The sequence below is a fragment of the Tachypleus tridentatus genome, chromosome 12 (genome assembly GCF_004210375.1).
Source record: "Tachypleus tridentatus isolate NWPU-2018 chromosome 12, ASM421037v1, whole genome shotgun sequence".
Lineage (NCBI taxonomy): Eukaryota > Metazoa > Arthropoda > Merostomata > Xiphosura > Limulidae > Tachypleus > Tachypleus tridentatus.
In genome coordinates this window covers 11,135,536-11,269,840 of record NC_134836.1, presented here as the reverse complement: position 1 = coordinate 11,269,840, position 134,305 = coordinate 11,135,536, and the positions used below count along the sequence as shown (strand labels likewise).

At 33.8% G+C, this 134,305-nt stretch overlaps 2 protein-coding genes and 1 long non-coding RNA gene across 11 annotated transcripts; 2 read left to right on the top strand and 1 right to left on the bottom strand.

Annotated features, from left to right (window-relative positions):
• The first annotated feature begins 48,124 nt into the window (after window positions 1–48,124).
• LOC143234485 (protein bicaudal D-like) lies at window positions 48,125–75,962 on the top strand. Of its 4 annotated transcripts, XM_076471876.1 has the most exons (15): window positions 48,125–48,273; window positions 48,332–48,364; window positions 49,343–49,595; window positions 52,677–52,817; window positions 55,525–55,749; window positions 55,970–56,216; window positions 57,053–57,157; window positions 58,700–58,797; window positions 61,045–61,233; window positions 61,559–61,750; window positions 63,513–63,591; window positions 65,140–65,256; window positions 72,348–73,078; window positions 73,532–73,577; window positions 74,218–75,962. In XM_076471876.1, exons 3-14 carry the CDS (start codon window positions 49,368–49,370, stop codon window positions 73,562–73,564), a joined length of 2,385 nt encoding a protein of 794 aa, XP_076327991.1. In that variant the 5' UTR covers window positions 48,125–48,273; window positions 48,332–48,364; window positions 49,343–49,367; the 3' UTR covers window positions 73,565–73,577; window positions 74,218–75,962. The 4 variants fall into 4 exon arrangements, with proteins under 4 accessions (XP_076327991.1, XP_076327994.1, XP_076327992.1 ...); XM_076471879.1 differs by having other exon boundaries at window positions 48,125–48,364; window positions 75,208–75,962; XM_076471877.1 differs by having other exon boundaries at window positions 48,125–48,364; window positions 74,311–75,962.
• LOC143234486 (uncharacterized) lies at window positions 52,429–84,280 on the bottom strand. 2 transcript variants are annotated; one of them, XR_013018684.1, is made up of 3 exons: window positions 84,160–84,280; window positions 82,734–82,823; window positions 52,429–52,796 (listed from the first exon to the last, which is right to left on the bottom strand). It is a non-coding gene; the product is annotated as an uncharacterized LOC143234486 (long non-coding RNA). The 2 variants fall into 2 exon arrangements; XR_013018685.1 differs by having other exon boundaries at window positions 82,740–82,823.
• A 324-nt stretch (window positions 84,281–84,604) lies between these two features.
• On the top strand, window positions 84,605–130,438 carry LOC143234477 (guanylate kinase-like). 5 transcript variants are annotated; one of them, XM_076471867.1, is made up of 8 exons: window positions 84,605–84,739; window positions 96,163–96,297; window positions 103,886–103,927; window positions 111,651–111,747; window positions 112,242–112,380; window positions 112,912–112,996; window positions 113,789–113,874; window positions 126,178–130,438. In XM_076471867.1, exons 1-8 carry the CDS (start codon window positions 84,700–84,702, stop codon window positions 126,211–126,213), a joined length of 660 nt encoding a protein of 219 aa, XP_076327982.1. In that variant the 5' UTR covers window positions 84,605–84,699; the 3' UTR covers window positions 126,214–130,438. The 5 variants fall into 5 exon arrangements, with proteins under 5 accessions (XP_076327982.1, XP_076327981.1, XP_076327985.1 ...); XM_076471866.1 differs by lacking the exon at window positions 126,178–130,438 and adding an exon at window positions 121,329–126,171 and having other exon boundaries at window positions 84,607–84,739; XM_076471868.1 differs by lacking the exons at window positions 84,605–84,739; window positions 126,178–130,438 and adding exons at window positions 94,017–94,165; window positions 121,329–126,171.
• Window positions 130,439–134,305: the final 3,867 nt, after the last annotated feature.

Below are 134,305 nucleotides of genomic sequence, written 5' to 3'. Positions count from 1 at the left end.
CAAGAAAATCTGTAATGATGAAAAACGTACAGAAAATACACCAAGGAGCTGAAACAAATTGCGTTAAACAGAAGCTATACACAAACTGAAAAAGCTAACAACCGTCAACGGCAAATCAGTTTTAAAGAATGTCATAGTGTGGAGTCCCGTTATAATGCAATAGTTGGAGTTCACGAAATACGGCCGTGTTAATTGTGGGATCGCGTTATTTCGGGATACTCACAAATGGTTATTTTCCATATCACTTGTGATGCTTCCTTATTCATGTCTAGTACGATACAAACATTAATTAAACCGTGAAAAACCAATAGTTACACACAGGTTTAAGAAAAAAACACCTTAAAGTGTCAGTAGACAAAGAGGCTGTGATACAATCGGTTTACCGTTTAGGTCTTAAACTTGCACTATCATCTTGGTAGCAGCACGCTTTTGTCACGTGAGAAATCTATTTGAAAAATTCATTTGGAGCAAAATCGGCGAAATCGTTTAATTACAAAATCTTAATTGAATACCGTTAAAACTTTCGAATTTAGTGGTAGAAAACTGGGTACCAAACACTGAACACGATATAGCGTGGCGCGCTTTAAATGGGTTATACTGTATTAAGGTTTCAAACATAATTTCTCTAGTTATTATTTATCACTTTGAACTCATAAACGTGTCAGAATTCTTTTTCAAGAATATCATTTGCTACAACTGAATCATCGCCTGAGACACATTTTTCCTAAAGTTTCCATTGTATCATTACTCAGAAGTCTTAAAGATATCCTTATTCTTGCAAAAGTGAGTTGCATCAAAAAATAGTATTATCTGCGTAGAGAAGCTAACAATCTAACCTTTAAGTTTTGTATTGACGTGTTCTTCAATAAACGCTAAAATTACTAGCACAAAACTACTGACCTCATACACTAAGCAATATACAATCACCAGTGAAAAGCACAGACCCAACAGTTTCAACAATTATAAAACTATGCTCACCAGATAAAATTAACGATGAATTATACAAAATAAAACAATACTTCATCAACATCAATACGTTTTCCCACAAACCGTAGAAAACATTATACGCACACACCTAGACAGAAAGCAAAATCAACCAACAAAAGTAAATATATCTCACGAATCAAAAAATCACGAAACCATATAATGCTGCATACCATATATTCCTGACATCAGCAGACAAATAACCAACATTTGGCAAAAACTAGTAACAAAATATGACATTCCAGTTAATACCAAATTTATTCAAAAACCAGGTACAAAACTGAGGTCTATACTATGTAAAAACTACACTGACAAACACCACACCACCATTATTTATAAAATACAATGTGATAACTGCCACGACTTCTATATTGGAGAAACAAGTAGAAAAATGGAAACCACATTCAAAGAACATAAAAAGTCACCTTCACACGTTTCGAACACTGTAAGTCAAATAAACACAACATAACCATAAAAAACACTCAAATACTACATAAAGAAACAAACATAAACAAACGCAAAATTAAAGAAGTCTCACTTATACAACAACTTAATCCCAAAATAAACCAATATAAAGCAACGCCTTTATACCTATATTAAATATAATAAAATTATATATTCAAACATCCAACACTGCCCTCTACATTCCGACGCTCAGTTACACAACCTCTTCCAAACATGTGGTCAGCTTCCGGTCAGTTACCTCTTTCTTTGTGAACCTGACGATGACCGAAGAAGGTCGAAACGTTGTTCGCTCTTCTACGTAAAATATTTTCTCTACCCAAACGAACCGTTTATGCATATATATTTCTCTACAAGTGGGTTTTCTCAACGAAACTGATTAGTCCCCACCCTTGATTAACACCTTCACCTATAGTGATTCAGAAAAAACAACAACGAATACGTAAAAGATATTAATTCAAATTACGTGTTTCGTACTATTAATATCCATACTGCAGTTGACTCTAAATAATACGTTACGAATAATCTATGAATATAATAAGTATACATCATATAAAAATGAAGTTTATGTAATTCTAATATCTCGGAGTCAGAGAATAAAATGAAAAAAAAATGTGACATGAACTCAATAATCGATAGAGAGGAAAAAAATAATCGTTTAAATCTACTCGTTCTTATATTATTATCATCGCTATTTACTCGAGTAAACTTCGGGTCTCCAAGGCAACAGTATAAAAGAAAAAGAAAGAAAGAGAGATAAAAGTTTTAAAAATTATTGATATCTGACTGTGGTACCAAAGGGTAAGGGCATTAGATGATTCACATTCCTTCAACTAAATTATTTTGTAGTTCAGTCAAATGCAAATGTTCACTTTATGTAATAATAATGGGTTCTCAAATAAGGTAGAATACCCACGTTTGTGTTCTAATCAGGAGTCATCAATCATCAAACAATACTATTTACCACTACTATGAATATAGGATTGTTGTTAACCAATTGATGTTCTCTTTCAGCGGTACACTCAAACGCACGTAATATCTTCTTTAGTAGTTAATATGTATTGATTGTAGAAGGATTTGGAGTAATTTGGTCCTATTACAACATTTATTACCCTCAACGGATTTTTTTTTTTTTTTTACAATAGGAACAAACATTATTAAAGTTTATTGTAATTTATTTATTTACACCAATTTTATTGTGTGTGTGTGTGTGTGTGTTTGCTTTGGAACAAATAAATACTAGGCTATCCCTTGTGACCACTGCAGAAAATCGAGTCTCAGATTTTAGCATCAATTAGTGAAAAGTGAAAAGACGTTTTGAACATATTTGGGTTTAACTGTTAGAGCTCTTGAAAGTACTGATATTATGTGAAAATATGAACGCTCCAGAACAAGTTTCGAAATAAATAAATGCTTTAGAGTCTTCTGGACTCTTTACTTCTGTTATCTTTACGTCTTATCCGCGTAGAATATTGATCAGAACCTCGTGTTTATCTCGATGACAATTTGTGTGCTATTTTCGGATTTTGAGGGGGGGGCCTTTAACTCCCCTTCATAATAACGCGATTTAAGTTAGGTCTATAAATGATATTATGACACTGCGCTTTATTTATTATCCGATGTTATATAGCAGATAAACTGTATAAAGATTATTTTAGAGATTTAATTTATTTCACAATAAGGTAAATTTGAAAATATAATTTGTGACATAAGACTTAATTTACTCTCTGATTTGCTGCATAAGTTGTTCTATTAGCCCAAATCAAGTAACTTGTTAGACTCTACTACTGGTATGTTTAAGACTAACCTATGAGATATTCTAGAAAAGACACTCGTGTTTTATCTACGTAACAAGGTGTCCTATTAGCTAGAGCTACACTCTGCTCTGGTACTCTTACTTAAATAGAACCTCGTGCTCGTCCACCTATCAATACTGTTATTAAAGCTCGAGTTATTTAATACATATATCATTACAGAATATTTCCGTATCTCTTCACCTCTTTAGTTAACACTGGTGCTGTTTTAGATCCTGGTTCATCAGCTCAAGTTAACTAATGGGTGGGTAAGAGGTATTAAGAAGTGTCTAATTCAAGTTAACTAATGGGTGGTTAAAAGGTGTTTGCAACTATCCAAATTATAGAAGAGAAAGTGGAAAAAAAATATACATTTTCAAATCATGATTTTAATTATGACTTTTATGATTTAACATACAACATAACAAAACTTCAATCGCTCTTAAACGTTACTCGTACTATTGACGTAAGAAATAATTTTAACAATTAAGTAGACTAAGAGATAGCTAAATATTTCACTTGAAATGAAAAACGAACTTAATAAAATTTAATTTACTTTAAAGATCGTTCCTCATAAGAAAATTTAAGGAAGGTTATTCCGTTTTAATCCAACTCAAGTATCAGTGTGAGTAGAAGAAATTTCTAAGGTTGTATTCTATCAATAAACATTTCACGACAAAAATGTTCTCATGAAATTTTAATAAAATCCTGTGGTGATAAATAGACTATTTTTGAAAGATTTGTTGAGTATTTATAAGCCTTGTACTTCAAACATATAATTCTGCTTCATGTTTACATATTGCTATAAGTTTCAACCGAGATCATTTAAAGCGTGGTTACACAAGAGCGATGTTACAAATAAGCAAACAAACCATAAACAGGAATCGATTCCAACTAAATCTAACCAGATAGCACAACATATGGAGATGACTGCTATACCGTTTCATCAACTCTACGTCATTAGACTCTCTAGCTTACTGAAGAGTGAAGTTGCTATTGGGATTGGATAATTTCAACGGGAAAACTAAACCAATTAACATTTGAAAATCATCGGTTGTATACGCATATGGACAAATAATATTCCCTTATTTCTCATGATGCACGAAGACGTAGTGTTATTACAGCAAACCAACATACCATATTTGAAATGTCAAGATAAACAAATGAGTCACCACGTGAAATACAAAGTTTAGATAAATTAATCCATCATAACTTTAAAATACAAGTCAAGATAAAATAAAGTATATTCATTATACACTAATGTTCTGTCCGTCAGTTAGTCGGTAGATGCTACAATGACGTCACGTAAGGAACTCTTAAGGTTGCAATTTGTGTTGTCGTGACGTCAGTAAAATGTGCACATTCCGTTAATCACAAGACGAATTATACACTCTGTAGGTTACTACACAACATAAAATGTGAAATTCAAAGTAAGAAATAAAGATGCCTGTTACTCTTAATATTGTTTTATTTACTCTTGAAACAGAACATTTTCCGGGAAATGTACCTCTAGTTAATATACCATCAGTTGGATTGCGAAGTTAAAATAAATTAATTTATCATACCTTAAAAGAAAAAGTCATGATAAACACACGTATCAACTTTTGATACGCTTAGTCTGGATAAATTAATGTATCGTCATTTGAAGCATTAGCTGAAGATACTAAACTAAAAAGGCAGACGAATGTATTGCCGATGTAAAGATGACTCGGACTGTTCATGAAAATTATACTTCATATACGTCCTCACTAGATCATCAGAATTTTACAACACTATATAGTGCTTCTTTCTTCGTCCCCCGCTAGTACAGCGGTATGTCTTCGGATTTACAACGCAAAATCAGGGATTCGATTCCCCTCGGTGGGCCCAGCAGATAGACCGATGTGGCTTTGCTATAAAAACACACACACACACACTTCTTTCTTCGACAATATTTATGTAATGACTGAATCACAAGTTTTAGGAGTGTCTGTAAATATCGTAGCAAAAAGTGTAAATTTCTTGATTTTCTTTCTTCCGTTTCTTTTTATTACATAATTCAAAAACCAAACCAGTAGTGTCAACCAGTTTCACTGGATGACATAGCGTCAAATGGATCATCCGCTTCTCTTAAATATTATTAATAACTAGTAGTTTAAAACAAATCATTATTCTAATACAAACCATGTTATAATTACCCCCTTGTAGTTAGCTATCTTACAAGTATTTAATGTTCCTTTTAAAAATTTTCAATATAGGGTGAAACAGGATTACTATCCAATAACAGGAAAGTAATAAATACACATTTAGAACGTCATTTTATTTAGAAGTTGGTTATAAATACAACCTTTTTTTGTCTGTTGAAACAATGCATTAAAAAAACAATGTAAAACAAACTTTTCAGAAAAGGGGTAAATGTAGGGATGGCTGATATCAATCCTTCAGAAAACTATGGGAATAAGACATTAGGAATGGGATTTCTTTAATCATTCGTACATAACAACAAAGGCAAGAATTAACATATATAACTGTTCAATCACAATTGATAAAAGTTGAGAAAAACGACTTTTACACTCCAGATAAACATAAAAGAATATAATGAGGTTCCAATCACAACTGAGTTTAACTTATCCTGTTTTTATCTGTTAACATTCTACAACACTGTCTGCCTGTATTATTATGTAAGGTTGATACAAATGTTATCTCCACCATCTTGTCTCCATTATTTTTGAAGGACTGATATAAGCCATCCCTACATTTACTTCATTTTTGACAAGTTATTTATTTTTGTTTCGTATCATCACTTAAAACATTATGTCAAGATAAACTAAATTATCATCAGTTCTAACACCAACTCAAGAACAACTAATGTATTACCATTTGAGCCAATAAACCAAGATAAACTAATGTGTCATCTCTTGAAACACCATGTCAAGATAAACTAATTCATCATCAGTTCTAACACCAGGTCAAGAATAACTAATGTAGTACCATTTCAACCAATAAACCAAGATAAATTCATGTGTTGTCACTTGAAACACCATGTTAAGATAAAATAATTTGTCATCAGTTTTAACACCAAATCAACATGTATCATGTTTTGTAATATCACCTCACGACTTCTGTAAGTTTCATATTCTTTGTTTCTATTTTTTGTAGGTTTACCTCTTTTGTAATGACTTTGATGGATTTTTACCTCTTTTGTAATGACTTTGATGGATTTGTGTATGCCTTGGGTCAAAACTTAGGTGGATTTTGTACGCCTTGGGTCAAGGTTTTGGTGAACTTTGTATGCCTTATATCTCAGAACGGCTGGTATGAGTATTGACACTTTTACTAATAAAACAGAGAACAACTTTTATTAACCTAAAGATGACCTAGGAAGGTCAAAACGTTGTTCTCTACTTTATTAGTAAAAGTATTGTCCCCGCGCTAGTACAGCGGTATGTCTCTGGATTTACAACGCTAAAATCAGGGGTTCGATTCCCCTCCGTGAGATGAGGAGATAGCCCTTTGTGGCTTTGCTATACGTAAAACACGCACACAGTAAAAGTATTAATACCCATACCAGTCGTTCTGAAATACATTTTTACTTCAAGTGGGTTTACCGTTATCAATAATTTGTATACCTTGAATCAATACTTTGGTGTAATTTGTGTGCCTTGTGTCAAGGCTTTGGTAGATTTACATTTTGTTTCAAACTCATTTTAAGAAGATTCAGTGAACTGTAAAAGGTTTAAAGTAGTGCTTTCCATTAAGACATAATACTATGTAACATAAATTTTTTTCCTGGATAGTATGTGTTACTTCTTAATTGCTTATGTTGTAAAAGTACAAAAAATGGCCATTATTCCTTTCAAACTTTGCTTTTGTGACCTGGAAAAGGAAATTTAGAAATTAACCTATTTTCTATGTAAAAATGGGCAAATTTGCACATTTTCATTTACATAAGGTCTGAATAAAACAACATATGAATCAAGATTTACATGTATTTATACTAAAGTTATACAAAAATGTTTAGAACTCAGAAGGTTTTCGAGATTTGCGACTGTAATGTAAATCACTTTCACGTATCAGCCCCCCAAAATAGTTTCCTATCATGGTTTTGTTATACGCTCCTTGGTAGAGGCGTTCATAATCCGGTATATATTGGTTGAAGCGCTCGCCTTGCTCCTCTGAGTACGCTCCTATGTTCTCCTTGAATTTATTAAGATGAGCGTCAAGGATATGGACTTTCAGGGACATCCTGCAGCTCATTTTGCCGTAGTTCTTCATCAGAACCTCAACCAGTTCCACATAATTTTCGGCTTGTAATTGCCCAGGAAGCCCCGAACCACTGCGACAAAGCTGCCACAAGCTTTTTTTCCTTCCTAATGATCTTCTTGAGGAATTCTGTGCACTACATGATCTTTTTTATTTGTGGTCCAACGAAGACACCAGCTTTGACCTTTGCCTCAGACAGCTTAGGGAAAAAGTCTCGAAGGTAAGTACTTGAAGGTTGCAGTCTTCTTATCAAGAGCTGTGAAAAATTGTTTCATAAGACCCAATTTTATGTGCAATGGTGGGAACAACACCTTCTGGAGGTCCATTAGTGGCTCACACTCGACATTGTGTCTCCCCAGAGAGAACTTGGTCTGTTGTGGCCAGTGCTTTCTATTGTAGTGTACTGGAGTTTCTCTGGTGTCCCAAAGGCAAAGATAACAGGAAAACTTGGTAAAGCCTCCTTAAAGACCCATCAGGAATGCCACTATTTTGAAGATTCCGATAACATTCCAGCTATACTCATCATACTTCAAGGCTTCTAGCAAGGTCTGCACGCTGTTATATTCCTCTTTGAGGTGCATCGAATGAGCCAGGGGAAGAGACGGGTACTTATTCCCGTTATGGAGCAGCACAGCTTTGAGGCTTCTGGATGAGCTATCAGTGAACAGACGCCACTCGTTCGGGTTACAGGCAATTCCTATTGCTTTGCACAGACCGGATAAATTGTGGCAGAAGCAGAGTCCTTCTTGACGAGGGAAGAAGCTTGAAAAATGGCGGTGACACTTCCTTTGACTTACGACTTGCACACTTTCATCCAACAAATCCCACTTCTTGAGCTTAGATATCAAAAGCTCGTCATCAGCTACTCAGCACTGAATCTACCTGGAATGTTCTAGAAAATAGGTAAATTTGAAAATTTCATTACCCATGAAAAGGTCACAAAAGTAAAGTTGGAAGAAAAAATAGGTCCTTTCCACTTACTTTAAACATAAGCAATTGGGAAATAACACATTCTGCCCAGGAACAAGATAAAGTAAAAATTTTGTTACATAGTGTAATTTATGAATAATTTACATGAGATAGAGAATATATATTTGCTATATTCAGTTATTTTCTGCGCTTACGCTTATTATTCTCAAAACATACTGTATCGACTTTATTTTGTTTTGTTTCTAAAAGTAAATCGTCTGTTACTTTAATCACCTAAGCTTGTAATTGAATATATCCTGCCTTTCCTAAACACGTAACGATAAATATAAATGTTTTTTTAGATCTATAACATTGTGGGAAGTGACTCTGGGTCTATGATTTTCTAAGCCTAAATAGCATATTTACTCTTCATTGTAAATTCGTTTCTCTTCTTTCCCGTTCTTCTTCATTTTCGTCCCCCTCCAGTGGTTAGTGGTTTGTATGAAGAATTATAACACTAAACAACAAGAAGTTTTGATACACTCGTGGAGGGCATAGCACTGCTCGCCCACTGTGTAGCTGTCCTTAATAATAGACAAACAATATTTTATTGTCAAATTGATGTTGACAAACGTTTCACTTCCTGTTGTTATGTTCCCATACCATTCTTACTTGGATGAATTTCACCTTCACAACAACATAGATTTCAACATAGATTTATTTACTCGTATTTTTTTCTTCTTGACATGGGACTGATGTGAATATTTGTACACACATACACATACTAATAAGCGCACCCACACTCATATATCAATATAGATATGTCCACAATAATAACATAATTAAAACATCAAACTGACTATCAACCTCAAGATTTATATTTTGCTTTTAATTTCAGCAAAAACTTAATTTTGGTACTAGTTAAATAGTACTAAGATACGCACTCACAAGTTCAGCGAAGTACGAAAATCAGTTGAACAAATCACCATTTACAAGTGTAGAGAATTCTACTACAGTAATCGTCTAATGTTAGAAAATTCGATGAAATAGTAGAACAAAACAACGAGAAAACATCAAATTAAAGAAATGATAAATCCTTAACGGGTCAGTTTCCAATTAATGCTCTTTAGTTAAGCACCGGATTTTTTAAACTGCTGAAAGTGAAGGACTTGGAGAAAATTTCCAGGGCGTAAAAATGAAATTGTTTGAATAAATTTTAAAACTACCCTATGACTTACTCAATATTGCATTTATTACTGCTGTCCAGTTTCAGTAAAATATTTGTACTTGTAGTAGACTGTAAAACTATGATAATAAAACTGGAGACGCTGTTATAAATATATACATCATTTACTCTACGAAAATAGAGCATTTCTGACAAGTACAACGTTGCTTATATGGTTGATACACTTTTGTGATGCTTGAATGGCTTCAATGAGCTTATGTTGGTAGCTAAAAGAGAACTTGTAAAGTGGTAGAAGGTGGAAGTCTCGACTTTTAAGAATCAACCTAAACATAGCCTACCAATCTTTAGTAGCTGCGCATAGATGTTGGCGCACTACACTTAGCTCTTGTTGCTGTTCGCTTCGGTGCTTGAATAGCTTCAAAGAGAAATTTGTCCAGCAGCAATGAAAAACTGATAAAATCTCTCCTTCTCGTTTAGGAATCAACATAAAAAATACTCCTATGGCTTGTGCAGGAGTTTTTTAGTAGGTTTAGTTAGGATTGAATAAGTTATTCATAGCAGTTTATTTTATGTAGGCTTATGAATCAAGAATAACGTTAAAATAATAATTTGAAGAACAAATCGACGACTTTTGAATTTTGTCTAAGAATCGAAAAAATCAACGTGTTTGTTACAATCAATATTTTATCACCCTTAGCCATTGAGATGAAAAGATTTTAAGTGTTGTTTCAAGAATTAATCTGTTTTTTAAGATTGTTTTATATCCTATAAGAAGTTTAGTGAAATTCCTGGTCGATCCCTATTATAATTTACTATCTTCGTTGCTAATACTGTACGATACATTTCGATGTATTAAATAAGTTTCACTTAAAGAAATAATATCAGAAAAATGTTTACATGATTCAGATTTGTTTCTAGAAAGGCCATTGTACAGTCATATCACTACTTGAAATATATTTATTTTCAGACCTACAAGAACAAGATGCTACATCCTACATATATGATACAACATAACTCACAATACTCTTCACTTAGAGGAAAAGAATGCTACATATATGGTGTTATATAGTTTACAATACTCTTGTCGTACAAGAAAAGAACTTGATGCAACATGCTACGTATATGATGTTACAATAGTCTCGACATACAACAACTTGATTCTACATTCTACGTTTATTATGTTACAATATTCTTGACGTACAAGAACTTGATGCTACATTATACGTACTTAACACTAGAAAGTTATTGAACATTTACACTTATTTGTTTTGTAGTTGTTATTGGTTCGCTGTGAAATGCAGGCAGTTGCTTTCTTCTATTAAAACTTATATTATTTATGAAATAAAAGCATGCATTCGTAGTAAAATAAATGTTAGATTGTCTCTTGTGATAACAGGTTTCTCATTTCTTCACAGAATAAGTACTGACTCCCTTAGCGACATGACGTATTGTTACAATGGCAACCTATGTCTATGCTTGTGAGCACATGTAAACAGTGCAACGTTGTATGATAATTTAATGACGAGAATACGTCTCGGTGAATGATTTAACAAGAAGAAATGAATGATGTGATAGAGAGCTCTAATAATATTTATGCCACAATAACTTTGAACTTTTACTACTCTCGATAAAGCTCTTTCCTAGTGGTGGAAATAAGATATATCTTATCATTTTATCCTTTAACAGTCGGAGCTGCAACTCTGGAAAAAAAATAATATGAAAAATTTGCAAAATATATTCTCTTGAACAAGTCAGCTGATTTCGAGATTTATTTGTAGTACGCAGTTACTATGAGAAATATTCAATCCGTTCGCTCGCAGGAAAAAGGAAAACGTATTGAGAATTGTGATACAATATCTGCACACGGCATCTGAAATATTGGGTCTTAAATATGATCAGATAAACAAATAACAAACAACGACCTCGAACGATATAATCCTTTGTTGCCCAGTATTTTGCTTACTATCAGTTCGCTCTTTAGTTTATCCATCTTCGAAGTTCTGTTCACTGATAAAGTCTCCAATATACGTTAAGCAAGATATGAATAGAAATATTCAGACACGCAATATCACCCTATGGTGGAACTTTGGATGTCAAAATTGACGACTCCATTTAGAATTCGTGGGGTACAGTAAAATATTCCCCGCAATTTAAGATTTAGCTGATTATAATTGAAACAGACAATACCCTAATGACGTGGATGTAGGTGGCAGGGTGCTGCTAACAAATAATTGCTGTTCAAAGTTAGTGAAAGCAGCAGATATCATTAGCAGCTTTGCCATAAATAGCCACACAAGTAAATCTAAAGTGTGCTCTTTTTCAGCTATATTATACTCTTCTATTCTTATTTATCTAAATATTTTCAACTTTTTCGCTAAATGATAAAAGTGAATTACGCAAATAACCAATATTAAAACATTTTACACGACTAAATTAAAAAATAATGATGACAAGTTTTTGGTGCGTCGCTTGGACAACGATTTCAAATAAGTCTGGATCTACGTGAGGTATCATCGTATCTATAGCAACGTTAAAACGTTGCAGAAAATTCAACTTCGACACAAATCCTGCCAAAATATATGAAGTTTTTTAACGCTTACAAACTTCCTCTAGAATACTATCACTGCAGGAACTGAATTAAAATGATATTGGTAGAGTACTATGCTTCCAAATGCTTGCTTTATCACCAAAAACCGTAAAAAAGTATTCTTATGGAAATTAAGTTAGTCACACATGATTAACTTCACTGTTCAGACGACGAGGAAGTCTGGAAACTTGAATCGTTTAATCAGTCAGGCTTGATCTGCCTGAAAGCCTGTGTACGTTCTACCGACCAATACACAAAGAATTCTATACAGTGAATAATATCCATCTTAGAGCGATGTGATGTTATCCAGAGACTAAAACAAAAACTTATGTTATAGTAGCCGTAGCTTCTAGGACTGACCAAATGACCAAACTTAACTTTTATAACAATAAAATCTGACGGACACCAAATCTTAATTTTCATCACAATAAGTATAGCTTCTCAAAATGACCTGATAACCAAACGTTTACTTTTCATCAAGGCCCGGCATGACCAGGTGGTTAAGGCACTCGACTTGTAATCTAAGAGCCGCGGGTTCGAATCCCTGTCACACCAAACATGCTCTCCTTTTCAGCCGTGGGGGCGTTATTATGTGACGGTCAATCCCACTATTCGTTGGTAAAAGAGTAGCCCAAGAGTTGGCGGTGGGTGGTGATGACTAGCTGCCTTCCCTATAGTCTTACACTGCTAAATTAGGGACGGCTAGCACAGATAGCCCTCGAGTAGCTTTGTGCGAAATTCCAAACAAACAAACAAATACTTTTCATCAAAATAAACATATATACTCAAATTGACCAACTGACCTAACTTTACTTTATATCATAGTAAACGTAGCAACTCAAAATAACCAGATGAGCAAACTATTTTTCGTCACAGCAAGCGAAGCCACTAAAACTCATAACATAACTAAATTTTAACCTTATTAACAGGAACAAGTGAAGAATCTTTATTTTGAGACGGTAAGCTTACCCACTTGGATTGACCAGATCAAACCTACATTCACAGACACTAAATTGTCTGGGCTGACCAATCACAAAACCTTTTCTACGTTCATAACATGTAGGTGTATACATTTTCACAGGCCCAGCATGGCCAAGTGAGTTAAGGCGTTCGATTCGCAACCTAAGGGTCACGGGTTCGAATCCCTGTCACACCAAACATGCTCGCCCTTTCAGCTGTGGGGCATTATAATGTGACGGTCAATCCCACTATTCGTTGGTAAAAGAGTAACCCAAGAGTTGGCTGTGGATGGTGATGACTAGTTGCCTTCCCTCTAGTCTTACTCTGCCAAATTAGGAACGGCTAGCGCAGATAACCCTCATGTATCTTTGTGCGAAATCCCAAACCAAAAACACAAACAAACAAACAACCATTTTCACTGGTCACATGGTTGATGACTCCATGCCAGTAGACAAATGTCCTTCTCACTGCGTTGTAAAAACTGTTAGTTTGACACATAAATTCTCACACAGTATTAATTGTAACTTTTATCATATTTCTTTTATAGTGCTACATTAAGTACCACGATTCTTAGCTTCAAGATTAAAAGAACCCACCACATCCCTTTAAAAAATTAATTCGTCCATAATGGCAACAAAGTAACAATGAACGACAGCTCGTAAGATAAGCTATATAATATAAACGATGTCATTCTGACTGCTACTTGTTTATTTATTTGTTTTTTAATTTCGCGCAAAGCTACACAATGGCTATCTGCGCCAGTCTTTCCTAATTTAGCAATGAGAAACGAAAGAAAAAGCAGCTAGTCGTCACCATCCAACGCTACGCTTGGGATACTCTTTTATCAACAAATAGTGGGATTGATCGTGACATTATAACGCCCCACAGCTGAAAAGGCGAGCGTGTTTGGTAGAGCGAGGATTCGAACCCACGATCCTCAAATTGCGAGTCGAGCGCCCTAACCATCTGGCCATGATGGGGCCCTAACTTATCATGAAACACAAACAATGTTACACACTGATAAACTTTATCACACTCTACACTTCTCTTATCAAATATTGACTGGTTATGGAAGCAACAAATGATCTATTACCTGAAATCACCAGTGAATAACTGTTTTATTCTGCCCTCCCCCTCCCGTTTTGAGTTTTAGTCATATTTGATTAATTAATTTACATCCTTAGGCCTACATGTAAGTCTTAAAAGTTTAAATTTTCATTCAGGATTTTGATCTCATCTTACAAATAAATAATATGTCATTAATATTTCGAAATTATTTTATTTTTAGTTTATAACAGTCAGTCATTTTGTGATCATGCCACTAAATGTATAAAGTACGCGCCTAAATTCAGCATACAATTTTCATAGAAAGCTGGAGAGATATCCGATGTTGTTTTTAGGCCTAAATGAATCACTGTGATTTTACTGTGCTGCAAAATAGTTGTCGTCTGCAAACTTCTACAACATAGCAATAGCTTCGGCAACCGGGCAACAATACGTAGCTTTGAGGGCACTATTGAAATATATTTGTTACAACGTGAAGTTCTCGCTCAATCGTGGCAAAATAATTAAAATAAGGAATAGATTAATTTAGAATATTCATTATACAATGCTACTTTTAAAAATGCTTTATCTTTCTTAATTGTATCTAATCCAAACTATTGGAAAATAGGTTACAAGTTAATGATGCCAGAAAAATATTAACATTTCTATTTTTACAAAAGACCGAAAACAATGATTAAATTTATGTTCACTTTTAACAAAAACCTGGAAGTACACTCTGTAAAGTCTGCTTTTACTGATATTATTTGTGGTTAAGCACAAAATTGCACAATGGGTACCTATGCTTTGCCTACCTCAGGTATCGAAACCCGGTTTTAAACGTTGTAAGTCCGCATACACACCGCTGTGCCACTGGGAAGAGCACTCTCTTCAACTACTCCTCGTAAAGTCATATTTTTTAAAGATAAGGCCACTAAGCTGTATTTTAATATCTTTGTTGTACTACTACTTGCGACTCAGCAGATAGCCTGATGTGGTTTTGCTATAAGAAAATACATACACACTACTCCTCGTAAAGTCATATTTTTAAAGGTAAGTTTTCTAAACCTAACAAGTCTACGGATTTACAATGCTAAAATCAGGGGTTCGGTAGGCTCAGCAGGTAGCTCGATGTGACTTTGGTATAAGAAAACACATTAACACACATTAAACCTAATAAAGCCATATTTTAGTGTCTATGGTCTACTCCTTGTAAAGTCATATATGTTAAAGGTGAGTCTACTAAACCTAATAAACCTATATTTTAATAACTTTGGTCTACTATTCCTTGTAAAGTTATTGTTCTTGAAGATAAGTCTACTAAACTTAACAAAGCTATACTTTAGTCATTTTAGTCTACTAGTCATTGTAAAGTCATTGTTTTTAAATACCACTATACTAAATGTAGTAAAGTAATATTTTTGAAACATCATTCTCGAAAACCCAGTACAGACGTATTTTGTAAACCTGTTTCTAACACAAGTGCAAAGTCGTATGTTTAAATTATCAGTCTACTACGCTTTGGTAACTTTAGGCTGATACTCCTTAGTATCAAACTCTAGTCTACTGTAACTAGTAAGATTTTCTTTCTTCTAACTTTATTCTAATACTTCGAGTAAAATCTTGGTCTTCAAACATCAGTTTACTATCTCTAGTAAAACAATTTTCTTTCTAACATTTTATCTACTACTACTTGTAAATTTGTCTTTCAAGCATCACTCTACTATACAAAGTATTGTTTTGCTATCTTTGATGTAAACTCAAGTTCTTCAAACATCAATCTGCTCAGGCCCAGCATGGCCAAGCGCGTTAAGGCGTGCGACTCGTAATCTGAGGGTCGCGGGTTCGCATCCCGGTCGCGCCAAACATGCTCGCCATTTCAGCTGTGGGGGCGTTATAATGTTACGGTCAATCCCACTATTCGTTGGTAAAAGAGTAGCCCAAGAGTTGACGGTGGGTTGTGATGACTAGCTGCCTTCCCTCTAGTCTTACACTGCTAAATTAGGGACGGCTAGCGCAGATAGCCCTCGAGTAGCTTTGTGCGAAATTCAAAAACAAACAAACAATCAATCTGCTCAACTTAGTAAATTTATATTGTTTTTATTTTTTTTACTTCGGTCTACTTTTTCTTATAAAGTCGTCTCTTTCAAACATCTGTCTACTACACCAAATAAAGTCATATTTTTATGTAACATAAATACAGTGCACCTTCTAAAGTCATGTTTTTCCAACACCATTTACGCAGATTTAGTCACACTGCGATTTCCTTTAATCTTGCAAGCAGATTGTAATTTTTTTCCAGTACTATTCTTCTACAGTCACAACTGTTAAAACGCATAAGAAGATAGATAAGATAAACTACATCAAATGTCTTCTTGTATTTCCCTGTACTACCCACAACTAAATATATTGTGCATTCGATATTTCGTAGGCGATGGGTGCTGTATGTGTCTTTCAATGTCGATTTTTGTGCTTGGAAGATAAGCTTTTTGACGCTAGGTGAGAAGGCTCTGCACAACGATTCCTGCAGGCGCAAACAACCATCCAAACTTTATTTAACGCATCTGTGGTCGAAAAGTTTTATCTTACTTTCAACCGAGAAAGATCATAAACATATAAAAGTACGTGAAGGTAGAGGTAGTGTTATCATCTCCTACAGCACTTTTTTCATTTAAAGCTGTTATTCTCTGTACCAGTATTTGTTTCAGGTGTTGTATTTGGATACACCTATATCCGGTAGGTAGGGAAAAGTATCCGCAAAAAGTATCCAGAAATGTTAAAGCAAATAACTATTCGAACAAGGAAAACAAAGTGATGAAGTAAAATCTTCACTTGTAATAAATGCGTGAACAATGGATTTATTAAAATTTCCCAAATATAGTTTTTCCTTAACCCTTAGTGGCTGTAGGATAAGAAGATCTCTATACCACTTCGAGAGGATGTTTATCCTACGTCAGGACCAATACAGGAAGAATTTTATATCAGGGTAAAAAGAATTACGGTTTAGTAAACATTCCCATCAGACAAAGAATTCAAGGACAGTATACCAAAATCGAAAGCTTTATACAACACCAAATATCTTATACAGAGAGAACCACCCACCTCTTACTTTTTCGTGTACCATCCCTTGAGATAGGATCGCTAAGTTATACAGGATCTAGCTGATGTCTTCTCACATAGCCTGTAAGTACGTAAATCAATGAGTGCATATTTACAAACTTTTGACATCAGTTAATTAAGGAGAAAGTGATAAAGACAAACAGAAAACCTATTCAAACATTTATGAATATCGTCAAAATATAGCTAACAACTGACATATTCCAACCAGATCATGGAAAAATGTTTGTTTGTTTTGGAATTTCGCACAAAGCTACTCGAGGGCTATCTGCGCTAGCCGTCCCTAAGGCAGCTAGTCATCGCCACCCACCGCCAACTCTTGGGCTACTCTTTTACCAACGAATAGTGGGATTGACCGTAACATTATACACCCCCACGGCTGGGAGGGCGAGCATGTTTAGTGCGACGCGGGCGCAAACCCGCGACCCTCGGATTACGAGTCGCACGCCTTACGCGCGTGGCCATGCCAGGCCTGGAAAAATGATATAAGCAGATATTCAATCTCTTTATACATCCTACTGTACTCAACTCAAACTTCCACTTTTAGTATGAAGATCTCTAAATGAAATTATATTAGCAGCAATCAAAATTTAAACTTTCTTCGTCTAGTTCATAATATGAAGATTTCTAAATGTATTTCACAGTCACGTGTTATCATGACTGATAATCTTACTCAACGGTTTTCACATATAACACAACATGACTGCTAATATTAATCAACGGTTTTTACATACAACATGACTACTAATGTTAATCAATGATTTTCACATACAACACGGCATAACTGGTAACGTTAATCACCGGTTTTCACATCAACATGACATGACTACTAATGTTAATCAACGGTTTTAACATTAACATGACATGACTACTAATGTTAATCAACGGTTTTCACATACAACATGGCATGACTACTAATGTTAATCAACGGTTTTCACATACAACATGGCATGACTACTATTGTTACTCAAAGGTTTTCACATATAACGTGACATGACTACTTATGTTAATCAACAGCTTCCACATATAGAGCGAATTAAAGAACTATGTGCATATAAAAACCGATTTAAGGAACTGTTTATATCACCATGTAACGCAAATTAAGAACTGTTCCCAACACCATACAGCATGAATTAAGGAACTCTTTATACCCCACACAACACAAATTAAGGAATTGTTTATACCACCTTATAACGTGAATTAAAGAACTGTTTATACCAACATACAAAATGAATTAAGGAATTATTTATACCACCATACAACATGAATTAAGGAACTATTTATACCACCATATAACATGAATTAAGAAACTGTTTATACCAACATACAAAATGAATTAAGGAACTATTTATACCGCCATACAACATGAATTAAGGAACTATTTATACCACCATACAACATGAATTAAGGAACTGTTTATACCATAATGCAACATAAATTAAGGAACTATTTATGCCACCGTACAACATTAATAAAGGAATTGGTTATACTACCATATAACATGAATTATGGAACTACTTATATCACAGTACAAATTGATTTAAAGAATTCATTATAGTACCACATAATATGAATTAAAGAACTGTTTATAATACGAAACTGAAGTAAACTATTTTCAAACTCAATCTACGCACAAACATGTAATAAATAACAAAACACTTACACGGAAAGTAAAAGTGAAAACATTTATTTTAAACCTAACAGTAAGTATCTCCTCTCTGATGGATGAGTGACGTCCGACCCGCTATTGCAAATTTTAGCAACTTGTACGATATTCAACATTGTTTCAATAAAATAACTTCCAAAACAAACATGGTAATAATATTATTATGTTATTTTCTCCAGTCTCCTCTTTTATGATGGACATTAAAGAAGTTAAATAAATTAAAATGGCACTTGTGCATGTATATAGAAGATTAAAATAATTGCACGATAAATAATTTATATAAAGCGTTGTGAAAAGCAAATATATCTGTTTAGTAAAATATTATAATAAGAAAATTAATTTGCTTGTTTTTTGAGACAAACATTTGTTTTCTTGATGAAAGTTTTGTGGTTTCAATGTGTCTGTTCTGTTTTCTGCTACATCTTATCAATTTAAGCTGCGTGCATCACGTGATCTGTAAACTGTCGAGGCCAGCTGTGCTGACATCTGGCGCATTTCTGATTAACTCAGCGCATTCAAAGGTTTTCAATTAAAGGAGAAAATGGAGTCTGTCAGTAACTAAAACACGACATTTTTTATTTTGGAATTAAATAAACTTTTATATTCTACATTGCTTAGCTTTATGATTTTCAACTTGGTGAATGGACCCAAAACTTATTTCTTTGAGAGTTTTGGTTTTTATTCCATTTTTCTCGTCAGTTTCGATTAGAAAAGTTTTAACATTCTTATTACTTCCAGCAATCTCTGTCAATATTGTGGTCTGTTTGAGGTTTATGTCTTTGTCTTTCTCTTTTTTGGGGGTTCAATCTGTTATATGCTATTCGATCTTTGTTTTGATACACAATATGCAATAACGATACTAATAATTTTACAATAAGATCAAAGAAAGAACCCAGAGTTTTAGACATGAAATACACAGCGCAGTGTAGAACACAAAAAACAGTAAAAGGTCCTAAATATAACATTTTATATATATATATATATACAGTGTCTTGCAAAAGTATTCACTCCTACCAATAATCTTACATTTTGATGAAATACATATAATGTGAAAAAATATTTTTAATAAACTTGTTTTTATTCAAAACTCTAATGATCAAACTTAACATTGTCTTGCGTGAAGGAGTATGAATAACAGCAGAACCTGGAAAGAAAATATGAATAACAGCAGAACCTGCAAAGAAAATATATAATTGAAATTTGCTAGTTGCATTAGTATTCAGCCCCCCCCCCAATCAGTATTTGGTGGAAGTACCTTTAGTAGCAATTACTGCTGTAAGTCTTTTTTGGATAGATAGTATGCTGTAATTTTATCCATTCTTCCTAGAAAAATTGCTACAATTCTGACAAGTCAGTTGGAGAATGCTAATGGACTGCTATCTTCAGGTATCGCCATAAATATTCCATTGTATTCAAGTCAGGACTTTGGCAAAGCCACTGCAAGACATTCACTTTCACCTTTCGAAATAAATCTTGTGTGGCTTTGACCTTGTGCTTCGAGTCATTGTCATACTAAAATATAAGTTTTCGATCCAGTTTTCGATCCAGTTTTTAGATCCTTGACTGACTCTAGAATTTGCCTGTACTTTTTACCATCCATCTTCCACTCAATGCTAACAACCTTCCTACTCCTTCCTCATTAAAAGCATACCTATAAAATGATGTTGCCCCCACCAGCTTGACAGTTAGGATGGTGCTGACCGGGTGATGTGTTGTGATAGGTTTGCGCCAGATGAAACGCTTTGAATTTAGACCAAAAAGCTCAATTTTGTCTCATCTGACCATAAGACCTTATGTTACGTTTACAGCATCACTTGTATGCTTTGTCGTAAACTCCATACGAGATTTAAGATGATTCTTTTTCAATAATGGCTTTTTTCTTTCCACTCGTCCATACATGTCAGCTTTGTGAAAAGACTAGAATATTGTCGATCTATAAACACTGACTTCCATCTCAGACATAGAAATTTGAAAATCTTTCAAACTCACTGTTGACTTCACAGTAGTATCCCTAACCAGTTCCTGTTTGCTTCATTACTTAGTTTTAAAGGGCGGACTGATCTGGGTAGTGACAAAGTGGTATGAAGCGCACTCCACTTCATAATGACGGATTTCACAACTCAAAGGGATAATCAGCGACTATGAAATTTTTATAACCTTCTCCTGGTCTGTACTTCTCTACCATTTTATATATAACCCTAACTTCTTGTTTGGAATGATACTTGATCTTCATAGTTGATTTGTTGTATCACTATGTGAGATGTGATTAAAACAGATATACTTACTCTAAAGTCAAGTTAAGCCAATCTGATTATATAAAGACAGAGACTATTACATTAATTTTGTGATTTTTCAAACTAATATTTTACACCTGAATTGATTCAGGGTTGCCGTAGCAAAGAGTTTATCTGTTTGTTTGTTAAATTTTGTACAAAGCTACACGAGGGATATATGCGCTAGCTGTGCCTAATTTAGCAATGCAAGACTAGAGGGAAGGCAGCTAGTCATTACCACCCATCGTCAACTCTTGGGCTACTTACGCAATTGAGAATGTTTTACTCTTCTTTGAAAATATAACTCACTTACAGAAGGCTTTGGTAATTATATTACCAGTGTTTATTTTATATTTTCTAGTTGAATCGGTATATTGTAACCAAAGGTATCTTATCTACTTTTGCGTCAATATTAGATGCATATCTTTTACGATTTTAAATCAAATGTAAATATTTTCTACCTGTTTATTAATATCTTCTACCTCTAACCTTCAGATTTGCTAAATTTACAACGCTAAAATCAGCGGTTCAATTCCTCTCGGTGGACTCAGCAGATAGCTCAATGTGGCTTTGCTATAAGAAAACACACACACACTCGCTAAATATACATTCGTATTTTCTGCAGACTTGTTCATATGCTTTCTACGCATAAGTTCAAATTCTCTACAAATAGATCCATATTCTCTAGTTGCCTCTTCATATGCCATGCATATTTGTTAATAATATATTTATATATGTTAATATTTTCTACATATATGTTCATATTCAATACACATGGTTATTTGTATCACCTACTTCATACTCTACAACTAAAGGGAAACTTTCCAAAATATGAAGTAAATATAGAGAGGGTGCTAATATCGGTCCTTCAAAAACAATGGAGACAATATAGAAGGGATGGCATTTATATCATCCATACATCATAGTACAGGCAAGAAGTAACAACTATTCAATCACTACTGAGTTTAATTTATCCAAATTTTGTCTGTTAACATTCTACTACAGTGTGTGCTTGTATCATCATGTAGAGATGATACAACTGCTATCCTTACTGTTTTGTTTCCATTACTTCTGAAGGATTGATAATAACCATCAATTTACTTCCTATTTTCTAAAGTTTTTCATTTGCTTTTATTGCAGTGTTTCTATAGACATAGTAAGGTTTTATTTATAACCACGTTCTAAATACAATGAGGTTCTTATTGTAATATTTATTGTTTATCTATTATTGGCTTGTAATTCCTGTTTCACCCTGTATTGAAGCGTTTTGGAGAAACAGCAAATGTTTATAAACAAGCTAACTTCAAGGGGGTAATGATAACCTGGGCTTCCACAAGAAAAATAACTCTTTTAGCTTCAGTTTCTTCAGAGCTGTCTTTTCTTTTGGAAGTGAATTTTCCACCATCATTTTGTAAACAACACATTGAAAATTTAAGAAACTTATAAAAAAGTATAATTCTAGTTTTAAGTCATTTTTTGTTTCTGTGTTATTTTGAGAAATGTGTATCTATATTTTCCTCTTTATCATGTTTATTTTGTTATTTTGTTTGTTATTGTTTTTTTCTTGGGCGAAGAAGATTGCTGGGGAATAAAAAAAATAGTACAAATCTTAATGTCTTGTAGATTTTCACATAATTACAACTATTTTTCACTGGATGGAATTGATGCATATTAAAAGTCACGCACCACACAGTTTTTGGCGACCTAAAATTGTGGCTAAAAGGATATTACTTTATTTAGCCACAGTGGCTAAAAGAGTTATTTTTCTAGTGAAAGCCTAGCTTTTGTACTATTCTCAACCTGTATGTTCATATTCTCTAACTGCATGCATATTTAAGTCTTAACGTTTCTATTACTACAAAGTCAAGTGGTTTTACGTATTAACTCCCACAAAAAGCTTCCATTCAGAAGAAATATGGATAAATTTTCTTGGTGAAACTATCCATACTTCGACCGCCATATTTATGTGTCTATAATTACTCAAAATATTTAGTATTGCTATTCTACAAAGTTTGAAAAAAGAAAACATTTTAAAATACAATAAAACGTCGTCAAATTAATTAGTGAATTATTATGCTATAAACTGGTGTTTTTTTGTAATACATCATCACTTTAGCATCCTATAATCACAACACTATGTCACAAAACATTTACTTTTTCTTGTTCCTGGGCAGAAAGTGTTATTTCCCAATTTCTTGTGCCTAAAGTAATTGGAAAAGGCCTATCTTTCTCTTCAAACTTTGCTTTCGTCACCTTGGTAAGGAAATTTTCAAATTTACCCATTTTTCCAGAACATTTCAGGTAGATCCAGTGCTGAGTAGCTGATAGAGAATTTTCTCGAACTTACAAGAATTTTCAAGAACTTCCTAGAATGCTGTAGAACTTCACTAGTCAAATTGGGCTCTGCTTCTGCCACAATGTATCCCGTCTGTGCGAAGCAATTGGAATTGCCTGTAACCCGAACGAGTGGCGCCTCTTCATTAATAGCTCATACAGAAGCCTCAAAGCTGTGCTACTCCATATCGGGAATAAGTATCCGTCTCTTCCCCTGGCTCATTTGGTGCACCTCAAAAAAGGAATACAACAGCGTCAAAACCTTGATAAAAGTCTTCAAGTATGATGAGTATGGCTGGGAGATTATCGGAGACTTCAAAATAGTGGCATTCCTGATGGGTCTCCAAGGAGGCTTTACCAAGTTTCCCTGTTATCTTTGCCTTTGGGACAGCAGAGAAACTGCAGTACACTACAACAGAAAGCACTGGCCACAACAGACCGAGTTCTCTGTGGGGAGGCACAATGTCAAGTGTGAGCCACTAGTGGACCTCCAGAAGGTGTTTTTCCTACCATAGCACATAAAACTGTGTCTTGTGAGACAATTTGTCATAGCACTTGATAAGAAGTCTGCAACCTTCAAGTACTTACCTTCGAGACTTTTTCCCTAAGCTGTCTGAGGCAAAGGTCAAAGCTGGTGTCTTCGTTGGACCACAAATAAAGAAAATCATGGAGTGCACAGAATTCTTCAAGAAGATCAGTAGAAAGGAGAAAAAAGCTTGTGGCAGCTTTGTCGCAGTGGTTCGGGGCTTCTTGGGCAATCACAACGCCGAAAATTATATGGAACTGGTTGAGGCTCTGGTGAAGAACTACGGCAAAATAGGCTGCAGGATGTTCCTTGACGCTCATCTTGATAAATTCAAGGAAAACATGGAAGCATACTCAGAGGAGCAAGGTGAGCCCTTCCACCAAGATATACTGGACTTTGAACGCCGCTATCAAGGAGTGTGTAACAAAAACATGATGGGAGACTATATTTGGAGGCTGATACGTGAAAGTAATTTACATTACAGTCGCAAGTCTCGAAAAACTACTCACTTCTAAACATTTTTGTTCATTTTTATGTAACTTTAGTATAAATACATGTAAATCTTGATTCATATGTTGTTTTATTCAGACCTTATATAAATGAACACGTGCAAATTTGCCCGTTTTTACATAGAAAATAGGTTAATTTCTAAATTTCATTATCCAGGTCACAAAAGCAAAGTTTGAAAGGAATAATGGCCATTTTTGTACTTTTACAACATAAGGAATTAAGAAATAACACGTACTATCCAGAAATAAAATTTGTGTTACATAGTGTAATTAATAGCATATTTTAAAGACACATCCTATAAAATTAGAAACTTTCAATCTTTAAAATGCGAGTGAACTTTAGGAAGTTGTAGATTTCATCGTCTTAACTCGAAACTTATTAATAACAGCATATAAATACAGAAAGATTGAAAGATTACTCGAAACTTTTCGCTTAGAATTAAACACGTCAGCATAGGGAAATACAGCAAATTTATCAATCTACCTGATAACGTACTCCTTTTCAGCAAATCTGTCAAACACTAGCGGTGATGCGTGTAAAAAAAAACACCTTTAATCAAAAGGTAGGCAAACTGTAATTAACCTACTTTATTTCTAAATGTCATTTTCATCTTATATAAATGACATTTTATACAAATTACGTCAGCCAAGACAGCTTATCTAATGTCAAACTCTTAGACATAGTTTCATTAAGCTGTCAGTGCATAGAAACGACATTTGTCTAAATATATTCGTTCCATCGTGGAAATTGTGGTATTTAAAGCTGAAAGCGTACTTATTCCTGTGTGTCTATAGATCTGTTACTAAAATATCGTAATGAAATAAATATTTTCTGATAAAATTTTACGTTACAGAACATCTTGTAATAAATTCGTATATCATGAAATACATCAAACACACTATTTTCCAGGAACCGCATGAACGTAATGAAAGGGATAACGTTCTATTTCTTCAAATGGAAGTTACGGAAATTAATTCAAGTGGTGTTCGTTAATTGATAGGCCTAATTATACAGTAGACGTTATTACAACAATTGGTTTAATTCTATATATGCTACAAATTTCGTTTCTTTTTCACCTTATATATTCAGTGAAAGATAAATATTTAAAACATATGCAGCACCATTAAATATTTCATCCGCTGTTTAATATCCCAATAATTAGCGCAATATTATACATATAGTATTATTGTCATACCTACATTAAACTACGTTATAATACGATGGCATAAAAGGGACTCAAAAACTCATTACATTTCATATACATATTACGGTTATAAGAGGCTTTACTGTATTACTTTGGTTTACTGGCCCAATATGTGTTAAAGAGCCTTGCTTTTCATGAACCTGCATTCCACAGCAGAGGGTATGGACAATTAAGGAATGTTGGCCTCCGCCTAACGGATATTTTTCAATTTTACCCTTGGTGAAAAAGGAATCTGTAACATACATAAAGAATCATGAAACAGTTTTTCCATTGTATAATATCGAATAATAAATTAAGCGCAACGGTAAAATATTATTCACACACATAAATTAATATGTTTAATTTAGGTGTATGAATAATTTAATTAGCTTAATTAATTGCGCTGTACACAACCATGACGTGTGTTGTATTATTTCTCTGACAATACAAACTGAACTGAGTAATACACTAACAAAATGTTTGTTCATTTTGAATTTCGCACAAAGCTAAAAGAGTGCTATCTCAGCTAACCATCCCTAATTTAGCAATGATAGACTAAAGAAAGAGCAGTTGGTCATCACCACCCACCACCAACTCTTGAGTTACACTTTCACCAACGAATAGTGGGATTGACAGTACATTATAACGCTCCACGGCTGAAAAGGCAAGCATGTTTGGTGTGACGGGGATTCGAATCTGCGACCCTTAGATTACAACTCGAACGCCCTATACAAAAAAAATGTTGTTTTTTTTAAATGTGAACTAGTTAACATACAAATAAAATTTGCTTCAAATTCATTGTAATTTACTAACAGACTCAATATGAAATATAATTTACTCTGGCCTAAAACGTCGGAGACAACACTAAACGTTAAAACCAGTAGCTGATTCTGTGACTTCAAATCTCAATTCAATTCAATGTACCTGTTTATGTTGTGGAGGTCATTAATCAGTGGCTCAAAGATGGTGTTTGTACAAGTCTCTTTAATTTTGGCCAGGTGATTAAAGCGCTCAACTCGTAATCTGAGGGTCGCGGTTTCGAATACCCATCACCCCAAACATGCTCGCCCTTTCAGCCACGGTCAATCGCACTATTTGATGATAAAAGAATAGCCCAAGAGTTGGCGGTAGATGGTGATGACTAGCTACCTTCCCTCTAATCTTACACTGCTAAATTAGGGACAGCTGTCACAAATATCTCGTGTAGCTTTGCGTGAAAATTTAAAGCAAGCAAACAAACACTCGATTATGATTTAGCCGAATAGCATAGTCCTTCCTTTCTTCTTACACAGCTGATGTTCGACTTTCATTAAATTAATGATACGTACATTGTTGGGAAATTTTTAAGGCTGCAAAATTTTAGATGGAGGAGAGTCTATTCTGACACATAAAAAGGATGGACTGAGGTATCACAAGAATTCCTATAGAGATTACACAAGGTTTATTGGCAGAATCACTGACAATTCAAGTTAATAACCTTTCTTCTTAAGTGCATTATTTCGAAAATATCTCAAAGAAGAGTCAAAAGTCTATAAAAAGAACTTTACATTGTTTATGTTAACAGAAAAGCAACGTTAATGTCCATCATCTGTTGGCTGTAACTGACACAAATACGTCAACACCCTTGTCAGAATAGGAAAAAAAATGGAATCTGAGCCATATGGATTGCAGAAGGCAGTAAATTGCAACTGTAAACAGAGATGTAAAAGAGGTTGTTGTTCCTGTATAACACGAGTACTGTTTACAGAATAATATAAGTACCAGAGATTATTATTTGGAGTCATATGATGATTGCTCTGAAGAAGGGGACTAATTTAATTTCTGTAATAGTATATATATTTACATATATGTATCAGTAATTTAACCAATCCTCTATGTTATTAAGGTGATCAGAAATGAGTAGATTTTTCAGCTTCCTCTAAAGATGTTGTCATATTAACTGAACTACCTTACTGATCTATATCTTCACGTGTATCTCTGGCCCTAAACGTTCCGACCAATCAATTTGTGCTTCAGATGTTAGTTTCTTTTTTATTATTAATGCTTAAATGTGGTGATAAACCTTCGAATGTTTTATTTTTCATGTAAAACATTCACATTATTGCTTTATTTTGGAAAATATCGGCATAATGTTCATAGTTACAAATTTCAAGATTGCTTACTGAGGTTTCTGCCCATTCATATAACATCTACCAAATTTTAATTTCTTTTGTTTCTGTGTTTTATTAGTGTTTAGAAATGACCTCAAAGCTCGAAATAATACACTTTTGTATTAAATTTCAATGATTCATTTTTCTCTGTAAAATATTCATAAACCACATTCATTGTCAAAACACCAAATATGAGATATGGGTATAATTTGATCTTTTGTGTTAAATGTTTGAATATGGTAATAAATCTTCAAATGGAACATTTTTTATGTAAGGAAAACTTTTTATAATTTTTTTTGTAAACACTGACACTGTGTTCGCAGCTACAATTATTAAGATACATTCAGAAGGTGCTACTTATCAAAATACCAAATATTAGACTATAAATTAATTTAATTATTTATTATTAACGTCTTACTGCAGCCTTAAAAACTTAAAATGACATATTCTCTCACATTCCTCTCTCTTCTCATTAAAAAATGTAGAATTTTTCCTGTGAAACGTTTAGGACAAAACTCTACTTAGAACACTTAATACCTACATTGTTGTAATACAAGTGCATCTTTTCTGTGTGCAATTTTATAGATTATAAAAGGATTAGATTAAGAATACAGTATTTAAAAATACGGTAGACCTAGTACTATTGTCTTATGATAATCTTTTATTCAGCTTCAATGCCTTATAGACATGTTGAAGGTACAATATCAGGTCTGTACACAGAAAGTTAGTAACATCAAAATCCAACACATATTATGCTAAGCACAATTAGCATGATAATAGCACAGGAGTCTAGGGTAAGAACATTCAGAAAGAATAAATACAATTATGAAATGTAGCTTAAACAATTGTATGGCTATTCATGAAAAATAAAAAAGAGACGTTAACAAATTCTCATAGGGAGCTAAACTTAAATTAGCATAAATAAGTATGTTTTATTATAACCAAATACTCTACTATCTACATGTAGAGTACTTATTAATTGATAGCAGTGTTATAATGATCATGTACTAAAACTAGAACATACAGCCTTCCTTTGATTTATGTCCACCCCAAGTAATTATTCTTAAGTGGCCAGCCACTATCTATGGTCATTCCTGGCGAAGTATAGAAAGCTGTCTTGTTTTCCATTGAAGTTATTTATCACTTGTTATGAGTTTGCGACTGTTATATTGTTGCATCATATCAGATATCTCTCTGAATTTTTCTTGTTGTTTGAATAAAGTGGTAGAGCATCAGAATATATAGTATTGCGTGAAATGTTATAGACCTTTGTCATGATATAAATACGCGTCGAATTATTATTATTTCGATCTATATTATGTCCTTGTGCCTTTAGAAGTAACTAGCGTGTGTGGCAATTATCACAGATTGTATTGTAGTAACAGAGCAAAGCAGGATAATTCGACTTTAAATTGCGTTCTAAAGTAATTGAACCAGCATGAATACAACTGTTATAATTAACATCGTAATAAACATTTGTAATCACGTGTCATTTGTTTTAAAATAATATATGCATACTGTTGCTGTTTGTTTATTTTTGAAATTTATCGACAACAATTCACAGACTTCTAGTGTAAAGAATCCGGCCAACAAAATCCGATAGTAGAAATAAGATTTGAAGATTCCAATTATAAAGTATTAACAGAAGCCATTGCATGTGACTATTTCGAGCAAAAAGATGATAATGATTCAACAGAAGAATACAGACTATGTAGAAGACCTTAAATACCATAATCAGCTGCGCTATAATTATATTTATTTTACAACACAAAAATAGAGGTTTGACAGAACTTCCCACCCCTTATACGTGCGTAAATATCTAAGCCAACTATATCAAAGTATGTACGTCTTACTTCTATTTCAATACCTAAGATATTTATTAGACACAAATACGGATTTAAAATGTTTTCTTACCAGAGGTCGAAGGTCTGGATGAAATAACAACACATAACCATTATTGGTATAATTATTGGTGACCATTAGCTGAAAAGAGATTTTTAGACAGCTTAAAATTGGATACAAACTCAAACACTTACTGATTTAAGTATTTAATTATATTTTGACCGATTCTTGTTAGAATGCCAGAATTCCGTAAACACAATTCTTTTAAAACCCACAGATAAAATATTTTGATATAATAATCTCTGAAACACCAAATCACGAGAAAAAAACACAACATTTTACATTTAAAATTAAGCACAATGTGTCCTAAATCATAATTTAATACCAAATTTAAAGACTTAATATTATTCTCTATTGGAATTTCAGAAGGAGCCGTGCTAACGTTATGCTTGTACAGAACCAACAATATGAAATGTTACGAGGGAGAAGTTACAAATATTACTGAGTCTGTAATACAACAATTATCTGATAATCATACTGAAATTATTGCTGTGAGGCCTGGTTCACGAGACTTAACATTGTAGAGAGTACAATTTTAATACCCAGTCATAAAAATTTCATAAAGTGTGATTTATATTGGTATCATAGACTCTTTCCAAGTGAAACAGACCTCGTGAATTTTAAAGCAGAAGTCAGAATTCTGGTTGAAGGAATATTATAGTTATAGATACTGCCAGGAACCAGTGTGATTGGGATTTTAGAGCACATCTTATAGTTACAGATGCTGTCAGAAACCACTGAGACTTGGAACTTAGGATATATCTTATTGTTAGATATGCTACCAGAAACTAGTGAGATTTGGATTTTAAGAAACTTTGTTTTATACTTTATTTTCATTAAAGCTTTAATACCCGTACTAGCCATATTTAGAATAATTTTTTACTTCAAGTGGGTTTCTCGTCTTAATGAATTGTTTACTATTTGTATGTACTTGTACGAAAGACTTTTGCATCAAGATTTTATATATATATATTTGTACAAACAGACGTTTCAGATTCTTTTTTAAATCAAAAAAATAATTATCAACAAAAAAATATCGTGTGGTTAAAGTAGGGGTTCCCAACCGGTGGGTCGCGATCCCCAAGGGGGTCGCGAAGCCTTGGCAGGGGAGTCGCGTAGCCTTGTTAGAAGTAGCTTGGGATAACATTAATTTTATTTCATCAATTACAATTTCATGCTCTTACTTTTTTTTTTTGTTTCGGTGCAAAGCAAAACGTGTGCTACGTTAGTTCAATGTCATTAGGTGATATTATGGATGTATGTATGCGTGCCTGTGAGTGAATGTGCCTGTGTGAATGTGTATGTGTCTGCAACTGTATGTATGTGTGTACTAGTGAGTAGCGAGTATGCGAGTGCACGCGCATGTATGTATGCTTGTGTGTCTGTTTAGCTGTGATTATGTGTGTGTGTGTGCTCGCTGTCGACACGTGAGTCACATGTCCGTTGCTGATTGGTGGATGACGAATCGCGCGACTGGCCACGCTCCCTTCCCTCCCAATACTTACCCCATCATTACTCTACCTGTAGTCGGTGTAAGATCTACAATTGCCAAAGCGTTCATTATTCAACATTTTTATTTTATTTTAACAAGGAGATAAGTAAGCAGTAGAGGTGAGTTGTGTCCATGGCTAAACGGCGCAAATACTCAGAATGCTACCTAAACATTGGCTTCACCACTGTGCTCGCCAACGACGGCATCGAGAAACCACAGTGTGTTTTGTGCCATGCTGTCCTGAGTGCAGAGTAAATGAAACCATCAAAACTCAAGCGTCATCTCGAGATGAAACATCCAGAACAGGCAAAGAAGGGTTTGGATTTCTTCAAACGGCATGAACGGTGTCTTAAAAGCCAAAGAATCGATAGAAGTGGGTCGTTTCAGCAGCAGAGTGCAGCCGTAGTGGAAGCTTCATATAAGATTGCATTCGAAATTGCTAAACAAAAAAAGCCTCACATGATTGGAGAAACACTTCTTAAACCCTGCATGATGAAAGCAGTAAATCTTATTCTTGGAGAAGCCAGTGCAAAGATGCAGCAAGCATCCCTGTCAAATAATACTATACAGAGGTGCATTTCTAAAATGTCTATGGATGTGAAGGAATAGGTTTTGACTGAAATCAAGGGTTCCCCTTTGTTCTCCTTTCAACTCGACGAATCAACAGATGTAAGTTCATGTTCTCAGTTGCTTGTCTTCGTGAGATACATTAATTCATGTGACATCAAAGACGAATTCTTATTCTGCAGTGCACTTGAAACCACAACAAAAGCTGATGATGTCATGGAAAAAGTTTCAACTTTTTTTCAAGACAAAGATCTTCAATGGGAAAACGTGTGTGGGGTTTGTACGGATGGGGCACCGGCTATGCTGGGATCGAAATCAGGATTCCAATCGAGAGTGAAGAAGCTAGCACCTCAAGCAAAGGGCATCCACTGCATGATTCACCGATATGCTCTCGCCAGTAAGACTCTCCCCGTTTCTCTGCAAGAAGTGCTTGAATCTGTAATCAAAATTGTAAATTATGTGAAGACTCAAGCACTCAACACTCGCCTATTCAAAGAACTATGCAAAGACATGAATGCTGACCACGAAGTTCTTCTCTTCTACACAGCAGTACGTTGGTTGTCGAAAGGAAACGCTATTAATCGTGTCTTTGAAATGAAATATGAAATAAAGCTATTCCTGGAGACTCAAGAAAGGAAAGATCTTGTAGCTCACTTCGAAGATGAAGCATGGAATAAAAGGGTTGCGTACCTAGCCGATATTTTTGACCAGCTGAACAAGCTCAATTTGAAGCTTCAAGGAAGGGAAACACATGTTCTCCTTTTTCAAGATAGTCTTCGGGCCTTTGTTTCCAAACTGCAGAACTGGCGTCGGAAAACCAATCTTGGAAACATCGCTATGTTTGAAAAACTTTGTGGAGTGACGGATGAGTCTCAGATCCAGCTGGATCAGTTCCTCAAGGATGAGATTACCGAACCTCTTCAGTCTCTAGAAAAGGAAGTCGAGCGTTACTTCCCTGAGCTATCACAAGAACAGGAGGCCCTGGTAAGGAACCCATTTTGTACTGAACTTGATGTATCCAGCATCCCAGATGATATCCAAGATGAATTTCTGGATCTAAGGAACGACTCTTCAGCTCGTGATCTCTTCAAGGTGAAATCCGTGACTCAGTTGTGGTGCGCTATGTATCAGTCATACTCCAAAGTCAGCATGATAGCTTTACGTGTCCTTGTTCCATTTGCTTCTACCTACTTGTGTGAGGCAGGATTTTCCACTCTTGTCAATATAAAAAACAAAGAATAGGAACAGATTGGATGTTGGAGATGACATGAGACTGGCTCTAACAAACGCTCGGCCACGAATTTCAAAGCTTGCTGCTGAAATGCAACATCAGGCATCTCACTAGATGGGTTGGATAGCTGTTCAAACCTATGTTAATATTATTTAAGAAATATATGTTCTTTTTGTGAATTCAGGTTGGACCAATGTGATTTAATTTGCTAATAAATAAGTACAGAATTTTTAAATATTTTTTAGATGTTTATTTCCCTCTCCTTCACAGAAAATAAAATCAAAATTAAGCTGCTGATAGTAAGCCCGAAGTAGGGGGTCACATGGGTTTCAAACTTTTAGGTAAGGGGTCGCGAGTGCCAAAAAGGTTGGGAACCCCTGGGTTAAAGGTTCAAGAGAACAAGTACAAGAAAATAACCTTTATAAATTTGAACGCCTAAATTTTCATGACACAATACAAACAATAGACTAACTGAACAACCAAAATGGACTGGTTACCCAAAACAATAGTAATGCATATTGTAAATTTGAGACATTTAGCTCGCAGTGACGATATAAAACCTATATAATAAAGTGCTAACCGAAGCGAGTAAAACTTGAATAAATAAATACAAAATAATAATAAAAAACTTAAAAATAAAGTGATGTTCCTCAGTTTGTTTTGAGATAATCTAAAACCTAACTGAAATTTTTAAATACTTTGAAACATACATACCACTTATCAACATTAAATGGCCCGGCATGGCCAAGCGTGTTAAGGCGTGCGACTCGTAATCTGAGGGTCGCGGGTTCGCATCCTGGTCGCGCCAAACATGCTCGCTTTCCCAGCCATGGGGGCGTTATAAAGTGACGGTCAATCCCACTATTCGTTGGTAAAAGAGTAGCCCAAGAGTTGGCGGTGAGTGGTGATGACTAGCTGCCTTCCCTCTAGTCTTACACTGCTAAATTAGGGACGGCTAGCACATATAGCCCTCGAGTAGCTTTGTGCGAAATTCAAAAAACAAACAAACAAACAACATTAAATTGATGACAAAGCGCCATCTTTTAACAACTTATACAAACGAATTACTTTACTGAAAGTTCTTCACTTACAAGAATTTAATGATAGACAATAAAACGTTAAGAAATAGCAGTATACAAGTTAACGATCAATTGTTCACTAAATCCATTTAGCCTCCACCTATTTTGATGAAGTTCCTCCTGGTTAGTCCTATCCAAATTATTAGATTTATAAATACAAAAACGTTTGTTTCCGCACAAATAGTCTTCATAACTACATTAAGAACCGATGGACTCTTTTTATATATACAAGAATCAAGAAGAGACGGTTTGCACTCGCCTACTTCAGGTCGAAACATCATACACAACCACAGCCCCACCTATTGGACAATAAAACGTTTCCTGACGTCAAAGAAATTAAAATTACTTAGAAAGACGTCCGTTAATAGTGAGAATACCAGAAACGAAATTTAGATTCTTTACCAGTGCAACAAATCAGGTGCTTTCGATCTAGTTTTGATTTGCAAAACGACTTCTTAGTATTTTAGCATACACATTATAGGCTTATTCTTGAAAATATTAAACTGGATTAAACTTACTCCCAAAATGTTGGGTCTTAGAGACTCATATTTAAAAAATATATGAGTCCGAAGTAAACGTATTCCTAGTATACTGATTTTTAAAGGCTTATCGTGGAAAATATGAGACTATAGTAAACATATTTCCAGAATGTTGAGCCCTATAGGCTTATTCTTTAAAATGTGAGTCTTTAGTGAACTTATTCCCAGAATATTTAGTCTTAACATTATCATCATTTATTTATCGGCGGCCCGGTATGGCCAGGTGGGTTAAGGCGTTCGACACGTAATCCGAGGGTCGCGGGTTCGAATCCACTTTGTACCAAACATGCTTGCCCTTTCAGCCGTGAGGACGTTATAATGTCACGATGAATCCCACTATTATTTGGTAAAAGAGTAGTAATCCAAGAGTTAGCGGTGCGTGGTGATGACTAGCTGCCTTCCCTCTAGTCTTACATTGCTAAATTAGGGACAGCTAGTGCAGATAGCCCTTGTGTAGTTTTGCACGAAATTCAAAAAACAAACAAACAAAACAAACTTTATGGGTATTTGTTTAGTTCCTATAGACCTGGAAGGGTCAGGTTTATTGAAAAATTTCCTCTCCTTCCCGATACATGGTAGCAGTTTTCTGAAGAATATTAATTTAATTACTGCATGAGAGTCTGATCCCTTTCATAGGAATGTCCATATAGGTAATTACCGTAATATTCAAATGAATAAACACATTTTCTCTTTGTTTTTTGCTGCGAAGGTTTTGCACATGAGGAAGAGTTCCACATGTACTTATTTTATTATCACTCGCTAGTACAGCGGTAAGTCTGTGGATTTACAACACTAAAATCAAGGGTTCGATTCCCCTCTGTAGACTCAGCAGATAGTTTAATGTACTTTTGCTATAATAAAACACACAAACACACTTATCGTATCATTAATTTTAAAACTCCTCCGGAGCATTTTTCAAAAGTACCCCATAAATGTTGTCGTAGCAGCTTAAAAGTAATGTAGCTTTATTATTCTAGAGTATGGTGGCCTTATTAAATTCTTATTTTTAAGTGCATATTAATTGGTAAAAGTACTTAGAAATATCTTCACCATGTATCCTGTAGCGAAATAATTTACATAGAAGGTCACTTTTGTGCCAGTTTTGCGTGAACTAATTTAGTAAATTGTGCAGGCGTCTATCGGAGAGTGTTTGTATATTTACATAGTTGTGCATACATTCAGATGACGTATCTGTGTATTTAGTAGGTAATAACTTTTGTATTGTTTGTAATTTACTGGTGTGTTTTAATGCTATATTAATACATGCCGGACATGTTTATTCAACTACTGGTTGTATGTATGTTTTTAAGATTTTGATTATGTTGTCAGCTGTGTTTTACCCATAAATAATTATATCATAGCAAAATATTATGCAAGGAGTCTAACGAACAAAAAAAAAAATATCCAGTCCACAACTTATTCAAAATCTCAAAAATATAATATACGTCCAGTAACTGATTTATTTGTTTGTTTCTGAATTTCGCACAAAGCTACACGAGATTTGTCTGCGCCACCCGTCTCTAATTTAACAGTATAAGGCTAGAGGAAAGGCGGCTAGTCATCATCATCCACCACCAATTCTTAAACAACTCTTTTACCAACGAATAGTGTGAGTGACCGTTACTTTATAACGCTCCCACGGCTGAAAGGGCGAGTATGTTTGATATGACGGGTATTCGAACCTGCAACCCTCAGATTACGAGTCAAGCGCCCTAACAATCTGGCCATGCTGGGTCTCCAGTAATTGAATATGCATGTCCAGCAAGGATTAACATGGCACCAAAGCACTTCATACTGAACCTTTTAGGTTTATTCTTGAGAATTTGAGTCTGCAGTAAACTTATTTTTAGGATTTGGAGCATTTTGATTTGATTGATGATGGCCAGTCACAATGTAAACAATCAGCACGTGAATGTACGTTGATATACTTTATTTTGAAAAAAAGAAAGTTTATATGATTATTTTAAATTTGTAACATCAGATAAAAAATTAAAATATTTCAATAATATTAATGCTTGAGCTAATTCCTTAGGTAGGAAGTTGAAGTTCTTGAGAACGTCAGTTTACTTATGAATTCGTTTACCACGAATGTACATAAAGTGTTTATATTATTGACATACATAGTTGGAAGTCTAACTTTTGAACCTCTAATCGATGAGTCGATATTCTTTTAAAATGGTGCACCAAGTTGTATGAGTACATGTTTAATGTACCCATTATCACCAGTATTAACTGGATATCTAAAAAGGAATGAACTATTATAAGATAAATGAAAATAACAACCTTGAATATTGCGGAAATTTGCGAAGTAGTGTTTCTCGAAATGGTAATTGTATGGATAAGTACAATATATATATATATAATTTTCAAGAATACAAAATATACAAAGTATTACTAAATATTAAAATGTCTAATGTATTGAGAACTTTGAAAATGTGCTGTTTTACAGTTTTAATCGCACATTAAAACATGTTTTTTTTTGTGTTCGTGAAATATTAAAAACCGACAGAGTCCTAAGATGAGAATGACTGGTTAGAAAAGTGACATTTCTTTGTATATTTGCATAGTCAAATGTTTGGTCACAAAATGGCTTTGTTACATAGAGAAACATATTCATTTGGTTTGTAAGTTTTTCAAATTGCACATATACTTGAAAACTTTGAAGCAAATTTATTTCTCATCCCGCTAGACAGAGCCACTAGGTAAATTGAAAGATTAACGCATATAGAAACGTAAAATCAGATATATCTGAAATAGAAAATAGTACATAACAAAAAAAAAGAGTTTGCTCAGAAAGCTATGATCAATTACACTATGTAACACAAATTTTGTTCCTGGATAGTACGTGTTTTTTTTTTAATTTCTTGTGTTGTAAAAGAAATTTACAAAAAAACTTTGCTTTGTGACCTGGAGAATGAAATTTAGAAATTAACCTATTTTCTATGTAAAAACGGGCAAATTTGCACATTTTCATTTACATAAGGTCTGAATAAAACAACATATGAATCAAGATTTACATGTATTTATACTAAAGTTATACAAAAATGTTTAGAACTCAGAAGGTTTTCGAGATTTGCGACTGTAATGTAAATCACTTTCACGTATCAGCCCCCAAAAATAGTTTCCTATCATGGTTTTGTTATACGCTCCTTGGTAGAGGCGTTCATAATCCGGTATATATTGGTTGAAGCGCTCGCCTTGCTCCTCTGAGTACGCTCCTATGTTCTCCTTGAATTTATTAAGATGAGCGTCAAGGATATGGACTTTCAGGGACATTGTGCAGCTCATTTTTCCGTAGTTCTTCATCAGAACCTCAACCAGTTCCACATAATTTTCGGCTTGTAATTGCCCAGGAAGCCCCGAACCACTGCAACAAAGCTGCCACAAGCTTTTTCTCCTTCCTACTGATCTTCTTGAGGAATTATGTGCACTCGATGATCTTTTTTATTTGTGGTCCAACGAAGACACTAGCTTTGACCTTTGCCTCAGACAGCTTAGGGAAAAAGTATCGAAGGTAAATACTTGAAGGTTGCAGACTTCTTATCAAGAGCTGTGAAAAATTGTTTCATAAGACCCAATTTTATGTGCAATGGTGGGAACAACCCCTTCTGGAGGTCCATTAGTGGCTCACACTCGACATTGTGTCTCCCCAGAGAGAACTCGGTTCGTTGTGGCCAGTGCTTCCTGTTGTAGTGCACTGCGGTGTCTGCTGTACCAAGGCAAAGATAACAGGAAAACTTGGTAAAGCCTCCTTAGAGACCTATTATGATAATCTCCCAGCCATACTCATCATCCTTCAAGGCTTTTAGCAAGGCCTTGGCGCTGTTGTATTCCTATTTAAGGTGCACCAAATGAGCCAGGGGAAGAGATGGATATTTATTCCCGTTATGGAGCAGCACAGCTTTGAGGCTTCTGGATGAGCTATCAGTGAACAGACGCCACTCGTTCGGGTTACAGGCAATTCCTATTGCTTTGCACAGACCGGATACATTGTGGCAGAAGAAAAGCTTATCTTGACGACTGAAGAAGCTTCAAAAATGTTGGTGACGCTTCCTCTGACTTGCACACTTTCATCTAACAGATCTCACTCCTTGAGCCCAGATGTCAAAAGCTAAGCATTCGACTTTGTTAGATCAAGATCTCTGTTCAAGTCATTGAGGTGTCTTTGGTTGTGTAATATGGGTTTCTTTCACCAGCTGCACCTCTGAAATTATAATCTGGATCTTCAACGTCTACCTTATCCTCTGATTTGCTGCTCTCTTCTGAGGATGGCTGCTTCCTCTCTAGTGGAGTGGGTACAGGGAGCTCAGGGCAGTGTGGCACTGGGGCGATGGATGGTGGAAGGTCCGGATACATGTTAGTAGATGCATTCTTGCCAGCCAGACGTTTGAAAGGGTACACCATGCAGAAGTTGGAATTGCTTGAGTGGTCAGTGGGCTCACGCCAAATTCTTGGATAAGCGAACTTCATGGCTCTCTTTTCTCCTCTGTACCATCCTGCAAAAGAGCAAAATAAAATTGTTATCATGAAGAATAAATTCATTTCATCCACAACTAATGTGTAAGAGGTTCATGCAAAATATTTTATACATGATATTTTTCTATACTGTTGGAAATGAAAAGATATTTAAAAATTGAAAGGTCTAAATTTTGTATAATATAAAATCTTACTATTCAAGCAAGAAAAATTGTCCGCCTTATCTTCTAGAGTTTTTTGCAGTGCTCGCAGGTAAAATGAGGAGCTAAGGGTTTGTCTTGATCCCCGACAGGTATGCCGAAGTATGCCTTGTAGGCTTCACACATTTTGACAGGTGCTGTCACAGAGTCCTTTTTCGCTCTTGTCTTGATAAACTGGCCACATACATAGCAGAATGCGTCTGGAGAATGCTTGCAGCTTCTTGATGCCATCTCTGATAAAATCAGATAGGTCTCTGTGTTCATTCAGGCAGCTAGAACTAAACTGAAGTGGTGAGTGGTTGAGCCCCTGTATATATATTACTATGGAAAGTTCTAGAAAAATCTAAAACGTTCTTGAAAATGCTCTACGTTCTGCAACATTCTAGAAAGTTCTTGAAAATTCTTGCAAGTTCGAGAAAATTCCCTATCAGCTATTCAGCACTGAATTTACCTGGAATGTTCTGGAAAATGGGTAAATTTGAAAATTTCATTACTAAGGTGACAAAGGCAATTTTTGAAGAGAAAAGTTGGTCTTTTTCAATTACTTTAGGCATAAGCAATTGGAAAATAACACTTTTTGCTCAGGAAAAATAAAAAATAAAAATGTTGTTACATAGTGTTATTATAACGAATAAAATGTTCAGAAAACTTAGTTCATTCACAAAAGATTACTAATTACTGTCACAAATAGATAGCTAAAGCAACATGGTTTGTTGGCAAAGTATTACTGATTATTATTCTGATATATTCAAGTCGAACTGGGATAGATCTGCAAAGTAAACTGAAGTTCGATCAAAATTTTTATTATGGACTGATGTTACACCTCTGAATTACTGAGTCTGGTGAAGAAAGAGACCTAATAGAAGGTAGTACAGAAAGGAATATTTTTATTGAATCACAAACAAAATGAGGTGCCTGCTGTTATTAAGCATCGTATGGTATGGTACTGCTATTATTAAGCATGGTATGGTATGGTACTGCTATTATTAAGCATCGTATGGTATGGTACTGCTATTATTAAGCATGGTATGGTATGGTACTGCTATTATTAAGCATGGTATGGTATGGTACTGCTATTATTAAGCATGGTATGGTATGGTACTGCTATTATTAAGCATGGTATGGTACTGCTATTATTAAGCATCGTATGGTCACTTTAAGCTCAATTTTCTTCACACTGCTTTCCATTTAAGATCGTGCATCAAACATTTTATATCCAACTTTCCTTTCTTCACACCTTAAGCATTCTCAATCATGCTTAAGGGAGGACATAACCTCAACATAACAACTAAATTACATTTGAAGGACACTGCTGTTGTCATTGCTGTAGAATGCGCTGCATCATAGCAATACTTCTCATGGGTAGAACGTTTTGATCTCTAAGATAATTGCAAAAAAACACACGCAGCTAGAACTACACTAGCTTAACAACCTTCTTGGCCACATTTTATTTGATACCTGATCATGGACAGATTAAAGGATAAATCCAGAATCGATATTATACAAGAAACTAGAAACAACACATGATATTTTTATATATCACACATTACTCTCTTCTATATTTCAGGCTTTTCTTCTAATCACCAATTAATTTTTACTTTTAAATCTATAAATTTCAAATCTGTGTTAATGTTCTATCGCCTCTGAAAACACTTATACACAACACAGATGCTACAGTCACCATCCTTTAATGTAAAAAATACAATATAAAAAGACACATTAAAATACACTTAAACTGTGAAAGGAGTTAAAGTAGACAGCTAGTGTTTCTATGCTCCTTATTTAAGGTGTATTATATAATCTATTGTTACTTTCATTAACAATAGCGATTATACTATTAAGTATATCAAATGTCGTTACTTTTGATTTATTGTTTATTATCGTAGTTTTATTATAAAGACTGTTTTGTAATATATATATTTAGTTTAATATATTTAGTTAAGTCTACCCTTATTTTTTTTTATTAAAGTTACAGTAAATAGCCTGTAGTTGCTCATGAAAGGGGTTTACGATTACTCCAAATAGTGAGATATTTTTGGATTAATTTCTAAAGAATACCTAGCTGATGAAACAATGATTTCTAATCATTATAACCAATTGAATATACACAATAGACATATATTTAATTAGCGATACCGACTGCAAGATTGTTGTTTCGTTTTACTCTAAGAACATAGCTTGCTCTGATCGGAAATTAATATTAAAAGAGATTTACAAAATAATAACATAAACCTTTAACAAACATGCAAACACGCACATAAATAAGCTCTTAATAATGAAGATAATGCCGCTTTCACGACAAAATAAACTCTTAAACATAGTTATTAGTTTAAAACTTTATGGTAGGGCAAATTTCAATAATCAAAACCCTTAAGTACATACACCATAACTGTGAACACAAGTATATAAAAATACCTTTAAACAAAGATTCAGTTTGTCTTATTTCCCTTACCCCTAAAGGTTTATAATGCTAAAAACCAGTTTCAATACCCATGCTTGGAAAAGCATAGATAGTCCACTCTCTATCTTTGCGCTTAACTACAAATAAGCTGTTATATTTACCTTATAAGAAATCCTCTTTCACGGTGAAAAACATAATCCAGCCAATATAAAAATCATATTAGTTAACATATAATACAGCCCCTCTAAACTATTGTATAATAAATGTATGTGTGTGTGTTTTTCTTATAACCAAACCACATCGAGCTATCTTCTGTGTCCACCAAGAGAAATCAAATCCCTGATTTTAGCATTGTAAATCCGAAGACATACCACACTTTCAGCGGGGACATATATATAATAAAACATTATAAATAAATTATTTAAATAAAGATATAGCTGGCAGATTACAATCACATAAAAATACCTTTTAACGTTGATACATGAAACTGTAATATGCAATAAGACAATGAATAATAAAATCCACTAACACCTATACAGCCAATAACAATAAAATACTTTGCAATGAATGACGAGACCAAATAATCCTAAAATGAAACCTTTTACACAATACAATCAAATACAACTAACATGTTACATAAAGAAAGAAAAAAAAAAAAAAGAGTCAGGTTGATCATGTGACAATTAAAACTAATCTAGTGAGAAAATTAAACCAATAGATAAAATAAAACCAGTGTAAAAAAAAACATCTGTACAATAAATGGAGTATTACATGAAGAATAAACATAGCTCACAACGTGCGTCTTATATACTGCACCTTGTAAATAAATACCCATATTGTGAAATTGGGAGTCATACATATGTAGAAATATAGGGTAATTTATTTCTACTATATGGTTATTTTGGCATCTGTAATTTATATCATTATATTAGAGGTGGCTACCTTCCATAACTAGTTATAGACAGCAAAAGGCAGATGAAATTAAGATGTTATGGGTCAAAGTACTTGACCTGCTTTATTTTAAACAAAGGTCTAAGTGCCATTAGATGAATATTACCTCATTTACTTTGAAGGTCCTTGTCATTGTTGATGTTGTTAGAGCAGGCAATGAGTTGTTCTTAAATTACTGACTGTGGATATTAGTTGTGATTATATTGGCTGTTGGAGTTACAATTATAACTAGTATTGGCGTTGGCCAAGCTTTAGCCATGTTCTTTCTATCTTTTTAACATTTGGCCATCCTTTGATGTGACATTATCTCTTGACAGGTCTTTCCTTGCATTAGGATATAATGGATCTGAAAAAGATAGATGTACATTTGACACCTTCACTTTACTACTAATAAACACCCTTCAATGGAATATCCTGGAAGACATTTCAGATTCCAAAAAAGGATGCTATTTCCACTCTTTCATTGTCATTATTCTTGCAGTCAGCATCAGTGGATGAGTTAATGATAGGCTCGGCTTGACCAGCATAGAAATGGTTCTTCGCTGACTCATGATGGCCTCTTATACTCTCTCCTATGAGAGGTTGAATTTTTTAGTGGAAAAATCTTTTGGCTAAGACTGTTCAACCCCAAAGGCTTCGGAACCACCTCACAACTTACTCAGCAAGGTTCTCAAAATACGAAATGCACTTTCATCCATACGTTATATAAATTGGAAGATAAATCCAATTCTAAGTACCTCTGGGTAAGTTAGAAAATCCAGCTACTCGGCAAAATAAAAGTCTTAGTCGTACTGATGGTCGTCAAAACTTCTTTTTCCATTACAGCTTGATAATACTCAAAGACTTCACCGAAATAAGGAACGCTACACCACTGGTTGGTTGGGGAACAAAATAGCCAAAATGATCAAATATTGGATCTTAAACAGTAAAAATCTAAATTCAAAATGAAAGGCCAGAGAAAATTAAATTGGTTTGAAGGTCATAACTGCACAATTATAACCATTATTTTCATCTAAAACAATCATTTTACAAAAAGAGTAATCAACAAACTACCACGATCAAGGAAGATTTCTACGGAATTCACAGGTGCTCATGTATTCTAGTGCCTATGAATTTCTCTGTCATTAGGTCTATTCTTTACCAATAACTTAGCAACGATGTTGGCTTTTCAGCTGTTGCAATTTGCATGCAGCAATCAATAAGCTTAATTTTTGACTCAGATCTCCTCCATTCATTGCAATCTGGTTGATAAATAAATAATGACTGGTTCCTCTAGGAAAGAAATGGGTTCAAGACTGCAAAATTGGTTTTCACACCCATAAGCTGGCTTGAATTAGGTGATGTCATCCCTTAATTTTGAGTATTATAATATTTACATTGTCTTTTCATAGAGACCTTCTTCCAGTTACAAATTTAGTACTATCTTTGTTCTATTTTTAAATTGTCCCATGCAGGTGTTACTGTCCACCTTCCACTAGTACGCCAACGGTATGCATTTTCACGCATCTTTATACTGCAAATTGTACCAAAATCATTTTTAGAAAACTATGTGCTTTACTAAATATTACCTTCCTGTTAACATGCACAGTTGTGTGCGTCAACTAACACAGACTTTAATCACTGCATGTTTTTATGAATACTGTGGGACACCTGCTCTAGATGAAATATCAGTTATAGGAAACAAAGATTATTGACCAAATATACAATTTTTCAGATAATAACCTGATGATCTCTGTTAATTTGGTATTCCATCTTGATGAAGGGTATATATTTATTATAGTTGGTTCAATTAACCAAATGAGAAACATATGCTTAATAATCTATATTATCCTTTCAAATAATCCATCAGGCTAGAGGAAAAAAATGAAGTGAACGTATTTACCACACCCAACACTTTACAAAACTCATAGAACAATTGTTCTTTAAAGCCAACTCCCTGATCTGTGTCGGATGCTCATAATATAAGAGTAAAGAATAAGCTCAGACTAAATAATATTAAAATACATGACGATACTATACTATTCCGATGTATTATTGGAACTTTCTTGCAGAATTTTGGTGAGAAAAATGTCTTTTATGACCTATCTTCGAAATGAAAAGTACCTGCCCTCTGTACTTGAGAATAAACACTGTTCTTAACTTTTACCTGGAATGTGGCATTAATTTGCTGTTTGTAGAAGTAAATTTTATGTCGTTAAAACAGAAGAATGACCAAAAGAAGTTACACCTAATATTCTGGTTCAATCAAAAATTTAGTCCACCATAACTTATATTTGACACTAGATTTTATTTTGTCTCTTTGGTGTAGATAGAAAGACAATTAGTTTGATACTTCAGATTGGATTATTTGGAGTTTGATATAACAAAAATTGACTCTAATGACAAACATTTTGCACAAAACTCACTTTGGTTCAGACAAAAAAATGATCATCTTAACCACCATGTGAAATTAAACCGTATTTAATCAAGTTAATCATATAAACGACCAAATTATCTTACATTTAAAATAAGACTGTTGTTAATAGATGGTGTGTTTGTGCTTTTCTTACAGCAAAGCCACATCGGGTTATCCGGGTTATCTACTGAGCCCACCGAGGGAAATTGAACCCTTGATTTTAGCGTTCTAAATCCGTAGACTTACCCGCTGTACTAGCGGGAAAGTTAATAGAAGGATCACGAAGATATCTAGCAATAAAATGATACAAACTAATATTACTCTCGTACAACATATGAGAAACGTGAAATTAAAAGTTTATTATTCACGGTGAAATAATATGGATAACAACGTATAAACATTTTCTAAATTATTGTATGGGTATTATAAGGTGGGGTATATTACACTTTATATATTTTCATTGCTATCAAAAATACCTGTAATATATACAAAACAGACGTAACATTCTAAAATGTATTATATCGCTAGTATTTCAGTATTTGTGAAGTACATAACTGTTTGTTTTTGAATTTCGCACAAAGCTACTCGAGGGCTGTGCTAGCCGTCCCTAATTTAGCAGTGTAAGACTAGAGGGAAGGCAGCTAGTCATCACCACCCACCGCCAACTCTTGGGCTACTCTTTTACCAACGAATAGTGGGATTGACCGTCACATTATAAAGCCCCCACGGCTGGGAGGGCGAGCATGTTTTGGCGCGACTCGGGCGCGAACCCGCGACCCTTAGATTACGAAGCGCACGCCTTAACGCACTAGGCCATGCCAGGCCAGTATATAACTATGAAAGTAAACAAATTTCTCCAACAAGGAAAAGTGTGATGGCTGACTATATCATAGGTTTCTTACTTTCTATGGTGATATAGAATTATTTTCATTTATTTAGCTTGCGCACTGTCACGGCCGCTAAACACATTCCAGATTTGCTTGAGTTATTTTGTTTTAACTGCTTCCCCATTTGGTCTCTGGTAAGTAACGTCATAGATATTTCAGTATTGTGTTTAGAAACCAGTGAATAGGTTAGAGCTGGTGTCTCTTTTGGTGGCAGGTTGTGATATTGACTAAATCTGACAGTTCACCCACCAATGCTGTCAGGAAATAAAGGTCAAGAGGTGATGCTGTTCATTGGTGAAATAAAGCAAGCTAACATTCTAGATCCAGACCCACTTTCTTTGATCAGTTCTACTTAGCTTCCATCCTGTCTAGTCCGGCAAAGACTGATGTTGTCCAATGGACAAAGAAAGAAAGTTTACTTTCTGGGTCCAGGTGCGCTTTCGCTGTACAGTTCTACTTAACTTTCATCTTGACTAGTCCAGAAGAGGTTATGCTGTCTAATGGACAAAGAAAGCAAGTTAACCTTCTCAGTGCAGGTGCACTTTCATTGTACAGTTTTATTTAGCTTTCATCTTGACTAGTCCAGAAGAGGTTATGCTGTCTAATGGACAAAGAAAGCAAGTTAACCTTCTCAGTGCAGGTACACTTTCATTGTACAGTTTTGCTTAGCTTTCATCTTGACTAGTCCAGCAGAGATTCATCTTGAGAGAGGAAAAGCTGGCATACAATTCATCGACATATTAGAGGCGGTCGTTTACTTGTTTACATAGGTACAATTATTTTTACATTATGTCTAAATAAAGATTCTTTATACTGTCATTCAAATGTGTCCAATCTGTTTATTTGTGATGCAACTTAAATTTTAATGAAGTTATCAATTACAAAGTACCTATCCCCTTATTTCTTGATGAAATCTGCTGTTATTTGCAAGTTTACCTGTCTGAAATTTGTTTGGAAGTTGGTCGTTCTTGATAATACTATAAGAACTTCACATAACCAAACTATTATCATACCACTCTAAGTGACAGCACGTATGTTTGTCATCATTACCTCTCCCCAATTATTCTGAAAACTGCACACTGATTCCAATGAAATATGTTATGAAATACGAAACTGTAAAATAGTATGAATTAACGTCGTAGGTTAACTCTGTTGCCATTTACCCGTAATTGTTTACAATAAAATAAATTGTTGGTTTCACGTACTTTTGTGTTTGATGTTTTCAAAATATGTTAAACAACTTACAACTAGAGTGTCTATACACAGAGTATTTTAATGAAAAACTACCAGTAAACTGGTTGATAAGTGTGAAGTTATTTATATTTTGGATTTGTTTATTCATTTTTATTCGCCTTGGCCGTGAAAGTGGGTTTTCTCGGGGTACTCCCGTATTCCTCAATAACTAAATCTGAGGCATTTGATCTTTAGATCCCAACCAAGACCCTTACCCGCCCCGAATCGTGCCGTTTGAATCGATGTTTCTTATCTCATCTATCGTTCGGCTTTTTTGAGCACGGGCTTCGGCCTAGCCTACTTCCCTTGTGCCGCCTTCGTCTCGCTCAGCGTTCTCACCCGACTTTTTCATACTGCCCGACCTCACTTCACCACCTTAAACAAGCCAAATTAAAATACAGGAAAACTCCCACGTAAAGATAAATAATCTTCCACGATCGAGGACGAAGAGGAAATACAACGTTCCTGAACACCCATGTTGGGGAGAGAATTCCACAGACTTCTCTCTCTCTAAACTAACGCCCTGCCAAGGTTTCGTTTCGTTTCATTTCTGTTATTAAAAAAGAATGAATGTCATTGAACTTCAAGTAAACGTAGTTTACAGAAGATAAGTTTCTTTTTAAAATCCTTAATTTGCAAATAAATAATTGCTTAACGTAGCACTTCCTAATTCGAAACTACTTGTTAAACCGCTTCACAACACACCTTAAATAAGACAAAATTGTTTACTTGAGACATTTCAACATCACTTACTTGTATTCTTAATATATATTAATATTAATAAAAATATTTCAATTATTAAAATGTACAAAATTTCGAAAAGTTAATGGATATTATGCTCTGGTTGGAGAAGTAGCATTGCAAGCTTCTTGGAATCTTAGACTGGTGTTAAGTGGAAAACATTTTATGTTCTGGCGTTAGTGTACGTCTTGATCGTGCATGGAGAGATTATGTTACATAATCGGAATACATTTGAATTTGCTTAATATCAGAGTTGATGTGTTATAAATCTAGCGAAATAAATTCTTGGAATTTGATGATAAGCGTCGTTGTTGCTGGATTGTCATAACAATATTTAATTTATACTTGTAAGTTGTATTGTGGTGATTGTATGTCTAGCATAACTTTACTCACAATAATGAACCTTTTATTTATAAAAGTTTTGAAGAATAGTTCACATTTATGCTATTTATTTGTTCTTCAAAGCTATTCAAAAAAATGTTTTTTCGTTCATTTGGTGTTTTTTAAATACTAGAAATGAACAAACCACTGTATTATTCATTAACATTCACCACTTGTCACTACATTTTACCGAGTTTGACTTTGAAGAATTGTACCATTCAACCCACTAACTCTTAAACAAGTAAATCGAAAGAACGAGACTAAGCTAATTAGTTACAGTGGTTGAGTGTGTATTTAAATTTAGTTGGATTTAGTTGTATATCTCATTTGAAAATACTGTTAAGATTGTGTTTGTATTGTTGGCTGGAAACAGGTAACAAAGCTGTATTTCATATTAACCTAGTTTAGATATGAAAATGGGACAGGGAAATTTCATCTACTTGGGGAAAGAAAACTACGTTGACTTAGTATACACAATTGACAAAGGTTTTACTAGATACTGAATGGAAGAACTTTTGGATTAACTACTGTGGCTGTTGAGGCTTGTTCAGTAACTAGCTTCATGAGTGTTTGAGATAGTGTATATATGTCTTAGTACCTAATGTTTGACTTGTCCAACAGTGAAATTTTGAATTATCTATAATCTCAAGAAATTTATCTTGTTTGTATCAAATACAGTTTGATACTATTAAATTGAATTATTATTGTTTTTTTACATGAATTATATTATTTAAACGTTTCTGGAGGTTCAGACCAATATGTACTGTTGTTTATCTTCTTTTTTTCATGTTTGTTACTTTTTAAAAGAGAAATTTCAGTATAAGAGAAGGTACTATGAGTCCTGGAAAGTTTTTGCAAGTCAAATGTTTCTTGTTGTTTTTTTAAGAAGTTATCTATGAGGTTCTATTTATGAATATACATTCAAAGATTTTTAAATCTGTCAGATTTCCTTATTAACTAAGTCTTGGAATGGAAGACCAAGAGAAAAGTATTAGTGAACTGACTATGGAAAGAGATCGTCTCAGAGCAGAGTTGGACCATCTGCATCGTGAGCTGGTCAAAACCAGTCTTGAAAAAAAGAAGTCTGCTCAGTATGGTTTGGTGTTGCTAGATGAGAAAATTGCACTTCAACAAAGATGTCGGGATCTTGAGACCTTGCTGGATGCATCTAAACATGAGCTGGATTCTTTGAAAGAGGTGATAAGAAAATAAACAACAAAATAATAAATCACACGACTTTATTGAAGTTGTTAGGTTTGTGTTTTATAATGTGTGCATAATCTTAATACCCTGTATGTATGTAAGGAACCTTTGATAAACCATTTAACTGTTTTATGCGTGTAATCATGACAAACTGGAGACCTTAATATTGTATTTATGTGTAAAGTTATTAAAGTATTTCAAACATTCAAAACCATAAAAGATTTAATTAGTTTTGTCAAGGATATCTAATATACCAATTTTGGTTAAGAAGTTTCTATTTACTAATGTTGTCAAATTCATTTCAGTTTAATTTGCAACATTTTCATCTCTTAGGGTTTTTTTTTTTATCAGACTATCTTATCAAAATTATTTCTAATTCGTGTAAGGAAATTTCTGTGTACTGATTTACTTGAGGTTGTTCATGTCTGTTGGTTACATCAGAGATGTTTCATCTGAAAGTTTTGTCAAGGACATTTCCATCTAACTCTTTTATCAAGGATCTACCAGGTTGTCAAGGAATTTTTCATCTGCCACTTTTCAAAGACCATTATGTCAATCAGTTTGTCATGGACCCTTTTACCAGGGATCTTGGTTAATTTAAGGCCCAATGGAAAGACTTATTCCAGGGTTTATTTTAGGGTTTGAATTTCCTTTTTAATTCCAGAAGATTAATATATCCATTATATGATACCTGGTGTCCCACATCAGTATTATATAATGGATATATTAGGTTGTGCAAAAAATAATGGTGGTTATTAATTTGTAACTTTAATAAATAAAAAATTCAAAAGCGACTTCATTAATCAAACTAGGAACTTAGTAAATCTACACAATTTTGCCAACAAGAAACAAGATTACTTATGCTATGATGATAAAACTCTGAAGTCCTAGAACTAAAAAATTCTTTAAAGCTATTTTCTGCTGCTGCACTGTTGTTGAATCTTTTCTTTTTTAATTCCAGAAGATTAATATATCCATTATATAATACCTGGTGTTTCCAACACAATATATTTTACTCAGAACATAACATTAATTTTAATTAACTTTAATATATCATTGAAAATTTTCTTTATTTAATCAAGAAACGTATGCTCTTTTGATATTAGCCATTTATCTGTGATGACAAGAAAAACCCACTTGTAGATAATTATATATTTAAAAATGCCTGGTATTGATAGAGAAAGCACTAGTAGAGTAGTAAACAACATTTCGACCTTCTTCAGTCATTGTCAGAAGCAATATGGTATTTCACTAACTTTCACATATGTTATCTATCAAGATAACTCATCAGACGGGCTAAAACTGCTGCCTTCATAATAACTGAAGTTGCTATTAGTAACTATTAACTAATAGATAATCTTAAAGTAATAGATAACCTTCTTGAATCCATTTTATATATATTGGATAAATTTACCTGGTGTCCCACATCAGTATTATATAATGGATATATTAGGTTGTGCAAAAAATAATGGTGGTTATTAATTTGTAACTTTAATAAATAAAAAATTCAAAAGCGACTTCATTAATCAAACTAGGAACTTAGTAAATCTACACAATTTTGCCAACAAGAAACAAGATTACTTATGCTATGATGATAAAACTCTGAAGTCCTAGAACTAAAAAATTCTTTAAAGCTATTTTCTGCTGCTGCACTGTTGTTGAATCTTTTCTCCTATAAAAAGTTGTCCAAATGCTTTAAAAAGCAATAATTAGCAGGCAACAGGTCTTGGGAGTAAGGAGGATGAGGCAATGTTTCATAACCCAATTCACTGAACTTCTGGAGTGTCATTTGAGCAACATGTGGCCAAGTATTTTCATGAAGCAAGATTGGCTTTCTTCATTTGATGAATACTGGCATTTTTTTCATGCAACTTTCTGTGAATTTCTTCCAATTCTTGACTGTAAACCTCCACAGTGATTTTCTGGTCCTGGTTGAGCAAGGTGTAATGGATAATACTGGCCTCAGGCCACCATACAGTGACCATAATCTCATGTTGGTGCAATTTTGGCTTTGGGAAGTGTTTCGGAGCCTTGTTACGGTTGAGTCATTGTGCAGATCACTTTCTGTTGTTGTAAAGGGCCCATTTTTCATTGCAGGTAACAACTTGATCAAGAAATGGGTTATTTCTGTTGTACAAAATCAACATCTAAATTCAAAATGGCAATTTTTTCTGATTTTCACTGAGTTTGTGTGGAACTCGCTTGTTAAGCTTTTTCACTTTTCCAATTTGCTCAATATGGTCTGAAATTGTAGAAATGCCAAACCCAATTCTTAAACAGTTTGGCATGGGTTTCTTGTCACTAGTGCTCTCAGTTGGTCATTTTCAACAGTAGAAGAACATCCTCTGCTCTCTTTATCTTCAATATTCACGTGTCCATTACAAAACTTTTGGAACCAATGCTGTACTTTATATTTGAAGGTGGTACCTTTGTCTCATGCTTGGTTGATATATTACAAGCTATTTGCAATGCATTATGACCAAGTTTGAATTTTTGCAAACAAATGATATATGCAACTTTTTTTATTCCATAATTAACTGTAAGAGTCTGAAATATTGGAAATAAAGTTTTAGAAAATAATAAAAGCACTAATGAATAGAAGAAAGCTTTAGTTTTTCAATGGTATATAAAAAGTTGTAAAAAAAAAGACAGGTTTCTTTTACCTATAAATGACTAAAATTCTATTATCAAAAATCTGCCTTTATTTTTCAAACAACCTGATATTTAGCTGGTGTCACACATCAGTATTATATATTGGATATTGAGAAAAAAGGTTCCACAATAGTATCATATACTGTTTATATTGAACTAATTTCTCTCATCAGTATTACCCAGCTATCATATGTTGTTATAGTTTTCCTTTATACATTTTATTTTGTTTTCAGGTAATTGGGTTTCATGCAACTTATTAATGTAATAAGTGTTTTATTTCTTGCCAGATCTTAGAAAGCCTTTGTATTAGTTATTTTACAGTTGTGCCATTATATAAATAAACAAATCACTCCTTATAAGAACTGGATTTATTTTTTCCCAGTAGCATGAAAACTTCTGTTTTACACATTTCTCTTTTTGTAGACATTCTGTAAGTTCCAGTCAAGTCAAAAAGCATCAGTTACATCAGAGATTGAACAGGAAGAAAGTCTACTGAAAGAAACAGCCCATAAAGAAGCTTCTTTTGTATCAACTCTTCTTGAGCTAGAACGAGAAATGAAACAGGTATTTCATACATCTGTTATTGTGTTCTGATTATGTATTTTAATTGTACACATGTTAACTAAAGAGAAAAATGGAAGTTCACTGATTTAAATAAGAGTTTGAACTGTAGTACAATCTTACAAGTTAGTGTTTTTATCTAAAATTGTGAAAATTACAGTAATCCTATTTTATGTATCTATTTGAGCTTACAGAGGGTCAAGTATGTTATATTAAAGATTTTAGAGCTTCATCACATCATTACAGTCCATGTTGCCTTGACCAGTCATGCACTGTCTGATAATCATACATCTTGACAATAACCATGCAGTGTAGTTTCAATGGCCCAATTCACAATTCAGTATTATGCATTAAATATATTTATTTTATCTGGTGTCCTACATCAGTATTATGTACTGGATATATTTATCTGATTTCCCACATCCATATTATATATTGGATATAATTAACTGGTGTCCCACATCTCTAGCTCTCTTAATTTTTATTTATATTTCTTTTGATTATTTTATTCTTCATGTGAGACTGGCGAATGGAGTTTAAGACTCATAGTTGGTGTATCCCCACTGTAGTGTGGGTCCTACTTCTGTAGTCACTTCCAAAACATAGGGTATATTTTATATCCCACATCATAGCCTGTCCCTTTTTTTAAATTTTGTTTGGACTTGTTTATAAATTTACAAAACAAACCCAAACAAAGAACAACATTAAATTTAAAAAATATTGCTTAAAATGAAGGAATCCCAAGGGTACAGTCTATCATGTGGTATATGAAATATGCCCTGGCATTTGGAGGTGACTAAGAAATAGGACCCATATCATGGTGGGGATACACCATCTATTAGTCTTAACCTCTGTTTGCCAGTCTCTCATGAAGAATTTCATTTAAAAACTTAAAAATTAAATACAAATTAGGAGAGTGAGATGGTGTGTGTTCAAGCTCATATCATCCCAAATCCAAATATAATCAGCCTTTGCTGTCTGCAGACAGTTTTGAGAAGGTGACTGCTCTAAAAATTGAAAGGAAAGAAAAAACGTGCCAGGTATGGCCAAATGGTTAGGGTGCTTGACTCATAATCTAAGGGTCGTGAATTCAAATCCCTGTCGCACCAAACATGCCTGTTCTTTCAGCCTTGGGAGCATTATAATGTGACAGTCAATCCTACTGTTCAATTGATAAAACAGTATCCCAATTGTTGGTGATTGGTTGTTATGACTAGCTGCCTTCCCTCTAGTCTTACACTGCTAAATTAGGCTGGGCTATAGCAGATAGCTCTCATGTAGCTTTGCATGAAATTAAAAACAAAAACACAACTTCATAGTCATACATACCCTTTCTTTGAGAAGAGGGATATCACCGTTATATTTCATATCATGCATTATCATAATATGCTCAATCCATATCACTTCTCCCAGATGTTTTTGTCCAGGCAGACTACACATGTTGATACAAAATACAAATTTTTATGCAAAGTTCTTCCTCAGTGTGTGGATCATAGTTATTGATTTCTAAATAACTTGCAAACAAGGCATTTCCACCAGAAGTTGTTTTCTTCTCAGATGGACCACACTTGCCATTTTACATCGTATTACAAGGCACTTCCACTGGGTATTTTTTTACCTGTGTGGGCTGCACATGTTGATCTCGTAAAATATTATATTCAAAATATAATTTGGTCAATCTTATGCAAGGTGCTTCCATTGGATGTTTACTGTCCAAATGGATTGTAGTTCACATATTCCATAATTACTTGCACCATTTCCCCCACACATTTTGCCCAGGCAGACTGCACTTGTTGATCACACAATCTGTTGCATACAGTATATGAAATGAAAAATACTATGAAAGGTTCTTCCACTGTTGTTTTTAACTGGATGGATTATATTTGTCATAATCCAGTGTATTCCAAGGCACTTTACCCAGATGTTTTATGCTTGGATGTACATCACTTGTCCAATTCATATATGTTTGCAGTTCTTTACACTAGCTGTGTATTCTTATATGTAACTGTGATTGTGTCACGTGCTCACACTTGTTACATGTGTAGACATCTTGTATACTATCTTATATCCATGGGCAGAATCTGTATTACATGATATCATGCCTATCTGTTAAGTTCCACCCTATGTGTCTTATTCTGTTCATTACTGGGTGAAGAGCAGTACCTGTAGAGCAAGTCAAGGTTTAGATGGCTTTGAATGGGAGGAGATAAGTACCTTTAAAAAGCACATTTTCAGTGTTAGAAAATGTTAACTTTGACCTGATTGTTTTACTGTAATTTGCTCTGGCTTGTTTGTTGTATAATACTTATAACACTTTCTGTGCCATGGTTATGGACTCATACAAGTACATAAATGTAATTATTAATTTCTTTTTCTGGGATCAATCTGGTCTCTGTTCAGATCTCAAGTGGATAACACATAGACTGAAGACCAAATCCCAGCTACTATTGGTACAGGAATACCCTGAAAATGGCAGAGCAATATTAGCTGGAATGCAGGATAAATGTAGCAGTTAGTCTAGTCATGTTTAAAGAAAAAGTTTGTTACTAATTAATAATTAGATGCTTTTTTTGTTTTGATGGGTTCCATATAAAGGTTTGGGTTACACGTGTTCTAGGAGGATTAAGTTAGAATATTGTAAAATATCCCAATAATAACAAATGTAAGTGACAATAATTCTGTGTTCATTCCTTGATGTGTTTTTTGACAGGTAAAACAGGAGCTTGCCCATGTAAAAGCAGAGAGTGATCATATTCACCAGGAAAATCAAACTTTATCAAAACAAATTGATACTAGTGAATGGGAAAAGAAAAGCTTGAAGTCAGAGTTGAAAGAATTTGAAATTAGAGAAGGAAGACTCTTAAGTGATAACAATGAACTTGAAGAGGAAAATATCTCCTTACAGAAACAGGTCTCACAACTCCGTTCATCACAGGTGAAATAAACCATTTTAGTTCTATTGGGTAACTTCCTTGTATTTTATGTTGAGACTATATTCCAGTGACATGTAATTTTAAAAATGCATTCAAAGCTTCAATCAAAGCATCTCCAGTTTCTTAAATATTATGTTCTCTATTTTCTTGGCTTTCAGAAAAGTCATGGTCTGCAGTCATTAATTTTAATTAAAATTAACCTGCAGCTTGATTTTATCTCAGGTTGAGTTTGAAGGAACCAAATATGAAGTTAAACAACTGCAAGAAGAAGTAAAAACGGTACGTTCACAAGCAGAAGAACTGATGTTATTAAAACAAATAGCAGAAAAGCAACTTGAAGAAGCAATAGAGGCATTACAGTCAGAGAGAGAACAGAAATATGCATTAAAGAAAGAGTTGAATAATCGAGTGAACTCGGAGTCCATTTTCAATTTGAATAATTTAACATTATACAACTTCAAATATGGAAGTAAGTGACTGGTTTAATTCATTAAGTTTTGTGGTTTTATATTTGTTAACCTTAACACTTTGTAATGTGAACACCAATACAAGCCAGTATAAAAGAAGGAACTTATTAAGGTTTTCATGTTGTGAAAAGCAGTATTTGTATTGTCACCACTCATGAGAAGGAAAAGGCAGTAAATGCAGGTGAAGTAAATATCTTTCTTCAGCCAGTCCTGTAATATGTCTTTTTTCACAAAGTCTTAAGAAACGATAATTGTGCTTTATTAAAACTCGCACGTTAAATAATACATAAAAATGTAAATTAATCTTATTAATTGATATACACATGAAACTACAAGTTAACCTAAAAATTTGGAGTCATCTTGAATGGATAATAAAGGAAACTTTATTATAAATGTGTTTTGTTTATCTACCTGATGATGGCATGATGTTACTGAAACGTTATAAATTGTTAGTGAAGTTTTTTCATTATCCATGTAAGCTGTCTCCAAATTTTTATATTTGTATGTTCCTTATTAAATTTTGATAGTCAACCTGATTAATTAACTTGCACATAAATCTGACACTTAACCTTATTGACTTATTTACAAATTAGACTGATAATTAACCTAAAAAAATAATTTTAACATAAAACTGATAGTTAGCATTATTAATTAATTTAAATATAAAAGTGATAGTTAACCTTACTAATTTATTTACTCATAAAATGACTTGAAACTGATTAATACATGTGATATTAAAACAGCTAGCTAAATAGTTGACTAATTTATACATAAAACTAACTGACTAACTTTAATTAGTGTACCCATAAAACTTCTAGCTTACATTGATTAATTTCAGCTCGAAATGATGAAGAAAGACCGGAAGAGGAAGAAGATACTGGTGAAGAGGAAGTTCTAAAGCAGCTTGAAGCAGACTTTATGGAGAAACTTGCTAGTGGAGACTGTAAGTTTACTTGTACTTATTTATAATAGCCAATAATCATATTAGATGCAGATTGACAAGTAGAAAAGTTATGTGGTTTAGAAGAATTGTTTCTACTATTGAAAATATCTTAAAGTTTTTATAATTTTTGAAGTGTTCAGTTTGTTTTTGGCAAACATTAATACAAATGTGCCATTTGAGATATCAGTTACATTTACCATTAAAAACAAATGAAATTTCTAGTTCCTTAGTAATTTTTTTGCTTTTGGTAAACTGTATAAATGTTTTTTTTAACCCTAGAATTAAAAATGCGATCAATATAGTGCCCCCCATTTTTTAAACACATTTTCTTATGCTGTTCATGTATCTAATTAGTGTCAATGGAATTTTCATTACAGGATTTGTAATAGTATAAAAACCACATACAAAATTTAAAGAAAAACTAACACTGACATTGCAGCTAATCCTGCTAACTTCCACTAAGGTCCTATACATATTTTGGGTAGAAGGTTAGTGTCTTCATCCATGTTTTATTGGCTAATTCTTTAACTGAGTGTGGTAAAAAAATAAAACATATTGCTGAGAATGATATAATAGAGTCCCATGGGTAATTTGAGGGTTAAATTACAGATTGTTTTCTATTTTTCATTAATATTGCAATTTTATCCCTTGTTTATGATTTTTTCTGTGTTTTATCTCAAAACGTTGTGTGAGTTTTTGTTTTTCATTTATAAGTAATATATTTATTCTTGATTTTTTCTTTTTGACAATGTCTCCCAAGCAGGAAAAATCCTAGTAATACAGATGTTGCCACACATCTGTATTTCTAAGTGTTATAGAATTTCACTTGAATAAAGAATGTAGATAAGATTAAATATTGTCTAATATAGGACTGATTATTCTCAACTAGAAATGATAGCAAAGAGTGTTTACACATTTTTACTGTTTAGTAATAGTGAAAATGTATATTTACCTTATTGCATAACTGCATATGCACTTCACTCAAGCAGATGTAAATATGTCTTAGTAGACATATTTGTACATTGACATATTAAAATATTTTCAATGTTTTAAAGACGTGAAATCTTAAATTAACATTATAATTTTATTATTAGTATTAACTATGGCAAAATTTAACCATAAAAATTAAAGTAGACAATTACAGTGTTAATTTATATATTTATCAAATATAGGCCATATGTAAAAAAGGCTAACTAATGTTAGGCCTAAGACAGGTGGACTTACCGATTTCAGTGCCTCCAATTAGATTTCTTTTGTATTATTCTAGAAATTATGTATTTTAGGAAGTTATGTTGATTTGACTACACATTTGTTGTATGTCTCTGCTAGTTGTGAATATATTTTCTCCCTACAAATGTTGTTGCCATGTGGGATTAAGTCTCTAACACTGTGGATCAGATCATTTTTACTTCATTTTACAAATTTATGGTGTGTGTTGTATTGTTTCACTTAATCATGAATGCTCTTAATTTTTCTACAATGTACATATAAAAAAAACAAATAATAATTGCTTCTAAAATTTTGTTTTGTATTTATGAATAGTTGACAAAATTGAAGAATCTCAACCAGAAACAGTAAAAGACTTGTTTAATGAAATTCATTTAAGTGAAATAAGGAGGCTGGAGAAGCAGTTAGAAGAGGTAGTTATTATCTCTAATAGTTCAGTATTGTGTTTACAGGTAATTAGGTGTTATCTTTTATAGCTCAGGATTGTGTTGACAAACTAGTTAGAGCAGGTAGGTATTATCTTTAGTAGCTCACAATTATATGTTTACAAACTAGTTAGAACAAAGAGGTGTTGTCTGTAATAGCTCTTGGTTGTGTGTTTACAAACTAACAGTGAAATTAAAGGTAAAGTAAATATGTATTAGACACAAAACAAGTAGATATCTTGTATAGTTCAGGATTGTATTAGATATTCAGGAGTGGTATGTAGTAAAGGATTCTAATAGAGACACGGAGCAGGTAGATATATAGTTTAGGATTGTCTTAGAGACGGAGGAGAGGAATGTAGTACATGATTTTATTAGACATGAATCAAGTGAATATATAGTACAGGATTATATGAGAAACCCAGGAGAAGTAGATACATTATTCAATATCATATGCTTATCTCACCTTTTAACAAGTAATTCATTGTAGAATGAACATTCTGAGAATAAGTTTTGTGTTTTCAGTAGTTGTGTTATATTTGCCAAGTAGGTACAAAATTACAGTTACTTCATACACAAGTCAATAAGTGCCTAAAGGCTAAGATATTCAGTAAAATACAGTATAATTTGGAACATTTATAGTTTTACTTTTATAGAGACAAAACATTTACTACTAAGTCTCAATCTTGAATTAATTAATTTCCATGGTTCTAATTAACACTTTACAGGTATTTATCTGAAGTTTCTTTATGAGTAAATAAAACTTTATGATAATTTTTTACAGTCTTGAATGTTCTTAGGGTAGTTGATATGTATAATATTAAAAACGTGTAGGTTAAGTTTTACTGCAGTTTTGTTCTAAGAAACTTCTTGTGTTGTCATAACAACTTTATACATTTTGAATTTTACTATAGGAAATTTTGATCTTAAAGATAAAATCTTTGCTAAATTAATCAACTTTTCTGAGCTATTACATCTATTCATTAAAACCATAATGTCATCATTAGTTTACTTTAAGACATCATGAAAACATAGTACTTGTTAAATCTGTCTGCATGATAGTTTCGTGTTTGGTAACATACCGTTTAAATCTCATTTGTTTTCAAACTGTGTGTGATACGGCTTATAGTGATGTGATGTAAGCTGCTGTTTATACATCAAGAAGGTTTCTAAATGATGTTAAACTATACATCTAATCATTAGAGCTTTGACCTGATGTTTAACCCTTTCACTACTTCACACATCATATGATTTTTCCTTAGTTAATAGCTTTATGAAGAACATGATGTTGTAGGTTTTTCACCACCATTTCAACTGATATTTGGTTGTACCAGTGACCTGTAGATGTCATACCAATACATAGTAGAAAAACTGTATGCAGTGTAAATATTAGACATTTATACAGTAGTTTCAGTGATTTATATTAGTGTGCCTATTTGAAAAAATAGTCATATTATTCAGAACCAACACTGTGCCAGTGCATGAAATATAAAAGAAGTGTGATACCAAATCAGGTTGTTCCAGTCCCGATTAACCCCCCCCCCTCATTTCTTTCTCATTTGGAACACCACTAGGCCTACACAGAGGTCATTAAATCACCTTCTGGTGTTTATTCTTTGTTTTTTTTTCATTACGTAGTATGACTAAAATTTTCTTTTTTTAAGTATTTATAGAATCTAAATCAGGGAATATAATCTCTATATCTCAACTTCGAATAGTTAACTGTTTATTAAAAGTAAAAAAAAAATGCAAAATTCAATAATAAAGGTGTTATCTTTCATTGTGCCCAAATATGTTTGTGTTTTTTACTTTTAATACAGTAGCACAATTACAGTTAAATCTTCTTTATTTCACCTTTTTAATGTATTGAACATTAGTATCCATGTGTAAGGGGCAATAGTATTCTTGTAGTGTCCAGGTACAGTGAACATTAGTACCCATGTCATATCCAGGTGTAATGGACAATAGTATCCATGCAATATCCAGGTTCAGTTGACATTAGTACTAATATAGTGTTCAGGTTTAGTAGCCGCTAGTATTTATATGGTGTCTAAGTTAATTTATCCAGATTTTTAAACCAAGAGCACAGCTTGTGGCAAACATAGAAGTAGAATGGACAAGTAATAAGTAGCTTTGTCATAAGACCTTACTTCAATTCTACAGCACTTTAATAAGAGTTCATAACAACTGATTATCAGTTGTAGGCACCTAACTGTGAACAATCTGTATTTCAAGGCTGAGAATGAGAAGTCATTGCTAAGTGTACAACTTGGGGAATCTCAAGAGATTCTTGAAAGGACAAAAACTGAGTTAAACCACCAACACAATCGAGTGGCTAAAGTGATTGACCATGTCAGGGCCCTAGTCACACATCACAGGAGAATAGAAGAAGATGAAAGACAAAGTGGCAAAGGAAATGATAAGGTCTGATATATTGTGATATTACTATACATGTTTCTACTAATATTCATTTCTAAAGGTTTTATCATGTAAGATTATATATATTTTTTATGGTAAAAGATTATTTCAAAGAAACAACTTGACATCTCAACAATCTTTTTTTTTTTATCTGTCTCTTGCATATTTAACTTTGTGAACTATGGTGCACTGACTAGTGACTTAACAAGACTTAAGGTACAGCATAAATATATTGAAAATAAGGCCTACAAGTTTTTAATCTTTTCTGTTTTAACTAAATAGTATTCTAACATCATGTAACATAAGTTGTATTGACTTTCAATTGTGTCAGGTTATACCAGAGTTGATGCGACTTCAGAAACTACTCCAGAAACGCCAGAAGAAGTATCAACTAGCAGTTCAAATGGTTGGAGAACTTCAGATAGATGTTCAAAATCTTCAAGAACAAGAGTATGCAACTAATCAACACAGTGAGGAGTCTCTGACAGAACTCCGAGATGAAGTCACCAAACTCAGAAAGAAGGTAAGTTTCCTGGAGATTTGATTAACTGTTACAATGAGAAGTCTCTGACAGAACACCTAGATGAAGTCGCCAAACTCAAAAAGGAGGTACGTTGCTTGGTTGCTCTAAAAGTGTTGTCTCTACTTGCTGAAGTTCAATTTTCCACTTCCCGCTACTGTAACGCACCAACACAATATACTAAAAGTAACCATTCTCACATGGTATGTTAAATGTGCTATATGGTATGCTAAATATAAGTATGTTTCATTTAGCATTAACTACATTTCTTAACTGAGACAATATAGGATATTTTGAATCACAGGTAAATATATAAACTGTATTCTTCATCCATTACAAGAACACTGATTTGTATTGTTGTGTTACTCACTGGATAGAGCACAGAACTCTAGTGTATTAGTTAGTGTTATTCATTTGTATTGACTATGTGGTGATACAGCAATAAGAGCATCATTTCACGAAGCCATTATATGACTGTATCAATACATTGTCTGATATGATACAATTTATGAATCTTCATGAAATTTGTAAGCTTTGAGTAAACATTGTAAGTATTGTGTACAGAAAACAAATGAAAATTTCTGAAACTATTTTCACTGAAAAATGATTCAATGAAGAAAGATGAGTATTGAATACCATGTCTTCATTTCTTTTATCAAAAACATGTAACATAAATTAACAATAATGAAATAGATGTACAGAAACTTTTTTTTAATTTTACTTCTCTTGACAGCTGTCATTTAGTTTATCAAATCTGAAAATTTGAAAAAAAAAGCACTGTAAAGTGTGAAATACTTAAATAAGACATTGTTAGTAATATAAATAATAAATTACAGACATTACGTTCAAACTTTGTAACAAACTATTGGTATCTAATTATGTATTATATTGCAACATCAATATCTAGATGCATAGCATATTGACTTCTGTAATGAAATGTTCAATCCTAGTTTGTACACATTTCTGTAAGCTGATGATACTTAGATAAAAGACATGAATTGCTGGTTTTTGTTAGAGGATATTAGTTAGTGTCAGTTGTTTTTTATGTGAGATGGTGAAACATGGATAAAGCATCAAAATCTTAATTTTTCTTGTTGTATAGCTAGTGAATTGGTTTTTATGACTGTTTGTGTGATTTAATGATATATGTAAAAATGTTTATTGCCATTCCTATTGGGAAAAACTATTGATGTAAAAGGTAGTTTTAGTAGTTTTTCCCAATTCTCACTGACATACTAATATTAAGTAAGACAAGTTTTTACTGTGTTTGGGTCATGTGAAAATCTTAAGATAATTGAACACTTGGTAAGAATTTATGATAATACACGTAAAGACAAAATTCTGAGAATATGTAATATACTTAAATACAAGATGAGGAGAATTTGTGGTAATATAAATATATGTAATTAATAATCTTTTGTTTTCAATAAAAATGCTAATGTAAATGTAGGTATTTTCAACCTTAATAAATTTTTAAGCCTAATGTAAGTTTTGTATTTTTTTAATGATTTTTATGTGGATTTCATTCCTATATACATATGCTACAAACTTGACAGAAATTCGGCCAGTTTGTAAGCCTACTTGGGAAAGGTTAGGTACTGTATTATTAGAAACATTTTTGTTAAACTGTGATTAAGAGTCTTACCCATTTCATCACAATTTAAGCTAATTAATATATGATGTCATTTTCTTTCTTTGATGTATTTCTTGACAAAGAAAAGTGTTTTAAAGAAATGTTTCAAATACTTATTTTTTTTCTGAACAGCTTCAAGACAATATGCAGCAGCTTACACATGCAAAGGATGACCTTTTGGTAATGGAAGAGATTTGTGGAGAAAGTCAGGGAAGTCTAAATGTTCCTAATTTAATGTGTATGCATAAAAAAGGTTTTAATTCAATGACATATTTTCTTCTATTTTTAGCAAAGTACAGTTTTGGTAATAATTGCAGTTAGAGAGAAAAATAATATGAAAGCAAATGCTATGGAAAGTTAACCATGTATTGGTGCAAATTGACTAACCTGAGACAAATTAGATATTGATAGCTTATAATTGATTGTCATACTATTCTTAGTAGTAGTTATGTGGATCAATCATAGCTCCTAGGACTGAAATATACTACATGAGAAACAAGTTGGCCAGCTGAAGACACTCCATGCAAAAATATTGTAGTAAAAATATATGCTTTAGCAGCAGCCATGCATAAGGCACTGAAGAGGGTACATGAAACTGAAATTGTTAATAACAGAAGACTTAGAGACAGAAGATTAAAATTCATCAAAGGTGATAAGTATTTTAGGGTATGTTCTTTATGAAATGGACAACATTTCATTTACGGGTCTTGTTGTAAATACAAATATCAATGTTGCCTTGAGGACAGTATGATAAATGATAGCCTGAAACAGTCCCAAAAGACCTATAACTGTTCAAAAATTAAAGTGTCATAACTTGTTCTCTTTGCCCACTGTAATGTGTACCAATAGTAAGTTTCTTTATTCACTTCCACATCCCAGTGTAATATGGCATCATCAGTTTCTAAGTAGGTATTTTATGAATATCCTAATGTGTAACATGGCATTGTCAGTTCCTAAATAGACAGACAGACATATGAATATATCAATGTAATATGGCATTGTTACTTCCAAATTGATATATTATGAATGGCCCAATATAACATGGTATCATTAGTTCTAAAGTGCATGTGTTATGAATACCCCAATGTAACATGGCATGATCAGTTCCTATGGAGATATGTTATAAATATCTGAATGTAATATGGTATCATTAACTCCTAAGTAGATATGTTATCAGTATCCCAGTGTAACATGGTAGCATCAGTTCCAAAATAGATGTTTTATGAAGATACCAATGTGACATGTTATTATCAGTTCCTAAATAAATATATTGTCAGTATCCCAATGTATATGTATATATTATGAGTATCTCAATGTATCCTCTGAGTTGTGCCCCCTTATCAGTCCCAGGTAAATATATATATTGCAATGCAACATCCTATTGTCAATTACTCTAGATGTTAGCCATGTCTTGCTGTTATACTGTACCACCCGTTTCTAGATTAGCAAGTTATCTTGTATTAAATTTATTTCTTTTACTCTGTGATTATATTTTTCACTTCATTTTATTTTCTCTGCTCATGAACTAATTTTTAAAGGGATTAAAGAAATATTTACTGTTTGTAAAACTTTACCTCGTAATAGAATCTGTATTTTATGTATACATAGTGATAATAGTATGTGGAATGAAGTTTTTCATATGTATAATCAAACTAGTAAATTATTTGCTGTAAAATTCTTCAGCAGTGAAGAGATTTAGTTTTGTTACATAGTTATTCTTCCATTGTGAGATATTGTTTTTCGTTCCTGTTTCTACAGGAAGACCTAGTAGCTATTTCTGAAGAACTAGCACAACTGTATCACTACGTTTGTGTAGTAAATGGTGAGACCCCAAGGAGAGTCATACTGGACCATGCCAAGGGATCTCAACATATTGGTGAGTCTTATATCCTTCCTTCAGTGAGACTATAGTTACTAAAACAAAGGTGAGGATGAACTCCTTGTTTCATTAAGGTAATAATAAACTTGTGTAATCTCGATAGAGGTGAGAGTGGCACTCCCTTTTTAATAAAGGGGAGAGTGAACTCCCCTGGTGTTCATAAGGTTGAAGCTACAGAATGATGTGTATCCTGTAAATATATCTAGTCAAACCTGTATGAAGTCACAGATTGTATATAACTTTCATATTTCTTTCATTTTACATAGATGTGAGGCATGATTTTTCTAAAAATTAGTTTATTTTTAAATGTCCGAGTATCATGTTATATAATTTTAAGAATTTTGAATAATACACTCACATAAAATGTTCAAATTTGTGTTTTAACCCTTTTGATTTGGATTGATTTCATTATATTTATACAGTGTTGATCTGATTGTCTAATAATATTAGATACACTAATTCTAGATAGAACTATTTATTTACTAGCTGGGAGTACTCGTCTCCTGGACAGGAGTTCTGTAAATTCATGATTAATGAAAGGTTATTTTAGGATATGAAGAGTTGCTTCTTTTATATGCCTTTGTACAAAAACGCTCTTGAAAACTGCAAAACAAAAAATGTGAAACCAAAAATTTGGCTGTATCTCCATATGGATCTATCAAAACTTTATGCCAAATTTGGTGAGGATCCATTAACAGGGGTGAAGTAGTTGTTAAAAAACACCAATAAAAACTGCAAAATTCAAAACTGAAATTTTGTATGTATCTCCTCCTATAACTAGTAAACCTCTCTACCACTTTTGGTTAAGACCAATCCACACCCTGGGAAGTTGTTACATGAAGAAACAAAAGACAGTAGTATTATATTTATATAAGGTTATATGTATAACTATGTAATTCACAAAGAACAAAGTACCTGTTGGTCTATCTTATGTGTCCCACCTATTAAACTAAACTTTCAGACAAGACACTTGTAGCCAGCCCTGTCATTCAAGTATTTATCAATCCTTCCTTTATATTTCCTTAAATTAGCTTCTCGTACTACATCTTAAGGCAATCCATTCCAAAGGCCAACCAGTTTTTAGAAAAATAATATTGTCTTACCTGTAGGTGACTTTTACCCTGCCAGAATTTACATTTATATCTCTTACTATTCTGCCTTCTTCATTAAGAACAAAACAAAAAATAAGTTGATGAATCAGCACTGTAAATTCCCCTAATAGTTTTCATGCCACAACCTTTGGCAAGTTGCAAATAATTTTCTCTCTGACATTTTCTTTTATAACATTTATAACCAACAGAAAAATAAGATTTTAATCTATCAAATGTCTTATAATACTGTGTTAAGTTATGATGAGCTAAGTTAGAAAACTAGTTAAATTATAATACTTATAGGACACTGTTTGCTTTGTACATGTTATTCTGTTTCATTAGGTAAATTCTTTAAATAAATAAATATTTAATGTGCAAGTACAATCATCACAAAAAAAAATAGGCTTAAATTTCATCAGCAATTTATAAGACATGAAAAATAAGTACTGTATTTCTTCTTTTTTGTATGTACTTGTTAATTATTATAAAAGAAACTAAAACGCAAAAATTAGAAACTTGACATTAAAAATGAATGATGAGATTAGCTTGGGACTAGCATGTGAATAATGTCATTCAGTACAATGACTAGAGCCATGCACTAACCAAATCAGTTACAACTCGTGGCAGATTATAAATTAAACATGGTTCACAGGGCAATAAAACAATAAATTTAACTATAAACAGATACAGACTGTTAAAAATTAAGCCCTAAGCTATTTAGGATAAATAACGGTATTTTCCTGTGACAATTTGGAATCATTCTAGAAATAAAAAAAAAAAAGGTTGTTTAGACATATTTCATATTTTAAGGTGGTTACAAGGTTGGTCAAATGAACCAAGTATCTATGGAGTCAAGGTGGGGAAAATAAGAAAAAATATTAGGTCATCCCTTAAGTAATGCCTGATTTTAGGTTCAGAAAAAGAGAATGGATTTCAAATGCTTTTAATATTTTTTATTCAATAATGTATGTCTTAATATTATTAATTACTTCCTGCCAACAATTCATAAACTTCTGAATGTCACTTCTATAAAATTCTTGGGGTTTGGAGCAATAGAATGTAGAGAGGGTAGTTCTGACATCTTCATGTGTTCCAAGTTCTTTTCCATCAAGATACTTTTGCAAACTTCAGAATAGATGATAATCAGATGGAGCAAGATCTGAAGAATAAGGAGGATGTGGAACTTTTTCCCAGTCTAGCTCTTCAACCTTTGCAAATGTGATCCTTGCGGTATGGGGCCTCGTACTATCCTGGTGTAACACAACACCTTTATGATTCATCATAGTAGGCCTTTTTTCTATCAGTGCAACATTCACGTGCTCTAACTATTGACAGTAGAAGTCTAATGTAATTGTTACATTGAGTGGCAGCAACTCAAAGTGGATCACACCAACAACATCCCACCAAATGCTTAACAAGACTTTCCTAGGGTGGAGGTCAATTTTGTGGTGTGCTTTAGCCAGTTTACCTACACTGAGCCATTGTCTACAGCTCCTAACATTTTTATAAAATATCCATTTTTCATTTCCAACCACTAACATGTCCAAAAAAGATGAGTTACATTTATGAGAGTGCAGAGAAGTGCAAATGTCCACTCTTGCTGTAAAGTCAGCTTCTGTCAACTCATGGGGGGGACACATTTTCCAAGTTTTGACACCTTTCCAAGCTGTTGCAGATGACAGTGGACTGTCAAATAGGTTGAATTAAGTCTCTATGCTAGTTCTTCAACTGTTACAGCACAATCGTCATCAAGTGCAAGACGACCTGAACATGGCACATCCCTTAAGCTGTAGTCACCTGATCTAAACATCTGAAACCACCTTCGACATTTTCTTTCATTGAAAAACTCCACACCATAAACACCTTGAATGTTTTGTGTAGTGTCTGCTGCACTATTGCCTTTTTTTACTCATAAAGCATTATATGCTTAATGTGCTCTTCAGATACATCCATCTTCATAAGTTTATTTGATTAATGATCTGAAGAAGTGGAGTTGGGTTACTTTCTTTTATTTGTCTGAACACTTTTATACACGTCCTACTACATATTTTAGTCGTTAAAGCCTTCTACAAAGACAGAAATGATGATGCATTTTCTGTATTAAATTTTTGGACATTACTTATGGGATGACCTGATATAAAGTCTAATTGAAAAAACATTTAATATTTAGAAGGTTTTAGATGTTGATAAAATGAAATTTGACAATTTTCAGATGAACAAAAATATTTTTAACCTTAACATAAAATCACTTTATATTCAGATTAACTGACACTTTGACTTTCTATATTCAAAGAGAAATTAGTAGTGAAAATACTTAATTTATGTTTACTGAGTACACTGAAACAAATCTGAATTTTTTTTTGTACAGAAAACTTTTATAATGTTTACTCAAAACTTAGTTTCATGAAGGTACACTTGCCATATTAAAGTTATTATATGAAAACACTTTGATGGTTATTTAGTGGTTACAAGGTTGATATAATTCAGTGATCCAGACAGAAAGAGTTAAACTCCTCAATCAGATCCCCTGTAACTCTTCTTGGAGAAAATCATTTTGGAGACTTTAAGCTGTCCTTATATGACAACCTCTCCATCCTAGGTTTTATACTAGTAACCCTTCTCTGAACCATTTTCAAAAATTCAGTGCCATTCCTAAGGTACAGAGCCAAAGAATGGACATAATACTGTAAATGTAGCTTAATTCTTGATCTATACAATGGAATTATAACCTTATTACACTTTTATTAAATATATCTTTAGAAATAACCTAAAATATCACATAACAATAAATCTTAATTAGCATTGTTTCAAGTAGGTTAAAACATCTTGAACAGTCTATAAAAACCTGTCTCCATAATGATTTGACTATAACATTTCCCAATCTATATGCCTAAAATTATAATCTCCCATAATTATAAACTCATTGACAGTTGAATTTTTATATCCCTATAGGACTTCTCTCTAGTGTTATCAGTATAATCTAGTGGTCTTTAACAAATGTCCATTATAAACTTTTCCCTTTAAATCCACTAATAACAAATTAAATGGATGCACTCTCCTTGCTATTATCATTGATATGCTCAGTGACTATAACTCTCATTTTACACAAAGGTTAATCTCTCCCCTCTTTCTAGTACTCTATTATGTGAACCTAAAATTCTCTAGTTCAAAGAAATCACTGTCATAAAGTTCAACAATTAACTACATTTTAGTTACTCCCATTACGTCAAAATCCTCTGTTCTGACCAGTGATCTAAAGTAATGCATTTTATTTCTTATACTTTTAGCACTTCAGTAATAACAATTGAACTTGACATTCGAGCTACTTTCCTACCACTTCATATCCCTCTGTTTTTTCTTCATCATTCTGACTGTCTCCATCATCTAATTTTAGTTTAAAGCTATCCTTACAGTTGTATTAGTACTCTTGGAAACATGCCACCCCATACCCTATTTAAATGTAAACCATCCATTCCAAAAAGTTCCCTTTACCCACTGAACTGTCTCATAAATCCAACTAACTAACCTGCTCATACTAACATAAGCTTTAGTGACCTATTTGTAATTACATTCCCACAACTATGTCTCAGTAGTATCTCTGACAAATTATGTTATTACCCATTTTTTACCCTTCCCTACATTAGCTCCTGTATGCACTCAAGATTCTTCATCATTGCTAGCATGCTTTGCTATATCACTTGTTCTGTCAGTTTTATTCTCTATTATTGCCCCTGGTTAGCATAACCTAATTATTTTCTCCTTATTTACCTAACAGACTCTCCTATAAATGTGTTACACTAAACAATCTCATATAATGATAACATTCTTATATTTTTTCATTCCCATCCCTGTCTCTTTTGTTATCCCATCCTTTTGTAGTTCATCATTTAAAGGCTAAAAATCTATTACTTAATAGAACTTGCTTATTGTAATTAAATATATTACTACTAGACTTAGTAGTATTGTTCCTTACTTACAGAAAAATTATTAGCCACTGTATCCTTCACATTGAAAAGCTTAAGTTTCTCTTGAAATTCTGTCAATTTTTACACTTCTCTTTATCTATTGCTTCTATCCTATTTAGAGTAACTTCCAGTTTCTCTTTCAGCCCACGTAGATGCAAAGTGTTCATCTTCACTATTAGCTTCCTTAAAAGTGCATACCAGTCCAGGATTCCCAGTAAATCTCACTTCTTGCACTTATCACACACACATTAAACTGTGAGTACTTAACATGTGCACTATTGTTTATTGTTAATAATAATGTTTTATACAAAAAAATAAACGTGAAGTAAAAATATGACAATATACTTCTGTTCATGTTGACTGACTAAATCGCATTTTACTGAAGGACACTATTTGTTCTTTTAGCTTTTACATGTCCCTTATAAGATACTGTGAACACAGACATTGTTAAAATGAGACCAGACATGCTACAGACCTAAACTTTATTTTAAAAACTAGTATTCAAAGTAAGCTCCAACAAATAATTAAACAGTTTAGATCTAGAGAAGATAGAACTGGCTTAAAGAAATGTCCTTTGGGAAGACCTGATAGGTGCAGTTGTGAATAGGAACACATAAAACATGATTCATTTTAAAAAAAGAATTAAACACTGAAAGGTTATTACATGCAGATAAAATTTGGAAAAAGGAAAGAAAAAATATATAACAATATGGTAAAGTTATTTGTTTAAGGGAAGTACGTTAATAAGAAGGTATCAGTCAATGGTAGAATTACAAAAACATGTATGTTAGCTATTCTCAGATTCACTGATTTTTCTGAGAATGAACAGGCAGTCTGTCAGATACTATGTCATGGAATAAAAGTTTCACCAAGTCTAATTAAACACCAAATTGCACAAATCAACAATTTTTATTAAAAAGACAGACATAATCAAATTTAAAATGAAGCATAAGCAAGGTCCAAATACCAAATGGATAAACAAGTGAAAAAATGTGGTAAGATTAAACAAGACATTAAAATTCAAAGTTAAACAGAAAAATGTGCTTCAAGGTACAGATCTTGTAACTGAGGGCCACTCCCAAGTCAACAAAGGAAGTGTCAAGCCTCGAGAAAACCACCCTGTTTAACACAAGAAATAATTACACTATTTATAATGTCATATACTACTATATTTTTTTAATGGGAAAAAGTCTTTGGTGATATGACCTGTCCTGCAAATAGCTACAGTGAGATAAATTTAGTAATTCTGTACTAATGGATACCTTGATATAAAATCAACAGAAAGCACATTGAAGCTTTAAAGATTTCACATTAACTAAGGGGATAAAAACGTGGTGTTTTCCTGTACCACAACTGCAATTTAGAAAAAAAAATCCAATTGAAAAGGTAATAATTATTTAAGACAAATAAAGAAAAACAAAAGGTAATTTTCAAAAGAATGAAATATAGTAAAGAGTTTTGCAAAGATACAGTAGATAAATGAATGGTAACAAAAAATGCTAACCAAACAGTCTACAATTTTATTTGCACTCCAGTATGGTTGTACTATAGCAAGTTGGAGAAAATGTTGTTTAACTGTCTTGGTGTGATGAAAGATGATAGCATAACACTAGATAAATAAGATTGTAATGAAAATTAATCTATATGGAATGAGTTTAATTTCTAAAATCCAGTTCTCAAGTGATTTTTATCATGTTTTACTGTGTGCAGTAATGAAATTCTTCCATATACTTGAGCTCTTTAAACTCTATTTTTGGCCCATTCTCACAGAATTATTTTCATGATATCAAAATAATTGTCACCATACCTTATAAAATTTCTGGTCTATTTATGAAAGTTGAATAATAACATGATCTGGATGAGATTTTTTGTTTTCTTTTTCAGCCAAAGAAACGTTATCAGATGCTGTCAACATCCGACTGGTAAATTGGGATTTTCAGTTGGGTGTTGGCAACATCCACTTAGGTTTAAAGAGTTAAAGAAAATGTGTGTTATCATTATTTGTACAAAAAGTTTTGCCATATCATTATAGAGAAAGATAATGCTCAGCTCTCACAAGGACAGAACTCTGTAGAAACAGATAACAAGATGAACATTCTGATAGGAACACTGAAAACAGATGCAAACACCAAAGTGTTTGAAGGTGGTTGTGGAAAATTGAACACCAAAAGCAATCCAGCTGTTTGTGGTCAACTTCTGAAGACAATCCACGATCAAGTGTGTCACCTGAAGCAAGCAGTGCATAAGACAATTGGCATTGTAAACCATAAGTTATACCACTTACCTGAAACTGATGATGCAGTAGCCACTGACATGAAGGTGCAGGTCACTGAACTGCAGTCACAAGTTTCAACAAAGAGGGAACAAATTGTGACACTTCGAACCCTTTTAAAAACCAACAAACACAATGCTGAAGTTGCTCTAGCCGATCTGAAAAGCAAATACGAAAAGGAAAAAACAGTTGCTGATGAAACTATGGTCAAATTGAGGAATGAACTCAAAACTTTAAAGGAAGGGGCTGCAATGTTTACATCCTTGAAAGCCATGTTTACTGCTCGTAGTGAAGAGTATATCTCTCAGGTGGAGGAACTTCACAGACAGTTATATGCAGCAGAACAGGAAAAAAAAACCCTTAACTCCCTTCTACGGAGAGTAATTCATCAGAAACTAGCCCTAACCCAACGTCTAGAAAACTTGGAAATGGAGCAAGAATCTAATTACATGAGACAACAAGACAGTCGTGGTTGTATGGCTTTTCAGAGGGTAAGTTGAAAATTAGTGATAACGATTGGTTTTCTTTGAAGAGAGAAAGTAGTAGCTTAAAAACCTGGTTAAAATAACTCGATAAAAACAACAAATACTTCTTGAATTTGATGTGCTTGTTCAAAAGATATATCAAAATAACTTGCACATTATAAGTACTAAAATAATGTATTTGAGAAATGTGCATTATGAGTGTATTAACATGTTCAAAATGTATATTAAAGAAATATGCATATTATAAGTGTGTATACATGTTCAAAAAACATAGTAAGGCAACATGCAGATAAGGGTTAAGGAGTTTAATAAATGTATTAACATGAATTTCTTAAGTGAGTAAACTTCTTTGGAGAAGTTGTAAAGAAATATTACACTTGTGTAAATATGTTACAGTTAAGAATAAGTTTATTAACTTCTGCTCTTGTGTAATTTCAAGTTTTATGTATTTGTTAACAGAGGAGAAGTACAGGGGGAATTAGTAGAAAATGAAACTTCTGTTATGGTAAGGAAGAAGTAAATTATTTCTTTATACAGATTTGTTATCGTGAACAAAACATGTAATAAATATTTATATGTCTATAAACAAAACACGCGTCTTATTATGGATTAGAGAAACAAATGTTATTGTTAAACTTACACCCCATGGTTTCTGTTTACAGATCCACTCTCAATTGTGAGTGATGAATACTTAATGAAAAACAACTTTATAACATCACTTAAACTGCTTTAAGGATGCCATTAGATAAAATGCAGAATATATGCTGTACCTAGCATTCATCAGTAAGTTACTGAGAACTGGTCTACAGAATATATGTTGTACCTAGCATTCATCAGTAAGTTACTGAGAACTGGTCTACAGAATATATGCTGTACCTAGCATTCATCAGTAAGTTACTGAGAACAGTTAGAGAGATGAACAAAATATCCTTATAAAATCAGGATTCTTATAGGAAAAAAAATCAACAAAATCATGGATACGGTATTGGACATTTTGATGTAAATTTTTAAATTGTGTAAACGTTTTGCATGAACAGATTTTGAATTTGTAATTTCTATAAAAAGTCAAGTTTATTTTTCTTTAATAATAATGTGTTATCTTTCTACTAATTTATGTTTCTTAATATTAACACCCAATTGGCAAGTTGGTGAGGTGAATTATAGAAGATTTGGTGGGCAGAGAGATGTCTTACTTTCAGGTATTCAAGTAAGAATGAAAGAAATGTACATTCTTGCAGGGATTAATAGTGTTTGGACAGAAAAATGCAGAGTTTATGGATGTAGTAGGATTGTGGTCCTCTTGTACAAAATAGAAGTGTTCAGGCTGATACTCTACTTTGCTACTTTACAACATCAAGTAATCATCATTGAGTTTCCCTAAGATATTGACAGAACTTGCAAAAACCACAGAGGAAATTGTTTGATAGAGTTAAGAAAGCAGGTACTGTATTGTACAACACTTTACCACTACAGTGTTTCATATTAGTGATTGGATGGGTTTTACTCACTCAGACTCAAAACTAGTGAAAATTAAGCCAACCTAGTTGGCCTGTTTGGATTCCAGATACCACTGGTTGAAATCTCTACTCAGAATGTATAGATACAAATACCAGAAAGCTTATTTTATGAATCAACTCCACAAAAATGTTTCCCTGACTTGCAGATGGGGTATTAAATAATATGCATGGATCACATAATTCAACAAGGCAGTAACAGTTGTTAAATGCACTATATTATAGTAATTGGTAATAAGCTCACTACAGTTTAAACTGTTTTTACAGGAATTCACAAAAAATGTTTATTTGAAATTAACGCACATCAGTGTGAAATTGATTTAAAGCATTACCTCAAACTCGTTCATTAATTAACAATCAACCTGCAAGTTTTCTTCAGTTACTGTTTAAAGCATTATTTTAAAACAGTCTATCTTCACTGCAGAAATATTTCACATTTGTGTTTTGCTAATTGTTGTGCAAGTATTTTGTTATATATAATCATTGGTGTTATCATAACTTTTACTAGTGAAAGTGTATATATTTTCCTTCAGAATTTAATCAGTCATGGAGAAATGCTGTAGGTAATATGCATCCCAAGAGTTTTATGTTTATATTTTTCCTTGTTCCATAACCTGTAAGAAACTTATCCATCCTGTCTACTAAGTTGTCTGCATCTTCATTGTTCCATGTTACATCACTTATAAGAAGTTCTTATCCATACACAAACTGAAAAAAGGGCTGTTGGAACCATCCTAATCTTCAAATGCACAATGATATCAAACAACTGTTAGTAACCTTGCATGTAATGGAACATCTTGTTTGTCTCACTATTAGAACTTAGAATTTCAGCAGTTGTGAGGCAGATGTATTGGATTGGAATGGGAAAATGAAAGATGTATTTAGGTTACAACAAACTACTGTTTTCAGTTTTAGTAATATAGCATTGTTTTCAGTCCATGAGTTGCAAATAAGAAGTGTGATTTGTTAGAATTACATCACAGATATTATTCTCTTTATGCTAGGAAAGTGTGTTGTACCTACATTATCTAGTGTTAACTTTCTAGTTTTTCTGCATCAATATTTTATATCAGTAGCCTTTGAAAGCATGTAAAAAGGAAGATGCTTCCCCATCCTTGGCATCTCAGATGGTTAAATTTAATGGTCTATTTTCCATGTAGATGCTACAAAGCTATGCAAGCAATTACTATGTGGTAATAACAATAAATTTTATGAATATTACAAATCCATTTGTATTTATCAGTAATTAAATTATTTTATGTGTAATATTTTATAATTCATAGGCTTAAACTACTTGTTGATCTCAGAATTACTTTTATTTATGTCGTACTGTATTGTTTTTATATATGTAATAAAATTTAACTTCACAAATATGACTTGTAGCATATTTATGTAGAAGTATTATTAAAAACTATAGGGGTATAGTTATGTGGAACTGTTGAAAAACTTGTTCTATGTTTATCTGGGAGTGTTGGAAAACTATTGGACTATATTTATGTGGGACTGTTGAAAAACTGATTTTCATTTTCTGATACTTGGAAAATTTTTTCACCAGATATCAACTGTTTGTAAAAGCATCTGTATCATTAATTATAGTTTGTTGTAACATAATCAGTACAACCATTCACACTCAAAGCAGGTTATTTGTATTATCCATGAGATACTGTTGAAGAAACTGTTTACTTCTGTGCTAACTCTAGACAAAAAAAAAAAAAAAAAAAAAAAGCACTTCTTTGATGGGAGGTTGTAGATTAAAGCACTTACTGATAGAAGGGTGTGGTTTAAGACACTGGTATGATACAGAGCTACTGGTTAAATTACTTGTCTGATAGAAAGTTTTGGTTAAGATGCCTGCCTGATATAAGAATGTAGGCTGTTTTATAACACTTGTTTCATGAAAGTCACTCTGTAATTAAACTACTATTTATTGTTTATTAAAAACATGCATATTTAAATTAACAACATACAACAATGTATGTGGTTTGTAGCATTATCTAATTTTGTTTTATATCTACAGCATCTAAATATTTCTGCAACTACCCTGAATTAATGTTCCATATATGTAATAATATTTAACCTTTCTTAATACAACTTATACTTTGCATGACAACACAGTAAACAGGCAACTGCCCGTACTGCAACCTGTGTAGATTATGTAAGACATCATATTAAAACAATTCCAAATGGTAATCTTATCATTACAGTTCTTTTGGCATATCTAATCATGCTATGATGACTGTGCATCTTGACAATATCCCTGCAGCATAGTTTCCATTATGAAAGACCCCCTTCTAAGGCTGTTATGTCCAAAGTACACCATTCCTCCTGACATTATGCTTCCCATAATCTACCTAGCGTAGGAGGGTGACAGTTTCTGAGCTTCTGTTTCAATAGTCTGATCACACTAGTACCAGTAGGTGCTATATCTGGCTATTTAACCAGCATGTCTTTATGTTTCCCCAGGTGAACCCACATGACAATTACTGATGTTTAAATGGAATTTAATGTGTCAAACTACATTCATACCATCCACACTGTGAAACTGTAACATTCAAGAATTAACAAGTTTGGCAACATCGCCAAAGTTCATATAAGCGCACGCACGTACATATATTCGAATTACAGGCCCATAGAAGACAATTGTACACAAAAGTCATATTGTTACTGGTATAAGCACAAAATTACAGCTTAACAAATATATCAATCCAACACAGGATCATAGCAAGATAGAAACAATGAATTAAGACCTATACTAAATATCTTATGCATTCTAACTCTTACGTTATCAAAATCAAGACAATCTCTGAAAGTTTCCAAAAGATAAACATATCAATACCTCGTCCAACCAGCAGGTACATAGGGAGTCCCTAATTCAAATTCCAAAGCCTCCAGTGTCTATTGTAAGAAATCCCACGTGGTTGTGACCATGCTAACCTTGGAGTGAATCTGTTTATAGGTATTCTTATGTGCTTGGTTAGCAATGATTGCATAATTATAATGTAACAAAATTTTGATGACATATAACATATGAAGGCAATATAACAAAACACTCAAATATACAAATGCATGTGTTATCTCAAGGGTAAATATCAATTTTCATATATTCAGGTACTGTGCATGAGAGAACTGTCTTTGAGGATGAACATGATTGGGTTTCTGGATCATTCCCCCAATCTGGATCAAACGAGATTCATTTAGAAGGGCATAAAACTTGGATACTGTTTGGATTTAGATTCAAAAAATGAAATTGAACTAGCTGTGGCTACATTTTATAAGGAATAGCATGAATACCCATTTCATTCTCCAGCTGATGTAAGTATTTTGTGGAAGCAAGTTTTGTTCATCTCAGTTTGTGGCCTGGAACACAAATATGATTTTTGCTCCTTTGTGTGTGTATGTGTGTTGCTTCTCTTACAAAATGCCACAAGTCTGCTTGCTTGGATACAACTTGTTGCAGAGCTCTTCCTGAATGGTCCTAGAACTCTATACTGACCCATATTCCTTTGTTTTCCAGTGCCATTAAGTACAAGGCATATCCCTGCCTTGAAAATTCTTAATTGCCCATCTGAACACTTCTTTAGGATCTGTGCATAGGACTATTTTAAATCAGGAAAAACTGCTCATACCTTTCACACTACCTACAAATTGCCAAACAATGACTAAATGTGGTTCTAATACACACCACCACAATTTTATATCGCTTCTGGTTTTCATACAACTTGGTGGTGTTCATATTCAGTATCATCTTAATATTTTACCCAACCTTCTGTATGTTTGCTTTAAATTATTCAATGCAGCTAATCCATTATAAATATAGATAAATTTACAAATACTGGCAAATACTTTATGCTAATGTCTGACTTAATTTGTTCAAAACAATTAAGTCTTTTATGAACAACAAAGTAAACATAAAATGGAGTCTGCCTTAGTAAAACTTTATAACTTTGACCACAAAACTTCGAACTGTATTGTAAGGAACTTAGGATTTTAATAGTAAACTTTTTCTCTTGTGCATTACTCCACACATCACTACCTGTCCTAGATGCAGTGGATTTCTTCTCAACACAATGTATATTGGCCAGGAATGGATATCTTCAGTATCAGATATATCAGCCAGAAATGAATATTTTCAGTATGAAATACATCACCAGGAATGTGTTTCTTTAGTTTAAGATATGTCAACCCAGAGATGGATATCCTTCAATGTGAGATACAACAGCCAGGAATAGATTTTTTTCAGTATAAAATGTCAGCCAGGAATGGGTTACTTCAGTACAAAATATATTGACCAGGAAGGGATTTTTCTTCAGAACAAAATATACCAGTCAGCTGAATGATAACTGTAGAAGATTACTGTAGTTCTCATTGTAGATGTACAAAACTAGTTGGTTATATATATATTATTTGTATGGTACGTACTGTGTACAAAACTTTGGAATTTTCTACAGGATTTGGATGTGTGATATTCCTCATTATTAAATAAGGTTTTAAAGACAGGAAATATAAGATAACAACAAAAAGGTGTACCAAAAACAATGAATATAACAAAAGAAATACCATGACCATGTAGAAGTTACAAAAGTAATGAATGAAATACGTATTAATTTTTATTAGTAGCTTAGAAATGTTTTGCATGGAATTATCTGTTAGCACAATCTAGTAATTTTTTTTTCTTACATTATTTTGACCAAAAAACATCAGTATAATGTAGCATAAGGTAAATACTCTAAAAATGTAGTACTCAAACACATTACTAACTTATTAAATGGTAATAGAATTAGAGATGAAATAGAAATATTTTAAATATTTTATAGAATTATCAGAGTAAAAAAATAGAACATTTTTCTTTCCCTCTACAGAGTTGCAACGTAATTTAAATTACAGTAACACCATCTGCTAAATAAAGTGATGTTTACTGCACTGCATTTTAAACCCATAAACAATGTTAAATAAAAGCTTCTATAATTAAAATACTAATTACATCTAAGTTGTATTCTAAAGAAAAAGTTGCTTCATCAGTTTCTCAGCTGGGTGGGTCTTCAAATATTGGTTACTGAGGCTACCCAATAACAAATTAGTTACAAAAATGTAGTAGAGAGAGAGAGGGAGTAGGAAACACTGTATCAGGTGATCCTCCAACAAAGTTTAAAGGAACCAATATATTTATAAACCTTGTATATCAAACTCACACTTAATTACAGAAAAACTTGAACAATTTAATATGTTTATTGTTTCTTAATGGGGGATTGAAATAAGGATTGAACTTTAGCTAATCCCAATTTAACTGGTAAACTTGGTAACTATGTGTTTACTAGAATACCAAGACTACAGACTGAAATTACACATTTATCCTCTTTGCCAATGAAAAAGCATTGCAAATATGCTTTTGCCACCAAACTTAGCCTCTCAATGACATCAACAAAACTGCTACATACCAATGTCACTATTTTTGTCCATAATAGAAACCCAAAAACAAGAGCCCAACAAGAATATACAATGGGAAGTTCTCTCAAAATTAACAACAGTTGGTTAAAATTTTGATATCCTAATATATTTTGTCACACAAATAAAGTGAAATGTGTGAAATATTAAACATTTTTGTAATAACTTCACAAAGAAGTTGAAAATGCTTCTTATAAACAAACGTATTCAGTTCTTTATCAATAACCTTTGTTTATCTTTATAGATGGGAGCAAGATGGTTATGGTGCTCGACTCACAATCTGAGAGTTGATGATTTGAATCCCTGCCCCACTAAACATGTTGCCCTTTTAGCTATGGGTACATTATAATGTGACATTCAATCCCACTATTTGTTGATAAAAGAGTAACCCAAGAGTTGATGGTGTGTAGTAATGAGTACTTGCCCTCCCTCTGCTCTTGGACTGTTAAATTAGTGATGGCTAGCAAAGGTAACCCTTATGTAGCATTGCACGAAATTCAAAACAAACAATTATTTATAAATACAGAAAGATGTGGTGTCTACATCTGTAAACAAGCCACTGTATCCTCAAACATCAAGCAGAACTTTACACTGAAATAAAATTACAGTTGGGATCTGTTATAATTTTAAGTTATCAAGGTTAGAGCATGCTCTTTTGGTGTTCATAAGGATGTGAATAGCATAATATTTTAAATTAATATTTACTTACACGATATTCAAAGTGGCTACAACAATCAACACTAGCATTGAAATCTCAGTCAAGATGGGATATTATGTTAATTTTTCATCAATGATTGTACTAGGAGTAAGATCTTTTTAATTACTATTATAGAATAAATCAAGGCTTTGAGATACTGGTTAATGTTCAAATTACAAAATGACATGTTTACAGCATCAAGCCAAGTTTGCTTTTCATCTCAGTTAAACACTTCTAACATAATCTACAAAAACAATTCTGAATAAAACTAAAAATAATTTGAAAACAGAAGAAGAAAAAACTGCTTAGCAAATAAATTAAAGAGGAGGTGGATGGCACAACAAAAATCAAGAAAGTTTAGAAAAATAAGAATAACTGAAGCAAAGGAAAAAACAGCTGACATGATTTAAAAGTGAGAAGATAAACTGATGCTTAAAGACACAAAAATGGGTGCTGGCTGACCTGTACCATCTATGTGTATTCAATAATACACTAATTATACAATAAAATGCATTAATTGTCCTATCAACATCAATTATTTATAAAGATAACTTCCTGAAATATTTCACAAATGTTCTCAGGTGGAAAGAAGTACCAAGTAAACAATTCTTCATGCATTATTTTAAAAATTTATAAAATATTCAACCTTTATTATTTTTAAGGGATTATATAATTGATTTTATTTGACATCTAAATCTCAGAAAATTCACTAAAGATCACTTCTCAAGGTTCAAATGTTATATAATGTATTTTGTTTATGTGCGTATAGCAGTGAAATAGTTATGGAAACATATTTAATCAAAAAATAAAAACAGAATTGGTTTAAATTATTAACCCTCAAGTTACAAATAGTTTATTATCTGTGTGATCTATATTCTGCATCAAAGAGTAATTTTGTGTTTTTGTTGTCACAAAACTGTGAAGAAATTCACTAAAACATTGTGTTAAATGACTCATTTTGAGGGTAAAATATAACTAAAATCCCAGCTGTACATACAGGAATTAATTAAATTTTTGTTGCACTCAGAAGTAACCAATGAAATCACATATTCACAAGTACTATGGAGTACAAGCTGTTTAAAAATCTGACAACCACTTTAGCAATTCTAAAGGTATTGTCAGATTCTTGTAGAAACATCTTACGCTGAACAGTTTTTAACAATCTATTTTCACCAGTTAAATTACATGTGATGGACATTGTTTTAATATATACATTTCTAAACTGTTAGTTTGCAGCTATAAAAATAAACAACTAAAACTATTACCACAGAAATATTAAAACTATATAAAAGTGTGAAAAAACTTTAATTGTATATTATAAAATACATATATTACCCACATTAGTGTGGTATTCCCAGTGAAGTGGACTATAGCAGGGAAGTGAGTTTGTTCTACTAACTTAAGGTTCAAATATATCTGAACAAGAGCAAAATGCTTCCTATTTGAAACTGAAACTCAAACACCATTAGTTTCACAAACAAAAATGTTTAGTAACAAATAAATACAAAAATAGAATAAGAGTTCTATGGAACATGTTAAATTGATAAAACATACAAATATTTTTAAAACAAGTTCAGTGTTATCCTTCTGGAAGGTTAAAAAAAAAGTAAAACCCTAGGTGAAGTTAAAAATAATCAAACTACAAAAGCTGCATTCAAAAATGTTATCTATACATTAACACTGAATCAAATATTTAAACTTTTTTAAAAAGTTCTATTCATTCTACAATATGTAAATAACATTTTAGTTTAAAAAACTGAAACCTACTCACCATTGTCTCTTTCATGAGGAATTAAAGTTACAAAAAATGTTAAAGTTAAAACCATTAAAATAACCTGCAAAATTCCTGAATATCCTTAAATTCATAAAAAATCTGATATCATTCCAAACATTGTTTTACATGACCAAACAATGATTCAAATACAAAACAATGTTTGCACATGAAATACACCTTACATGAGAAATGTGTCTACAGACACTAAAACTCTGGGGCAAGGCTCACCCTTACCTTTACCTGGTTTTCAGCATGAAAGACCTTCCACACATCACATGCTATCAAAAGAAACTGCTTAACTGCCACATCTTAAATGCTTTCGAACTGGAAAAATTAAAGTGTTATTTCAGTGAAAGTTGGTGTGCAAACTGAGAACAATGAAAAACAAAAATAATTTGGAAAGAATTTAAATATCTGAGTACCTCATCCTTTACTGTAAATCTAAACATCTAAATTCTGATATAGTTTATACAGAAACCTCATCACTGAAGTAGTTTACAAACATATATGCACACCTCAATACAGATTCCTTATTTAAAAACAACCTCATCAATCACCTTGATTATTTACAAATTTAAATAAACCTTATCATCTAACCCAGTTAGTAATCTAAGTGAGGCCTAACCTGTAAATTGTAAGTATACATAAAGAAAAACTGGAATTATATTAGCTTTACTACTTGCAACATAGCACTGCTTCAACATTTTCACCTTTAGTCACTCATATGAGTGAGCTCCCAAATTGTGAGAACCCAAATACATTACCTTGCACTTACTATAATAAATTAATATCAATTTCATTTGCCAACTGCATGTATTTGTGCAACATATCAATTGATACAATTTTACAAGTTGTTCTGTAGTACCTCAACAACTGTTTGTTTTCCAAAGAATGTTTTGTAAGGTTAAAATTTTCCATTTTGTTTTTTAAATAGTAAAAAGACTTTGGCTTCCCTTTTTTCTGTCTTATTATATTACTTGGTATGCATTTCCTTATTTAAGTACCTGAGAAATTTTGTGAATGTGACTGTTTTGAGTTACGAGCAATATTGAATATAAATTTACCGTATACGTAGAACTCTGTTAATTTTAAGTACATAAACCTTACCATCTAATTTTACATCTCTAAAAGTTATACAGAAACCTTTACTAACCATCTAATGTTACATCCATTAATTTTTTTTTCTGAAAATATTAATCAACGAAGTATTATTGTTTTTTAACTTGTTAGATATACAACATATATCAGCTTACAGTAATTGATTATGCTGATCATTAGAACACATTCTTTGTGTTAAGATTTAGTTAAGTGAGATATTACCGCGCTTCCGGGTTCAAAAATGTATCAACGCGTTTAATAAAAGGATTTTAAAATATTATTGTTATACCTATTAATTTAAAAATATAATAATGTCACATAACGACCCGTGGTAAAATGAAATTAAGCCTAACATTAGTATCAACTTTTATTGTTGGCAATTATCAATACCTCTATTGTTGTTCAATACCTTATAGTAATATCTATGGGGTTTTGAGTCCGTTTCAATTAACCATTAATTCAGGTTATTATATACTTAAGTAAAACGAACTCAAAATCCCATTGATATTACATATATTTTAATATTATAAGTAGGATAATGATATTTCTTTAGTTTGCTGACCAAAGTAGTGCTTATCATCCTTTGAATAAATGATGGTTGGCAGGGTAGGTTTGACGTTTTACGAAGCAAAACAACTACAACCTACGTGCCTAAATAGATGAAACTGCAATACGTAGCGGATCGTACGGTTGATCAAAAAAATGCATTAGACCTCTACGTCACAGATTGTTTCAATTATGTCTGGTAAAAAAGGAAAATAAATCTTTATTATATATAAAAATCATTCTGTAGCAATAATTTCGTAACGAATTAGCGGGGTAAATCAAGTTATCAATTATGTACAATATTTGAAACAGAAAGGAAAATGTTTCTAATTATTAATTGTCAAAAGGAAAAATTGAGATGTGCATATCATGAGCTTATATTGTACTGGATTACTTATACGATAAATTAAAAAACACAAAAAGGCATAACATGTAAATTTCACGTAAACAACGTTACCAACAGATGGCAGTACATAGGAAAGACAATCTGAGAGGTCACTGATCTAAGCCTTTTGAAATTATCTGTTTTTTAATACACTGTGTTGAATTCGGCCCAATGATATCATTTGGGCGTATCTGCTTCAGCAGACTAGCTGGTAAGTTTGCTTTTTGAAGAAATAATAAAACTTGATGCTTTTTTTAATATTTATATTTATAGAATAACCATTTTACTAAACAGCCCAAACTCTCACGATCTCAAGAATCGAATTTCGTCCTTCACGATTTCTGCGAGGACAAGATTACTCTATGGTTTCCAAATTCCAGAGCCTGTACTGTTTTTGTCCGTTTAACTGCATTATCTTATGAAGGTTTCCTTAATCAGTCGATAACCGTTGTAACCAAGTATTATTTATTTGATACATTACAGTATTCTAATTAGATATATCTAGGTTGTAACAACTTAGCGTTAGAATCTCATCCCATGTGAAGGCTACTTTGTTGCAGTACACTAGTGTTGAACAGAAAAACAAATCAAAGGTTTCTGTATTTTGAAAATAACATGAGAAATCAAGTTCTTAAACTGTACTAAGTTAATGAGCCACTCTGTTTTACGTCTTACGATATACACTGCCATTGATGGTCTCTTTATAAGGGTTCTCATTAAATCTTGAATTTTGTAAACAGACCAATGAGTTACAGTTATGATACTACAAACGTTACAAATAAATCATATTTTAGCGTTTAGTTTTTCTTAAGCTGTCCCTACCCATCCAGTGTATCTGTGTACTGCCCCACATTCTCGCTGCATAATATTATGTGACGCCATGTTCTGTGAGACATTTTCAAGTGTAAATGGGCTTAAATCGGCCATATTTCTTTGATAAAAAAGAAAAAGAATTATAATACGTGCGTAATTGAATATAACATGATAACATATGGATGGGTAGGGACTTACGGGCTACTCTGTATATTAAACTAAGAGATTGAGCTTTCTTCACGCTTGATTTATCCCAATTGTTGTGCATGATTGTGTAAAAATAATAGTAACCTTATTTCACTAAATACTTGTGATTAATCTTAATTCTTCCTAACGACTTCGTGCTGAATATTTTAGCTCTAGGAAATACTTAAATGCCCCTAACACAAGTGTTTCTACAAAACTCTACTGTTTATTGATTTGCTTTCTTAGATTCGTGACACTTGAAAATAACCACTTATGAGTTAAATTTAATCAACGTGATTTTAAAGAAAAAGTAAAGTGTAAACATATATTAAAATACAGATATCTGAATGAATTTTACATGTTTAGAAGTGAATTTGTTTCCTAGATTAGGTTGAACTGTTGTTTTTAACTCATGTGTGTAAGTTTAAATGTAAAAGGTGTAAAGTTATATAGAATAACATATGAAATTGAATTGTCGCGGAAATAGTGTCTTCTATTATCACCCATGTCAATAACGCAGAAACTTACTTACTGCCTTCAAATTCAAGTGCAGAAGTTGTCGTGAACAGTATGCGGTATTTCATCATGCGAATATATTCGTGTACGTAAGGCATTTACGAATTTCTGCCTCTTCTAACTGTTATTAATTAATTTTTGTACCACATTCTTATCATACATTTTTCTATGCATAAACTGTCATAGCAAGTTTTTATAAAATTCGGTGAATTCTAGGAAAAGTATTGATTTAGAGCCTGGCATGGCCCAGCGCGTTAAGGCGTGCACTTCGTAATCTGAGGGTCGCGGGTTTCGCCCAAAACATGCTCGCCCTCCCAGCCGTGGGGGCGTTATAATGTGACGGTCAATCCCACTTTTCGTTGGTAAAAGAGTAGCCCAAGAGTTGGCGATGGGTGGTGATGACTAGCTGCCTTCCCTCTTGTCTTACACTGCTAAATTAGGGACGGCTAGCACAGATAGCCCTCGAGTAGCTTTGTGCGAAATTCAAAACAAACCAAACCAAACAAATAGTAGCTTTAGTAACATCAGTGGTTGAGCCGTCTAGTCTTCCTCTACAGCCTTAACATATTGATCGTATTCGTGGATTGATAAGCGGATAAAACGTAAAGAAATGTCGAATCTATTAATAGTGTTATTTTCCAATTGTTAATTTCTTATTAATTTGTTATCAAATAGATAATGCTTATACCTTCGATCGTATTTAGAAGAAAAGGTTACAAGTTAAATTGGAGTGCGCGTTTAATATGTTTTCTGGGGTATTTCTTTAAAATTTTAATGTTTTGTACACTGTAAAGAATTTTGAATAGTTTATTGAACTCTAGAAATTTTGGTCTCTATAGAATTTTGAAACTTCGTATAGTATGTAGAAAACTAGTACTATTAAAATGCTAATTTTGGAGAGTTAAAATGAATTAATCAATTCGGTAAGAGTAGCCGAGTGAAACGATGAAAGTTAGTACATCTGTTCGTCAGTGATCGAGGTTAGTCAATCGGTATGTTTGTTAGCTGTCATTTAGAGGTGATTTGTTATTAGCAAGAGATTGACTTCGACTTTTATTTAGAAGTAAGGTGTATATTTGCCTTAGAGTTTCTGTAGAAGCATTGTTTATGAAGTTAAGCCAACCGGTAAAAGTAGCCTATAGAGGCTATAGCCCGTTATTGAAGAAATATATTAATATGTTATCATTAAGTAGACCTGGCTTCGCATTATTATTGTCAAATAATCCTAAGGAACCCATTCTATAATAGGACTCGTTTCTTACTTATAAAATAGATGGACCTAAAATTAATGACCAAGTTTAAGAGCAACCTACTGTGAATATTTTATTTATTGGCTTCTCTATGCATATAACATCATTTATACTTCTCATATTGTTTCTTAAACTTCAAAGTTCTAATCATTCAACCACGCCCATCACGTGGTATAAAAACTCTCCCACACAATTGATAATACAAATATATAATTTTTTAAAAGTATAACTCACAGCACTATTAGTGTTCGGATGCTTCTAATTAACCACTAATAATATATTGTGTTTTAGTATCCTTACATTTCTAGAAACTTACAAGTCACTGTTAGCGTCACATCTGAAAGAATGGTGATAATATATTCTGTCCATTTAACTATTTTACCACACACTGATATTCAGGTTATCCAAATTTATCACAGAATGTTTAAATTGCATAAGAGATGCAAGTAAGAATTTTTAGCCTTACAACTATAAATATTATTAAAGCTCGAGCATTTGAAATTCTTGCACAGTAACTCAAAACTAACTTTTATTTCTGTCGGCTTAAAACCCAAATAAATTCATCATTACACTCTGAATGATTGTGTATAAAATGAAGGATCAAGGAATATAGAAAATATGAAATAGATGAATATGGATCAGCAGAACACGTGGTACAAACGTGTCATGTAATAGACTGGAACAATAGTAACTTAATAAAACAGGTAGAACTTAAAATTGAACTAATAAAAAAAAGAAGCTATTGAAATTGGAATAAAACGATAAATATATTAAACAAGTAAGTTGGTCCAGGTACGTAAATAATATAGTACTAAACAAATGTGTTATAATTCGAGATTGTTTGAAGCTAGATGACGTTTTAACATGTAGGTATATGAACCCCAACTTTACTTCTATTGCTCTTTCTGAAGATGGTTTTGTTTTCGCGTGAAGATGTAAGACTGTTATCTGGGCTAACCGACCCCAGTTTAACAGTTCAAAACTAGAGGGCTTAATCTGAGGGTCGCGGGTTCGCATCCCCGTCGCGCCAAACATGCTCGCCCTTTCAGCCGTGGGGGCGTTATAATGTGACAGTCAATCCCACTGTTCATTAGTAAAGGAGTAGCCCAAGAGTTGGCGGTGGGTGGTGATGACTAGCAGCCTTCCCTCTAGTCTTACACTGCTAAATTAGGAACGGCTAGCGCAGATAGCCCTCGAGTAGCTTTGCGCGAAATTCAAAAACAAACAAACTTTATTTGTTTTACACTTTGCGCTGAAAAAGGTTTTTACTATCCATTGCATGTCGCGTTTACCGGTGGTGTGTGTTTTCTGATAACAAATCCACATCAGGCTATCTACTGAGCCCACCGCTGGGAATCGAACCCCTGATTTTAGCGTTGTAAATCCGTAAACTTACTGCTGTACTAGCGGGGGCTATAGGTGGTGACTGTTCAGTTTTATTAATTACACTGAACTTAACGTAAGAAAATACACCGATAAGAGCTCTGTTTTAACATAAAGTATGTATACATTTATTTACAATTAAAAGCAACACAATGCTAAAATCTTACATAATAAATAATTATTAAAACAGGAACTTGCTCCAAACGATTCTACTTACATTTCAGTGTCTTATAGACATCGGCCAGGTGGTTAGGGCGCTCAACTCGAAATTTGAAGATAGTGGGTTCGAATCCCCATCACATCAAATATGCTTGCTCTTTCAGCCGTGGGCACATTATAATGTTACGGTTAATCCCACTATTTGTTGGTAAAAGAGTAGCTCAAGAGTTGGTGGTGGGTGATGATGACTAGCTGCCTTCCCTTTAACCTTACGTTGCTAAATTATGGACAGCTAGCGCAGATAGTCCTCATGTAGCTTTGCGCGAAATTCAAAAACAAACAAACAAACCCTCTAGTCTTACACTGCTAAAGTAGGCTAGCGCAGATACCCGACGTGTAACTTTGTGCAAAATTAAAACACAAGCCATATTAAAATAACGTTTTATGTTTGGCTTATACGGTTAGTCCTTTGCTCACACCACCCCCCGCCCCTGCTATTACAGCGGTAAGCCTACGGATTTACAACGCTTAAATAAGGGGTTCTATTTCCCTCTGGCCCGGCATGGCCAAGCGTGTTAAGGCGTGCGACTCGTAATCTGAGGGTCGCGAGTTCGCATCCCCGTCGCGCCAAACATGCTCGCCCTTCCAGCCGTGGGGGCGTTATAAGGTGACGGTCAATCCCACTTTTCGTTGATAAAAGAGTAGCCCAAGAGTTGATGGTGGGTGGTGATGACTAGCTGCCTTCCCTCTAGTCTTACACTACTAAATTAGGGACGGCTAGCACAGATAGCCCTCGAGTGGCTTTGTGCGAAATTCAAAACAAACAAACAAACAATCGATTTCCCTCGGTGGACTCAGCAGATAGCCCGATGTAACTTTGCTATAAGAAATCACACACAACACACACACTCACCGCCAGTCAATTACAATACTTTAGGGGTTATAATAACGTTTTTTATTTTATTTAAACGGATAGTCCTTCACTCACCGCTAATAAAATGAAATATTTTAGGAATTATAATAACGTTTTTGTTTGGTTTAGACGGTTGGTCCTTCACTCACCGATAGTAAACTAAAATACATTTGTTTTTATTTGTGTTTTATCGATATGCGAACCAAAGGAATAATTAATAACGGTGTCCACTTCCTGATTATCTTACGACTCAAGAATGAGCCTTGTTTGTTAAAATATGTGACACATAACTTTCTTACACCGGTAAAAGTGCCATTTAATTGTATTCAATGTGAAACACATCTCGGTACCATAAAAATACGTGAGAAAGAAATTGTTTTTAAATTTCGCGCAAAGCTACACGAGGGCTATCTGCGCTAGCCGTCCCTAACTTTGCAGTGTAAGACTAGAGGGAAAGCAGCTAGTCATCTCCACTCCCCACCTTTTGGGCTACTCTTTTACAAACGAATAGTGGGATTGACCGTAACATTATAACGCCCTCACGGCTGAAAAGGAGAGCATGTTTGGTGTGACAGGGATTCGAACCCGCGGCTCTTAGATTACAAGTCGAGTGCCTTAACCACCTGGTCATGCGGGGCCATCAATGAAAAAATATTTAATGTAAAATGTGCACAAAATTATTCGTTTACTGATGAGACTAGGTTCAATGTCTGTGCTTCAATATACGAGTCAAAAGACTGCATTATATTACTGGCATATAGTGTTTAAATTGATGATAACGATCGGACTGTTAATTAAAATTTGTTTTATCGAAGCATTACCCCTTTAGAAGGCAATTTATCATTTTTTGTTAATAATCTACCTTATGCTGTATACAATGGGAAATAAATGCAGAAGTATCTCTATATTCGTTTAAGGATAGAGATATTTCAATAATTGTTTCTATTGTTCTTTTCGGAAAAAAAATATTTATCTGTACTTTGTTCATTGATACAGGGTATACCTGTGGTTTATAAACATACCACAGGCTCTTATATTCTTATTACAAATTTCTCAGTTACTCTTTGCACGTGCATGTTTTCGCATAATATATAGTCAAGAAATTTGAGATGATTTTATTCTGGCTTCTTGTTCCTTCATCATTTTCTGAAGATGATAACAGTGCTGCCCATGACGTATTTATTACAACATTATATTGCCACGCTGGTAAGTCTGAAGGCTTAAAACTCAAAAAAGCAGATTTCGATATCTGTGTTGGTACAGCACAGATAAGTCGTTATGTAGCTTTGTGCTTAACTACAAATACAGGGTTTTCGGAAAGTCACTGTACTCTTATATATTTATTGACAGAGATGTTTCAATATAGAATACAGGAGATAAATATGAATGGCAATTACAAACAATGATGAAAGTTGGCATCAATACAGGCTTGGATCCTTCTTATTTTGTTTCTAAACACCGCTATCAGTTGCTGGCTTCAAATAGACTGAATGAATGCTGTTATCGCTGCATTCAAGTCATCCAGCGTTCGCGGACGATCTCGATACACTGCAGATTTTGCTGCTCCCCATAGATAAAAGTCTGGTGGATTAAGATCTGGTGAGCGTGGGGGCCACACGTCTTTGTAAATAATGCGGTCTCCAAAACATTCCTTTAATAACCGCATAGATCTGTGAGATGTGTGGACAATAGCACCATCCTGTTGAAACCATGAGTAATTGATTTCATCACTTGTCATCTGACCGATGAAGGTGTGAAGAATCTCCAAACAATAGCGTTCGCTGTTTATTGTGTTCATAAAGAAAATAGGGCTAACAGCTCGACGCCTGGAAATCGCAACCCACACACCAACCTTGAAATCATGTAGGGGTGTTTCGTGCAAACTGTGAGGATTATCGGATTACCACAATCTTGGATTTTTTGAATTAACGTAACCCGAGAGATGGAACCATGCTTCGTCGGTGAAAAAAGGTCAAATCCAACACATTACCTGTATTCTCTTCGACAAATCGGTTAAACCATCTGCAATAGCGTATTCATTTTTCATTATAAGTTGTTTCCAGTTCTTGTACCGCCATTATTTTGTATGAGAAGAGCTTTAATTTCTTTCAGACGGCCTTCTGAGCAGTTCCAAGACCAATATCATGCTGCTGAGCTAACTTTCGTAATGATTTTGATGGACTCTGCATCACACTGTCAGAAATATCTAACAGTTTCTCCTCCGATAGCTTTGCTGGTCTTCCACAGCGTTTGGCATCATCCACTGATCCCGAAACTTATCAAGAAGGTTACAAACTGCATTGCGATGTGGAACAGGTGTATTTGGGAATTTTTCAGCAAATCGCTGTCGCACCACATCTGTGTATCTACCACCTTCTCGGAATACATGTTCGACGAGCCATACACGTTCTTCAGTTGTTAAAACCATATTGGGATCAAAATATGAAATATAATAAAATATGATTACAAAATTGCACAGTGACTTTCCGAACACCCTGTATAAGAGACAAACGTTTTCTTGAAACACCCCCTATTTTGACAAGAGTATAATACTTTAAACATTACAATTTAAACGCCGAATGAAGGAAAAGCATTGTCTCCTGAACCTTTTTCGCCTTCTGATTCTCCTGGTGATCAATAAAATATTGTATGTGTGCAGTTTCCTGTTTAATATATACATATATATAGATATAAGCCGTGAATAGGGTCAAACTACTCTGTTATAGTGAGAGTGCAAATCAAAGAATAAATTACATCTTTACGTCAAGTTTTCTTCGTTGAAATTTAGTGTTAGTAACAGCTTGTAGTAAGTAGTACAAACTGCAAACGTTTACCATTTCTTTTCTTTTTTTCTTTTACTCACCATCTCTCAAATGTCGGGCACCATGATCTCACTCAATATATACACGTATACAATAATTATAAAGTTTCAGGTTCACTGTTTCCTAGGGAACAGGTGAAAACGGTAAATTTGTGCGTAAGAGTAGGTCTCGTAGTATGCTTTTTCCTGTTCCGAGACACTTTGCCTTGCAGAATTCTACTTTATAGCGAGATAAGATTGTCAGATGGCGTGTGTTATATCGTCCTAAGTTTTGTTAACTCGAAATACTGCGTAATGAAGAAACGCCTTGGAAACGGTTATTTGAGTTTCGCGTGACAGGATCTAATAGAAAGGAAACACTTTCAATGTTTTCTCAACGATAGTCACTTATCTAGAGAGTATGTTGTAAAACTGGAAAGTTTTAATGACATTTGCTGGGCTAGAAATATAAATGCCTCCCTTCTCCAGTGACTCAACAGTAAGTCTGAGGGTTTGTAATGTTGAAAAATAAGGTTTCGATACTCGCCAATGGCTTATTATACAGCTTGTTGCTTAAAAACAAATAAACAAGAAGGTTACAGCTATGAATTTGCTTACTGGTCATTAAAAAAAAAACTTGAATTGAAACATATAGTACTTCACGTTATATTCTTTTCAAAGATGTATAAAAATAATTTAACATCAATAAGCCTTCTGTTTCTATGGCGCTTGACTCTCAGTCTGTTGGTTCAAATCACCAGCATGCTCACCAATTCAGCTTGAGGGCGTTATAATGTACAGTCAATCCCACTTTTCCTTGGTAAAGGAGTACCCCAATAACTGGGGGTGAGTGGTGACGACTAGCAGATAACCCTGTGTAGCTTTGCGCTAAATTCCAAACAAACCAAACCTTAACTTAAAATCAGTAGACAAAATTATAACTAAACAGAAGCTGGTGTTGAAAAATTGGTTGTAATTTTTATTACAAGCAAAAATTGAGATTATCCACGCTTTCCAGATCAAAAACTGTAACTATTTACATGTAATTTTCATTTGGTTAATTGTCAATCATTTAGAAAAAAGAAAAAGTTTTAGCGATAAATTATTTTTACTCTGAAAAATTTTGTTTAGAATGTACCAGCTGAATTAATAATTAACCTTATTAAAAATGTATTCCAATAATTATATATCCTTCAATTTTCACTCAGCAACTAATTTATCCTACAGCTTAAAATTATTCCACAGAATTTCTTACACAGATATGAATATGGTGTAATATTCTTTTTTTCTTGTTGAATTTCGAGGCAAAAGTTTTATTTTTAAGTTAATTGTTGGCTTAGAATAAATATGCCCATCGCATTAGATCAGTGTAGACTGTAGACAGTATATTTTAGTAACAAGTGACAGGCTGCTGAAAACCGACAAAAGAAGGGAAAAGGAATGATGAAATAAAAGCCTCACGACGTGGGCTGCACGAGCCAATCAGATCAGACTTGTGTAGGTAATAGACTCATTGTTCTTTCAGTTCAGTAACACGCACAGAAAGAAACGTGGGTTCTACCGGTAGTATTTGTCACCGACAAAGTCGGACCAAGTTAATTGCAGTTTCTCCTGAAGGTATGACTAGTTTGTACGGGTAGTGTTACAGAATTGTTGTGTTATATATGAAGTAGATTAAATTTTTTAAAACTGTTTCTGACATGTAATGCAAGCCACAACTCGACCGCGTGCTAATGCTGTTGGTAGTAGTAACACGTCAGTCAGTTCGTGCTATGTAGAGCTGGAAATACATATGGATGTCAGCGTGGATTATTAAGCAAACTTCCGTTTTGGTCGGTTGAGAATATAGCGGTGTGTAAGTTGAACAACAGACAGTATCCCAACTGCTGGAAATTAGATGAATAGATGTTATGGATTATTTAAACCTATCTTTTGTTAAAAAACTGATCCGATCCGAAGATTAATAGTTAATGTATTCCAGTGAAGAGGAAGGACATAGCGTACGATATGGTTAATACGGAAGCTTTATCTATGTTTTGAGCAAAAGCCAATTTCAGGAAAAGGTCTTAACTGGTTTGGTTAATTCATTTACTTGTATAGTCAGGTTGCAAAACCTCCTATAAAGTTATTTACTTATAACACTGTTAGCAGCTAGAGGCCGTAGTTGTGATAGTCTATTTGTTGATAAGGTTCTGTATTGTACATGTAAAAACGGCTGGTATGAATAGAGAAAGCACTATGTAGAGGAACGAAGAAGGTCGAAACGTTGTTCGCTCCTCTAAACAGTGCTTTCTCTATCCATACCAGCCGTTTTTACATATATAATTTTTTTCTACAAGTGGATTTTCTCGTCATCATGGATTATGAGATTCTCTATGTTATCTTTGTGATTTTATATATATATATATACACACACACACACACACACACACGATGTCAGTAGAACTGGAAAAGGTTTCAAGTTTGGACTAATTACATGTACATGTATCTGATTAGTGGACAAATGAAAAACTTGACCACCACAAATATACAATGAATTGTCTAGGATATGACTTATACTGCCCCAATATGTCTAATTACACTGTAAATGTTTAGTATTTTTTGTCACAACTATTCAATCTAGTGTGAAGTCTTAATAAATATGTGCTCAAGTAACACACATAGGAATCCACTAAGTGTTGTGACCTGAAGAAAACCAACTCTAAGTACATTTGTGTCTGTCACTCAAGTCATCAAAGCATTGCTGTGACACTAGAAGTAAAACTAGAATTTTAGAGTGTATTTATTTATACAGTGATTAAATGTATAAACAGGTAATTATCTCTTAATGAATCACTAATTAGATCTCGTGTAAAATTGTACAGTTTGATATCCTTATAGTATTAAGAATGGAAGGGTTACCTAATGAGGTTAAGTTAAGATATCTAGAAAGAAGAATTGTAAGAGGTGATTACTCTGAAATTTACAACATCAACTAGGGAATTGATAGGGAAACATTCTTTGTATAATGTTTTGAATATTATAAGACAAAATAAAATAAGTTTAAAATGTGAAAAAGATACTGAGAGGCTCAAGTCAATTTTTATTTTTTCTAATTGGGTGACTGACTTATGGAAAGACCCACTTTTGGCACTTGGAACATTATTGGAATTTAACAGGGTAATCAGGGATGGCATTAAGAGAATGTAGAACTTGTACACTGGGATTTAGCAGGGGTAACCAGTGATGGCATTAAGGGAACCTAGAACTTGTGTGCTGGGATTTAATGGGGTAATCAATGACGGAATTAAGGGAACCTATAACTTTATAGGAATATAACAGGAATAATGGATAATTTTAAATTTTTATGTGGTACAGTTTGATATATCTAAAACTGTATTTTATTCAGGAATTTCTAAATTTTTGTTTATGTAGAATATCACAGCTTCAACTTTTCAATAGTGCTTTTTCAACTTGTATGTATTTGTCTGAGTAAATTACAGTTTGAAATGTTTAAAATATTCATAGCTATCATCTGTTGACATTTAATTATTCTTTGTTTATTTTTCAATCCTAGTTCTGAAGTAAAGTGTAGAAAATGATTAAATTCCATATTTTTTATTCTTTTTGATCAGGTGGAGTTCGGTTGTTCTCCCAGATGTCAGTCTTGCGACCCCTAGTAATATGTGGGCCATCTGGCAGTGGAAAGAGTACTTTACTCAAATTCCTAATGGATGAATATGGAGACTATTTTGGTTTTAGTGTTTCTCGTAAGTTGGACAAATTTCATGTAAAGTGTAGTATAAGACAACAGTATTGCATGTAATTATAACTCCTGTAGTACAATTACGTGTTAGCAATTATAATTTTTTTCTTGTAATTCTTAAAAATATTGATAATTGCATTGAACTTCATAAAGTTGTTTTAGTTACAGTGGCATGTTATTCAGGATGTTTCAACATGTTATTACAAAATTATATTTCAATGGAAACTTTCATCTGCTCTTAAGTTCCTATACTGGTGTAAAACAATTTAGACCATTGGAAAACAATTGAAGCCTAAAGTTATTGCGTATAGAGAACAATAGTAAAAGGAATAAAATGTCAGAAGTTTTAATATTGGATGATCTAGTTTTGACATATGAGCTTGTCCTCTTCTGTCTCCCATTGTCTTTGGCAGGAAAACTGGTCAACAAAGCTTGCATTACTGCAGAATTTTAAGTTCTATTAAGGAAGTAGGGAGTTGTTTATGTTAAAGAGACTGGAGGAGGTGCAGTAATTTGGGTTGCTTTTGATTAAATAACTTTGATGATAATTCATTTTTTGTAACTATTTGTTTTGAATACAATTCTTGTTGAAATTGGATCAGTGTGATGGCCAGGGAATCTCGCATGAATAAGAAAGGCATTTTTGCATTTCCATATATATATATATATTTTTTGTGTGTTCAGAAACTTGTCGACACTCTTTCCAGCTTAACCTCCATAGTTTTTTACATTAGTATCATATAATATAAACACCTTGTTTTTTTGTCTTCAGGTTCTGTTCTGCTTGAAGTCAAGTTTCCTTTAATGGTATTTGGGTACATGATTACAAAATTATTCTTCCTTAATATTTTCTCTAGAGGTTCATTGTTGGTATTGTAAGTGTAAATTGTTTTCAAATTATTGCTGGTTAGATTTTCTCTCTTTTTCATGGAGGAAAGTCTTTCTTGCTCTATATAATGAAAAGTTATGGAAAAAGTTCTTTGAAATATAGATGTTTTTAATCTCACATTCAAGCATTTTCAGATGGCATGTTCTCTAGGCTGTAAAAAAAACTAATAGATGGTTCGATCTGTTTATGGAAGCATGGAAAGAAGTGAACATAATTTGTTGATCTATGAAAGATATAAGGGATGGATTTTATATTTTTCCTGGTTATTATCAAAACATTAGAAAAAGGAAGTTTGTCATCTTTCTCTCATTCAACTTTAACCCTTTTCCATCAGATCACGGGTGAAAGTCCATGTAATTGCTTTTGTTGACTTGCGTTCAAATTTTTATTGAATTACTACTTCATGAATTTATGTCAAGTTTGGGATCATATTGCAGATTATAATTCATACTTTAATATTATATGAGTTAATTTCTTAATTTAAAAGTAAATATTAAAAGAACACACCTAAATATAGATTTTAGTGAGTCACATAGTATGTTGAATGACGAAATGTTTAAAATTAGATGTTTGTGATTTCAAAATACTAAGTCTGTATTTCTGTACAAATTAGGAACTTGAATTACAAATACTAACAATCTAGAATATAAAATAAGAGCCTCATATCTTTTTGTTTTGCTGAGATATGGTTTATGTACAAAATCAAACATACTGGCTCCATTCACCTCTTTTTATTTTTGGAAATGGTCCCTTATGTACTCTTACTTCAATATATAATGTGAATAACCATTTAAAAGCTTAAAATGTCCCCAGAGCTGTTTTCTCAATCATTTTAATCTTTGAAAAGGCTACCAAGTTCTTTTGAACCATATTTCAAGAAGGTAGATTGTGTATTTAGTTGGCTCGAAATTTCTTCTTTCTTCTGTTTTTTTTTTTAACCTAAATACAGCTTAATCCATGATGACGAGAAAACCCACTTGTAGTGAAACTTGTCTGTAAAAACAACTGGTATGGTTGGAGAAAGCACTATGTAGAGGAGCAAACAATGTTTTGACGTTCTTCGGTCATCATCAGGTTCACAAAGAAAGAATGAGGTAACTGACCGATAGCTGACCACATGTTTGAAGGTAGTTGTGTAATTGAATGTAGGAATTAAAGAAGCCTTACTTATACAACAACTCAAGCCCAAAATAAACCAATACAAAGGAACAACTTTATACCTATATTAATAAATATATCCAACATCTAAGTATGCCCTCTACATTCCTACACTCAATTACACAACTGCTTTTAAACATGTGTTCAACTATCGGTCAGTTACCTCTTTCTTTCTTTGTGAACCTGATGATGACCGAAGAAGGTTGAAACGTTGTTTGCTTCTCCACATAATGCTTTCTCTATCCATACCAGCCATTTTTACATGTATAACTAAATACAGATTAGTTTCTAAGCTTAATAAATTTATAGTGGAATTCTAGGGTATTAGTATAGTTATTTATGATTTTTTTGGCTATTCAACTGTATATATGAATCCTAAAAAAAAAAAAACGTTTGATATCCTCCATGTGCAAAATTTTAAAAGGCTTAGAAACATATGCCCAGTAGCAACCAAATTCAAAGATTATAGCTAGAATAGATAATTGTTTGCTTTACTTTTTATTTATTGTTCTATATTTTAAGAAAACTAAGTTTCAACTTATTTCTAAGTATTAATAATCTATATACATATATAATGTATAATTGAAATGTCTGAATGTTACAAATTACTAGTCTACTAAAGTGCAGGGAAGACTAAATGTGAGTTTTATACTTTTGGACACAGTAACACAAGAGCATGTGCACTGCATCAGTGTAAGGTATGTAATGTTAACTAGGCACAATTGGAAGGTCAGTATAATAATAATAATAATAAAAAAAAAAGGATAACATTATGAAACTTCAGTCTCTTAGAGTAAAGATTTGTATTTTCATGTTATAATGTGTAGTCATTCTAGCATGAAAAAAGGATAATTTACATTACTTTTTTTTTTTTTTATATATGATGGACACAAGGTTGGTTAAGTGGCAGACCCCACATAGTTTGAGTGCAGAAAATAACATAAAATATGAAGTGTTACTGAAAACTCTATTTGGGAAGTTTCAGAGATCAAATAATAGAGATTTTGGAGACAAAGAATAGTTTTTTAAATCATAACATGAAATAATTTTGCTTTTAGGCTATTAACGAAACAGACTATTTTCACAAACAAATCTTTAGTAAAACTATTTCATTAAAAAATCTGATTTTTTATGTACAAAGTACTTGTGATCTTTACAAAGTCAACCATATTTTTGAAAATACATGCACAGTGTCAAAAGTTATAGTGCAAATACTTAACATATGCAAATGTGTAGACAAACTCATGTATACTATGTGGAGTCCATTATGAAAGGGTTAAATGTGATAGTGAGGGAAAGGTGATTTAGGATGATGAAAATGTTTTTAAAAAATCCCTTGTGTCATTTGGCTACATAGATAGCATATCATCAATGTATTGGGACTGAATACTTTCTGAAAGGTTTATGCTTATGTAAAGAAGTAGTTCAGTTTAAAATATTTCATGAAAATGTAGCATAGGGTTGGAGATTGTCATCCCATATTTTTGTCTAGAATACTGATCAAGACAGGTAAAAACACTGTTTACACAAATTTCAGTTAGAAATCTTGGAGTGTCAAAGATATGTTCAATTCTTTTAATTTTAATTTGAGAAACCATAATTTCACTTCAACTGGCACTTTGGTAAGTAATGAATCAGTATCAAATCTTAACATTTTTCTTCTTAGGTTAGTGATTTTAATTTTGTTCATAAAATCTGTATTGTTTTCAATGTGTGATGGTTAAATTCTTTCAACACCTGGAGAAATGTCACTTTAAATTTATTTAGTTCATTTATTCCTTCTTTATTTAAGGAAATTCAAAATTCTGGAATCAGGTGGATGTTGTGAAACAGTTTTTTGCCAGAAAGCAACATGAGACTGAATGGAACATGAATCAAAACTTCTGACAGTTTGTTTGGTTGACTGTTTTTTGCTACATGCAGTATTGTGTTATCTTATGAGTTGTATATGATATTTCTTTCCAGAATAATTTTTTCATTTATGGTTTTCGTTACAAATAAACAATTGGAACACACTACTCACCTCTCAAACAAGTGATAGCTAACACCTTGTGCCCTTTATTGTGAAATTTTGTTTATTATGCATGAAGCCTTTTAACGAAACTTCTATACATGCTAACATACATCATACCAGTCTATGATGCAGTCAAAATAAAATTATATCTCTCCACCTTTATGAGCAGTACTTCTCTTGAGTGCTTTGTATATACCAAAAGTTCATTCTTTTAACAGCACTGCAGTGCTAGTTAGTATTCTTTTTTTTTAATCAGAATTATGTAATTTTTGGCATTTCATTTATTCTTGTAACTTTCAGTTACCAATTAGATTTATCATTTCTTGGTCTGTGGCACCTGAAGTCCACAGACACTCTTTAAGAGGAGTCATCTGCTATTTTACTGGTTATTGGAGGCACTCTGACAGTGAATTCTATTACCAACATTATGCACTAAGTTATTAGTTCTATTCTGTCTTTCTTTGTCTTGGATCCATAATCTCCAGACTCCTCCTTATATTCCTTCTGCTGACTTTTCCTTGTCTTTTGATAATTTTAACTTCTGGTTATTCTTTGCTCAATGAGGGACAGGCAGCCTTACCATGGTTCTTTGCCATTTTGTTATCACAGTGCATTTTTCCTTAAACTCGTTGTTTTTGCCAATTCTAGGGTTACCCAACTGCATGAACATTTTTCCCTTATCTTCTCTTTTCCCAACCACCACATATTCTTGGTAATGCCAGTTACTTTCTGTTTTAACTTCATGACAACTCTCAGTTGCTACATCTTCCTAGGCCTTGAGAATCTTATAGTTATCTTTTACTTCTTCAGTTTCTTTGTTGTATGTCTGTTCCACACTTTCTTTCTAGAGCTCAACAGTGTGACTTGTATAGCTTTATCAGAGAAAGTTGCACTTACGAGCTATCTGTCTTGGCTTCAGTTCTTCTTGTTCTCTCTGTAGTTCAATTAACTTTGTTTGAGATTTGCTTGAATGGGATGCCTTATTTTGTGGAATTTGACTCCCTTGATCTCATCTCAAGAATCTTGTTTGGCACTCTTTTTGAAATGAAGTTTATGGGGGAGTTTCTTATGCTTGAAAACTTGGTGAGGCAGCTCATTAGCATTCACTTTTGAGTTATCTTGTATTCCTGCTCATCTTGATGCTGAGAGTCTTGTTAGGCTTTTCATTCTTTTAGGGACATCCACTCTTGTGCTTCACATTCTCTTGCTACTTTTCTTTATTCTTTTCTTGAAATATTATCTGCCTTATGGCTCTGCTCTGTTCCAGTGAAATTTTTGCTCTCTCACTTTTTGCACCTGTAGATTGTCTTTACAGAAGATCATTGAGTCACATAGAGATGCTTTTCCAAGAGATTTCACATCTTTTCACCACCATCCACCCCTTAAAATCCCTTGTACCTCTGGTGCCTGAAAGAGGCTTTGTCTTTTGTCCAAAAACAATATCAAAGAACTCTTTGATCCCATCTTCTTGGCATTTTCAAGAAGACTATATTTTCAACTTGTCATATATTTATAATGTTTGAATCAGTTTCGTGTTATCCCTCAGTTCAAGATGAAAGGTTTTGCTTGTCTGAGATGGATGTTTTCTCCTTAGTTTTAGATTGACTTTTGTTGTTGCTGTTATTTTGGATGCTTTTTCCTAAATTATGTTTCGTCTAACCTCCTGTTTCAATTTATCAATGTGAGTTAATGATTTACTGATGCTGATCTATTTTATACTTCCTGCAGGTTATCTTGCTCTTCCTTATCTCACCTGGCTTTTCAAAGATTGTTGTTATTTTGTCTGATTACCAGTCACAGAGCAGCTTTGTCAAGTAACTTCCATATTACTTTTAATTATTCTCCTTTTTTAAGCCTTTCTAATCCTTGTCCAGTTTCTATTCTGGGTTGGAACCTCTTTTACATTTGAAATATATACTGCACAAGCATAAATATGAAAAATCAATAAAAAATATATCTCCCTGTCTGGTAAACTAACAATGTAAATATAATATAAGCTGTTATACCATAGTTAATCTCATGGTTGTAAGAGAATTAAATAATTTTTGAAAAATAAAACTACATAAAAAACATACAACACTATTGGCAACATCTAGAAGTAGAAACTTTAAAGTTTTTATATAAGTTAAAGTTACAGGAATACTGTGAAAATATTGTTTATGTGCAAATGAAACTTGCTACATTATTTTATGGAAATCTGTATAAAATTTAGTAGATGGAAATCTCTTGAAAATCTGTCAAATAAGTGTTAAAATTTGCATAAAATTTGAATATTTACATCAAACCTGCTATTTCAGGATTCAACACTGTTTTAAATATGGCATTAAACTTTTGAGTTTTTGACACTGTTGGATCAGTTAACCAAACAACAATGAACATCATGGAGAAGTTCATCTGCAACCACTGTCCAATTTGCAGACAATAATAGCTTATTTTAATTAAAAACTATGCTGCTTTTCTGTGATAGGATCAGACAAGAAGGTGTCTAATAAAAGATGACAGATTAGGCTTGACATTCCACCTGCCTTTGTGATAATTCAGTACTACAGAGGTGCTCTTTCGATAGAACCTTTCTAAACTACCATGTGTATTGGGCAAAAATTATTCCCTACTTAAGATAGGTACAATCTTGCTCCCACTCTTGTTGAGTGACAGATTCCATGAGTTTTCCCTTTCTCTTGCTGTGTTCTCAGAAAGAGGTTAATCTTTTCTTCCTTTCATTTATCTGTAATCTCTTTAATGTGGGATTCTAACTATCTGTACTATGGAGAAACAAGTAAAGTGTTTTGAATTTGACATTTTCTTTAATTGAAAATGAATTAAAAAAAAATCATCTCCCCACAAAACCATCTATGCTTCCTCCTCATTTCAAATGTGCATCTCTTGCTTCATCAAGAATGAGCTTTTGCTATAAGCACAGTGCTTAAGGGCAGTATTTCCCCTCTTATTGGTAGAGGGGTGCAGGGTAAGGCTGATAACATCATAGATTAATGCAGTTTATGTTATTACAACTAAGATTCAGGAGTTTCCCTTAAAGGCTTAGTACAAGTGCCAAAGGTTTAGGCAGTGGCACAAGGTATTGGGCATCTGTTCTGTAGAAAGATAAGTGTCCATGTTAAATACAGTTTCAGCTAAGGAATACATTATCTTTATAAATTGGTTTGTCCTAATATTTAGTCTTATTTGTACTATTTTGTTGAAATATTTTTTGTATTTTCATAGGACAATAGGATTTCTTTTCACTCTCAGCAATCCCTATTTTTCTTTTTTAGGTAATTCGTAACTTACATTGAACAATTTTCTTAAAAGATTAAGTTATGTAGTGTGATGGTAAATACTGACTTCTACAGTAGAAAAGGTTTTCCACATGACAGATGCAAATATGATGAAAATAAAGACTAAATCTGTAAAAAATGTGTACAGAAGTGATTTATTCAAAACATTTGAAAAGAAATATAAGCATTTATTGGTTTGATTTTGAGGCAATTATTTAAATTAATCAAATTAAAAAACTGTTTTTGTTCATTTTAGACACCACAAGAAGGCCAAGAAAAGGAGAAATACATGGAAAAGGTAATTAGTTTTCAAATAAATCTCTCTAATTTGCAGTGATAATGTGATGAGTCTTTTAAAAGATGTTTGCATTTTAATTGTTGCCTAGGATTTTTATTGAATAGGTAAGCTTTTTGCTTCAAATTTTTTTGAACATCAAGAGTTTTTCATTGTTGCTATTGCTGTAAATATATTTACCTGTGAATAATTTTTGTCTTGTAGTAAAAGGCTTGTTGTTAACTCTTTAAACTCCTAATTTTTGGTGCATTCTTCCAGAATTCCCCTCGGTGTGGATTCCTGTACGTGGTGAGGGGACCTCCCAGGGAAGGTTCTGTTCTATCTGGTTACCTTCTCTGGGATTTAAATATCCACCCACGTGTTTGTCGGTGGTTGAGGGTCCAACCCTAACACACCACTTTGGCGTGGTGACCCGTGAAGGGGAGGAGAGGATCCTGGTGGTTGAGGGGTCCAACCCTAACACACCACTTTGGCCTCGAATTCCTGTAGACGGGCGGCCTTTGGGTGGCCTTTTTGGGTCAATCGGCTGGTCCACTTGAGCTAGAGTCAACCAAGTACCAGTGTTGGAAGTTCTCAACGGGTGTTGTGGACATTGTGCCTGATGCTGGTGTTTGGGTATAGTGCTCACGAAACCCTGGCGTTGCTGCATTGTCCTTGCGTGACTTTGTAGTGCCTCGAATTCCTGTAGACGGGCGGCCTTTGGGTGGGCCCCTTGGGTCAATCGGCTGGTCCACTTGGGCTAGAGTCAACCAAGTACCAGTGTTGGAAGTTCTCAACGGGTGTTGTGGACATTGTGCCTGATGCTGGTGTTTGGGTATAGTGCTCACGAAACCCTGGCGTTGCTGCATTGTCCTTGCGTGACTTTGTAGTCGCTCCCATTGTGCCTTGTAGGGCTCCATGGTGGGTGGGGTCAGTGGGTACTGAAATTTTTCTTTTCCTATGGATCCTCTAAAAATTTAAATAAAATTGTAAAAAAAGTACAGTCAATGGGTAGCGACCACGCCTTGAATACTCAGAACAGCAATCTTCAACATCAGTAACACACGCAATACCTCATTTTCTTATATTACATTCTCTTTCGGAAAAACCTTTACAGCAAATGTCCCCTTTTTTTATTCAAAAGGGACTAGAGGGACTTGCTGGCTCTCCAAAATCAGTAAAGAAACTTCGATCAGGTGACATATTGGTTGAAACATCCACATCCAAACACAGTGAACTCCTCTTGAATTCAAAGGCAATTGGGGATATACCTATTGAGGTTACACCCCATGCTACCTTGAATTCTTCACGAGGAGTTATTGTTGAAAGGATTTGAAGAACGCTCCCGAGTCAGAGATTCTCGCTGGTCTCTCCACTCAAGGAGTTTCTGCAGTGAGGCATCTCCACTCGCAAAGATGGAGTTACACTGCCAACAAATACCCTCATTTTAACACTTACTTCACCACGTGCACCTGCCACCATCAAGGCAGGTTATCTCATTTGCAGGGTTCGGCCATACTTACCAAACCCTCTTCGATGTTTCCAATGTCAGAGATTCGGCCACTCAAAGACATCTTGTCGTGGTTCCCTGAAATGTGCTCGTTGTGGAGGCAAGGACCACGATGCCTATGACTGTGACATGAACCCACATTGCATAAACTGCAATGGTTCTCACCCTTCCTACTTTCATTCTTGCCCAAAATGGTTGGAGGAAAAGGAGGTGCAGCGACACATAACATTAGTTATCCTGAGGCTCGGAAATTGCTGTCCACAACTCCATCTTGGACATATGCTGCTGCACTTCATTCCACAACTACAGTGGGAGTGCAGACAGATCTCTCTGTGCCTCCATGAGAATCGTTTTCAAAACAAATGAAAAGCCTTTTGACCTCTGTGGTTAAAAAGGTTGATGAATCGACTTCCACACCCATCTCTGTTCCTCCCATACCTTCCAACAAACCTCAAGATCCACGTCCTTCAGTTCCAAATACAGGCATTTCTTCTGATACATCTTTTTCTCCCACCACAAGAGACAAAACAATTATTCGTTCGCGTCCTCAGTCACTGGATTCCCCTTCCAATAACAAAAGCCTGCCCACCCGACCAAGAGCAGGATTCATGGAGGTTGATAGACCTCCTCCGACTAAAGACAGTAAAGAAAAAAGACGTGGTCGTAAACCGAAGGGTTTTCCAGCCACTTCACCTACCCGTTCTTAAAAATGGCCACCTTGATACAATGGAACTGTCGAGGCTTACGTTCTAATCTGGATGATATCAAAACGCTGATTGTTTCCTACCATCCTGTTTGTCTTTCTTTACAAGAAACATTTCTCAAAACTGCTGATACTGTCTCCATTCGGCAGTTTTCTCTGTACAGAAATGACAGGTTGTGTGATGGTCGAGTACATGGATGGGTGGCACTGTTGGTTGATCAACACGTGCCCACCCTGTCTTTGTCACTCAACACACCCTTGGAGGCTGTAGCCATCCGTGTTTCCTTGGGTCATACCATCACTGTTTGTTCTCTGTACCTGTCCCCTGGAGAGACATATGATCAATCAGATCTTGATGCTCTCGTTGAACAATTGCCATCTCCATTTCTAATCCTAGGGGATTTTAATGGACATCATCCCCTCTGGGGAAGTGCTATTATTGATGGGAGGGGCCGATCTGAAGAGCGGATGCTCTCTGATCACAATCTTTCTCTTTTCAATACTGGTTCTTCCACTTACTTTCATGCACCTAATCAGTCCTTTACTGCTATTGATCTCTCAGTTTGCTCCCCTTCATTATTCTCCCATTTTTCATGGAGGGTTGACAGTAATCCACTAGGCAGTGATCATTTTCCGATCCTTTTGAGAGAGACTGGCCGTGGTCGATGCCACCCTACCCACGTGCCCCGGTGGAAGCTGGATCAGGCAGACTGATCCACTTTCACTGCTCTCGCAGAACTTGATCCTGCCGTCGTAAATCAGCCATCAATAGACGACTGTGTAGCAGCGGTAACTGACTGTATTACACATGCAGCTGCTCAGTGTATTGCTAAAACCTCAACAAGTTTTCCACGATATCCTCGTTCGTGGTAGAATCCTGCTTGCCACTTAGCATGGAAGGCTCAAAAGCGGGCCTGGGATATTTTTCGTAGATATCCCACACTTTCAAACCGGGTTGCTTTCCAACGGGCCCGTGCACATGCTAGGTGGGTAAGACGTCAAAGCCAGAAGGAATCTTGGATTAAGTTCACAACCAGCATATCTTCTACCACCAGTTTCAAGATCATATGAGACAGGATTCGAAAGGTTAATGGACACTACAATTCTATCCCCCTCTAGATCTTACTCTCTGATTGTCAGGAGGTGACTGATGTTCGGAACATCGCTAACACTCTAGGTGAAAGCTTTTGCCGGGTATCTAGCACTTCTGCTTGTTCCTCCATCTTCCTGGCCATCAAGACTCTGGCAGAGCGATCACCTCTTTCCTTTCAAACTGACTGTTTCTTTGACTATAATTGTCTATTTACCCTGGTGGAACTAAAAATGGCCCTTCATCGGTCTGCCAGTACATCTGTTGAACCTGATGATATTCATTATGACATGCTGCACCATCTATCTCCTGCTTCTCTTGATGTCCTTCTGATTGTTTTCAACCGGATCTGGCAGGAGAATATTTTTCCTGATGCCTGGTGCCAGGCTATTATTTTACCTTTCTCTAAGCCAGGGAAAGATCCCAAGAATCCTTCACACTACCGTCCAATTGCTTTGACGAGCTGTCTCTGTAAGACATTAGAAAGGATGGTTAATGCTCGTCTTGTTTGGTTCCTTGAATCAAACAACCTCCTCTCGCCCACCCAGTGTGGGTTCCGTCGACAGCACTCCACCACAGGCCACCTAATTCGTCTTGAAACATCTATCAGAGAAGCCTTTCTCAACCGCCAACAACTTGTATCAATATTCTTAGACATAGAGAGGCTTACGACACAACATGGAGGTATGGCGTATTGCGAGACCTACATACATATGGGTTACGTGGCCATCTACCCATGTTTATTAAAAATTTTTTAATGGACAGGAGATTCCAAGTTCGTGTGGGTTCGACACTTTCCCGTTCTTTTGTACAGGAACTTGGAGTCCCTCAAGGCTGTGTATTGAGTGTTACACTCTTCAGTATAAAGATAAATGCCATCACTGAACAACTCCCTCTCACTGTTGCGAATGGGCTGTATGTCGACGACTTTCACATCTCATGTCAGTCGTCAAACATGAGATATATTGAGCGGCAACTACAAACCGCCCTCAATTGTGTAATGGAAGTGGACTCTGGCGAACGGCTTTAATTTCTCTCTCTCCAAAACTGTATGCATGCACTTTTGCCGTCGACGGGGCATTCACCCTGATCCTGAACTTCATATTGGTGAAGTTTTGCTGCCAGTGGTCCCGGAGACCAAGTTCTTGGAGCTTATCTTTGATCATAAACTGACCTTTATACCACACTTAAAGCAGCTTCGGGTCAAATGCACAAGAGCACTGAACATTCTCCGTGTTCTCTCTTCTACCAGTTGGGGAGGCAGATCGCTGTTCAGTGTTAAAGGTATATCATGCTCTTATTAGATCAAAACTCGATTATGGATCAATGGTCTATGGCTCTGCCAGACTCTCGGTCTTAAAGATGCTGGACCCCATTCATCACCAAGGACTTCGACTCTGCACTGGGGCTTTCCGTACCTCTCCAGTTCAAAGTATATACATTGAATCTCGTGAACCTTCTCTACACCTTCGCCGTTTGCAACTATCTTTACAATATACTTCAAAACTTCATTCCTTACCAAAGCATCCCACCTGGAAATGTGTTTTCCTTCCTCGGTGGGCAGTACGTTTTCAGAACAGACGATCTGTCATTGCTCCATTTGGCCTTCGCATCCAGGCGCAATTGGATGAATTGGGTCTGTCTTTGGATAACATTGCAGATTCCACAGGTTGGCCCATCCCACCATGTCGTATTACAGCCCCCAAATGTGACCTTTCTTTCAGTCACCTAAAAAAGGCAGATACTCCAGATTGGAAGTACCGTCTTTTATTCAATGAATATCTTTCAAACAATCATTCAGTTCCCATTTATACAGATGGTTCCAAATCAGGTAATTCAGTGGGCTCTGCTATGGTTTGCTATGGGTCAGTAGTTGCGTGCAGAATCCCTTCTACAGCTTCTGTGTTCACTGCTGAACTGTATGCCATATCTCTTGTCCTGGATCATATTGCAGCTGAGCAGTACTCCAACTGCACTATTTATACTGATTCGCTTAGTTCTATACTTGCCTTGGAATCGCTACACGTTAGCTCACATCCTATTCTCGCTGATATTCGAAACCGACTGGCCCATTTCTCATTAGCAGCTACTTCAATCCAGTTTTTCTGGATACCAGGCCATGTTGGTATTCGCAGGAACGAGCTTGCAGACATGGCAGCTAAATATGTCTGCTTCAGCACCATCACTCCTATGCCTATTCCGTACATGGACTATGGTGTTGTCTTCAAAGCTCCGCTCCATGCCAGCTGGCAGTCCACTTGGAGTGAGCAACGTGACAAACTTTTTCAAATCAAACCCAAAATTGGACTTTGGCCATCTAGCTTCCGTAAAGTTTGGAAGGAGGAAGTTGTTCTCACTAGGCTACGCATTGGTCACAGTTTTTTAACTCATCATTTTCTTTTATCTGGAACTGATGCACCAATGTGTAGTGTGTGTAACACTCAAATCACTATCAGCTACGTTTTACTTTCTTGCCATCGTTACAATTCTCAATGACGGCAATATTTTAAACATATTTTTTCCCAGGGTCAGTCTGTAACATTGGACAGAGTTATTGGTGATGGTGACTCTGTCCACCTTAATAATGTTTTTAATTTTTTAATGGACATTAATCTTTCTAATCTCATTTAAGTGTTGCATATTTATTCATTACACCTTTTTAATTGTGGTTCCTTTTTTACAGTTTTAATCTCTCTCCTTCAATTTGACATTGGACAATGGCCAGAACATTAAATAACTCGACACCAGGACTGGAAAGGCCAACTTCAGGTGACTAACGCTACTGTTTGAACTATCCGTTTAAACTACTCGTTAGTTGTCCTGGCGAGTTGTTATTATACTTTTGCTGCATATTATTTCACACTTTTACTATTTAACTTTTTAGTACTGGCCATATTGACTTATAACCCGGAACCAGGACTGGAAAGATCAACTTCAGGTGACTGACGGTGGTTTTTATACTTACCTGTTAGTCTTCCTGGCGGGTTATGATCATTACCATTCTGCTACAGGTAGTTCTTTACAACTTTGTTGACTGGATGTCAACATTGGTTTTTACGCCATTTTCTGTTTTAATTGCTGTTTTGCTTTTATCTTCAATTACTTTTACAAATTTTACTCCGACTTTACTTGACTTTTATCTTATTACGATTTTTGGTGTCTTTTAAAACTTTTATTCTTTTACATTTTGACTGGACATTTGGCTACTTCATTGCTACAATTTTGCTATGTATCTTTTGCTAGAGTAAATATTTTACAACCTTGAAGACTGGATGTCACCATTGGTTTTAAAACTTCTTTATTTTTTTATATTTTGATACTGGTTGCTATGACACATAACCCGGAACCAGGACTGGAAAGACCAACTTCAGGTTACTGACGGTGGTTCTAGAACTTACCTGTTAGTCTTCCTGGCGGGTTATGATCATTACCTTTTTGCTAGAGTAAATACCTTACAACTTCTTATACTCTGCCTTCTATCTTAACATTGTAGACTAGGTGTCAACATTGGTTTTATACTTTTTTGTTTTACCTTCATTTCCATTTATGTCTATTACTACATTTATTTATTTTTATTTTTTATTTATTTTTTTAAATTTTTACCAAATATCTGGCACAGATAGCCTCGCTGCTTTGTGCCATAAAACACTAAATCAATCAATCAATCAATCTTCTTCGAGAACTTTCTTTATTTTCTAATTTTTACCATAATTATTGTTTTAATTTTACTTTTACCTTTGCATCAGGGGTAACCACACAATGCATTGTTTAGTTACTAGCCTCATGTTTCCTGTTGAACATTTGGTATCATTGTTTGATGGGTAAATTGGAGATTTCAACTGAATGCTCAAAGTGTCCAATTGGGTTTAAGGAGTTAAGTTTAATAATAATGGCTAGTTTTTCCATTGAATCTTAAAACTTCTGTTTTTTTCATAAACAGTACATTAGAATGTTTGGCTCTCCCAATGGGTTGACTTTCACAAGTAAGTATAATAATAAGTGATAAACTTATTAGGTCCATCTAAAATTATGTTGTAATTTAGTATTATAGGTCAATCTGCAGAGGGTTGGATATGTTATACTAAGTGGTAAGATCACAAGGTACTTGTCATATACCAACTAATCTGTAAGTTGTAGGGTCACAGGGTACTTGTCATATACCCATTGACACATCAATGGTAGTAGCAATATGTTGGTTGGAATTATTTTGAAAATTTTCTGAATAGAAGAAAACATTTTTGCTTAATTGTTTAAATTAAAAATGATTTTGAAATAGTACTTTTAGTGTATTATGTTGAAAGGTATATGAAGTTGTTACACCCTCTTTTTTGCATATTACATACCTTATTCTTAGATATTATACCCTCTATTTTTGTAGATTACACTCTTTGTTTTTGCACATTATTCCTTTTATTCCTAAATATTACACTCTATATTCTTATAGATTACTATTTTGTTACAAGAGATGAAATGGAGAAAGCTATTAAAGGAGGAGACTTTATAGAATATGTGGAGTTTTCTGGAAACATGTATGGTACAAGGTAATGATGGTATTTTCCAAGAATATGTAAGAAACAATGTTATTTTATAAATGTTAGTGTCTGAATAACTGAATTTTATTACTTTACAAATATACAAGTTTTTAAACTCCTTCATGAGCTGATTTAGTTCAAAATTGATCAAAGCCGTTCTTTTTGAACAATACACATACATTATCACACAATACAAACATAATTTATAAATTAATGTACAGTAACTCTCCAGAATTCCACTTTGGAGAAAGTGAAAAAAAACTAGTTGCAACTCAAAATGATAGTATATCTAATACAAAGCTTTTAATTATTTTATGTATTTATGTGTAGATAAACTACTTTAAACCTAATAATGACACCTTTCAAAATATTCTGAGTGTTACTATGTTAAACTTGTAATAAAGTTCTCTTCATTACCTGTTACAGCCACTTTACTATACCTAGAATGTTGTAAAAAATATATTCATGTTATTCATTAGTAAGAAGTATTTATTATTTTACAGCAAAAACGCTGTGAAAGATGTACAAAAACAGGGCCGAATCTGTATTCTAGACATCGAAGTTGAAGGTGTAAAAAATGTAAAGAAAACGGACCTTGATCCACGATGTGTGTTTATTAAGCCACCCAGTATGCAGGTTTTGGTAAGTCTAGGTTTATTAAATAACCTAGTATGCATGTATTGTTAGGTCATTGTCTTTTTTTTTTTTTTTGTTAACTTTCTCAGAAACCAAGTATTAGTAAGTTTGTGTTTTATTGAGACTTTCAGTATGCAGGTGTTGGTAAGTTTGTGTGTTTATTAACCACTAATTAATTAACAAAATCATTATTATAGGTACCACTTGTCATGAATTATCAAATTGTTGACCAAATGATTATTTTGGTTTTATTATGTAACACAACTCTGTAATATTAGAGAAGTGTGGACTGTTTTGAGTCAATGTTATATTTTGTCGATAAGTTATTGTATTTAACTTAATTTGTCTGTTTCTACTAAAACTGAAAGAATTGAAAACATCTTTTGGTTATTTTTTATTTAGGTTTAGAAGAAGTATTAGATTTTGTATGTTTCAAAATTCATATTTTAACATGAATTGTTTTAGAAAGTGTAATGATTCTGTTAGTACAGGTAAATAAATATTGTGACTAAAAGTAATTTGTAATATCTTAAATAGGAAGAGAGATTGCGAGGAAGAGGAACAGAGACAGAGGAAAGTATTCAGAGAAGACTTTCTAAAGCTGAGGGGGAAATGAAATATGGTAAAATTTAAGGCAACTTTAAATATATGGTACTGTATCCAAACCTTACAAAAATACATATATAAAGCAATATTTTGTCTATGTATATATAAACAACGTACTTTTCAGATGGGTAAGTGGTAATGAGGTTTGTGACTCAATAGTATGAATATTTGTCAGTATCTGCAGTTATTTCAATGTATTATCCATCAGATAAGGTAAAAAAAGGACTGAGCTAGAGGGTTCTGCAGTACATATGTTCCTAATTAGTTCTTGAATCCGGATGTGGGATTCATTCATGGGTTCAAGAATACTGAAATCTGATTGGCTGCTTTACAATTACTTGATTTTAAACATTTTCAACTTCTAAGACTGACAGTATTGTGATAAAATGTGGTTGCCACATACTGCTTGCACTGCAGTACAGGGTAAGTTTTCAATATATGTAAAATAATTTCTCCACAAATTAAGACTTGCTAACTATTTTGTTTAAATATCTGTTCTTTTTCTATTTATTTTTAATTAAAACTGTGTTTTTTTATATGTGTCAACATTCCTCATTAAAAGATGTCTTTATGCAGTGCACAATAGAATTCTCAAGTAGTTCATAACGTAAGTTGTAAAACAACATTGTTGTACGTGTATACAGTAAAGTTCTACAGCAGTTCGTAATGTAAGGTATAAAACATTGTTTTTGTTTAGTAAAGTTCTCTGTTTAGTTTTATTTATGTTAGTGTTGTCTTAACTGTAGAATATTTTGTTAATGTTTATTGTAAACTGAAGTGATATTTCTTTTAAATTATATATATATAGGTGATACACCAGGGAATTTTGATTTGATCTTAGTGAATGAATGTGTGAAGAACACTTACAAGTACTTGCGAGAGTTTTTAATGAAAGTAAGTGCTGTTTAACTAAGTATTTCAAGTTGTAAATGAGCTTTAATGAATATTTAATGCTGATTTATTTAAATTTGCCTATGTTTCATACGTGAGATGACTTATCATTTTTTAAAATGTTATTTGTTACTGCCAAAAGGAACCAATTGCATGTAGATAGTTTGTACTAAATTGTGCAAGGGATTCTGATTGTAGCTTATATCCTACAATAAATTACTTACATAGAAATTAAGGGAGAATTTTTGAAAAGGTGGATAACACACATGAAGTATTTAAAAAATATTGTGACTTCATCCTCTTTAACATCTATCAGATGATGTGTTTTACAGAGTTTGGAATAAACATTAGAGAAGTACCATTACAAATATCATAAGTTATCAGATGCTTATAAAACATTGATGGCTTTTAAATTATTATTGTCTCTGATTGTAGTCATACTTTATGTACTAGACCTTTTGCAGCACTTAAACCACTATTGTTTGATTGTAGTCATTCCTTCTGTACTAGGTCTTTTGTAGCATTTAAACTCCCATTGTCTGTGAATGTAGTCATTCCTTATGTATTAGGCCTTTTCTAACATTTTAAATGCTATTGTTTGGGATTGTACTGATACCTTCTGAACCAGTTTTGTTACGTATTAGTTGTGTTGGGTTTGTATGGTTTTGTTAAGGGTTAGTTGTTCATTTTATTGAAGATTTCTTTTTTTTATTCCATCATATATGGTTGTTTATTCTATAACTGGTAAGTTAAATTTTATGCAATAACTTTATCATACTGAGCTATATCTAATACAGAAAAGTTAACAAAGAATGTATCTGATAACAAAGGACTGTTAACATTTGAGCTGACATTCATTAGTTTTAGCTAAAATCAATTTTCTTATTATAAGAACCTAAAAATTCAGTGTTCAGTACCTGCAATGGCAGAACAGGTATAATCTGTTATGTATCTTTGTGCATAATGAACATAATGTTATTGAAGAAATTTGGTTGAATGGACACAACTGTCTCTTCAGGTCTGAAAGCAGAAGGTGGAAGACTTCGGAAATGTCATTCTATACATTTGTGTTTCTACCAAGGGCTGTTGTCATCCATTCAGCCAGATTTCAGCATGAAAACTCAGTCTAAACAATATGTAGAAGAATACGTAATGATGTTATTTCAGTTACCTCCCAGGGACGGTTCTGTTCTTTCAGTTTACCTCCTCTGGGATCTAAACATCCACCTACGTGTTTGCCATGAGCGGCAACTCGTGAAGGGGAGGAGAGGATCCTGGTGGTTGAGGGGTCCAACCCTAACACACCACTTTGGCCTTGAATTCCTGTAGACGGGTAGCCTTGGGGTGGCCCCCCTTGGGTCAGTTGGCTGGTCCACATTGGCTAGGGTCAACCAAGTATCAGTGTTGGATGTTCTCAACAGCTGTTGTGGACATCATATCTGATGCTAGTGTTTGGGTATAGTGCTCACGAAACCGTGGCATTGTTGCAGTGTCCTTGTTTGACATTGCAGTGCATCCCCTTGTAGGGCTCCATGGTGGGTGGGGTCAGTGGGCACCAAAATTTCCTTTTCTGTATTATGGATACTCCAATTAAAAATCTCAATAGAATAGTGAAAAAACGGACTATAGGTAAACGACCACATCTTGAAGATTCTGAGCAGCAATTCTCACCATCAGTACCACCTGTTGTATCTCATTTTCTTATATTGCACTCACTTTCAGACAACCTTTAGGGCAAATGTCTCTTTTTCATTCAGAAGGGACTAGAGGGTTTTACTGGCTCTCCAAAGTTAGTGAAAAAGCTTCGATCTGATGACATATTGGTGGAAACATCCACATCTCAACACAGTGAACTCCTGTTGCATTCAAAGGCAATTGGGGATATACCTATAGAGGTTAAACCTCATGCTACTTTGAATTCATCAGGAGGAGTTATTGTTGAGAGGGATTTGCAGAACATCCCAGAGTTGGAGATTCTCTCTGGTTTCTCCACCCAAGGAGCTTCTGAAGTGAGGCGTATCTCCACTCTCAAAGATAGAATTATGGTGCTGACCAATGTCCTCATTCTGACATTTACGTCACCACGTCCGCCTGCCATCATCAAAGCAGGTTATCTTAATTGCAGAGTATGGCCATACATTCCAAACCCTCTCCAGTGTTTCCAGCGTCAATGGTTCGGTCACTCAAAGATGTCATGTGCTCGTTGCAGTAGCAAGGACCATGATGCCCATGAGTGTGAAACGGACCCTCATTGCATCAATTGCAATGGCTCTCACCCATCCTACTTTCGTTCTTGCCCTAAATGTTTGGAAGAAAAACAGCTGCAGTGTTTGAAAACGATTCATAACATTACCTATCCTGAAGTTTGAAAATTGCTGTCCACCACCTTATCTCAGACATATGCTGCTGCACTTCGTTCCACAGCTACTGTGGGAGTGCAGACAGATCTCTCTGTGCTTTCTAAAGAATCATTGTCCAAACAAATGAAAAGTCTTTTGACCTCCATGGTTAAAAAAGTTGATGAATCAACTTTAACACCTATCTCTGTCCTTTTATACTTTCCACCAAACCCCAGGATCCACATCTTGTGGTTCCAGGTACAGGCATGTCCTCGGATCCATCTTCCTCTCTCACCCCAAGATGCAAAACAATCATTCGTTGACGTCCTCAGTCTCAGGAATCCCCTTCCAACAGTAAAGACCTGCCCAATCAATCCAGGGCAGGATCCATGGAGGTCAATAGACCTCTCTCGAATAAGGAAAGTAAGGAAAGAGGACATGGTCATAAACAGAAGGGTTCTCTGCCCAATTTGCCTACACGTAAATAAAAATGGCCACCCTGATACAATGGAACTGTCGAGGATAACGTTCTAATCTGGATGACGTCAAAACACTGGTTGCTTCCTACCATCCTGTTTGTCTCTCCTTGCAGGAAACATTTCTGAAACCTCCTGATACAGTCACCTTTTGGCAGTTTTCTTTATACAGAAATGACAGGCTGTGTGATGGACGAGTGCATGGAGGGATAGCACTGTTGGTTGACCAGAATGTGCCCACCCTGTCTTTGCCACTTGACACACCCTTGGAGGCCACATCCATCCATGTTTCCTTGTGTCATACCATCACTGTTTGTTCTCTCTATCTGTCCCCTGGAGAGACATATGATCAATCGGACCTTGGTGCTCTCATTGAACAGTTGCCATCTCCCTTTTTTATCCTGGGGGACTTTAATGGACATAATCCCCTCTGGGGAAGTGCTGGTATTGATAGAAAGGGTAACTATGTAGAGCATATGCTCTGTCATCACATCCTATCTCTTTTCAATACTGGTTCTTTTACCTATTTCCATGCTCCTAGTCAGTCCTTTACTGCTATTGTTCTCTCAGTTTGCTCCCCTTCATTATTTTCCCATTTTTCATGGAGGGTTGACGACAATCCACGAGGCAGTGATAATTTTCCTATAATCGAGAGACTGGCCATGGTCGTGTGACACCTGACTCGTGTGCCCTGGTGGAAGCTGGATCAGGCATACTGGCCCTCTTTCACTGCTCTTGCAGAACTTGATCCTGCCATTGTCTGTAAGCCAATAATAGATGATTGTGTGGCAGCAGTAACTGACTGTATTATACAAGCAGCTGCTCAATGTATTCTTAAAATCTCGACACGTTTTCCACTATATAGTGGAAAATCCATGGTAGAATCCTGCCTGCCACACAGTACAGAAGGCTCAAAAACGAGCCTGGGATACATTTCGTAGATATTTCACACTCTCGAACCACATTGCTTTCCAGCAGGCCCATGCACATGCTCGATGAGTAAGACGTCAAAGCCAGAAGAAATCTTGGATTAAGTTCACAACCAGCGTATCCTCTATCACCAGTTCCAAAGTCATTTGGGACAAGATTCGAAAGGTCAGTGAATATCACTCTGTTCCCCTCTTGATCCTGCTCTCTGATGGCCAGGAAGTAAGGAAGTAACTGATACCCAAAGTATCACCAATACTCTAGGTGAAAGCTTTTGCTGGGTATCTAGCACTTCTGCTTCTTCTTCCGCCTTCTTGACCATCAAGACTCGGGCAGAGCAATCATCTCTTTCCTATCGAGCTGATAGTCTCTATGACTATAATTCTCCCTTTACATTGGTGGAACTCAAACTGACCCTTTGTTGGTCTGGCAGTACATCAGTTGGGCCTGATGATATACACTATGAGATGCTGCACCATCATCTCCTACTTCTCTTGCTATCCTTCTGGTTGTTTTTAACTGGATATGGCAGGATAATGTTTTTCCTGATGCCTGGCAGTCTATTGTTCTGCCTTTCTCCAAGCCTGGGAAGGATCCCAAGATTCCTTCAAACTACCATCCAGTTGCTTTGATGAGCTGTCTCTGTAAGACCTTAGAGAGGATGGTTAATGCTCGTCTTATTTGGTTCCCCGAATCAAACAACCTCCTCTTGCCCATCCAATGTGGGTCAATATTCCTTGACATTGAGAAGGCTTATGAGACAACATGGAGGTATGGCATTTTGCGAGACCTCCATATATATGGGTTACGTGGCCATGTGTCCATTTTTATTAAAAAATTTTTAATGGACGGGAAATTCCGAGTTTCCCGTTCTTTTCTGCAGGAACTTGGAGTCCCTCAGGGCTGTGTTCTGAGCGTCACACTTTTCAGTATAAAAATTAATGCCATCACTAAACAACTCCCTGTTGCAAACAGGCTCTATGTCGACGCCTTTCGCATCTCGTGTCAGTCGTCGAACATGAGGTATATTAAGCAGTAGCTACAGAATGCCCTCAATTGTTTACTGAAGTGGACCACAGCAAATGGCTTTACCTTCTCTCTCTCTATGAAACCATATTGGTGAAGTTGTGCTGACTGTGGTCTCTGAGGCAAAGTTCTTGGGGCTTATCTTTAACCATAAGCTAATTTTTATACCACACATCAAGCAGCTGCGGGTCAAATGTACAAGAGTACTGAACATCCTCCATGTCCTCTCTACCACCACTTCAGGAGTCGATTGACGTTATATGCTAAAGGTATATCATGCTCTTATTCATTCAAAACCTGACTATGGATCACTGGTCTATTGCTGTGCCAGACCATCGGCCTTAAAGATGCTGGACCCTATTCATCATCGAGGACTTTAGCTCTGCACTGGAGCTTTCTGCACTTCCCCAGTTCAGAGCTTATACGTCGAGTCTCGTGAACCTTCTTTGCACCTCCACCATTTGCATCTGTCTTTACTATATGCTTTGAAACTTCGTTCCTTACCAAAGCATCCCACCTGGGGTTGTGTTTTCCTTCCTCAATGGGCCATGCATTTTCAGACCAGACAGTTTACCATTGCTCCTTTTGGCCTTCATATCCAGATGCAGTTAGATTAATTGGGTCTGTCCTTGGATAACATTGCTGTATCCACTGGTCAGCCCATCTCACCATGGCTTCTTACAGTCCCCAGTTGTAACCTATCTTTAGTCATCTGAGAAATGTAGACACTCCTGACTGGAAATACTGTCTGCTATTTGCTGAACATTTTTCGAACCATCTTTCCATTCCTATTTATACAGATGGTTCAAAATCAGGTGACTGTGTGGGCTCTGCCATGATTTATTGTGGTTTGGTGGTTGCGTGCAAAATCCCCTCTACAGCTTCTGTGTTCACTGCTGAACTGTATGCCATTTCTCTTGCCCTGAATCACATAGAAGCTAAGCAGTACTCGAACTGCACAATTCATACTGACTTGCTTAGTTCTCTACTAGCTTCACGTTGGTTCGCACCCTGTTCTCACCAATATTCAAAATCGACTGGCCCATTTCTCTTTAACATCTACTTCTATCCAGTTTTTCTGGATACCGGTCCATGTTGGTATTCGTGGGAACGAGCTCTCCGACACTACAGCTAAGTCTGTCTGCTCTGGCATTATCACTGCTGTGCCTATCCCATACATGGGCTATGGTCCTATATTCAAGACTCGGCTCCGTGCCAAATGGCACTCGACATGGAGCGAGCAACACAAAAACAAGCTTTTTCAAATAAAACCCTATATTGGACTTTGGCCATTTTGTTCCCGTAAAGATCGGGAAGAGGAAGTTGTTCTAACTCGACTATGCATTAGTCACAGTTTTTTAACTCCTCATTTTCTTTTATCTGGAACTGATGCACCAGTGCATAGTTTGTATAACACACTCAGATCATAATAAGCCACATTTTACTTTCTTGTCATCATTATGATTCACAATGACAGCACCATTTTAAGCATGTTCTGTCCCAAGGTTTGTCCATAACGTTAGACAGTGTTATTGGTGATGGTGACACTGTCCACCTTGGAAATGTTTTTTAGGTCATTTAAGTTTTTTAATTTATACTTTATACCTTTTAATGTGGCTCCCTTTTAAAAATCACAGTTCATCTAGTTCAATTTGAAATTAGAAACAGACTGTAACATTAAGTAACTCGAAACCAGGACTGGAAAGGCCAACTTCAGGTGACTGACGGTGGTTTTTGTACTTACCTGTTAGTCTTCCTGGCGAGTAATGATTATTACAGTCACGCTACAGAAAGTCCTTTACAACTTACTGCAGTTTTACTCTTGACGTTGTAGACTAGATGTAAACATTGGTTTTATACTATTTATTTATTTTTTAACTTTGTTTTGTTTTATCTTAATTTCCTTTTTATGAATTTTACTGAATTTACTTTTACCTTTTTACTGGACGTTTGGTGCAGATAGCCTAACTGCTTTGTGCCATGAAACACTAAATCAACCAATCAACCAGTTACTTGGATAATTGGAGAAAATTAAAAATGAGAAACCTTCACTTTGAATAACTGATTATTTTCTTAACACTAAACCAGTAACTTAAATTAATGAACAGTTATATTGACAAGACTTTGACTCCAGGTAGCTTAAACAATCAAAAACAGTGATTTTGATTAGTTTAGTTTTGGGACATCATTCAATTTAATGACAGTTTCAATTATTTTTCTCATATTAATAGGTGGTATTGTACTTTTAATTAATCAGTTATTTTACACAACAGTAATTAACATAAATGGTATTGATGAGTAATTGCTTATTAATGTTCTTAACTAATTAATTACATTAAGCAACATACTTAATCTTCCAGTTCTAATTCCTGCTGAAAATTTAATTTCTTAGTTAATGCTTCAGTTGTAGAGTATACTGTTGTTGTATTCTAAAATACATTGAGTTTCATCACATATAATGTTGTTTTATAGCACAGATGAAATATTTGTTGGTTTGTCCACCTGTCTTTAGTAAAGTGTTTAGTCACTAATGAAGAGAGCAAATAACAAGTTTATACAATGTTAGTTTTTTATTTGTGTTTGCTAATGAATAAACTTACCATATAAAAAATTTAGCATGATTTGATGTTCCTGCATTGTTTGGCTAGTTTGGGTATGTCATCAGCTTGTTTTGCTTTTTCCCTAACAGAACTATGACCTCCCTAGTGACATTCTACATGCAGTAGAACAGTGAGTGACCAGTACAAATGAAACAACTGTGAAACCTGAACATTTCACCATCTACACTTTTGTTTTTAGCTTTTCTTTTACACATGCATTTTTTGTTATTTATTCTTGTTGCTTTGAGCACACGTTGTTTCTCAGCGTTAATTTTCTCAGTGCAGATATGGCACATGTAACAACAGTTTTAGAATGTTCAATATTTGACACTTGAGTGACAGCAAGGTAGTAGTCCTACAGTGTAACCTAATAATATAATTTAGGTTTCAGTGGTAAAACCTTTTTTTTAAGTGTGATGCTTTATATGTAGTAGCAGGACGAAAATATTCATATTTTATTGAAGTGTTGTATGTAAAAGACAGTCAAATTTTTAGGAAAGAAAAGTCTCCTAGTATAGCTTAATTGACAGATAGAGGAAAGGTCATAAGAAAACCCAACCAATGACAAATGAATCACACACTGAATTATTAAATTCAGGATACATGAGCAAGTGAATCACATTTAATTCTGTCTCAATTGTAAACTTGGATAAGTACAGTAGAATCTAAATAATGTCTTTCTTGTATATTTATTTTTTGTAAACATATGATGATTTATTAGTACAACTATCTGTTGATTTCAGGAGTGTTAGGTTTCATTACTCTTTACCTTAACTGAGGAATAGATGGGTGTCCTGAATACAGATTTCAACTTTTTATATCTAAATTGGTTGTGATTTTATTACAAGATATTATGTTACGCCTAAGTTATTGAAATGTTGTCCAGAACATTTTTTCTTGATGCATGTGTTACTATCATGTGCTGTAAACAAATGTCAGTAAGTTGGGAACTCTTGTGCGAGAAGCGACTCCATAAAAATCTGTTAATTGATATTTGTATTAGTATATTCGTTACTAGTTGTAAAGTACAGTCACTGTTGTGTTATCAGCAACCATTAGGCCATTTCAGATCATCCTGATAAAGGTTTGGTGTAGTATCATTGATATGTTGTACATTTTATTACATAAAAAATAATGGACTAGGAACTGTTATAGGACTTTTTCTTCTCTAGGGTAGAATAACATTGGTATTATTATTATTATGACAAATTTATTGTGTGGAGGTGGTTTTAAAAAACTTGCACTAGCACTATTTATACTACACTAACCATAGCATGTCAAATTTGAATCTGTACTTTATGGCCAAAGTACTGAATTCACAATCTATAGGTTACACGTTAAAATCCAATCATGAACATGCTTGTGTTTTCAGCCATGGTAGTGTTATGATGCACCAGTCAATTCTACTCCTCGACTAGAGTTGGAAACAAATGATCTTCCTCCAGTCTGTCACTTTAAGGTAGAAACAACTAGTTTAGTTAGCCCTCAGAATTCAAAAAACAGTTGATACAAACCAACAAAATGTAGGGAAGAGTATGAAAAGGTTATTGTTTTGTATTTTAAGGGGATAGTACTGTTATCTCTTGTGAATTGCACAGATTCTGTTAAGGGACCTACCTTAATTTATGGTAGAGTGGAGCCATCGGGGGCTTACCTAGTTGTAGTGACTATGAAATAGATCGTTCAGGTAGTATCACAATATTAACAGTATTTAAAAAAAACTCTAGCTTAATTTTGTGATTTTTTTGGATGTTTTCATTTTCACATAGTGTTAGTTTGAAAAGCATGATTCAGAGAAATCTTCGTTCATTTCTGTTTCTAAGTGATTACAGTAATCAATATTTATTTTTGAACAGTTGTACATTTATATAATGTGATACATTTCGAAATTTATTTTATTTTTTGCTTTGATGGCCTGTGTTAAGACGTTTGTCTTTCTGATACCATATATTTGGATTTACTATCAATGGTAAAATATCTGGTTTCTGTTTGGAATTTGCTGACAGTGTTTGTTTAAATTTTCTGTTAATAGGAGAATGTCTTCTCTTCATTTGTAATTACTATAAAATAGTCTGGATGTTATAAATGCATGCTTCTGAAAATGAATTAGTGAGATTTGTACCAGAAATTTAAAGCACCTTTTATTATGCCATGTGTTCTTTTGTAAACACAGTCTCACAAGTTTCAGTCTCGTATCCATTTTACAAAAAAGGAAACATGCCTGAAAATCTTAATTTTGGAGTATTTTTATTCCTCTCACTTGTTATTTTTATTGACATTTGTATCAAATTTAATGGCTATAAACAAAGCTTTAAGATATAGAACCAATTCCATTAATTTGACTTAAGTTTAATCAGATGAAGTGTGTACCATCGATTTATTTTTAGTGATATGAATAAGTTATATTAAATATGTTTTACAGTTTTCAAATTTGATATTGCTTTTAATGCATAAATCACATGAGTAACATGTGAATTTTACACATTAGTACATAAATAAAAGGTTTACAGTTATGTTTCTAGCTGTTCTGTTGTTATGAATTACACTGTCGAGACATGATAATATAGTTTTCCTTTCATATATTAACTTGCACACCTTCTGACATCCCCTATTTTTCCTTATTTTTGTAAAAACCAAAATTTCCCAATTCTTCCCCATTTTTTTGGGAAAATTGCATGTGTACTATCTTTTCCAGACATTATAGTATTAGAAATTTCTTTTAGTAATAACCTGGTTAACACAAATATTTCAGATTTCACCAGTGAGAGTTTTACATATTTCCTTGGAACTGAAAGACTTTGGTATGTGTATCAAACATGAACCTCTAAGGCAGACACCATTATGTTTAACAAACATTTAAAAACATGACAAACATGAACTTCTAGGAGAGTTTGTTGTGTGTATCAAACATTTAAAATGGTGAATGTTTAGGAGAGAGCTTGTTATGTGTAACAAACATGAAGTTTAGGATACATCTTGGTATGTGTATCAAACGTAAACCTCTAAGGTGGATACCATCATGTGTAACAAACATTTAGAAACATGAACTAGGAAAGAGCTTGGTATGTGTAACAAACAATACAAACATGAACTTCTAGGAGAGACCTTGATGTGTGTATCATACATCTAAAAATCTGGTCCTCTAGAAGAGGCTGTTATGTAGGTCCAACAGGTTAAAACAAAACTAGGTGAGTAGGTTGTTAAGTACCAATTATTTATTAATTAAAATTCACTACAGTAAAATACTTTATCTTAGGAGACATGACTTGCATTTCTTCTCACATAATGACTGGTTTGAGTGCAACATTAATTTTTATTTTGTGTTGTATTTTTGTTGTCTGTTCATGAAGTCCTACAGTTAGTTTAGATACTTAAAATACTAAAAATATGGTGTTTTATACATGCAGTGGTACCAGTGTGGCTCCAAAACAAACAAACCATTATTAATCAGTTTGGTTTAGACATTTAATCTGTATTTTTGTTCTCACTTCATGACCAGTTTGGTTTAGACATCAGATGTCTTTGAGTATTTCAGATCATCCTGAAATATGATACTTCAGGATACCATCATATCCTGCATGATGTAAATAATATTTACAGTTAATATTGTAAAACTAATATTACAATTAATATTGTAATAAAACCTTTTATTACAAGTTTTGTTTAGATGTCTACCTGTATCTTTTGTTCTCACTTAATTACCAGTTTAACTTGGTATCTAAAATACACATCTTCAGTCAAGGTTGTGTTTTGTGCCCAACTTTGACTTCAAATTCAGTTTTTAATTTTTTTAAGCTGAAATGTCCTAAGATGTATTTCTGTTGTAATTTCTCCTTTTTTTCAGTGTATAAAGAAACCAAATGTGCTTATAAATATTCTAGAAATCTTCACTCCTTAATAAAGAGCCAAGGTTATAGTAAATGCTCCACAATTTTGGATTGGGATGCTAAAAATGAATACCTTTTTCACTAACTTGTGTTTGGCTTTTGCCATATAAATGTATTTTAGTGGAAAGAAATGTCTTTCCTGTTAATATACAATTATGTTGCATGTTGCAATATCTTTTTTGTATATAGTTGCATAATGTGACATACGTTTTGTGATCACACATGTAGCAAGTCATGAGTTTTTTCATCATACAGAGTTATGTTCCAAGACATGGATTTCCTGTTGATTTAGAGTTAAGGAGAAAGAAACAGGTTTACAGCTCATAGGATCAGTAATAAAAAACAGGCTTGTTGTTTGTGTCTTCAGGATTAAGTAATAAGACATAGGTTTCCTGTTAAAATTGTTATGATTGACCAACAAGACAGGACTCTTTAATCACTTACTTAATGTTAAGTAACAAGATACAGGCTTCCTGTTAATGCCATTAGGTTTAACTAACATGATAGAATTCTATCATTTAGTTATGTTTGAGTAACAAGACACAGATTTCCTTTTCATGATATTAGGGTGGATTAATATTAACTTAGAGTCAGAGAAAGCTAAATATTTAGAATGTAACTAAAAATCAGTATAGCTAATTACATATGTTTCATCTTATAAATGTTATAATGTAATGTTTCATCAGCTGGACATACCCTCACTGTTGACAATTTTTTTTTGCCATAATCCTGATAATTTCTTAAGGATTGACTAGTTGAGGTTTCAGTTAGTCTTAAATGCATATATTAATTCAATAATAAACCACAATAAGAAGTTAAAAAAATTCTGTGCACTTACTAGATAATCAGTACTTTTAATGAAAATAACAAGAGATAGATAATGCACCTAACAAGATAGAGGTTTCCTGTTTGAGACATTAGGGTTAAGTAACAAGAGATTAGTTGGCTTATGCTCAAGTTTAGAATGACACACAAAACAGTCTTTCGTTAGTTATATCAGTAACCACTAGAGTTTTGGTATTGCTAATTTGACTGATGTTTTATATTTCAGGATATTGAAGAAGTCAAAAAGATGAAAAGAGATTAATAAATATCATTGTGGTAATGAAGACACCAAGAGTAGGGTTTGTTTGAAGTAAAATAGTTGACCCAGTAGTCATCCCTGTTTGACTAACACTTGTTATCTGTTGTTTTTGCAAACCAGCCTATTACTGTGTACATCAGGTGAAACGTACTGTTTTCATATACATACATTTATTTATTTTGAATAATCTTGTCTACTTTTCCAATATCCAACAGTATTATACCCACAACTGCACATAGGAAATATGCATAGATTAAAAACGACCTGTTAGGCAGCCATCAAGTGAAACATTTATTATGTTGAACAAAACATTATTTTCCACTAACTCGCACAAAGCAGAACATAGTTTAATATAGAAATAACTAATTTTGGTTTGTTCAAACTCATTAAAAATCAATTAACACAATTCAGTAAGTTTAATATTAAACTTAAGCAGAAAATTTTGAAAATTAAATATAATAGTCAAACTGATATAATTAATTTTAAGAAACATTAGTTACAATACAGATACTTCAGTTTATTTTTTAAGTCTGTACTAGGATTTACTAAATCAATGTGTTCATAGGTTAGCACGTTTTGTTAGTTAATCAAAATATTGTAATTCTCAACAGTTTTAAGACTAGCTACTATGCTTATATGGGTAGCCTAATTTTGGTAGTAATACTCATACATGGATGAATTTTTTAATAAAACCCGAAACTTGTTGCATCAATACAAGACATCCTAGTTTTTCTTCATGTGCAAACAGAGAGTACTTTTAAATATAACAGAATAAACAACTCACCCCTGTGAATTACTCTTACAACTTAGTATCTCACTACAAACTGGAGTTTCGTTAGATTCACTTATTGATGGTATTTTAAAATTCCTTGAAAATCATGTGTAGGATGAACACTTGAATTATTACATTTTGAATTTTATTCTCAGAGTTGACATTCAACATGTATCATACAGCCCTTCAATTCTGAATATGTATGTTGTAATATTTCAATAGCCCTTAATACTGGCTACATATCATTCTTCGTGATGACGAGAAACCTACTTGAAGTAAATATTTATCTCAGCATGGCTGTATGGGTATTAACACTTTTACAAATAAAGTAAAGAATAATGTTTCAACCTTAATAGGTCACCTTAAGATGACCTAAGAATATCAAAACATTGTTCTCTGCTTTATTAGTAAAATTGTTTATACCCACACCAGTCATCCTGAGATATACATATAATTCTGTAATATTTCATCCCTCCTGACACTGTACATCCACTTTATTTTAATCCTCTGTTAGTACTGAATATTTGTTGCACTACAGTAAGTCTAGTCCACAGAACTGGGTAGTTGTCACTCTACAAAATCTTACTGTTACTCATTCTTAAATAGTTCCTACACTGCAATAAATCAATACTCCACAGTACTGGATAGTTCTTACTCTAAAAACCTTTACTATTTCTCAGTTTTGGATGTTTGTCAGTGTCTTCTCAATACTGGATACACAACATCCTCAGTGCTGCCAGAGATTCTTGAACCATGTTGATTTAAACCATGCACCACCTGTTTACAGACTTATCAAAATTAAACATGAAAAATAGTCCTCCTTCATTTCACTTTATACAGCCAAAATAATAGTTGCTAAGAAACTCTTGTGTATTTTATAAATTATTCTGAATGAGTTCCATACAAAGTACCTGTTGCTAGGTAACTTGTATATTTTGTAATTTCTCATAAAGTCAACACAGAGAAATTTTAGATAATAGATAACATCTAATTATTTTAACTGATATTGAAAATGTTTGAAATAGAGTAGTAAAGGCAAAACACAGAATGAATCACTGCCTCAGTAGTGAATATTTTAAATTATTTATTTATTCAACAATGGATCTGTTTAATTATTATTGTTATGTGTAAAACTGAAGTAAATTGTTGAAGATGATTCAGTGATAGTTGCCAGAATTTCTGTGTATGTGTGTTTATACAATTTACTATATTGAAATTCTAGTCATTTAGTAGAGCTGATTGTTATACTAAAAGTATATATTATCAAAATTAGCAAATGTGGTATCACCTCTGAGTTATTTGTTTTTGTTACTTTTTTACAACTGTACAGTTTTAAAGACCCAAGTAGAATATATTTAAAAATAAATTTTGTTAACCACCCCCTGGGAATTGTAAAAAAAAACTTTGTTTTTACATGTAATATTTATTAATCATATTAACAAGGAAACGAGTGTATATTTATTCAACCTAAAATATACTTCTATTACAATGTAAGTTTTAGTATACTAGTTGGTCTTTCTCAAGTTTTTTTTGGTGGCCTAACAATGAACAGGAAGTTTAGCAGACGCCATTTCTGCTATTATGTTTGTATTAAGGTAAAAAAATAAATTGAAAGGGATGTATTATTGATTGATTTGTATATCTTGGGCAACATAAAGAACTGAACACCTAATATGTAAAGAATAGGTTGTCTTGATGGTGACAGTTTTAACCAATCTTAAAATATATTTATAATACAAAATTATAATATATTTAAATTTGTTTCAATAGTGTTGGAAGGAGTTGCAAAGTGAGGGTGTTTGGCTAGATGCACAGATTTTACAATAAGAGGTTGAAAGTATAAGGTGTGGCTTTTAACAATTCAATCTATAGGTACCCCCTTGAAAAACTAATATAATAATTTAATTTAAATATGTCAAACATGTGTTAGTATTTGGGCTGGTGGCTAAGGTGCTCAGCTCGCAATTTGAGGGTCACTGATCCGAATCTTTGTCACACCAAACATGCTTACTCGTTCAGCCATGGGAATGTAATTACGTAACGGTCAAATTCACTACTTGTTGCTAAAAGCGTAGCCCCAGAGTTGATTATGAGTGATGTTGACTAGCTCCCTTTTCTTCAGTCTATCACCGCTAAATTAGGGATATTTAGTGCATATATATATCGTGTAGCTTGAATTGAAATTCAAGTTACATTTTTCATGTTAGTAGTCCCCCTTACGACAATTCTGATATTTACTTATACAAAATTATAATACGTTTATCTGTTCATGTCAGTAATCTTTACGGTAGTTTTTATCTATAAATTCTTAGTGCTGTTCATCATTTCGATGTAATGACAGACACTCTCCTAATTTAATTGCATATATTCACTTCCAGGACACTGTTTAAAATCCTTGTTATTACAGAATATTGATTCTTGATGACGAAGATTTTGAAATAAAAATGTATCTCAGAACGGCTGGTATGGGTATTAACACTTTTATTGATAAGCAGAGAACAACCTTTCGACCTTTTTGGGTCATCTTCAGTTAAAGAAAGAAAGAGTTTGTAATAAGTGTTAATACCGATACCAGTCGTTCTGAGATACATTTGTTATTGATGTGTCCTTCCCGAAACGTTATATGTATTAATTTAAAAACTTAAGAAAATTAGAACAGAAGATGGCGATTCTTCTAATGTATTATTTATTTTTGTTATTAAATAAAAAGTCTTTAATTTTAGCGAAGAATTTTATTATATAAGTGATTGTTTTTCAAAGTTTATTAGAAATAGCAGGTTATTTAGGTTTGTTAAACCTTTTAGCGTTATTCTTAACTCTAATTCTAAATGTATAGAAAACTGTATCTCAAAAATAGTTAACTTCCCTCTCACAAGTGAACAGTATTTTTTTATTATGCTAATTTAAGGAAATAAAAACCTAACGTTAAAAACTATTGTTAAGAAGTTAAAATTTTTCTGATTGCTTAACTATTAGAATATTGTTACCTGGGTATAGAAGCATTATGCTAATATATTAAACAGTACATTAGCCTGTTTTGTTATGCTTCTAAATCGTCCTTTTTCAATTTATTATTAGCGTTCATACCACTATGTGTACGTTTATCACCTGAACGGTCTTTTATCTTTTTTTATAAGTTGTTTTTATCTTTAACAAATCCGTGATACGTTTTGCGCTAACCTATTAGTACAAAAGAAAAATTGGTTACCTCTGGTGACTGATGTTAACATAGTAGAACTCGTGTGTTCCAGTTTATCAGTCAACATTTGTAACCATTATATAAAGTAATTTGGCAAAGTGTTCTTGAGATAAACATATTCAAGACCAAATCAGAATTAGATTGTTTGTATCGCATAATAACACATTTTGTTTTATTGTTATAGAAATGTAACTAATTTTAAAGTTGATGTAGTCTATACTGTTGGTTTTCATTAATAAAAAATAACGTCTATTGAATCGTGATAGTTTTGTTCTTCTTGTGGTATAGACTGTTTAAACTGATACACCCACTTTTAGGTTAATTAAATAACTTATTGAGGGAAACACCTGTTATGTAAGGATATCAGATATATAGTTCTGATGAACCGAGTGAGAAAAACGCCTGCTATGTAAAGACAGCAAATATATAGTTATGATGAACCTGGTGACGGAAAAGCCTGTTAGGTAAGGATGTAGTAAAATGTTAAAATGAAAAATTATCATGACAGAAATGTCTAACGGTATAGCATGCAAGAAAACTTGCTATAGAAACGTCTCATCAAGACGTGACTTGGAAAGCGGAATTATCGACCAACTTTTTTTTTTAAACTTCCGTTATTCAAAAGTAGCAGGACATAACGACATTAAGTTGTTACATTACCTTCTTAAACTTCCGTTATTGTAAATGCCATCTTAATCTATTTTAATATCACTTTTTAATGATAAACTTTCTTTCCTCTAGCCATTTCTTTCTGACCTCATTATAGCCCTTGCTGTCGTGGCAATACAAGTAATTAATGGTTTTTTTATATAATTCAGTAATTAAATCGCTAAATTTCCCTAACATTTTTTTTTTTAAGTGCATTCTGGTTTCATTTTGAACTCGGAGGTCGTACGGTCTTTCATAGAAATATAAATCGTACTGTCTTAAGTGAAACATTACCCTCCATTCTGCAAAATCCAGGGGAAAACACACATATTCTGGACGGATCTACAAGGCGTGAAAAGAAGTGAAAGAGAAAACCAATCGTAGCAGTTAATGTATCTTAACTGAGTGTATACAGAGGATGATTTCTAACCAAACAGATTAGGTTTCCTTCAAATGATCTGTTTAATGTTTAGGATATAGATGGTTAATAAGACGTTACTGTGGATTTTAGGTAAATTACCTAACTGAATACTGAATCACTATATGTAATAATTTTTTCGTTAGTTTCAAAATATCTGTATTTGTATTTCTTGTGTATAATATTTAGAATGATTATTTTATGCAGTTCACCTAATATTGTTTAAAACAGGAAACTGCTTTAAAAAGAACTAAAATAACACTGACCACTGTTTAATGTACAACAATCGGTGCTTAGCGTACACCAACCATTCTTTAATTGACGACAATCATTGTTTTATGTATGACAGCCATCATTTAGTCTACAACAATTACTTCTTAGTGTAAAACGATTCTATCTCGAATCTCTTCTTCATTAACAATTAGAGCCATGTATTAGGAATCAGGTACTTAAACCGTCTTCTACGAATTATTCTCTTTCGAAAATCATGTGATAATTTTCGTTCTAAAATGAAGTCGAAGCCAGTTTGATATTTCATCCCTGAATGGTCATCTTGTTTCAGGAACATCGGACAGGTTAGTGAAAAGAAGCCTTATGTTTCAGATATCACGCTCAAACTCGCAAAACTTGAAGCGATGTTGAAAAGTCAAAGGTCACAGCAAAGAATTTTGTTTGTTTTCACTTGTGACAGAAGCACTAGGTTTCAGATGATGAACAGAGAGAAATGAAATTCCTCTTCATGGATTCATCAAAGACTATCTTTATTTTATCTTGTAACAGAATCACATGTAACACGAGTTGAACACCGGACCGAAATTATAACTTCGCGAAGAAAACATATTCATCTTATTATGGAGAGCGTTCGTGTGAAAAACAAAACTAATTGATCAATGATCAAAGTCAACTCCACATACATGTACCTTAAAAATCCTAAATTAGTGTGTAAGATACGTTTCATGTACAATAATATAAAATGTTAAAATCAGTACCATATATACCACACTATGTCAATATCATAGCTTCAAAATAGGTATCGCTACAACGTGCTGAAATAATTGATCGAAATCAGTTTCAGTTATACTGCACTGTGTCAGTATCACTGGTTAACATAGATGTTGTTACAATGCTCTGAAATAAATTAACAAAATCAGTTCCATTTACACTATTCTAGGCCAAGGTCAAAAAACAAAATTAGTTTCATTAATACTATACTAAAACCACTAATTATACCTTTTTCTGTAACACTTATAATTTAGTCTCCCATTAACACGTGTAAAAACTAATTCCTCGATGTACTGAAACGACTCAAAAGAAGATATTAGATGCAATTCATTGTACATTTTTATTAAATATTTGACATTACCTCTACATGAACACACTACTGAAGTACTGTTATAGCCGGTATATAAACAATATACCGATATTGCTAACCAACATGAGGTAGTGTTAAAAGCCCTAGCTGTAAACAATGTACCAATATGGTTAACCAGGATAAATCAGTGTTAACACTCCTCTTTGTAAACAATGTAACGATATAGTTAACCAGAATAAAGTAGCGTTAGCAGTATCCTCTATAAACAATGCACCTACCCTTATAGTTACCAGAATAATGTAGACTTAACAGTCCTCTCTGTAAACAATGTACTGATATAATTAACCATAATAAGGTGGTGTTAACAATACTTTCTGTGAATAATATACTGATATAGTTAACCAGAGTAAGATAAGTTAGTATTAATAGTTCTCTCTGTAAACTATGTACTGATATGGTTAACCAGGGTAGAGTAGTATTAACAGTTCTCTCTGTAAACTATGTACTGATATGGTTAACCAGGGCCCTCTCTGTAAACAATGTATCGATATAATTAACCAAATGTCAGTGAAATGAAATGTGTGAAAACAATGCTCTTCCATGGAACGTGGAACAAGAAAAAATACGCGATCAAATCCTGGTTTTCTGTATCTGTTTGTAGTTATTAAGTATGTTGTAAAAAAAACAAACTGGAAAAGCATGTGACCCCGGCTAGCTAGTGAGACAGATAACTAGATAGTTTGGGTGTACGGATGTCGAAGTTACTTTTTTTATTTTAACTATTTGTATCGCACTGGTATAATATGGTGACACATGAGGACTTATTTTTAATTAGACTTACTAGTTGCTGACTTCGCTGAAAACCTTCCTCGGCTGAGAACGGACAGCGCACTTTGGCCTCACGTGGATCTTTATGAGATTAGGAGTTGCCTTGGATTTTAAAAGTGAAAGACACTCTAGCCCTTGACCTTTGTTCAGTAGGCTACCACGACAACAGTCTTCAGTCCTTAAAGCTTAGTATTAGCAAGTCAACGATGAAGATGAGCTATATCTTCTTACGTTCTTATCTCCTTGTTTCATATTTTACTCAATTACTTTTTACAAGATTAATTATTTCAAATGACTAGTTTGTTTGATTTTTATTCACAGAGGATATTGTAGTCTGTAGTGAAAGAATGATAAATTTAAAGCAATATCAACAAAAACCATATTCTGGGTTTCTGTTTACCACAAGTTATATGTTAGTACAACCACTTTCTGGGTTACTGTTTACTACATACACGACATTTAAACGTTACTACAATTACATTCCCTGTTACTGGTTACCACATACATAACAGTTGAACATTAGTACAACCACTTTCTGGGTTACGGTTTACCACATACTCGACAGTTAACACGTCACTACAACCACATTCCAGGTTACTGTTTATCATATACATGACAGTTAAACACTTTTACAATTATATTCCGGGTTACTGTTTACCACATACCCGACAATTAACACGCTACTACAATCACATTCTGGGTTATTGTTTATCATTAACATAGCTACTATTTAACGCAAGTGTTATAAACCAACATTAACTTTATTACATGTTTTCTACTGTTCGTCGCTTATACTAAGTGATTTTATATGCCCTTTGATGTGTGTTTATCTATTGTGTTTAGGAAACACCTGTTTCCTGTGTTAACCGTCACTTTGAGTGTATTCTGCAATACGTTAACTATTATTTAAGACGTTTT

Bases quoted from the DNA above. Each gene is read 5' to 3' on its own strand.
- LOC143234485 (XM_076471876.1), top strand. From the start codon at position 49,368: ATGGAAGACCAAGAGAAAAGTATTAGTGAACTGACTATGGAAAGAGAT. The intron at 55,750-55,969 runs GTGAAATAAACC...ATTTTATCTCAG, and splicing joins CACAACTCCGTTCATCACAG to GTTGAGTTTGAAGGAACCAA. The intron at 73,079-73,531 runs GTAAGTTGAAAA...ATTTGTTAACAG, and splicing joins GTTGTATGGCTTTTCAGAGG to AGGAGAAGTACAGGGGGAAT.
- LOC143234477 (XM_076471866.1), top strand. From the start codon at position 84,700: ATGATATCATTTGGGCGTATCTGCTTCAGCAGACTAGCTG. The intron at 96,298-103,885 runs GTAAGTTGGACA...TGTTCATTTTAG, and splicing joins TTTTGGTTTTAGTGTTTCTC to ACACCACAAGAAGGCCAAGA. The intron at 113,875-121,328 runs GTAAGTGCTGTT...TTTCCCTAACAG, and splicing joins TGCGAGAGTTTTTAATGAAA to AACTATGACCTCCCTAGTGA.